The 143,350-nt window shown below is 37.8% G+C and overlaps 13 protein-coding genes and 1 long non-coding RNA gene across 17 annotated transcripts; 6 read left to right on the top strand and 8 right to left on the bottom strand.

Moving 5' to 3' along the window:
• Nucleotides 1-5,266: 5,266 nt before the first annotated feature.
• Nucleotides 5,267-10,170, bottom strand: LOC149407021 (transcription factor MYB64-like). The gene is made up of 3 exons (XM_089618279.1): nt 10,066-10,170; nt 8,791-9,454; nt 5,267-5,304 (listed from the first exon to the last, which is right to left on the bottom strand). Exons 1-3 carry the CDS (start codon nt 10,168-10,170, stop codon nt 5,267-5,269), a joined length of 807 nt encoding a protein of 268 aa, XP_089474405.1.
• Nucleotides 10,171-18,114: 7,944 nt separating this feature from the next.
• On the bottom strand, nt 18,115-22,876 carry LOC149407020 (Protein kinase superfamily protein). 4 transcript variants are annotated; one of them, XM_089610479.1, is made up of 6 exons: nt 22,542-22,876; nt 20,977-21,224; nt 20,737-20,872; nt 19,620-19,878; nt 19,380-19,512; nt 18,115-18,647 (listed from the first exon to the last, which is right to left on the bottom strand). In XM_089610479.1, the coding sequence occupies exons 1-6, from the start codon at nt 22,753-22,755 to the stop codon at nt 18,381-18,383; spliced, it is 1,257 nt and encodes a 418-aa protein (XP_089466605.1). In that variant the 5' UTR covers nt 22,756-22,876; the 3' UTR covers nt 18,115-18,380. The 4 variants fall into 4 exon arrangements, with proteins under 4 accessions (XP_089466605.1, XP_089466608.1, XP_089466613.1 ...); XM_089610482.1 differs by having other exon boundaries at nt 20,977-21,221; XM_089610487.1 differs by having other exon boundaries at nt 22,602-22,876.
• Nucleotides 22,877-23,746: 870 nt separating this feature from the next.
• Nucleotides 23,747-26,739, bottom strand: LOC149407019 (Ribosomal protein L1p/L10e family). The gene is made up of 10 exons (XM_089610475.1): nt 26,193-26,739; nt 26,021-26,092; nt 25,818-25,865; nt 25,629-25,731; nt 25,467-25,531; nt 25,354-25,398; nt 25,178-25,285; nt 25,013-25,100; nt 24,329-24,375; nt 23,747-24,238 (listed from the first exon to the last, which is right to left on the bottom strand). Exons 1-10 carry the CDS (start codon nt 26,652-26,654, stop codon nt 24,167-24,169), a joined length of 1,110 nt encoding a protein of 369 aa, XP_089466601.1. The 5' UTR covers nt 26,655-26,739; the 3' UTR covers nt 23,747-24,166.
• A 3,003-nt stretch (nt 26,740-29,742) lies between these two features.
• LOC149407018 (UPF0481 protein At3g47200-like) lies at nt 29,743-31,035 on the bottom strand. The gene has a single exon (XM_089626978.1). It carries the CDS (start codon nt 30,983-30,985, stop codon nt 29,753-29,755), a length of 1,233 nt encoding a protein of 410 aa, XP_089483104.1. The 5' UTR covers nt 30,986-31,035; the 3' UTR covers nt 29,743-29,752.
• A 13,274-nt stretch (nt 31,036-44,309) lies between these two features.
• On the bottom strand, nt 44,310-49,069 carry LOC149407017 (vesicle docking protein). Its single transcript, XM_089610472.1, has 7 exons — nt 48,562-49,069; nt 47,788-47,931; nt 47,433-47,582; nt 46,830-47,339; nt 44,790-46,340; nt 44,639-44,707; nt 44,310-44,547 (listed from the first exon to the last, which is right to left on the bottom strand). Exons 1-7 carry the CDS (start codon nt 48,607-48,609, stop codon nt 44,419-44,421), a joined length of 2,601 nt encoding a protein of 866 aa, XP_089466598.1. The 5' UTR covers nt 48,610-49,069; the 3' UTR covers nt 44,310-44,418.
• Nucleotides 49,070-49,518: 449 nt separating this feature from the next.
• On the top strand, nt 49,519-53,481 carry LOC149407016 (uncharacterized). Its single transcript, XM_089618272.1, has one exon. It carries the CDS (start codon nt 49,519-49,521, stop codon nt 53,479-53,481), a length of 3,963 nt encoding a protein of 1,320 aa, XP_089474398.1.
• Nucleotides 53,482-64,382: 10,901 nt separating this feature from the next.
• Nucleotides 64,383-66,845, bottom strand: LOC149407015 (uncharacterized). Its single transcript, XM_089618268.1, has 9 exons — nt 66,822-66,845; nt 66,649-66,703; nt 66,441-66,490; nt 66,218-66,283; nt 65,758-65,874; nt 65,043-65,189; nt 64,858-64,960; nt 64,663-64,755; nt 64,383-64,565 (listed from the first exon to the last, which is right to left on the bottom strand). Exons 1-9 carry the CDS (start codon nt 66,843-66,845, stop codon nt 64,543-64,545), a joined length of 678 nt encoding a protein of 225 aa, XP_089474394.1. The 3' UTR covers nt 64,383-64,542.
• Nucleotides 66,846-75,405: 8,560 nt separating this feature from the next.
• On the top strand, nt 75,406-77,618 carry LOC149407014 (uncharacterized). Its single transcript, XM_089618264.1, has 8 exons — nt 75,406-75,442; nt 75,781-75,836; nt 76,024-76,129; nt 76,277-76,447; nt 76,556-76,636; nt 76,718-77,058; nt 77,205-77,289; nt 77,380-77,618. Exons 1-8 carry the CDS (start codon nt 75,406-75,408, stop codon nt 77,616-77,618), a joined length of 1,116 nt encoding a protein of 371 aa, XP_089474390.1.
• Nucleotides 77,619-85,402: 7,784 nt separating this feature from the next.
• LOC149407013 (phospholipase A1-IIdelta-like) lies at nt 85,403-88,843 on the top strand. The gene is made up of 2 exons (XM_089610463.1): nt 85,403-86,400; nt 88,290-88,843. The coding sequence occupies exons 1-2, from the start codon at nt 85,519-85,521 to the stop codon at nt 88,740-88,742; spliced, it is 1,335 nt and encodes a 444-aa protein (XP_089466589.1). The 5' UTR covers nt 85,403-85,518; the 3' UTR covers nt 88,743-88,843.
• A 2,040-nt stretch (nt 88,844-90,883) lies between these two features.
• Nucleotides 90,884-93,324, top strand: LOC149407012 (phospholipase A1-IIdelta-like). The gene is made up of 2 exons (XM_089628163.1): nt 90,884-91,650; nt 92,701-93,324. The coding sequence occupies exons 1-2, from the start codon at nt 90,886-90,888 to the stop codon at nt 93,151-93,153; spliced, it is 1,218 nt and encodes a 405-aa protein (XP_089484289.1). The 5' UTR covers nt 90,884-90,885; the 3' UTR covers nt 93,154-93,324.
• Nucleotides 93,325-109,943: 16,619 nt separating this feature from the next.
• Nucleotides 109,944-110,637, bottom strand: LOC149407011 (heavy metal-associated isoprenylated plant protein 28-like). Its single transcript, XM_089622223.1, has 3 exons — nt 110,627-110,637; nt 110,480-110,555; nt 109,944-110,375 (listed from the first exon to the last, which is right to left on the bottom strand). Exons 2-3 carry the CDS (start codon nt 110,544-110,546, stop codon nt 109,999-110,001), a joined length of 444 nt encoding a protein of 147 aa, XP_089478349.1. The 5' UTR covers nt 110,547-110,555; nt 110,627-110,637; the 3' UTR covers nt 109,944-109,998.
• Nucleotides 110,638-111,867: 1,230 nt separating this feature from the next.
• On the top strand, nt 111,868-113,408 carry LOC149407010 (uncharacterized). Its single transcript, XR_016301347.1, has 2 exons — nt 111,868-112,182; nt 113,177-113,408. It is a non-coding gene; the product is annotated as an uncharacterized LOC149407010 (long non-coding RNA).
• Nucleotides 113,409-116,744: 3,336 nt separating this feature from the next.
• On the bottom strand, nt 116,745-117,647 carry LOC149407009 (heavy metal-associated isoprenylated plant protein 28-like). Its single transcript, XM_089629218.1, has 3 exons — nt 117,576-117,647; nt 117,385-117,460; nt 116,745-117,280 (listed from the first exon to the last, which is right to left on the bottom strand). Exons 1-3 carry the CDS (start codon nt 117,579-117,581, stop codon nt 116,916-116,918), a joined length of 447 nt encoding a protein of 148 aa, XP_089485344.1. The 5' UTR covers nt 117,582-117,647; the 3' UTR covers nt 116,745-116,915.
• A 14,239-nt stretch (nt 117,648-131,886) lies between these two features.
• Nucleotides 131,887-135,802, top strand: LOC149407008 (uncharacterized). Its single transcript, XM_089618251.1, has 8 exons — nt 131,887-132,713; nt 133,153-133,662; nt 133,766-133,915; nt 134,013-134,154; nt 134,205-134,226; nt 134,372-134,420; nt 134,511-134,941; nt 135,122-135,802. Exons 1-8 carry the CDS (start codon nt 132,275-132,277, stop codon nt 135,755-135,757), a joined length of 2,379 nt encoding a protein of 792 aa, XP_089474377.1. The 5' UTR covers nt 131,887-132,274; the 3' UTR covers nt 135,758-135,802.
• The last annotated feature ends 7,548 nt before the right edge of the window (nt 135,803-143,350 follow it).

Below are 143,350 nucleotides of genomic sequence, written 5' to 3'. Positions count from 1 at the left end.
AATCTCCAATTCAGTTGCTATATATCTAAACCATATGGTGATAATAATTACATGTTAGAAGGAATTATCTCTCAACCAACTTCTAACTCACCTATAGTGACACTCACACCTTGGATGCCACTCAAGATTTTTGAACCACCGTAAGGTTCAATTAAGAAAAGCTTCAAGCTTATAATAATCCAGTGGTTACTTAAAATAATTAACCTTTAATTAAATATTTGTCAAAATAATTTTAGAACCGAAACGTATTATAGTAGTGAGTCTACAGTGTAAGTGCATAACTAATATTAATTATTAAGTAAATTGAATAAAAATTAATTATTAAGTAACTCAATTTACTTAACAAAGTAGATCTATGAACCTATTAACTCTAACTTCAGTTATAAATATAAAACTTAATTATTAAATAACTCAATTTATTACTTAACAAAGTAGATCTATAAATCAATTGTAAATATAAAAAATATCAAAAGTTCTTTCATCATTTTATTCGTATTATAAATTCCGGAATTGGGTAGCATTTTTTAGTTTTCAGAAGGGAAAATTGTTAAAATTGTCATAAAAATGTCGTAAATACAAATTTTGAAGGATCACTGGCTCAAACAAAAATTCAAAGTGACTCGGCTCCATTATTAGGAGGTTTTAAAGTTATCATTGGATATTCTGTAGGTTGAGGTTGTGTAGCATAGGTATAGGTTAAAGTATCAATTTGGTCGAGCTAGTCCAGCCCAGCCTTTGTTTTCAAGCCCAAGAGATATTCGGGCTCAACCCAAACCCTTTTAGCGGAGGGCTGGGCCGGACGGGGCCTAAGAAATTGTTGGGATTTCGTCGAAATAACAGAAAACGAAATTAAACAATAGCAAATAAAGGACACAAGAATTTATAGTGGTTCACTTTCAATGCGAAAGCTACATCCACTTTGCCACTGCAATTAAAATAACTATTAACCCAAATTGGGAGGTGTTTACAATTACACTTAGCTTAAAGTGTTTCTTGCTGGGATGAATAGAATACACCATATGGACCCCTATTTATACACTCTTGGAGTTCACAAAGTTGCTCTCCCTTTCTCACGTGAGACTTTTTTTCATTCCTATTATATTAAGGCTCCACACCTTCTAACAATCTCTCTTTCCCATACTAATCTCATCACGTGTCTCCATTTAGCAGCGGCGACTAAACTCATCGGCGATGAGTCCAATTGAAGTCGAGCACAACTTCAGTTTGTCATATGGCACTGACTTCGTCAACATGTCAGCTGGATTCTGACTGCCTGCGATCTTCTCGAGTACTAGCACCCCATCTTTCAATGCCGATCTGATGAAGTAGTATTGCAGCTGTATATGCTTCGGCCGAGCATGATACACCGGGTTCTTTGCCAACTGAATGGCACTCTAGCTATCACTGTATAAAACACTCCCGTCTTGGTCTTGATCCAGCTCGAGCATAAACGTCTACAACCATATTATCTCTTTCGTGGCCTCGGTGATGGCCACGTACCCAGCCTCGCAACTCGACAAGGCAATAATCTTCTGCAACCTCGACACCCAACAGATTGTCGTCCCTCCAAACGTATAGACGTATCCGGACGTGCTCTTCCTGCTGTCGACATCGCCTCCATTGTCAACATCGACGTAACCTTGAAGTCCCAGCTCAAACTTCCTGAATATCAACGCCGAGCTCGAGCTGTCTCTTAGTTATCGGAGGATCCACTTCACAACCTCTAAGTGTTCTCTCCCCGGGTTACTCATAAACATGCTCATAACTCCCACTGCATGAGCAATGTCTGGCCTTGTACACACCATTGCGTATATCAAGCTTCCGATGTTGAAGCATACGCCAGCTCGTCCTCCATCACCGACGATTGCTCCTTGGACAGTTTGAAGTGGCTAGCCAGCGGCGTGCTGACTGACCTCGCATCCTCCATGTTGAAGCGTTGGAGAACCTTATTCACGTACTCCTCTTGTGAGAGCTTGATGCTCTGGTCCTCTTGATCTTCATCCCGAGAATTTGCTTCGCGGCTCATAGATCTTTCATCGCGAACTCTTTGGACAGTTTCTTCTTCAGCTCGTCGATCTCGTGTAGGTCGACACCTACGATCAGTACGTACAACAAAAGAATCACGTAGGAGTCTTTAAGTATCTTGAAGTAGCAGCAGTGGTCGGCCTCACACCTGTCGAACTCAGCTCGCTTCATGAAGTTGTCAAACTTCTTATACCACTAACGCGGGGCTTGCTTCAGCCCGTAGAGACTCTCACAAGCTCTCATGTAGATCTCATGTACCACTGGCTAAACTCTCACAAGAGGACACTGCTGCCTCATGTAGATCTCTTCGGCTGCCTCATGTAGAACTCTTCATCGAGATCACCGTGAAGAAATGCCGTCTTCACATCCATCTGCTGAAGATGCAGATTCTCCTTGGTAACCAACCCTAGCACGGTTCTGATCATCATGAGCTTGACGACCGGAGATAAGATTTCCGTAAAGTCGATTCCCTCCTTCTGCTGGAAACCTTTCACTACCAGCCTCATCTTGAACCGTTAGCTTCCATTGCTATCGTATTTTATGCGGTACACACCCACTTGCTGTGCAGTGCTTTATTCTCAGCTGATAACTCCGCCAGCTCCCAAGTGTGATTCGTGATCAGTGAATCCATCTTGTCTTTCATGGCGAGCTCCCACTTGGTCGAGACATCGACCTCCATAGCCTCTTCATAGCATTCTGACTCTCCTCTGTCGGTCAGGAGGATGTAGTTGAGAGACGGAGAAAATTTGTGGACCGGTTTCCTGACTCTAGACGATCTCCGCAGTTCGGTGATCGGAGTCTGCTGATTCACCTCGAGCTCTGTGTCTTCATAAGCTCGTTCTTCTTCGATCTCGCGACCGCCATCAGCTCGTGCTAATCTCACCTCGGTCATTGAATTGTCTTCTTCTTCCATCTCGATCGTCGAGAAGTCTTTTAGGTCGATCATTGACTTCTCGCCCTCATGAGCATTCCTCGCCGAGTTCCCCTTCAGCTCGTCGTTGTACATCGTCTGCTCGTTGAAGATAACATTCCTGCTCCAAACTATATTTCTCGCGTTGGCATCCCAAAAGCGATAGCCGAGCTTAGTGTCACCATAGCCAATGAAATAACACTTCTTAGATTTCGGATCAAGTTTATTTCTAGCAGAATCATCAATATGAACATAGGACAAGCAACCAAACACTTTCAAATAAGAAACGTTTACCTTCTTCTCATTCCACGCCTCTTCTGGAATTCTGAAACCCAAAGGAACGCTCGGTCCTCGGTTGATCATAAAGACTGTCGTGTTGATTGCATCGGCCCAAAACATCTTGGGCAACCCAGAGTGAATCTGTATACTCCGAGCTCACTAATTTAGTGTTCGGTTCATCCTCTCTGCTACGCCGTTCTGTTGGAGAGTTCCTGAGATCGTTCTCATCATCTTGATCCCATTCTCAGCACAATACCGCTTGAAGTTGGAGTCGACGTACTCTCCGCCGTTGTTGGACCTCAAACACTTCACCTTCGAGCTCGTCTCCAGGTCGACCATCGCCTTCCATGTCTTGAAGGTAGCAAACATATCAGATTTATTCTTCAAGAAATAAACCCATACATTCCTTGTGGAGTCGTCGATGAACGTCACGTAGTAGCGAGATCCCCCTAGTGAAGGGGCAGGAGTAGGTCTCCATACGTCAGTATGTACTAGCTCGAGCTTCACCGCCTTCAGTTCTCTGCTCGCATTCGTGAAGCTGACTCGCTTCTGCTTCCCAAGAATGTAGCTCTTGCACGTGTGATGTTCAACCGTCTTCAGCTTCAGGATTATGCCGTCTTTCACCAGCATCTTCATCCCTTTCTCGCTCATGTGCCCGAGCCTGTTGTGCCACAGCTCGGTCTTCTCGGTGTTGTCGATCACGACCACCATGTCTCGGCAGCTCGACGTCATGTAGAGTGTGCCCGTCTTCTGTCCACGAACCGTCATAGCTCCCTTTGACACCTTCCACGAGTTGTTCCCGAACGTTGTGGTATAGCCTTCATCATCAAGCTGACCCATCGAGATTAGGTTCCTCATTAGTTTCGGCACGTGTTTGACTTTGTTGATCTTCCGGACTTTCCTGTTTCCCATCTTCAACCTGACGTCGCCGACACCAGCAATGTCTAGAGGCTCGCCATTAGCCACGTAGACCTTCCCGTGGTTTCCTGCGACGTAGTTCTCTAGGTTGTCGCTATTGGGAGTGGTGTGGAAAGATGCTCCTGAGTCGAGCACCCAAGAGTCGATCGAGCTGTTCACCGTTAGTAGTAACGCATTTGCTAAATCTTCAGTGACGGCGTGGACATCGCATTTCTCCTCTTTAACCGACGCCTTGTAGTACTTCTTGATGTGGCCTGTCTTGCCACATTTCCAGCATTTGAAGTTTGTCTGGACTTGGATTGGCCACGCCCATTTCGTGACTTTGACCTGTCCTTCCCTCAGTTCTGATTCCGATTATGGTTTCTCCCCTTGTTCTCCACGTTCACGGCCGAACTCATCGAGGCCTCGCCAGAATCAATCCTCCGTACCTCTTCGGCGATGATGCGATCTCGCACGTCGTTGAACTTCAACTTCGCACTTCCTATTGAGTTGCTAACAGCGGCCCTCATCGGCTCCCAGCTGTTTAGTAAGGACGCGAGTAGGATCAGAGCTCGCACTTCATCGTCGAACTCGATTTTAACCGATGTCAGCTGATTGAAAATCGTATTGAATTCGTTCACATGCGCCGCCACTCCAGTGCCTTCATCCATCTGCAGATGGAATAATTTCTTCATCTGAAACACCTTGTTGTTCGCCGAGGGTTTCTCGTACAGTCTGACAAGACCTTCATCATCCCCGCCGTGGTCTTCTACTTTGCCACGTTGTGAGCTACGTTCTTCGACAACGTCAGTCGAACAACTCACAAAACCTATCTGTCGAGAAGATTCCATTCTGCTTCGTCCATCTTCTCTGGTATTTCGCTCAGCGGTAGATGAAGCTTTCTGCCATACAGATAATTCTTGATGTGCATCCTCCAGAATACGTAGTCCGACCCGTCGAACTTCTCGATCCCGTGCACTGTGCCTTCTTCGCCTCCCATCGTCTTCTCAGTCGCTTCTTATGCGCAACTAATGACCAAGTCTCACTCTCCACAAGCCGCACTCCGTTTCAATAATTCTTTTCTGATGTGGAAGTTCGGACTCAGTCGCAACCACAGAGCATACTAAGAAATTAAAGAAACTGCAAACCTAGAATCTATGATAACAGTTGTTGGGATTTCTTCTTCGAAACCCCTAATACAACACATAAATTAAACAATAGCAAATAAAGGACACAAGAATTTATAGTGGTTCACTTTCAATGCGAAAGCTACATCCAGTTTGTCACTGCAAAATAACTATAAACCCAAATCGAGAGGTGTTTACAATTACACTTAGCTAAAAGTGTTTCTTGCTGGGATGAATAGAATACACCCTATAGACCCTTATTTATACACTCTTGGAGTTCACAAAGTTGCTCTCCCTTTCCCCTGTTAGATTTTTTTCACTCCTATTATATTAGACTCCATACTTTCTAACAGAAATAAGACCTTATGCCCAACACATGACCAAACCCTCAACCCTCAAGACCGAGGGCCATGCTTGTAAATGGCTTCAATTGGATATCAAAATGCCCAAATTAGAACCACTTAAAAAACAAACAAATAAATAATTTTTAATTCAAAAATACAATTTTAATACAAATAAGATAACGTTTAGTAAAAAAAAATTATATTATGAATAATAAAATTTAATTTTAGGGCCCGGGCTGGGTTGGGCTACAATGGGCCTGACCCCTTTTTAAAAGGGGAGGGCGTTATCCCACTAGCAGCTCGGGCCGATTGACAACAACAGACGGACATGGGCGCATATAATTTTGATGAAGGGCAGCGATTCCTCAAGGAATGCACAAAACTAGAAGGTCCTGAATATCATAACTAGAAGGTCTGATTTTACATTTCCACCCAATCCCGCTAACTTGCTCGTTAGAGTTTCGTGCGGAGAAATTCTTCTCATAAGTCGCAGCGACACGGAAGATTTTTTAATTTGCAATTGTTTCGAGAAGGGAGAGACATATGGTTGCTCTCCCGGCCATTGATCCATGGGATTTGAAGTTTGCTCGACAATTTCGTACTGATTTTGGCTTCACGCTAGTCCACAATCCCGTTGACCAACATGTTAAGTGATATACATTACAAGTTTTTTTTTTTGGGAGCTAAAACACTTAACTTATAGTGGATGATGTGAATATAAACTATGAACTCTTTTTATACCCTTTGAAACTCACAAATTTGCCATTCCTTTTCAATGTGAGATTTTTTTTTCTACTTCTAGTATTTTGCAAAAAACTCAATAGAAAATTGATCGTTATTTATAATATTTTTAGAGATAACTAAAATTATAGTTAGAGAAGGAAGAAAAAAAAAAGTTATGTGAAGCTAAAACAAAGTACAATCGAAATCGGGTAGATCAGCCTCCATTGTGATCATATTATAAGCCATAACTCTAGTTGAAAAACATACCATAGATATCAGGTATTGGTACAGCTCTCATTTACTCACTTGTATTACACAATGTTGTTGTTGTTGTTGTTTTTTTTTTTTTTTTTTTTTTTTTTTTCACGTGCAAGTTGTTGTAATTTTATTTACCCAATTTAACTTTTATCCACTACTAATATCTTAAAACATCGAACTGAAAAAATAACTTTTTTTTTTGCTCAAGAGTAACCTTTAGTTTCAAAATAGAATAAAATGTCTTTATTATCTATTACAGTATTACTTCCGTTAAAAAGAGTGGTGAGGCAAGGGATTTTTCGTCACTTCTATTAACGTGCTGTTTTTAAAGCTTTTCTTATTTTTATTTGTTTTTTTTTTTTCAATGTATTGAATCATAATATAATGTTCTTTTACCACTTGATTGATCCAGATGTATATGTCAATATTCTAATGCCCATGACATTCTCTCTCTCAATTATATATCATCATCATTATCATTTAAAAAAAAACTCTGTTTTTTCATACTTCGTTAAATATTATACTGTGTATACCCATTTACAATGAAGGTAATGTATTATGCTATGTAACTACTACTCACAAATTATATGGCATTGTACTTGGATGTATATTGTTGATCACAATCACAGTGCATTTGAATATTATTCCATAAAATGTTAATTAATCTTTGGAATTATAATTTAATATATACAGTTAATAATTAAATATTGGGACAATTAGACCAACAACTCATTAACTTACACTCTTTTTTAAAATATATATAGTTAAAATTTTATTTTATTAAAAAATAGCATATCAAGTCAAAGTAAATTAATTAACTAGTTAGTTTAATTTAATTTACTTTGAAAAATAGCTCATCAGACCGAAGTAAATTAATTAACCTAATTAAGTTAATTAATTTACTTCGGTCTGACGAACTATTTTCCTAATAAAATGAAACTTTGGCTAGATCTTAAAAAAAGGGTAAAAAATTGGCTACTTGAACAAATACTTGTTAAATATTTCTATTATTTTTTTCATAATTCAGTTTTTTCTTTGATCTTTTTATCATATATAAATCGTGTATTAATCATGTGACATTTTGGAAAATATATTAAGTCAATAAAGTTTTTATTTATTTATTTTTTTTATTGTTTTCATGTTTTAAATACATCATACAATAATTATGTTTTAACAAATATTATCGAATTTTATTACTAATTACTATAAGCTTCTTTGAACACCATTATTTTTTTATAATTTGCTTCCGTATATTCATTAACAAATTCTCTAAAACTTTATAGAATATGTATTATCCTGTTTTTTATTTAAATTTATAATTTATGTTTTTTTTTAAGTATTAATTTTAATTATAGCATTGCAAACAATAACAATAAATATGGATCCAAGCTATATCTTTTTTTTTTTTTTTTGGTGGTAGAGAAAGAAAAAAGCCCTAGATGTAAAAACACTACACAACACAGTTTTAGAGAGAGCTCACTCTAATTTCAATTTAGTGCACCTCTAACAAAACTGTAAAAACAGTGACGCTATATTATGCCAAAATAATATATTGAACTTACGTGGCATTATATATGCGTAACTAATCAATCTAAATACCAAAAAAAAAAAAAAAATTGTAAATTAAGTCATTTAATGTAAAAAAAAAAAAAAAAAATTCTACAATATCAAAGGTCATTTGTGGATGAAGTTATTCTATTAAATTGCTAGTTACAAAAAGACCTCATCGCTTATGGAAACTTCTTTCACCCTAGAAGACTCGTCAACACAATTTGCAATGAAAGGAATCAAAGCCGTTTTGGACGGTAAGAAAAAGGCAGTACAATAAAACCGATAAGAAACTTGGCAAGAAAATCATTGCAGATCCCAAACCTTCAACAATAAGCGAATATACATATATACATATATATATATATATATAAAATAATAATATAAAAATAAATATAATAGAATAAGCCAAAATAATGGAGAGCATTTCTAAATGCAAGAGCTCAAAAAACTTACTACAAAAAAAAAGTTCCAAAGTTAATCCAGAAATGAACACAATAATAATGGACCAAGTTATTCAAATTCGAAGCTTAAAACTGTAAATATAGTTATTTCCCCCTCTGTTTGTCATATTTTGAACTAAATCAACAAATGAGCTATTTATTATTTACTGAATTTTTCGATAAACAAGAATGAATCATCTCAACCAAGTCCATGTCTGCAGAGAAACAATACTGACCGTCGGATCCACCGTGATCAGCCATGTTGCTCATCACGATCTCCTGTGTAGTCGAACCGGTGGGTCCCCCATTAAGAAGGTAAGACATGTAGAGATCGGAATAGAGATGTGTTCTTGGATCAGCAACAACGTCACTCGTTGAAGACGCCTCCTTTGTGATCATCATCATCTGATCATCGTCATGTTCGTGAGCAAGCGAAGAAATAACGTCGTCCATGATAATATCACCATTGTTGGACATGAATAGCTTCTGCATGAAAATGACTTCCTCGAGCTCGTCGTAGGTCTGAGGGACAACCAGAGAAGACTCGGTGCTGGAATACACGTCACTTGATAGGGTTTTGTCTTCGATCACAGTTGAGCTAGTGTTGGAGGCTGTGAGAACGACATTGCTGTTATTGGTGTTCGTGTTGATGTCGGTGTTAGTGGAGAGAGTCTTGCTTTTGATGTGGTTTTGGAGAATAGAGGATTGAGGCTTGGAGGTTAACTTGTGTTTGGTCTTTGACCTCCTCGCGTTTTTCCTCCTTTTGGTGGCGTTCCAGTGGTTCTTGATCGAGTTTTCAGTTCGGCCCGAGATTCGCTTCGCGATCTCGGCCCACCGGTTTCCGAATTCCGCGTGGGCTTCCACTAAAATCCTCTCCTCCTCCTCGCTCCAGCTGTCTTTCTGATAAGAAAAAAAGTCCTAATAATCAGAAGAAAACTTACAAAATTGAATGGGTTTATTTTTTTATTTATTTTTTTATTTTGTATTTTTTTTTTTTTTGTGTGTGTGCATTAGTTGGGGTTATTGTTCATTCTTCATAGAGACTGAGAATGTTAAGGATATAATAGTAAAAATATAGTAATAAAGATGTGGTTTCTACAAAAGCTTTGAAAACCCTAGTTTTGGATGTATATATATATATTAGCAATTTTTTTTAAGAATTAATGACATTTTTGGTCCCTCAACTATGTCGCCTTTAACAGTTTGCTCCCTGAAAAAAAAAACTGTTTTTTCACTCCTTTGTGATAGTATCAAATTCATCTTTAGTCATTCTGTTACTTTTTTCGTTAAAATAGATGGAATTTGACCACGTGCCCAGCACGTGTTGACTGAAATAAAGGTATCAGTCGAAATTATAAAATAATAAATTAATAAAGTGACTGAAATAATAAAATAGATCGGAGCAGAAGAAAACGAAACATAAACAAAAAGGAACAATCAACAGAGACTCAAAAGCAAGTGTGTGATGTTATAAATATATTAATATATCTGAGTATCGAAATTCCTTTTACGAGCTCAACCAAATCACAACTATTCTCTGAACAAATCCAAACAAACAGCCTGAAACAGTTGTTCCCTCGAATACGTCTAATAGAAACCCCGCGAAAATACTCCATTAAAATACATTCGAAAAATGCCTTCGCAGCTAATCCTGCCCATAACCCGAAGCCAAACCGAGAAATCGTGTCTCAGAGCGATTCCACCACCACCGAGCGACGATCTCGTCTCTGTCAAGATCGACGACGACGATCCGGCCTTGACGCTTCTGATGATCTCCGGCGGCGAAGAAGGAGACGGTGATATGAAGGCCGTCGCTCTAAAGCCGGTCCTGGTTAGGGCTTTGAGCTATACGAATGGGAATGGGATTCACCAGCAGAGGCGACGACGAATTGCGAGCGAGGACTCGCTGTCTTTGATGGGCTCGTCAGAGGAGGAGGATGGGTCCGGACCTTCTGTGCTTTATTTGGCGGCTGAGGGAAGGAAGAGGACGATGAAGAAGCTTTAATACTCGAAGTCGTGATGGGCACGTGGTCAAATTCCGTCTATTTTAACGAAAAAAGTAACAGAAGGACTAAAGATGAATTTGATACTATCACGAAGGAATGAAAAAACAGTTTTTTTGTTCAGGGAGCAACCTGTTAAAGGTGACATAGTTGTATACCTTTTATATTTTTTTTTCCTTTCTTTTTGTTGTTGTAAATTTTTGGTAAAAATCAAGTTTTTTGCTCTCATTATTGTCAATTTGGCGTAAAGCTCTCCATTAATGGACTATTTTTCTCATCTGACCGTTTTAATTTTACAATAGGTATTAATGTAATTACAATAGAGAGAGAGAGAGAGAGAGAGAGAGAGAGAGAGAGAGAGAGAGAGAGAGAGAGAGAGAGAGAAGCGACCGTAAAAACTTTTATGGGTATACCAGATCATTCCGGTTTGTATACCTTATATTTATACACATATATATACACATATATATACATATATATATATATATATATGTTGACAGAGAAAATTAGTACAACAATTGGCTAACGAAAAATACTTAATTCCGAGAACGCAATCCCGAGAAGTCTGAATGACTAGGCAAGATTATCCTTAAATATAGACGAATCTATTAAAAGAGAGCAACTAAATGAGAGTGCTGAATGATAGATGAAGTTTGGACTTGTGTTTTGCGTGTGAAAATACGAATGAATCTCATTCATCGTACTTCTTCTCTATTTATAGGTAATTTTGGGTTGAGGACGTGGGGTGATCAGCCTCACGTTCTTGAGAGTTATTAAGTAACCGTTCCCATTTCCTATGTAGTGGGTGGTTATTCCTAGTATGATCGGTATAACCGTCGATGTGAGCGTTTTTTATTTTTTATTTTACACGTGTTTGTTTTGTTTTGACTAGTCTTCGACCTACCTCTTCTTTTCTTTGAAGTCCTGCTCGGTAGGGATCGTTCTTGTCTTATGAACGAGTCGTTCTTTATCCTTCATGAGCTCTCGGGTGTATTTGACTCGAGTCGGTGTTGGATTCCTTCTGTTCTCGATGCCTCCGAGTAGGGATTCAAGAAATTTATATGATAACAATATATATATATATATAATTCTCTGTCTTTTATGTTACCCTTATTATTACAATTCGGATACTTAATTAATTAGAATAAAAAACTGTTTATTTTGTTTGGTTATGTTAGCTTTATTTCGTGTTAACTAACCTTCTAGAAAGTGTGTAACACTATTATACACATGACCGCTGCATTGGTACGTTGTGTATTTTACTTTTCCACTTTATATTATACACTCACTTTTCATAATAAAAAATAGTCTAATATTTTCTCATCTCGCTCTCTTTTTCTCTCTCCTAAAACTTTATTTTTCTTCTTCTTCATTTATAATATGGTATCATAGCAGTAAAGCTCCTTACCTAAGTTTTAAATGGCTCGAGTTGGAGGAAATTTGAACAACCAAACCGGCTATCGTTTTGGTTTGCTGAACTAACCGGGACCTGTGAATATGATGGGGGAACAGTCATCTCTCTCCTATTTTGGCAGCCCCTTTCTCCTTCCTACTTTATGTCTTGTTAGTCATCCGTTCACCAGTTCGAACTACAACACTTGGAGCAGATCTGTACTCATGACCTTAAATGTGAAGTACAAGCTTGGATTTGTAGATGGGGCCATTCATGTACCTCCGTTATCCGACCCAAACTATGGAGCTTAGTCTCGATGCAACATTATGGTCACTTCGTGGCTACTCAATGCTGTATTGAAGGAGATTGTTGAGAACATCTTTTACCTCAACTCAACTCAGGCAATTTGGGATGATTTGGCAGCTCGCTTTCAGCAACGGAACACCCTTCGTATTTTTCAGCTCAAACAAAAACTCCAAAACCTTTTGCAAGGTACCTTGGATGTTAATGGGTATTAAACCCCAGCTAAAAATCATATATGGGATGAGTTGAAGAACTATCAACCAATCCCAACTTGCAGTTGTGGAAGAATGATGACCTGGATGCAGTACCTAGAACATGAGTACCGGATGCTCACCAAATTCAATTCTTCCCGCCCATAAGAAATAGGTCATCACCCAAATAACATTTTTTTTCCGCCTAGCCCCATTTTTGCTTGCACAAGAGAACCAACACACCAAAATCTCGGTTGGGCTCCACCAAACACCTCAAAAACTCTCAACACAACTTTAAAACATTATAAATACCCCCTTTCACTCCACCATTTTCTCTCGAAGAAATAAAAAAAGGCAAAATCATGCCAAATTTCTGTCTCACTTTTCTCTCTTGATTTTTTCTCACATACACATTTGAGATAAAAAAAAAAAGAGAAAAACCAGTCCACTCATACAATAAAAACACAAAAAAGAAAAATAATCTACTTCTATTCTCTTTAGAATGAGAGAATATGTAATTACCCTCTCAAAAACATTTTCTCTAAAAAAACCTACGGCTAACCAATGCAAATTATATTCCCTCCCTAAAAATGTCCGAGAACTTGAGAAACCAATTATCATGTTCTTCACTTAATAAGAGGAATATCCCACCGCACGCTTCACTTTTTCTCTTTTCTTAGAAAACCACCGCAAAGTCGAGTAAGGAACCCACTACACGATTCAAGGATTCCTAGAAGCTCTTGGATGCATTAGGCCTAATCCTAACCTTCATCGAGCCCTTTGAAATCTTGAAGAATGATTTTGGGCCCATCAGAGACTAGGCATGAGACCATCCAAGCACACCACAAGTGTTAATCCAAAAAAACGATTTAACATTTTGGTGCTAGAAGGAGGGGATCTCAAGAACAATCACAAGCTCTCCACCGGCAAACTCACTTCCTCCGTTGAACACCACAAGATTCACCAACAACAAATGACTAGCCACCTAGCCATCTCCAAGGACGGCGTCCATCTAGAGAGAAGTGTAGCATTCAACACTCGGACCCGAGCCTGCCAAGCCCAAGAGAACGAAGCCCCTCGGAAAGAGGATCTCCCCCACCAGCTTGAGACGATCGAGACGCGCGAATGAAACGGATCGAGACAAGTCTTTTCCGCCTCCCCGGCATCGTCGAGATGATCGAAGGTCGAGACACCGCCATCGAAGACATCTTTGATGCCGGAGTACACCACGTTGGGACTTGAGATTGAAGGCTCGGAGCAAGACACTGATGATGACTCTAAAGGAGAAGAACCAGAGCCTCTTCAAGAGGAAAAAGACGATGCCATGATTCGAGCATTCGAGATATCGGCCACAACCACCTCGAATGGACGCGAGGAGTTCGTAAACTTCACTGACAATGTGAGGCTCACCGAACGATGGTCGAGCCAAGGCCACGAAACCACCCGGCCACCTCACAGAGCTCTCGCTCATTCTCCGAGACTAGAACAGATTGGTCGCGTACGTCTGCCTTCGATCGTCGAGGCCATGGAAAGGACATGGCAGATAACAGTGACACTAGAACGTGCGCGCCACCACGACGCGTCCATGATCCGAGATCCGTGCTCTTCTATGACGAGGATCAAAGGCAACGATTGAATGTCCGATGAGAGATTCCACGAAATTCACCTCATTTCGAACCAACGAACCCCCGAGCGAGAACAAGGCCAATCTTGGCTTGCCTGACTCCACCACAAACGTGCCTCTCGACCAAGCGTCTAGTGAGAGAGGATGCACGACAAAACTTGCCCTGGCGAAAACCTCCATTGACAACACATATGTGATGACCCTATTTCAAGAGTTAAGTGATGAAGTGCGATGCATCAAAGCAGCCAAAACCTTGGTGCCCGATGCTATAAAAGTTAGGCCAGACTATAAATACGCGACTTCGCCTTCTTCGCCGAGCAAAACCCATTTTCGCCCCAAATTTCAAAATTTCTCTATCTCCGACCGTTTTTGCTCCTCTTCCGATGAACTGCTGGATACGAGAAATCTCAACACACTTTCGCAAGTGTACGAGTTGACAAGTAATATACGTGCAAAAGATGATTCGATCCCTCGTGGACTAGAAGTTCGATAATGTGAATTAATGCGTTCCTTTTCTTTTTAAAGTCTTAAAATAAAGCAAGTAAAGAATGGGGATTTTTAAAATGTTTAGTGGTGATTTTTATCAAGAAGCTTACTAAAAACGATTTTAAAACCATTATAAAAATAATGATCATTGGATTCTAGGTATGGTCGGTTATTGCCACCATCGTACAACCCTTATATGACATGAGTTTTATTTTGATTTACTTAATAATTAATTTTTAATAATCACAATAATGATCAATGCTATGAAAAACAATGAGCATTGGGAGTTCATGGTATCTGAAGGTCGGTCCGATATTTAGGAGGCGTATAGGAAAGAATTCAATGTCTGGTTTTCGAAAAAGGGTATATACACATGACAAATTTGATCATCATAATGGTCAACAGATCATCATGATAATATTCATTATTCTAAATTCTTCTTAATTGTAGATATACAATCTTAAAGCTGGGGGATCTGACGTCTCTAAAGAGCTATATGCTTTGTCGGACCATTTCAGAACGTTCACATGTATCCGAGATGTGTGGTCAACAGTGTCAAGTTTATCACTTCTCATCGTGATGATATGCGTACCATTCAAAACAGCGGCTTGTGCATACATGTAGATTACTACACTTTCTACAAAAGGATGGATGATGTCGTCGTGCTGAATTATCGTAATGATTGTTGAGTCATATTATTCCGATGTCGTTGGTATGGTAACAAGCACGGGGCACAGAGACGAGTATGCAAGGATATCATATGTGGAACGCTAAATGCTTATGTGGTGAAAGAATCGTTCGCGGACGAGCCATTTATACTCGTGCCTCAAGAGAAGCAAGTCTTCTACGTGAACGACCCTCGAAATGATGGGGATTGGAATGTCGTCAAAGATTCTAATCATCGATTTGTGTGGGATGCCTGACATCGACGTCTCATCTTTGGCTGTAGTTCCATTGTTAGTACAACAACATTGACTTCGATCTTTTGTCTCATCGTCACGAAAACTGTGAAGCAACTTTTGTGAGTGACGATAGTGATGACGAACCAGCTGATTTTATAGACGACGAAGAAGACTGAAGTTGTATCTCATTTTGTTAGAGATAATGTTGATGATGATATTGAGATAGAAGAGGCTGACTTTATATGTGATTTTTAATTATTTATTTATGGGAAAATAACACATTTATACCCTGTGTTTTAGTGAAATGTCGAGTTTAACCCTCAGTTTTCAAAAATGTCGAGTTCATACCCTCTGTTTAACTAAAATGACAAAATTATACCCTGAAATGAATAACAGCGTCACAAATCTCCCTTTCATTGATATTAACTCTTATATAAGAAAAATCGAATCAAATCTAAATCAGTACCCTAATTTCCAAATTCTCTATTTTGAAATAAAAATAGCCTTAAATTGAAATTAAATAATAAAACTCATACCGCCTAAGAAATGACTTCATTCCGTGTTCGAATTGTAACTCTAAATCTTGGATTCTCTGTTCGAATATGCGATTTTGATGACTATCAACTATCGATGTTTACCCCTTTGCCTCTTTCTGTGTTCTTCACGATTAAGAAACTGTTGTTTATTTTTTAGTTTTTAAATAAATTACATATATGACGCGAATGAATAAAGATAATTGGTGTTTATATTATAAATATTATAGTCAACGTCAATGAAAAGTCAATAAAACAAATATTTGTGACACTGTTGTCTATTTCAGGGTATAATTTCGTTATTTTAGTTAAACAGATGATATAATTTCGTCATTTTAGTTAAACAGAGGGTATGAACTCGACATTTTTGAAAACCGAGGGTTAAACTCGACATTTCACTAAAACACAGGGTATAAATGTGTTATTTTCCCTTTATTTATTTATTCTTAACTAAGTTATTAATAGTGACGAGGAACACTTTTTACTTTTTTTTAAATGTAGTATGTCAACAAGCTTAGGGGGTGGAGACAGTAATCCTCCGGAGACACCTCCATCTGCAGTACAGGGTGTTACGACCGGTGCCGGTTCTCAAAGGGCAAGAATGAGAAAGAAGGTGGTTATGGTCTTTGATCCGGTTCTACTGTAGTTATATCCGTCCAAGAAGAGGGCGAAGGGTGAGAAGGTCAAGAAGGCCGAGAGGTGCCAACAACTTGAGGGGCCTAGTACGAACGCACATTCCTCTTCACATTCTATCGTGGAATGAAGTTACGCCACAACAACAAGCGGTGATTCTGTCTGAATTCACATAGAGCGATTTTGTGTAAATAGACATAGAGATTGAGGAGTTTCGACCGGCTAATTGCCATCGCACTATCATCAATAAGGCTATTATTTGTGACTCGAAGAAGTGTTTCCGTAACGGAGAGGCAAAATACAGCATGCGATTGGCGGCATTAGAAAATACAGAAGCGTTTCAAAAAATAATAATATAAAAAAAAAATAAAAACAACAGCATTAGAAGCGACGATCCGCTTATAATGTCACTTTTAAAGATTGCCTGACGGGAACACTTTAGAAGCAACTCGCTTCTAAACCGTTTTCGCCATTTCGCGGGAACCATTTAGCGCCCCAAATCCTTAGACCTAAAAGCGACACTGGAGGCAACAAGTCGCTTCTAGTTTTGTCGCTTCTAATATTAGAAGCGAGTCTTTAGAAGCAACATATGTCGCTTTTAAAGGCCAAATAGAAGCAACATTTGTTGCTTCTAATTTTTTGTAGTAGTGATAAGATTAACAGGGTACTGAATGATTTTATCATTTGGGCAGGCGTGATTATGGACATGATATGGAAAAGAAGGAATGCCCTGTTTTTTGCGACTACACAAGATTGCAAGGTGATTTGGATGAAGAATATCTGAGTTGCAATCGCGGAGTTCCGAGGGATTCGAAGGGCAGAGTGGAGTGATCTGGCGGGCGTTACAAGAGTACCGAGGCTCAGATGGTTCAAACCAAATCCGGATAATACTAAATTCAATGTCGACACGGCCTTTGCTCCGACGAAAGGGGCGGCTGTAGGGGTCATTGCACGGACTGGCAGAGGCGAGGTTAAATGGATTTGGAGATGCCAGATTAGAGCTTCATCGGAGCTAGAGGCTGAGATGCAAGCCATTTTGTTTGCCGTGATACTTGCTGAGTTCTTACATGTGAGAAGAGGTTTTTGGAGAAGGATAACATGGACTGCCCGGCTTGGCCTCTTGTCCCTCTCTTTGATCAGATTGTTGAGCTTTCGACGAAGTTTGAGCATATGGATTTTGGTTGGCTGAGTAGGGAAGTTAGCATTGTGGTACAAGGGATCTGTCAATGGGCTTTACAATCTAGTGATTATGGATTTTGTAATATCTGAGGTTCCACTCCCTGTGCGGGACAAAATTTTGGCAGAAGCCGCCTGTGAATGAAGTTTGAGGGTGCTCTCGCTTCTCCACCGCTTTCCCTTACGGGACGGGGTGGTTTTAGGGAGACCCTCTTGCTCAAAAAAAAAAAAAAAAAAAAAAACCTTTGTATACAATACAACTATATAAAGTTCACATAATCATTTGATTATCAATGCGCCAAAAAGTCAAAGAAAATCAGCGAATAGATCTCAGCGAATCTTGACATTAAACTTCAACGACGTTCTGGATTCAATCATTTGGGCTCGCAGATGAACATCTCTGTCTCAATAATTCAGGTCAATTAATAGAGTTTAATTTTTGTTTTTGTTTTTTTATTTTACTTTCCAGGCCAAGCCTACATGATCCAGTTACAGAAGTCCAGATGTCCAAGAGTCTAATCTAGAAGGTTTAAAAAAAACTGCACAAAGTAAAAGTCAATTAAGTTAAGGGGGGTTTCTCTTTCACTTCCCCGCAGTCGCTTTACCGTGATCCTGTGCAGCGTTGAAACTTGAGCAATTTCCGACCCTTGAATTGGACTTGTGAATCTTAACCAATGGGACGAGAGACTGGACAACATCGGCCATCAACGGCCTGTAATCAGCCTCGGGCTGAACGCACATGACTGCGATGGCCGCCACCTGGATGACCTCCTTCATCGAGTACTGCTCGTCCAGCGCCGGGTCCATTATCTGCACCACCTGGTCCTTATCCATCAGCCGCGGCAAAGCCTACACAAACAAACACGTCGTTCGAAATGACACTTCATCCCCTGAAAAATACACTGGAAAAAGAATGAAACTTCCATATAAAGGTGGGCATAATAACGGTAACCGATTTGATCTTTTCACCGTTTCGAATGGTTAACAGATAACCGTTCATGTTTTTTTAACTGGTTACACATTGGATATTTATTTTCTTTATTTTTATTCGGTTAACCGAGATGAAAATGGTGATTTTAACCAAAAACACCGATTAAATGAACCAGTTGGTTAAATTTAACCGGACAAAATGCGCCTTTACTTCCATAGCATTTTTTTGTCTTGTTTGGATTGGCGATTCCGGGAAGAAAAAATTGAGTAAAACACATGGAAAATCCGAAAATGCGTAATCCAAAGGAATTCACATGTAGAAGATCCCTATCTCGCATATAGTGTACTTTATTTATTTATTTTTTGCTCAAATTTTCGCACAAACTATTTTGTTAGGATATTAGATACAAGGGAACTAAGATATTAATATAAAGTTTAGGGGTTATTATCGAATCATTTTTGTATTGAATTCTCACAAAAGAAGGGTGGACAGCCCCGAGTCTCTAGAATTGCATATTATCCAAAGTTCATATCAAGTGGTATTATCGATACTTTTAAGTTTCATTTTCGCAAGTGAATCTCGGGTTCCAAATCAAATTTCGCGGGGAAGAGTAGCGCATAGAGAACATATAAGAAGTTTGAAAAATGTACCCAAGAAACAAGAACGCCTTCTCCGGGAGGTCGCTTCATGTCTACCGGAACTCTTCCCGTCAGCAACTCTAGAAGGACGACTCCGTAGCTGTACACATCGGACTTGGTCGTAAGATGTCCCGTCAGCGCATATCTGAACAGCAATGAGAGAGAGAGAAGAAGAAGAAGAAGAAATGAAAAATAAGCTCATTGAATGAATATCCTATGACTTAGTCAAAGGTGAGGTCTAGAGGGGCTTACTCGGGAGCAACATAGCCCTGTGTGCCCAATACTCGAGTGGAGACGTGACCTCCCACTTTATCGGAGCCGAGCTTGGCGAGCCCGAAATCAGAGACTTTGGCATGGAAATTCCTGTCCAGAAGAATATTGCTGCTCTTGAAGTCTCTGTGGATCACTGGAGGGTTGACGTGTTCGTGGAGATATTCCAGCCCTTTCGCGGCTTCGAGGGCTATTCTCAGCCGCGTTGACCAGTCCAGCTTTCTGGAGAGAGCGTTACAGCCTGTATATCAAACTTGGTGACTGACTGAAGATCGACATAAAGTTTTTTTTTTTCCAACAAAGCTCACCCACCCGTGAACGGTAATTGAAAGGTAGTGACAAATTGTGGCCAATATTACGGAAAATAGATCTCTTGTAACGAACTATAAAAGCCTACGTGACATGATCTACAGATGGACTTTACTCTAGGAATCATTATTTTCATGTAATAGAATTCTGCACTAAATAAATAAATAACTTAATTTAAAGAGGTTTCTTCCGGTATGACCACGGACTTCGTTGCATTTGCATTTGCATTGCTTGTCTACGCCTGAGGATTCTAAACTAGTTGGGATTTCATCAGGAAGTAAGATAGAATTGGTAATGCATTTCACTATATTAGTTATAATGCTTTTGGGCAGAAAATAGTAGATGGACTATTATACGTGTGGCATTTTCGTCTTTAAACATTTTAAGAGCAGAATGGTCATCAAGCTATTGATTTGTGTAGCATTTTAGTCTTTTTCATAAAATAATTTTAACTTTCAGAAATGAAAACCAACATAAAAAACACTTAAAATGAGTTTCCGAGATAATATATTTCAAAAAGGACTAAAATGCTACAAAATGAATAGCTCAGAGACTACTTTGCTTAAAATAAACTTAGTTTATGAACCAAAACCACACATACAATAGTTCATAGAATATTCGCGCTAAAAAACCTAAATCAAATTACAAAACCAGTAGACAGTTAAAAGGCCTATTAAATCAAGTTCAAAGCTGGAGAACAAACCGAAACTCAATTCCTCTTTTTTCCTTCTCCGAGTATCAGCATAACTAAAAGGAAACCAGCATTAAAAAAAAAAAGAACAATGCTTACCAGTGAGAGGGTACAGATGTTCCTGTAGACCACCATTTGGCATGAACTCATACACCAAAACCTTGTGGTTACTATCGGAACAATACCCGAGCAAAGCCAGCAAATACGGAGACTGCAACCTACTTAGCAATTCCACCTACAAAAAAAAAAAAAAAAAAAAAAAAATCACACCTTTTTTTTTCGTTCCCAGCACTATAAACAAGAGGCTAAAAAAAATAATAATAAAAAAACGGGTCGAACCTCCATTTGGAATTCTTCCTCTCCTTGCTTCCCGGCTTGGTCCATCAACTTGATCGCAACTTTGCGTCCGTCGCTCAGAACTCCTCTGTAGACCGACCCAAAGCCACCGTGGCCGATCACGTTCGATTTGCTGAATCCGCCGGTCGCAGAGTGTAGCTGCTTGAACGCGAATATCTGCAGGCCTTTCTCCGACCCCACAGTGGCTTTATCATCGCCCACTTCAGATTTGCTTTCGATATCGCCTCCTTCTAAGTATGAACAAATGAATCCACCATTACTACGATGCACGTTGTTCATATCGGTGCAAGACAAAAATGAGATGATTTTAGAGCATCTCCAATGCAATGTAGTGTTGTCGCGGAAAAAGTGAGTAATTTGGCAATTATATTATATTATAGGGTCAAGCGGCTAAATGGCCAAATAGAACTTAAGGATTTGCAAAATAGCCAAAGTTTATCAAGTATAAGCAAAATAGCCAAGCTGCGATTATTAATCCAGACATGATTAAATTTAATCCAGACAAGATATCGGGATTAAATTTAATCCAGGCAGGATTAATTTAGTCCAAGGATTTTATTCAGCCTTAAAATTTAATCATCGACCTTCTCCGATCTTCTTCTTCTCAGACCTCCTTCCAATCACCGCAATCGCAGAGATCTTACCTCCCGTCGGACTCTCCGTCATGGCGGCGAAGGCGAGGAGATCGACGGAGATTCGCGACTCTCCGTCACGCTACGGCGACGAGACGGGCTTCCTCGCCGGCGAGATAGTCGCCGCCGCCCGCCACATGGCCGACCACCGCCCGCGACCGGGCCCCGCGGTGCTGCGCATGGAAGTCGAGATGGTCCTCCCGGTCGACAGAATCCCCGGCGGCGAGGCGATCGAGGGTCTGCAGAGAGTGGTGGCTATTTTGGCTAACTTAATGAAACTATGGCTATTTTGCAAAAGCCATAGTTTGAATTGGCTAGTTCATGCCATTTTTCCTTATATTATATTACATGGTGGATGGAGAATTTTTTTTTTTTTTAATCTGTGCAGAACATAACATTATTAAGTTTTTGGAGTTAATTATATCATGTGCATTGAAGATGGATTTTGAAGGTTAAAAAATAAAAATAAACAGCCTCCTTTGATTTCTCGCTGAGCTAGTCTTTCAACTAAAAGAAAACTCCAATAGCATATATAACTTTTGCAAAATAGTACAAAAGGAATGAGAGGAAAAAAAAAAAAGGTAACAGTTCCTTTGATATAAATATGGATATGCTCGACTATAAAAGGTACACAAATTAAGGTGGGTCTAGCTACGCAAAGCAAACACTGATTGAAAAGAAAAAATAAAAAGAAAAAGAGGAATGATATTAGGCTGACAAAAAGAAACGAAAGTAATTAGCTCTACCCATGTTCCTTCGGCATTACCCCAAAACTTGCTCAAAATAAGAAAATGGGAATCTTTTTAGGGTAAATTTCAGAAACACAGAACACGGAGTAAAAATGAAATTCATTCACATTTAAGCTATAAATTGAAAAGAGAAAATATCAAAAAAAGAAGGCGAAACAGTTCATACTTTGAGCGAAAGTAGCTTTGGAAGAAGCAAAGAGAGGGTTAAGGATAAAGCGAGGCTCACTTGCTCGGTTCTTGGCGAGCTTTGAGACCTTGTTGCGAATATAGCAATAATAACTGAACGCCACGAGCAGCGAAGCCATGGCCACCGAAGCCACCACAACTATCGTCACCAAACCCACTCTCTCTTTCCTTCTGTACTCTTCCTCTGACTCCATTCTTTTGTTCTTTTCTACTAACCCAAACCCAAACCCTAACCCTAGAAACAATCTCAGTGTTCTGTGGGAGTTGAGAGACTCGAGAGCGAGAGCGAGAGAGAGAGAGAGAATTGAATGTCGAAGCTTTGAAATCTGTGGACTTGCATTGTCTTGTTTTGTTTGTGGCGCGTAGAACAGTCTTTTTGGACTAGCGTTTTCCATTTTGGGCTCCAACTTTTAACAAACTTCGTTTTTGCCTCTCTTTTAGGATTAAACTTTACATGCAAACATTACTTACTAATCCGGTTCCGGTAGTGGTAAATTCATATCGTAATTGTGATTTTTCGGAAGAAAAAAAAAATTGTTAAAATTGACTACGGAAAATATATTAATCGTGTTTAAAAACCAAAATTCATACAAGAAAATCTCTTTGAATTGTACTGCCTTTAGAAGAAAAAACTATAATGTAAGAAACTAAGAATCATATAATTTATGAGCATAATAAACATTGAACTTGCTTTAATTGCACTGTGTAGAGCTAGGTAAATAGCAGTACGGTTATTCTTCTGTCATTTGATTGAATGATTAAGGAAGAAAATAAAACAAGGATTAGAGAGCTGATAGATCGATAAGCCAATCAAATCAAGTTTGTCCGTGATCGACTCACTAATAAAGAAAGAGGGATGCAAGTGAAACGAATCAAAACTATGGGATCCACATGAAATAGTTTAAACGTGCGTGGACAAAAAACAAGGCAAAGGAAATGTAGGGTTTTGAAATGCAAATAATAGCCAATAAGTGGCACACATGAGTCATGACAGTGTTGATTGGACTCAACCAGAGCAGAAGATACAAGCTTTTTATTATTTATTTTTACCTGTATGTATTAATTCTAAAAAAAAATCTGAAACTCACCTGCTACGTACGTACTATTGAAAGGAACAGTAGTTTATTACTTTATTTAGTATATTTTATTAGATTTGTTACAAACAACACCCATTGATGATAAGTCAAGCTATTCCTGTATGTCTCTAATAATAAGGGATGGGTCCTCCAATAATACCAAATAAGCGTTAGATGTCAAATACAAAATTTAATTTAATAAATGTATTAAAAAAAAAAAACCAGAACCGTACAAATTACATTTCCTGAATATTTCGGCCTTCTTATTCTTCTTGAATAGTTCCACTAAGCAGTTGCCAAGAAATGTTTGATGAAATAATTGAACACAAACTTGTAATAATTGAACAAAAGCACAAGCAAAACTCAACAATCTCAAACTGTAATCCTAGGCCTATCTAAACTAACAATCGTCCAACTGTTATTGCTTTGGAAGTAAAGAGCTCCAAAAGTTCACCGGCATGTAGAGATACAAAGAAAACACCCTTTGCAGGTTCTGTAATTCTTAGAGCCTCGGCAAAAAAAGTGGTCATTATTTTAGTTTGTTGTAAGTCTCTGCGGCTTTGGTAACTGATTGTATTGAAACGGGGAAACCGGGACCCATCTGCATTCCACCGCCGCAAAACGAGCATTGGTTATTAATATGGTAGCCAAAAGAATGTCTTTGTAAAAGAATTAGAGTTACGAGCTTTACCGTGCTACATATGTGGAAAGTGTGGATATACCCTGCGTATTTCGATGCTGCAAAAGAAAACCCGGCTTGGTCATTTTTCGTATGGAAAAGTAAAAAACCCAACGGCAATAAATCAATGCAATGAAGAGAATTTGTGAGTCTGACTGAGACAGACGTCACATGTTCGAACCATTAGAGCTGAAGAAAAAGAAAAGAGAAAAACCATGTTCATGTAAATATCAAACAAAGAAAGGCTATACCTTGGGATGCTAATTTGCGACTACGCAAATCTTTGAAGTGATATCTAAGCCAGGTTAATAAATTAGATATGAAAAGTTTGTTTGCTTTTAAAAACTGCTGAGCAGATTTAAGACGGTCATTATCGCACCAAGAAAGCTCTGCTGTTTTGATTTTGCTAAACAAATTTCCAATTGCTATCCAACAATTCCGTGTTGAACATTGTCGTCCTTTTTTTCTGGATTAATTATGATAATCTATTTAGTAAAACTTCAATCCATTGCATAAAAATCACAAACTGTTGCTTAGAGAGAGAGTCTAGACTGAGACAATCTAGCAGGCAAAATAAATGGAACTTCAAGAATAGGTCTCACTCAAACTTCAATTGGATCCAAATTATATACGACTAAGTTGATACATAAATTACAAAAATTAAGTGAGAAACATACAGCAATAGGAATTACTTACTCTTTTTAAGTCCTGCCGGTTTTGCTTGCAAAAGAGCGGTCATAAATGCACCAATATTCTCACGAATGCTTTCCTCTGAATGGCTCACCTACACTCCAACAATGCTTAATATAAATTAAAAATTAAAAAAAAAAATGCAAACAAAGATGTAAGTCTTTTCAGTACCTTTCCAACGCCGACATGGACAATTGCGGTTTTGTCCATTTTAAATTCAGTGTGACCTTGTCTTACTTTGGCCACTGCCTCGGAGACATCGTTTGTCACAGTGCCTAGCTATACAATGCGTTAGTCCAACAAACAAATATGAATCAAAAGAGATCTGCGAAAGAGCGAAGAATCACCTTCCGGTCGGGCCAAAGACCGCGCTCCCTAAGAATCCTCGATATCTGCAACCACAAAACTCTTTAGCTAATCTAATAAATTGAATTGACGAAAACCAACGAAGCCCACGAACCTTTCCCATCCGGAGAACCATTTCACTCGTCGCAAAACACTTGTCGACATTGAGCTTTTTACTGGCTGCGGCGAGTAAGAACAAACAGGACTTGTCATACGAAATAAATTTTTTAAAAATCAAAATCCCCAAGAAAAAAAAAAGATGGGCTGAGTTGTTTACTGGCGATTTCTTCGATGAGCTCAGCTCCACCGACAAGGTCCGCCCCCGCGGCCCTGGCTTCCTCTGCGTGCTTGCCTTCAGCGAAAAAAGCAACCTTCACAACCTGCAATTAATAATAATAAACATATATTAAAAAAAAAAAAGAATCAATCTTGTCAACTATCACGAACAATCATCGATTAGAAATACCTTTCCACTGCCATGAGGAAGAGTCATTCCTCCGCGAACCCCTTTTCCCTGCGCACAAAACCCAACATCGAAAAAGAGAACGATGACTAACAGGGTTTATAACGCCACAAGTTACTCTTCTCATTACTTAACAAAACACTAGAGCCCAATATAGTTCAAACGGGTTACCGAAAAAGAGAAACACAGCAGAAATGAAATCTCACCGCTCGCTTGGCGTCAATGCCGAGCCGGACGTGGGCCTCCACAGTCTCGTCGAACTTGCTCTTCGCCTTAGCCTGCAGAGCTAGAAAGAGAATCGGAAAAAAAAAACGAGATCAGAAAATACAAAGAACTGATTTTCAGAGAGAGAGAGAGAGAGAGGAGGTCAGTGAAGACCTTGACTTGTTTAATGGCTTCGGCGAGGTCAAGCAGAGGCTTAGTGTCCTTCTTCTTGGGCCTGAGGAGGAGCGGGAACGGCGACGCGGCGGCGAGGTTGTCCTCCTCCTCTTGCTCCGGGCTCTTCCACGAGATCCTCCTCATCCGCCGCATCACCTCAGCCCGCCGAGGAATCGCCGGAGCCTCGCCGGCGGTGAAGTCGGGGAGAGGAGCGACGCGGGAGGCGCCGGCGCCGGAGGAGGAGGCGGCGTCCTTGACGAAACGGGCTTCCTGGCGGGTGAGCGGAGCTTCTTCGGGTTCGGGTTCGGGTTTGGCGGCGTAGGAAACGGGTTTGATTGGGAGAGGCTCTGGGATTGGGACTCGTTGTGGCGGTTCGGATTCCGACGAGAATAGGCGGATGAGAGGCGGCGGGGGTTTGGAGGTCGGGAAGTGGCGGCGAATCGCGACCCTCAGGGCTGCCATTTTCGGACGACGAAGTGGGAATGGGAGCTTGGTTGGGGTTTTTGGGGCTTTTTTTTCTGTGGTTTTAAGGGGCCAATATTACCGTGGTCAAAAATAAAATGAATGTACTTGTAACTTGTAAGTTGTAATCCAGGAGGAGAGGAGTAAATACCATAGGGAAATCTGCACATATTTAACTTTTAAAAGGAATTTATGATAATGGTTTTTTTTTTTTTTTTTGTCAAAATGCATATATATATATATATATATATATATATATATATATATATATATATTTTCGCGCTTATTAAAAAAAAAATGCATTTAGACAAAAAATAAAATAAAATAAAATCATTACCTCGAATTGATCACATCGTTGTTGACCGTAGTTAATTACGACCAACAACATTGCGGTTCATTGTGGTCAACTACGGTTAATTAAAAATTTCTAACTTTTTGAAATTGAATTATACTCACTAGTACTACTACACATAAATTAATGGGTTTATTGTGTCTATGAAAAAAAGCAAAATTTATCTATTCGAGTGTCAACCTAATTCATAACTCATGGTGAGGTTAAAAAATATAGATACATAAACTAAAATAAACTCAATCTTATTCATAAAAGAAAGAAGAGTGCCCTTGAGCAAAAAAGAAAAAAATGAAAAAAATAAGAGTGCCCAGAAGGTTGGAAATACCTTAGTATACAAAGTGGATATATATAGTGTCGCTTCATAGTAAGTCGAGATGTAGAGCAATAATATATGCTCTTTGAGTGAGAATCTGCATGGTAGCTTTTTATGCAAAAATCGTCACAAAACTTGTCAAATCTCGGAAGTTAGCCTCAGTGTTGATGCAATTCAAATCGCATAGGAGCGAAACAGTACCCTTAAGCTTGTCAAAGTTTATTTGTGGTAGTTCTCAATCGTATATTAGAGAGTAATTGTCTGAGTTTTTCTTTAATTTTTAATATAATAAAGTTGTATATTATGTTTTTAATTCGGTTTTGTTGTTACGTTATAAGTTAGCTTTATTTTTTAGGGCAAATTGTGAGGAAAGATGTCGGTCTTCATGTTTTTGCTTCTGTCTAAACATTTTTTCTCTTGTGCGCAAACTGTTATTTTGGCAAGTTTCCGGTTTTACCAGATTGCCTCGTTGGTGACTTTATTGAGCGATATTCTTGCGAGTATGTGTAAGGAAACCCTAGTTACACTTCCAAATTTGTATGACTGCTATAAAAGCCGAGTGCTCAACCCTTAGCAGCCTTGACGCTTTATCAAAATACTTTGGGTTCCTAGACGTGCACGATTGGCGGACTGGGAGACTTTGTGTATTGATAAGAGCGGTGTCATTCATCAAATACTATTCGAGAAGATTGAGTGTTTGAGTGATTTGGGTTATGTGTTTACGTGATTGAAGACTCACGTGCGATTGAAAACTGAAGTCGACCGAGCATAGGGGTGTGCTCGAAGAGTGGAATTGAGAGAGATCTCAAATTCAGGGGAGGCCTTGGTCTAGGTATTCACTCGTGGTAATAGTTTCTAGGCTTTTGATTTGGTGTTGTAACCATATAAGACATTGCTTGTACTATTGACTACTATATAGTGAAATTCTTTCCACTGGCAGAATGTCCCCAGACGTAGGTGATATTGTACCGAACTAGGTAACCATATTGTTTGTCTTTTCTTTATCGCACTATTTATTTATTATTCATTATCTGTGTTCAAGCAAATTGTCAGACACATTGTCAATACATTGTGTGTGACATCTTGTCTTTGTGACTAATCAGAATTTCGGGTTTATTGAAAGAAAGAAAAGATTCTCATATGTTTTTTTATAATAAAAAAACAAAAATGTAGCGATATAAGCCACATAAACATAAGCGTTTGCGTTTTAGCCAACGTTTTGTAAATTTTTCGTAAATAGCCAAAAACTTTTGTAAATGTTTCATGAATAGCCATATTTACTAGAAATTTACTTTGTATTTTTGGTTATTTTGATAGCGTAAATAGATTTACGCGGCTATTTACAAAAATTAACGAAACGTTGGTTATTTCAAAATTTCTAACGTTTCATATGGCTAGATAGTCACTGGACCCTAAAAAAAATATTTTTTAATCATGAAATATAAATAAAATTATTAAGAAAAAATGATGATTCTTCTGTTCAAATCCTCGAGCGTCTCCACGAGAGAAGATCGTACTCTTGCTTCACTTATTTGACCCCTCCACGAAACATGGAAAAGGTCAACCCTTCGGAGCTAGCTCTTCGGGTCAATTTATTCATTAGGCGGGAGTACCGAGTACCGACCACTTGAGGGCCAAATGCTCTCTAAATCTTTCAAAGTGGTGTCGGCATGATGCTTGTTATTCAGATTTGAGCGTCAAATTCAATGTAAAACCAAAAACTAATTGATCAGTATACGAAGAACAGATACGCACATATTTAATTATAGTGGTTCACTCTCGATCGATTTGAGAGCTACGTCCACTTGTCGCTGCAAATTTCACCAATATCCAAATTCAAGAGATGTGTTTACAATACCCAAAATGCAAGGCGATCTTTGCATTATTGTGTAAAGTCTTTATAGTAATTGCCAATCAATACCTCAACATTTCTTATTTCACGCAATCAGAGTAAGGTTATAAACCACTCTATATTTAATATGTGATTTACACGATTCTATAAGAGATATCATTTACATTCTCTTGATCAATACATTTTCTCTCGTTTATATCTTTCACAAGGCCATGTCAATTCATGCTTTGAAAAATTCCAAATTTCTTTAAAAAAAAAATTAGGTCTTAATTGTCTGTCAGTGTCTGGTCTATCTTAAGCTGTGAGGCTTTGTTTGGTTTTGTGGTCCATATTATAACACTCTATGTAAGCATTTGTAAAGAAAATGCTAAAAACAATTATTTATCTGTCAACAATATGTGATCTATATAGCACATTTGAATTCTTATTTACCATATAATGTGATCTATTTTGTTCCATGCATGGCACTGCAATGTGAAATTTATATTTGAATAATATCAAGTTACATAATTGAGCGGTGTACAAAAGCAACGGTTTAAGCAATAGTTTTTCCTTTTCTTTTTTTTTTTTTTTTTTTTTTTTTACTTTCCCTTCTTAAACTGCCATCCGCAAGAACACACAGTCTGAATGAGAGTGAGAAGAAAGAGAGACGTAGCGACTCCGACGGCGAAAATTAACAGCGGAGAGCTGAAATAATCGCGTTTCAGAGTCGCCATCCACGTGTTCCACGGGTTTCTGTGGTGACCGTTCAATCCGTCGCAGAGGTCCTTGAAGTTGAATTCCTTGCGCCGCAAGATAGTCGCTCGGACTAGTTTGTTCATCGAGGTCACAATCTCTTGGTTGTCGGAAAGTCTGCTCTCTATAACTCCGCTCTGGACGAGCGACTCTACGTCTCGTGTGCTGACAATGAGCCGCGCGATAACGAACACGTAATCATTGACGTAATAATCGCTCAAATGGCATTGCTCGAAGGCGAGCAAGTTGAGAAGAAAACTCTCCGTCGATTTCCATATCCTAAGACGAGGAATCTCGAGAGTCCCTTGGCTAAATTTCATGTTGAGCAATTCTCTGTCCGACCCCTTAAACTGGACACCCGACTGAAGCAGCTTTGTCACGCTCGGTAGAGTTAGCGCCTGAATCTCGCGCCGGTGTGGTTGGACCACCGGGGCATGGCATCGCCGGAAGAAATCGACGAAATGGTCAATCTCGACGTCGCGTGTCTTTTCCAAGACTTTCCATTCTTGTCCCAAGTAGGCCTTGGCGCGAAAAAACTTGTAGAGAATCTTGACGAGGGCGATTCTGTCGTTACACAAAGGGATCACTATTTTCGCCATCGGAAAGATCTCCTCGAGCAAGAAGAATGGAATCTGATTCTCGAGCAACATCATGTCGTGCTTTATGCCCTCGAGCTTCAATGGCTTGTGGAATATCCTGTCGTTTTTGTCTACTTCGCTTCGTTGGAAGTTCCTCCACAAGAGCTCGACGACAAAGGCTGCATCAACGACAAAGATTCCCACAAACGCGTCGCTCTTGAGATGTGGAAACGTCTCCGAATAGTATCCACGAACCTTCTCTTCGTTTGTTCTTACAATATCAACGAGTCTCTTGACGTTTATTTCTGCTCTGTCAAGAAAGCTCTTCAGGTATAGCATCTTATCTTCTTCCATCACACAAAGACCTTCCTCGCCGTGGTGGAATGGTCCAATGGAGATGAATCGAGGATTATAGGCCTTATCGTTCACGTGTTGTAGCCTCTCTGGAACCCGGTAAATGCTATACTTAACGGGCCATGGAGACAGGTTTTGTAGCTTCATACTCAAAGTTGTCTCCAAATCGCTTGGCCCACAACTTGAATTTTGAATGCTGTCCATTTTGATGGATCTGCCAACAATTTTCAAGCGCAAACAGATTCTTTTAAAGAGTTTAAAGACCTCGAATTTAGGGAATAGTTAACTAGAGTATATAAACCTGAGTGACAAAGCTTTTTCCAATACTAGATGAAGAATAAAACTAAACAGCTCATGCAGGGCGGCTTAACATATGTTGAGGCCTAAAGTAAAATTTTAAAAATAGCCTTTGTTCAATATTTTTTAAGAGGAAATGGCGGCAAAAAAGCCCAATGTTTTCGGGTTGTTACACTTAAATACTCAATCTTTAAAATTGGTGGGCAAAGTACCCAAACTCACCACGTTATTACACCGTTGGTACATCACAGTAATACACTGCAACATAGTTTTTCACGGAGTTAAGAAGATATTAAGTCACTGCATATTCGTATTCAGAACAAAGAAAGCCCCAAATTTGAAGAGAAACCAAAATCCAAGGCATGCTCGGTCGAAATCTCATCCGTGACCTCCAACAATTCCAGACGTACATATCGAGAAAGACCAGTCTATGACTATTGTAAAAAAGTGGGACACCTCAAGGTAATAACGATAGTTCTACGGATAATGGTTTACGAGAGCAATACAGAAACAGTAAAAAAATCGCAGACGGTGCTTACTGTGATGTACCAACGGTGTAACAACATGGTGAGTTTGGGTACTTTGCCCACCAATTTTAAAGATTGAGTATTTAAGTGTAACAACCCGAAAACATTGGGCATTTTTGCTGCCATTTCCTCTTTTTTTAACAAATAAGCAAAAAAAAAAAAAATCAGTAATCATACGTATTAATAATTTGCCAAACAATAATAACTTTGCAGATTACTTTTTTTTTTGGGTAATTAAGCTAAATAGCCTCCTGAAAATGGCCAATTTATTTTTAGCCAACGTTATGTAAATAAGTGGTAAATAGCCAGGATGATTTATTTACAACAAATATTGGCCGAGTATACCCTCACACTTTCCCGCCTATTTTTACTACAGATATTAAAAAATTAAAAACCAAATATTCGGTCAATAACTACTCCCGCTATTCAGGGAACGTCATTAACGTCATTAATTAATAGTATCTCTGAGATTAATAACTACTCCCGCTATCCCATCGCAAACTTTCTCTCCTCTCTCGCGTTTCATTCGTTGACTTCCATTGAGAGCTCTCGAGGTTTCTCTCTCTCTCTCTCTAGGCGGCTCTCGCTCGCCGCCATATCTGTCTGCATCGCCGGCAAGCCGATTCCGTCTATGCGTCTCCAAGTCCTAGCTTATCGGGATAGGTCAAATGTTCGAAGTTCTTTCTCTGAGATTTCTAGGGTTTGTTATAGTTCTCGGCTTCCCAGAATATTCTAGGTTTTCGTTCCCAAACTGCGGAAATCAAGTATGCGGTCGGCTAGCAATTGAAGATCATAAACACTCGAACCCGACAACAAAGAAAATGTAATATCCCGAGTTTTTTTTTTCAAAAATGGCTGTTCTAAATTTTTTTTTTACGGCTGCTCTATTTTTTTTTTTTTCAAACAAGGCTGTTTGTTTGAATCTGCATCGGGATCGAGTCTGAGAAGGACGCTGTGGAAGAGGTGACGCGGGGATCGCGGTGGATGGCGACGAAGGCGGTGGGCGGCGTGGGGCTGCTGCTGGTGGCGACGAATGTGGTGGCGACGATCCCGTGTCTCAAAGCAACGATCTATGATTTTGTTGTCTCAAAGCAACGATCTATGATTTTGTTATTCTCAAATAATTTTGGTTCTCAAGAATTTTGTTTTCCTTTATAACCTGGGAATCAAGTTCATTCTTGTTCCTGGAACGCATGTGCAAATCGACAAATTCTTGCTGAGAGAAGTTTATGGTTTTTTTTTTAAATACAGTATGTTCGTGTAAATAGATAGCCTATTTACAGTATGTTCGTGTAAATAGAAATCATATTTACAATATATTCGTGTAAAAACGAAGCTTATTTACAGTATAATCACTGTAAATACAATGCCTATTTACAGTTAATCGTGTAAATAAACTGAAAAATTCTGGAAATATTTTGAGCACGAAAATTCTGGAAATTATGAATATATGGAAGACAAAATAATATCAATGAATGAAGAATTAATTCGAAATTAATTACCTAATGACTTGCAACGTAAATAGAAACTAATTAACTAAAGTCAATGTTGAAAATTTCCAAATACATAAAAATTAATGGCTGATATCTTTCAAAATCTGTTCAAAATTCAAATTTCAAATTTGAAACTTCCATTTTCGGTTTCAATATTTATTTCGAATTTTTTTAAAAAAATTGCCTAATTAAAATAGTTTAAGGACAAAAAGGTAAAACTAATTCAATTAATAAGCTGCCACGTAAGCAAGATGGCTATTTACGAGAAATTAACGAAAGGTTGGCTAAAACCAAATTGCTAGTGTTTTAGATGGCTAAACAGCTAATTATTTGTTTTTTTTTTTTAACAAACCAAGAGAAAAAAAAACACGGAACATAAAACTAGTTTAGTTATAAAGACAAACACAATGAATGGAGGGGGAAAAAAAAGAAAAAAGATTTGTACTCTAAAATCTAGCACTATATACGTGAAGAAGGTATATATGGTTAACTTTTATTTACAAGTATTCGTCGCAAGTAATCAATCTTCTATTTTTTTTTAAAAGATATAGTCAAAGTTTTATTTTATTAGGGAAATAGCGCATCAGACCAAAGTTAATTAAATTAATTGAACAGTTAATTTAATTAACTTCAGCTTGATGGGCTATTTTATTAATAAAATGAAATTTTGGCTATTTTTTTAAAAAGAGAATGGACTATTGGATTACTGGTTTAATTGCTCATTTTATTAATATTAGTTTTTAGGCTTCTGATTAGACCTAAGACCAGAGATAATTTTAAAAAATATGGGTTTTCTTTAACTGTGGGCCTAAAGCCATTACTTTAGGTGTTATGTCGGGCTTGAGCTCTTGCAAGCAATTTGAAATTAATTGGCCTATTAATTTCTTTGGAGTATATTATTAGATTTGAAATCTGGATTGAAATGAAAATTTAGTGAAAATAGGCAAACCACAAAAATTTTGTAGGTGATTTTGGCAAGATTCACATTTTCATTGTACACAGAAGTTAATGTAAAAAAAAATGTAAGTTTAATCTCACAAAGACGTGGCATTAGTTGAAACTAATTAGGGCGTCTTAGTGCCAACCTGTTGACTTGGCATACTATTTATTATCCGAGGAGACAAGTTTGTGATATAAAAATAAATTACAACCAGTAAAATACGGATAAGCTGTGTTTGATTTAATGTTCAGAAACACATTGAGATGACATATTGCATATGAATAAGAAGAGAATAAATTATTGATGAAATAGTACCGGTAACAAGCTGTGGTGCAGCGACGAGCTCTAAAAGAAGTTTTCTAACGCATAAGATTAGACTGACGGCACCGGGAAGATGGCTGAGAGGACTATGTTTCTCAATAATTTCTTTTACTTTATAAATTGATACAGAGAACAGAATAATTATGCTGCGCTCTACACGCCAATGAAACTTTGACTTGGCTTATACCTTACAAATTAACAATACAGAGTCAAAAAGTGTTGGAATAAAGCGGAGAATATTGATAATAATAAGTATTTATTATCATGTGAACCGGTGATTTTAGATAAAGATTTGATTGGGGTCCACTAAACGGAATTGGGTAATTCCAACGTATTAACATTCCTTGCGGAAGGAAAATGGGTATAATATCGATTATAAGTTTGTCAAAATCAGAGTTATAATGAATGAAAAGTTGATGCTCAAAATATTTATAAAGAAACACATTAATTGTGTAAATACATTAGTTGTGTGTAGGAAGTGAAATGCAAGAGTCTCACATGGAGTGAGAATGGACAAATGAGTAAAGCTTATATATGCAATTTGTGCCAAATGGTTTGGGTTCACAAAGGTGACCCAGTTTGTAGAGGGGCAAGGACAGAGAAGCCCAAGTCCACCATGCGCGCCGCCGTCCGGTCGGTCGTGTCAAGCCGGGTTTGGGCTTGGGGTAATCCTTATCTTTTTATTGCAAAATTCACTTCCTAAAGTTTTAATTCCGCAAATAACATTTTTGTATATAAATACCAATCCATTTCGAACTATCTAAATCGGATATGATCGAACCAAATAAAATAAAATAAAAACACATAAAACTGCAACAATGAATAACAGCAATAACATCCAGGACTTTGAGCTCTATGACTACATCGCTGATGCAAACTTCGATCACTTCATCGACCTAGTCCACAGATCGGAGACCGAAGAAGACCAGCTCATCCTGAGCATCGCCGCGCCGGCCGCCGACGATCTTATCGCCGGATCCTTCGCCGGAAACCTAAACCCTTGCTATTTACGACACCGAGATCTCCTGTTCGATTTCATTAGAAACTCGCAACAACTTGTGTGACTTTTACGGAGTCGTCTCTCGAGTCGCTTCCGGCGTCGGAGTACGACCCTTCGCGTCGCCGCCGGGACGCCGGAACGGAGTGCCGGTTTCTCCCGGAGGAGTTTGTCTTCCCCGCCGCCTCCAACAACAAGTTTTCCAGCTCCGCCATTATAGGCAGCGCTTCTTTCCACTATCTTTTTTTCTATCTACCCAACCAGCTCTAAATCTGAAAAAAAATCAATAATAATTAATAAAGTTTTTTTACCGAAAAAACATCAAAGGAATTTTTTAACTCCGAATAGTTATCAATCGCAAATCAAAGGCCAAAATTACGCAAGGTTTCAAACTGAATTTCTACAGAGACGCCTATAATCACAATTTTCGAACATCGTGCAGGAATAAAACAACGATATGAACTCGAGGATCGCAGCGAAGATTCGCGAAATTCGAAAAACCCTAGGCGATTCAGAGATGAAAGGGCCTTGGGAAGTTTACCTTATCGGTCGTTGAATAGATGAGTAAACTCGAAGAGCAGATCAAAGCCAGAGGTTCTTCTCAAAAGGATAAATTATTGGATTCGTACTTGCCTTCCATAAAAAGATCGAAGAAGAAAAAGAGGAGAAAAATGGTGGAGAGAGAGAGGAAGTGAGATAATCAGAGTAAAAAGAAAAAAATATTAAATGAAATATAAGAAACTGTAATTATAAGGTAAAAGTAAGGGTAAAATTGTAATTACATAATTCATTAGTCCTATTTGTGACCTTTTGAAAAAAAAAGTTCAAAAAATCAAAACATTTTTTTTTATAGAGCAATTTCTCATTTTCTCTTGTGTCAAGTGTCTTTTTTTTTCTGAGTGGAATAGAAGCGCTATTTATAGCCTTTCAAATCGTGTGTCACAAGCCAACGACTGATTGAAAATATGGCCCATGACTTGCACAACCCTAGGCATGATCTCTCCCACTTCTGTGACATGTGTCACCGCCACTAAACCACTATTTTGACCAAACGTGGCCGGCCAACTAAACTTTGACACATGGAAATTCATTTTCTTTTTCATCTTAAGAAAAACAACGAAATGACATGTGTTCAACGCCAAGTCATCTTGCTTATACATGGGGTCACGACCAAGAGACTAGTCCTTGTCATCAATTCAACAACCAATGACAATTTTTCAAGTCATTAATTTCCTTAAATTAGTCTAACACTAATAGGAAAATGAGATGTGAAAAATCAAAGACTAATTTAGTCTGAACCCACTTATAATGCTATGACCATAAAATAATTTTATACCTATGGTATTATAATTTTTAGCATCATATGATAAACATCAAAATCCAATTTTAACAATTTTGTAAGAATTAAGTGAAAAACTTATGTGCGACCCATGCGTTTGAGGACACCAACTTACGTGCGAATTCAAGGTCCGGCCTAGGGTCGGACCACCGCGTACATCTCTCTAAGTGTTTGTCCGAAATCGAGCACTAATCACAAGGCTTATTAGTCAAAGGTATTTTGAGAATTTAGGCTTGTCTGCTAGCACTATATTTTCCCTATAAATACTATATGCACCAATAGTTGTTGTATAGCACAAGAGATATTGTAAGCACCTTTTCTCCCGGATTTGAGTATTAGTGAGAATCTACAGTGGTATGCGTAGACGTAGCTTTCACATTAAAAGTGAACAACTATAAATATGTATGTCTTTGTTCTTCATATTTGTGTGATTCGTTTTCTGGTTATAGATAGGATTTGTGGCTCTAATACTAACATAGTTATAGCTAGTCAGCTTCATTTGATGAGCCAATAATCAAGGTTATTCATGTTGGGGTTATGAGTTCTTATAGATGTGGAATTCGTGACCAAGATTGGTAAAATGCAATATATATCACCTCGAGATTTGTTATTTGATAGTGTTAGGCCTAGTATTGTGACATGTTAGCTACATCTCACTGAAAGTGCTTGTATTTATTTACAAATAATAAATTAGTTAAAGGAAATAATAATTACAGGGTAAATGTTAATCGACCCATGTATTAAAATAGTAGGGCATAAAATAGAAAATTAGAATATATGAACTGAGAGATTTGTCAATATTCCAAGTTGATGATGTGATGTTGTTGGCTAAAATAAATACAACACTCAAGTTGTAGTGTTCAAACTCAAGCAAAAAAGAATAAAAATAACAATTTGAATCCTCCAAAGTCACATGGAAGATGAAATGAATTGGAATAAGCCAAAATTAACAAGGAAAATACATTATAGAGTTTTTAAAGCCAAATTACAAACAACGACATTAAATAAAGCTTTTTTTTTTATAAATCTTTTGACTATATATATATATATATATATATTATATTATTAATATTTATCAAAAGCTGAAAAGTCAAAAGTATAAAAAAAAACTTTTTTTTTAGGATTCATTGGGAAAATAACCAATTTAAATGTTTGATATTGCTAAATAGCAAACGTTTGTTAAATCTTAGGTAAATAGTCACTTTCATATATTTACAAACGTAAATCTTAAGTAAATAGTCACTGTCATATATTAAGTCACGTCATCATTTATGGCTATTTACCTAAGATTTATCAAACGTTGGCTATTTAGCAATATCAAACGTTTAAATTAGCTATTTTTCTAATTTTTTGTTTTTTTAAGTCAGTGTTTTCCAATCCAAATCTTAAAAACGCTACTAAAAATGAAGCTCCGACTGAGTGATTCCGAGGCCAAAACATTGAATTGCAATTCGAACAGTGAGATGTTTAGTAGGAACCTGTAAATCCTCCAAGTCCTCTAATTGACCGCCCAAAGAATTGAGAATGAAGCCGAAGCTAAAATGGAGAAGACTGTCCCCGAAATCATGCACGCCAAAACAACTTTGTGTTCATTGCCTTCCATGTCTCGCCTCTGCAACCACATGCATCTACAAAACGCCCTAAATTGAGCTAAACAAACCCCGATTCCTCACCTGCTAAACATCTTTGTTTTGGATAAAAATTAGATATTGAATTCGAAAATAAATGGAGGTAATAAGTCATTTTACTCTAATTGAAATCAAATAATATTGAATATGATACGTTATTATGAGACTATTGTTATTGTGATTGTAAATTGTGAATTGTAATTGTTCGATATGAATTAAAGTGACTTGAAATCAAATAAAATTGAATACTACGTTATTATTGTGATTGTAAATTGGGAATTGTCATTGTTCGATATGAATCGAAATCAAATAAAATTGAATACGATACGTTATTATGAGACTATTACTATTGTAATTATAAACTGTGAATTGTGATTGCTCGATATGAATTGAATTAAATAAAATTGAATACGATATGCTATTATAAGACTATTGTTATTGTGATTATTCGATATAAATTGAATTGAAATCAAATAAGTCATTTATCGTAAATTGTGATTGTTCGATATGATCCAATGACATTCTTAGTATGAGAACACCACTAGACATACTAGTTAAATTAGTTATTGAAACAACTAATTCGATAGATTATTATTGCTCTCATGAAGTCAATTGGTATACTATTGACTATACATACATGAATTGATATTGATACGAATATACCTTATTTTCAACCTCAATCATTGTTGGTGATTATAGCACCTTAATAACCATATTAGTTGCGAAATTAATTAATTACACTAATAAGAGCTAATTAATATTATGGTTATCTAATAAGATCTAGATTTAGTTATTAATTATTCATGAAAGCAATATCAAGCAACCAACAAGCATAGTTTAAAGATCATAGAGACTCACATAATTTGGCTAAGCTACAGAATCTTCAAGCTTTCACTGCTCCGTCTTCAGTCTTACATAGACTATCTTCTAGCTTTAGCTCTTCAACGATCTGAACTCGACAATGATGACACCGTAGTCTTCCGAGACGTAATCTCCGAGGCGAACAAGAAAGATATGAGTGGACACAATCTTTATCGCACTATGATCTAGAACGAGGTGTTTAGATCTCACCGTGTTTATGGGATTCGAATCACGGAGTTCCAAAAAGGGAGAGAAGAGAGAATTTCCGTCCAACACCAAGTGTGATGGGCGAAATTTTGCTCATGCAATTCTCTATTTTTGCTTTCTCTTAGACCCCTATTTATAGTGGTTAAATGAGATATTCTAAGAAGATCCTAGAGATATTTAATTCTCCTTTATTCTTTCATATTTTGTAGTTAAACATGAACCATTGGATCTTGACTACAAATCGTACCTTTTTCCAATCCATCAGATCATAATCTAGGATATTTATTTCCCAAAGTAGGCGCCCATTATTGCTGGTACTGGGCCTAGGAATTTTGAATTTTACATTGTCCATAAGGCCCAACTTAATATTCAATTAATTATTTACTTGATCCAACAATAAATAATTAATTCCACAATAAATATTTAATTCGGCAAATAGATAAATTTATGAAGGAATGCTGCTAAACAATTTACAGCTGTGAGATTGTAATAATAATATTCATTATTACCAGAGAGTTCTTATCCGTCTTTATCAGAGCCGAATCGGGGACTATGGACCTAGTATAAGAAGCTTAGCAAATCCGATGAAAAGACAAAAAAAGTCATTTCTCTTTTTCACATCGATTTGTCTAGAATTATATTTACTCATCGTGACGAGTGTCCACTGATATAGTCAGTTCATGATCAAGATCCTCCAGGTTCAACCCGTGTCGAGAAAAGTCAATTATTCCGTTATACTTTTCTTGACACTTATAAGCCCTGAGCATTGTTGCTTCACCAGAGAAAGATTCTTCCAAACGTTCATACTTCGGAAGTGTGCGCAATCTATCGGTTCTGGAATCAACCCTTAGGTGAGAGAACATTTACCTTCTTTCAGGAAGGCTGGATTCCATAGCTGTAAATCACTTCCCACTCGAACCATGTTCCGAAACTCCAAAGACATAAGCTGTGATTAGCATGATAATGGCCTTTTAGCGAATGAGTCAACGAGCGCGGTAACATCATCTAGTGTACATGATCACTTCAGGATTTAGACCAAGTCTCACTCTAACAATTATTAGCGACCTCGGTTAGTGTGTGGTAATGGTCCTTAAACGACACATCTAAAACCAAGACCTGCCTGTCCGGGTCGTACGCTTACCACAACTATAGAATGCTCCCACTAAGTGATCAACATTCACTTGTGTTCTACATATATGATTTCAAATTCAGCTACCCAAGCATGTATCAATCATCGACCAGTTTTAGTTCACCGCCCAAGCTCAGATGCCGAACACGTGACTCAGTTTGATATGGAGACTATGGGTTGATGAATGTTTGATAACTCTTAATGTATAAGAAATAACGCTTTCGATTCGAATAAATAAATGACAAAACTTTATTTTATTAATAATTTCAACGAGAATTTACATAAGCATCTTCTCGTGGGCAAGAATTCCTAATAATCATATCGAAATTGATTGAAATTATAAATTGTTCTACGACAATATAAATATCAATATATGACATAACAATTCGATTTATTCCATCATATTTTCTTATATCAGTTTTATGTTTATAGTTATAAATTTATAATTTATGTTTCGTTTATGTTTGGCTTATAGTTATAATTTTTTTTTAATCCTTTTCCTTTATACTTATAAATTTAGATCACTTTTATGTATATTAATAATTGGGTCCATTATTTATAGCCATATTTACACTTTGAGATTATTATTTAGTCAACTTATAGCAAATATTTATTAAATAACCACGTTCACTTATTTACATATGTAAATTGACTAAAATATCTCATTCTATTTCCTGCCCATTGTCATTATACATGGGGTATTTTAATCATATTTACAGGTGTAAATACGTGGGCATGACTATTTACTAAAGATTGGCTAAATAGCAATCTAAAAGTGTAAATATGGTTAATTTGCTAATTATTTGTTAATAATTTTACATATATAATATTAATTGTGTTTAACTGGGTTGTAATCGTGCTATTACTCGTAATCGTATTAATTGAGTCATATTCGTGCGGGTCGTAATCGTGTTTCGTGTCGATCATTTAATAATCGTGTTACCGTAATCCAGTCGTTTTGACCCATTATTTAATTATATTAGCGTGTTCGACCCAATTAAGAACCGACTCGTTTATTGAGATATAAATCCATTTTAAATCGTGTCGTAACCGTTTCATGTCCGGATCAAATTGCCATTCCTAGATAACATGGTGTCCGCATAGGTATTCCATTTTCAGATCATTCGATCTATACCCATGGGTTTAATAACAATTAGAGATATCCTCTCTTCTCTGCGCTAGCAATATTCCTAATCCAAGTTGAACTTAAAAATTCCTTTAGATGAAAAAAATTATCATATTAAAATTATTTCTTTTTCGTCTTATAAAGTTAAAAATGTCAAAGACTTCACATGCAATTGCAGAGCCCAAGTATTCTACACTCAACTCCATAAGAAGAACTACATGGAGATGATAGCTGTCCCAAAGATTCTCAGTGGCCGAATTCCTTCATTAATTTATTAACAAATAAAAGCACCAATGATTGAAAAATAGGAAGGACTATGCACCAATCATTGATAAATTATAAGAATTATGAGCACCAATGATTCAAGGGATTATTCATATTCTATGACTTGTACCAAGATTTTAGATCAAAATCTACTAAACCCAAATAAATCCTAAACTATGACTACCTATTTTCACTAAATACAAAAATACCCTTACTTTTAATAACATTTGATTTTCTTTCTTATTTTATTTGACTTTCTTTTCGTTTTGGGTTCAGCTCTCTTCCACTCTCTCTTTTCGTTTTTCAGTTCGTCATCTTTGTTTGGGTTCATCTTTGTTTTTTCAATTTTTCTTTTTAGTTTAGGGTTAGAGATTTCATGAAAAAAATTTGATCCTATTCAAAGTGTTTAAGTCGTTGAATTTCTGTGGTTTTTGAAGTTAAAAAATAAAGAAAAAACGATTCTCGGGATTTTGGAAAATTTTGAAAAGTTTCTGAAAATTTCTGGGTTTTCGTTGAAGATTTATTGACATTGATATCAATAAATATGCATTTTTATTGACATTAATGTAAATACATCTTCAACGTTTCTGGGTTTTCGTTGAAGATTTATTGATATTGATGTAAATAAATATGCATTTTTATTGGCATTAATGTCAATAAATCTTCAACGATTCTGGAAAATTCATTTGAAGATTTATTGACATTGATGTCAATAAATATGCATTAAGAAGAACATGTATGCTCAGAATCAAACCTATATTAAGAAGAATCAAACATTTATTGACATGTATGCTCATAATCAAATCTTCAACGAAAACCCAGAAACGTTGAAGATTTATTGACATTAATGTCAATAAAAATGCATATTTATTGACATCAATGTAAATAAATCTTCAACGATTCTGGAAAATTCCTTTGAAGATTAATCTTCAATGATTCTGGAAAATTCATTTGAAGATTTATTAACGTTGATGTCAATAAAAATGTTCATTGACATCAACGTCAATAAATCTTCAACGAAAACTCAGAAATTTTCAGAAACTTTTCAAAACGATCAAGAATCCCGAGAATCGTTTTTCTTTGTTTTTTAACTTTAAAAACCACAAAAATTCTACGCGGAATCCATGGCGGGCTGTTCCGGCGGACACTTCGAGGTCGCCGTCGCCGGGATGGCCATGGGTTGCTCTCCGGCGGCCATGACCATCGTTCCCAGGAGCTTCAGCGTCGGAGATTCCCAGGGCTGCTCTCCGGGTTTTTGTAATGATGTTTGTTTTCATAATATAAACTAAATAATTGTTTTTGTTTTATTAATTAACTAATAAAAATAAACTAAATATGAAGGATAAATATGTAATTACTCATTTCATTAAGTCATAGTTTAGGATTTATTTGGGTTTAGTAGATTTTGGTCCAAAATCATAGTACAAGTCATAGAATAGGAATAATCCCATGATTCAAACATGTAGGTGACTCATAATCAGGGTCTGTCCCTTAACTTTTCATGGTGTCAAATAAAAAAAAAGGTGGATTTTGAAGAGAAAATTACAGGAAAAGACGAACCAACTAATCTACTGCTAGTGTAAATGGGCATTTATCCGGGGAGACCATGAACTTTCTTCTTAAGGAATTCCTTAAACATCTTTGTCCTTCCGGCCTTTAACATCGCCTTAGCCACAGAGATTAACTACTTCGAAAAAGGTTGCCTCACATGATTTACTTACAACATTGTAAGTATTCAAAAGGGAAAATATTCATCTGAATTTATTCTATAAATAATCACCTCAATGATTAAGACCAGGGCCGTTTCTCGGTTTATATACCCGTCTTAGAATTCTTAGAGCTATCACCTACTGTGAATTCTTACAAATGGCACATAAAGTTTTAGACAACTCTTTACTCCGAACTATAAAAGCGGCTCAAAACCAACAGGCCAACCATCCGTGAAATCAAGGGTCGAGGGAATTTCTAAAGGACGAAGCCTCGATCCTCATTAAGGATAGCAAAGGGTATCTTATCTGATGCCAGGCCTTGAGAGCTCAAATCCGACTTCAGCAAGAATTGACCACAAAGCAGACCATGAGACTTGCGACTATCAGACGCTATAATTTGGTGTGGTATCATATTAAAATATCCACGGTCTTAAGATCAACGTAAAATTAAAAAATTAGCCAAACCCTAATCTTTGAGGATTATTAATTCCATACTTCACCTAGCCTCGGAGTAACTACCTCGTTACTCAAATTTCAATTCCTCTGACAAATGTAGGTTCCTTGATTATTTTTAAAAACTGGAATTCGGAGGCTAGAATATGATCATGGGTTTGCAAATATGAGGGGATATGATTGGAAAAGAGAAAAAGGCTGCAATAGGTATATTAAAAAAATAAAATTAAATGGGTGAAAAAAAGGTGTATTACCTACAAAACCCCTATATCTCCTATAATTTTTCAAGTTATATGTAACTAGAACTCCCTAACAATTGATCGAGCATGTCATCGGGAGTCAGGAGCGTTGTTCCACCAAGGATCAATTCTACATCAGGCCTTCCATTTTCGGATAATGCTTCCTGAGCTTCACACACCTAATTACGCATGATGAAGAATTTAAAGTCAGATTTAGCTTCATGTTCAGTACAAAACAAGAAAAACAAAAACAATTCAAGAAATTCAAACCTCAAGACCATTGATGCCTCCAACTACAAAAACCAGGATGACATTTTGGTCTCCTAGATTGGGTTTTGCCTGCAATTTGAAAAATACTAACATAAGCTTTCTCAAACACAAAGTTACCTGAAAAATAGGATATAAATAAAACTTTTATTACTTGTCCAAGGCCGAATCTTCCGAACCCGCTTTTGAAAAGTCTCCCCACTGTGGAGGAGTGGTATTCCAAACCCGGAACATCGTTCTTGCTCAAAATTTTAGTCAGAAGTTTGTATAGTAGTCCTTTGTTAGAGTAGGGATCTCCGCCGAAATTACTTTCGGAAGCAAATGTTCCATCTCGTAAAGGCTTGTTCTTCCTCTTTAAGCTGGATATTTTGTGGAGGAATTTGAAAAGGCTATCTACCCTGTCACGCAACTCCAACTTCAGCTGGATGTTACTGTACGAGCCCTTAGCACTATTATCTTCGCCGCTATCGGCATCTTCATCGCCCCACTTGCCCCACTGATCATCGTCAAAATCATCGATGTCTAACTTATCGGACGGCTCTTCTTTGCTTTCATCTGATTTGATTCTGTTTAGGTTGGTTTCGAGCTCGTTCATTAAACCATCAAGAAACTTGAATTTCGCTGCTTCTGGGTTTTCGAGTATCGCGTCGATGACTGAATCTTTCAAGAATTGCTCTTCTTGCCATGAAAAGGGGCCATCGGATCCAGATGTTGGGAAATTCTCACCTGCCAATAAGTACCCAGTGATCAAGAGGAGAAAGACGTCTTCGAAAGAAAGTACTACTTCCGATGCCTCGGCTTTTCTGTTCTTCTTTCCATGTGATCCAGTCAAAGCGGTTTTATTGATGAGATCAACGATCTGAGCAGCGAGACTCTGGCTCGTGTCTCCAGCGCTTACATTCAGCATTTTCTCGGCACTCATAAACGCATCCCATTTCGCGGACTTTGATTCGTCAAGAGCAGCCAGCGAAGCAACTGCTAATTGAATTATACCTTTGTTTCTCATCAAGGAGGATTGACTCTTAGCCAGTGCTCTGACCAACGATTGCAACTCTGATTTTGTAGCAAAACCGGGGCGGCTTTTCACGTTCACGTTTATACTTTCTCGGCGAATAGCTTCTTGAAGCCATTTTTTTACTAGTATGGATCCATCCTTTGTTTTTCTGTATAGTATGGCTTCCAAATATGGAGTCCCACGGAAGTTATCTGTGCAAACAAAAGACCCTTGAAGAAGATTCATTTCAGAGTGTCCTTCAAGGAGTTTGTTTCTATCATCAACCAAATCGGCACTTTGAGAAGAAGACTCGCTAGAGTCCCACCCACGCAGGAAAGCCTCGGCACTTTCCAAGAGCCTTGAGCTATTAGTTTTGCAGTCTTCTTCGACTAGAATACTGGAAAGTGGTATATGGACATTGATTGGTAAGCGTTGCACACTGAAAGGGGCATTCTTTCGTTTACTCTCTGAGCTCCTTATTTGAGCGTAGGATTTCGTTCGCTCTCTTCGGGGCAAAGAAGAAAACATGCGATCAACAAGAGAATCCCCATGAGAGCACGGAGTAAGAAGGTCAAGAGTACGGTCAACGAGTAAGAGCCCTGCCGATCTTCTGCGTCGTCCAACATCATAAAGGCTTGACATGTCTGTCAAAATCTTACCCACACTTTTTGATAGATCACCAAGAGAAAAGATTTCCATCTTTAGATCCATCTGCGCAGAAAGCAATGAGACCTTAAATCAGGAAAAAGACAGCATAAAGAAATTCAGAATTCGACACATATTGTGAACCATTCATAAGCTGGATGGAATCTGTAACCGAGTTGCATTTAACAATAATTGATTTTCAGAAGGATTCCTCTTTATTTTTATTTTTATTTTTAGTTTGTTTTGGATGCACTTTATAAGAGTTTTTCTTTCAAGTAGAAGTAATTCTGGTGATGCCACAATAAGATTTGATCTGAAAGGATTCTGTCAAGGAAACCAAGCCACAAATATCTAATACACGTGAGACAAATGATTAATTCAGCTTTTACCTGGACATTAACAATGTAAATAAAGCTTAGAAAGGGTACAGCAAAAGAAACCTAGAACTAATTTCAATTAGTAAGGAAACAGCAGTAACATTTCCGCACCTAAAGGAGAGGGAAACAAGGAAACATGTATGTATGTTCACACTTTACACAGCATAGAAGGTATTACCTTAGCAGCAAAATGGTACAAAAAATTAGCAGTGAGCGTTGCACCAGGAAGAGTATCATCAGCATCAAACAATGATCCAGAACTTAAGGGAGGTAATCCTGGACTAAAAGAATCCCCATGCTCAACTGATAAATAAGCTTCTGCAAGCAATCCCTCTGATGGAAACACAAAGACTCTTGGAGAGAGAGGAGACAAAATCATTGGAAAGTGATGAACAGAGACATTTAGAATTTTCCCTGCATCTTCGGTGCTTTCTACCATGTTATTCGTGTCAAAGAGTTTTCCACTGGGACTTGCTACTTCAAGGTGAGGAATTAAGTCTTCACTGGAAGTGAGTTGTGACCATCCTTCTTCAGAGTTCAAACTCTCCTTCATGTTCCCACCTTCGGGCTTGTTAGACTTAGTACCATATTTCTTAACGAGCTCATCAAAATCTTGGACGAGCAAAGACTCATACTCACGATACGCGTCTGGTCCCAGAGGTGATTCAGGGAATGCCGAATGAGCTATCTATGATTACCAAATCGCAAACTAAAATTAAAACCAAACGCACAAAAACAAAAATGTCGGATAAGGAAAAATACTAAAATTTTCACAAAGCACCTCTGAAATAGATGTTAGTACTGTACACCGATGAACACCCCGATGTGTGCTTAGGCAGCGCAAAATGTATCGATGGGCGTCACTTAGCAGACGAGACGTGACAAACACAACTTTCCTGGCCGGATCAGAACTGGAGTTAAAATCACCCACCTACAGACAAAGTTGCACAGGAAATAAAAACATTGTTTCAAGATGCCAGGCCCAAAAGAAAACTTGACTGTTATTTTACAATGATAGTAAGGGCTTCAAAACCTAACTATCCTGCTCAAGATTCGGTTTGTTTAGCAGTATAAAACTCCATTATGCATTGTAATTCAAACTATAATATGATCCCCAATGTTACTGCAAAACTTACCAGATCAAGAGGAGACATGTTTTCCAGACTGCAAACTGTGCGCACTCCAAGTTCCAGCAAAACAGGAAATGCCCCCATAAATTGGAAACTCTCTGTAGTGCCAGCATCAATGTAAAGAACAGAATCTTCAATGTGCTCTGATATCTATATGACAGAAATTGCCCCAAAATAAAAATAAAACATATTAAAATTATAGGCTCATTGCACCTTATACAAAATGAAGCAAGAAATTTTTTGTAAGTTTAGAGTAGAAAGGCCTACAAAAAAAAAAAAGGGAAAAACCCCAACCCAGTTGCAATAAGAGGTAGCCACTACACAGGACCAGTATATCAACACATAAGAGAATATAACATACTCAAAGTCTTCTAAATTAGACCAATAAGTTAAAGATACAATAATTTTCTCAGCCCTGGGAACTAACTCCTCAGATATTCTCTAGTGTATGTTCCGTTTGCACCATAGAAGACACGTGAATGGCTGCTCTGGCCACTAATTTCCTATTTCCTACTGTGCTCCAAAGCTTTATTCATATCTTAAGTTATCTTCAAGAAAAGAAAGGCCTTTCCATTTGGTTTAACACCATCTACAGTGACAAAACAAAGTGTAAATGCAAAACAAAACAAAAATTCTGAAATAAGTTGTCTATTCAATTTTCAATAATTCACATTGCAAATATTCTAGACCTGAGCTGAGTAATCACAAACCCCCGTGCATATACTTATTAATAGAAAATTTGCGCAGAAACAATATACCAGGCAAATAAATTGCACTCACCTGTCGAATAGAGTCGAGGCACGTTTTTGAAACATCGATTAAAGCCATCTTTCGGTGATCACAATCCTTCAGTTATTGGATTTCAGCTTATCGAATATGCAGACGAACTAGAAGTCCCCGAAAATGAGGTTTTGAATAGATTACGAGTTCAATTCAGTGCTTGCCACTACAATTCAATAGAAAACTGGGATTATAACAACTAAACGACTTCAGATTGAGACGTTAAAAGCGCCGCGACGATCAGACGAGCGTCTTTTTCTCTAGAACCGAACGGCCAAAACCGCAGCGAGATTTCCACGATCGGTTTGAGGGATCCAATTCCAACATGAAAAACTGGCGGTGGTCCGTCGCCGAATTTTTTGTCCGAGTATCCGCCAAGAAATCGGAGTCGAACAGCAATGGAGATCTCCGGTCAGATCTTCGGATCTGATGAAGCTCGACTGGGAATGTCAGAGCAATTTCCAGACAGCCTCGAAGTCCGACAGACAATCATATCTCGGGCGTTTGTATAATTCTCTCTTTCTGTTCAATTGAGATGGAATTGGTACGGCAAGCGATGGCGGGTCATCACAGAAAGCCGGCCCAAATAACTAATGACGAAGACCGGATCGCTATTGGGGAAATTCCACAGGCGCCTTGTTTTTCGAAGTTGATTCTTTAAATACCTCGAATTTACAAACATTCTATAAATACCTCGTTTCATTCTATTTTCAAAAACATTTACCAACATATAAAATGAAACCTTAAACTACTAATAAAAATTGAAATGAAACTGAGTATGATAAAACTTTAACAAACAAGAAAATTTTATAAAAATAAGATATTTTAATAATAAAATGAGGCATTAAAAATGAAAAGCGATTTGTTCCTGGATACTTCTAATATCGAGCGGCTCAGGTAATTTGGCGATCCGTATTTAGTTCAAAGACATGAATCTTGTTGTGGTAAAATAAGAAGATGGACCTTGGTATGTCTGGAGTTTTTGTTGTTGATAGCCGGGGAAGAAGTGGTGGACTGATGCTTTTATGGGCGGAGGGGGTCTCTGTTACGATCCATTCTTCGTTCATAGGTCACATCGACACAACCGTGAGGAGACATGAGAAAGAATGGAGATTTACGGGGTTCTACGGGAACCCAAAATCTGACGAGCGAAGGTTTTCGTGGGAGCTGTTGAAAAGATTGGCAGGGGCCCATGGAAACAGGAAAGTACCGTGGCTCGTAGGAGGTGATTGGAACGAAATTCTGTATGACGGAGAGAAGGAGGGAGGAGCGCGGAGGAGTTGGAGTCTTATGAGTGAGTTCCATGAGGCGCTTAACGAGGCGGGCCTGGAGGACTTGGGATATAGAGGAGAGAAATTCACGTGGGCCAACGGGTGGGCCCCCCCGAGATTTATCCAAGAACGCCTCGACCGCTTTTGCGCCAACGATGAATGGCTACAGACTTTCCCAGACTTCGAAGCCTTCAATCTGGACTTCAACGGATCGGACCACCGCCCGATACGTCTCCGGCTTGGAAGGGGAGAGGAGGGAGTCATGAGACGACCCAAGCGCCGGTTTCACTTCGAGGAAAAATGGAGGTTCGAGGACGACTTCAAAGACAAGATTAGAGAATCGCGGGTCACAGAAGGAGGTGGATCGCTAAGAGAGGTGTCAGCCGATCTTCTCCGCACGAGCCACACCCTGACCGAGTGGGACCGAGAAAGGTTCAAGAAATTACCTCACAGAATTGCAGCGCTGCGGAGGAGGATTGTGAGGCTGAAGACGGACCGGGAGCACGCAGCGAATATTCCTCTCATTGCCTCTCTCAACGCGAAGCTTGAAAAGCTCCTCTCGGCGGAGGAGATCCATTGGAAACAACGGGCCCGGGTCAATTGGCTTGCTCATGGGGATCGTAACACTAAGCTCTTCCACGCACAAGCCAATAAAAGACGGAGAACGAATGCTATTACAATGATATTGGATTCGGAGGAAGCTAGCCATTCGAGAAACTCCGATATTTTACGAGTATTTTCGAGCCACTATAATGGGCTTTTTGCGTCGACCAATCCGGGGGAGGAAGATATTGATGGGGGGATACCAGACACAGTTCCGAGGCTGCCCGACGAGACAAGGGAAAAGCTGGAGAGTTCCTTTACTCCGGAGGAGGTGGAGAAGGCCTTATTTGACATGCACCCAACGAAAGCACCAGGACCAGACGGTTGGACTGCGGGGTTTTTTCAAACGTGCTGGGACCTGGTTGGGAAAAGAGTCATCCACAGCTGCCTCCGGATTCTTTATGACGGGGTGAGTGTCGCTGCGTGGAACGATACGTACATATCGCTCATCCCAAAGAAAGAGAAGGCCAAGTATGTCAAAGATTTCCGCCCTATCTCTCTGTGTAATATTCTTTACAAAATAGTGGCAAAGGCTCTAGCCAATCGTCTTCGGGAGGCTGTCGGACTCGTCATCGACGACAATCATAGTGCATTCATAGCAGGGCGGAACATTGGCGATAATATAATGGTGGGTTTCGAGTGTAACCACTGGCTCCGGGCTCGTAAGCGAGGTCGTGTCGGATATGCTGCCCTTAAACTGGATATGAGCAAGGCTTACGACAGGATCGAGTGGGCCTACGTCAAAAGGATGATGGAAGCCATGGGGTTCGGGCCGAGATATGTTGACCGGATTATGGACTGTGTTTCCACGACCAAATTCTCTGTTCTCGTTAATGGACAGCCCTCCGACACATTCACAGCCTCCCGTGGCCTTCGCCAAGGTGATCCCTTGTCTCCATATCTCTTTCTTCTATGTGCCCAAGGTTTCTCCTCCTTGATCCACCAACAGGTCCAAAGCGAGAATATACATGGCATTCGCATATCGAGAAGAAGCCCGGTGGTGTCGCACTTGTTCTTCGCCGATGACAGCCTAGTCTTTTTTCGTGCGGAGGCAAACGAGTGCCGAGCTCTTCGCCAGTGTATCTCCACGTATAAAAAGGCATCGGGGCAGGTGGTTAACTTCGACAAATCGACGATTTCATTCTCGCCTAACACGTCTCCGAACCACGTCAAACAGATTAAAGAGCTGCTAGGGGTGCGTGTCGCCGAGGGGCTCGATCTATACCCGGGACTCCCCACTTTCACACTCCGGTCTAAGAATCTCCAGTTTGGCTACCTTAGGTCAAGAGCTCTCCGAAGGATTGGGGGGTGGAGTCAGAAGTTGATTTCGATGGGGGGGCGTGAGACGCTAATCAAGTCTGTCATCCAATCCATCCCGACGTATGCCATGAGCTCGTTCAAAATCCCAGTGGGAGTCTGTGAGGAGATTGAGAAGGAATGCGCCAACTACTGGTGGGGTTCGGAGGGCACGAAGAACAAACTTCACTGGCAGTGTTGGGATCAGTTGTGTCGGCCAAAGAGTCAAGGAGGGATGGGATTTCGAAAGCTTACCGACTTCAACCGAGCGCTCCTCGCCAAACAAGTGTGGAGACTCGCTTGTGAGCCGCAGACTCTGGCAGCGAAAGTCATGGCAGGCAAATACTTCTTCAATTCCTCAATCTTAGACGCAAAAATAAAGCCGGGATGCTCCTATGTGTGGAGAAGTCTCGTGGGGGGAGCGGAGCTGCTCAAGGCGGGTTGCAGATGGCGAGTCGGAGATGGTAGATCTTTGAGGATTTACGGGGACAAATGGTTACCCACGCCGTCTTCTTTAACCGTTCAGTCCCCGAGGAGATTCAGCCCGGATGCCAAGGTTAGAGAGCTACTCCTCGACTCAGGAGAGTGGAATACACAGTTGATTAGAGAAGCTTTCTTACCATTTGAAGCAGAGGCTATTCTAGCTATGGCCCGACCGAACTTCCAGCAGGGGGACAGTTTAGTTTGGCACCCCGGGCCTCGTGGGGTATATACCGTTCGCAACGGCTACTACTTCGCGAGAACGATTGGAGAAGACAAGAATGAGGCTGGCCCATCTAATACCTCACCCGACGAGCTGTGGGGCAAAATGTGGAGATTAAAGCTACCCCCTAAAGTCAAGGTGTTTATGTGGCGAGCCTGTAAGGATATTATTCCGACCAGAGCGAACCTCGAGCGACGACACATTCCGGTCAGCCCGGATTGTCCCCTCTGTGGCTGTAAAAGCGAGTCCTCCAGCCACGCCCTCCTCTTCTGCCCCTCGGTCGAGGAGGCGTGGTCCAACTCACCGTTCAACCATCTTCGGGACAGAAACCCACACCAAGGACTGAGAGACATCATAATGGAGGTCATAGGGAATCCGTTCTTCTCTCTCCTCGGGCTTTTTCTTTGGGAGGTATGGAATCAGCACAACCGCCTTCTTCATGAGCGTCGTGGTGAGTTCATTTCGGCGTTTTCTCGGGCGGTGAACCTCCTGGAGGACTTCCGGCACTACAGTACTATGGCGAAAGGGAGGGGGAAGCCGGAGGTCTGTGATGTCTGGTCTCCGCCTCGGCAGCTCCGATGGAAGATGAATGTAGACGCTGCTTTTCCTAACTCTGGGTCTGTCATGGGGCTGGGTGGCTGTGGTCGCGACACTACGGGCAAGTTTGTTGCTGGATTCTCAAGAGTCAAGCCTAAGGCGAGGACGGTTCTTCAGGCGGAGCTGGAGGCAATTAGGGCCGGGCTGGTCTTCGCGTCGAAGTGGGGGATGTGGCCGTGTGAGGTAGAAACCGATGCTAAAGCTGCGGCCTCGTTGGTTCTCTACAGATCCGAGATCCAGGATGAGTGTGGCTTCCTCGTAGGTGACATTTCCAGGTTGCTTCTAGAATCCGGCTCGGCGTTGAGGTTCGTCAAGCGGGATGGCAACAAAGCAGCACATACACTGGCGCAAGCTTCTTTTAATTTCAGTTTTCCTGCAACTTGGACTCAGGTCCCCCCGAATTGTATCTCGGATATTATTTTGGCTGAATCAGCCGCGATCTCTCAGTAGTTAATAAAGCTGGGTTTTATTAAAAAAAAAAAAATAACTCTAGCATTATAGCCACTATGAAACATACATTTTGCTATATATCCACGTTTGATACATTTTAGTTAATTAGTCATTCAAACACTAAACATAAATAAAATAGACGTTTTTGCCCTTAAGTCAGATTCTAACCTAATTTTTCAATTTTATCTTCCAATTTTAAATTACGTAATGAAACCAGTTAATGTCATTCGCTATAATCCAGGAAATAAATTAAATATTTATTATTAATTGTATCAATTTAGCATTTAATTAAAAATACAAATAATAAAGTTAATTTTAGGGTAATATAGCATCGTAACCAATTTCATACATGGTTTTAAAGATGTAGTCAACGTTTGATAAATTTTGTAATCTAGCCATTTCGAGAAATAAACGACTAGAAAATATGGGAAATACCCTTATGTAACATAAATTATAGAAACCAAATAAACGGAAATTAACTCAAAAAAACTTGATATCGCAACTAATTGGACTACAAAAAATGAAAGAAAATATTATGAAATAAATCAAGTTAACGTGTATTAAAGTTGCATTATTTGGTTTCGATCAAAACGTTGGCTACATTTTTATATTCAGCCGATTTTAATAAAGTTAATGTAGTAATTTGTTAAAGGACTAATAAAATTACGTCATCATTTGTGGTTACATTTGAAACTTAAAAGAAACATTGACTAGATTGCAATACCAACGTTTCAAGTGGCTTATTTCGTGTAATTTTTCTTAATTTTATATATTAAAAACGTTGAATAAGGATTTTGGTTACATGACAAGGCTGTGGATTACAATATTCTTAACTTCGTAAATTAAATAAGGGAGAGTGAGTATACTAGTCCAATCAATCCACCAATATTAGAATAATAGCCAAAGTTTGAATAAATTAAGTGAATAGCCCAATTAATATTTCACTACCTAAATTACCCTCATATATAAGAGCAAAACTCAATTTTCTCAAAACCTAAACCTAAACTCGTTCTCATCTTCGTCCATTTCACGCCACCGATCTACTTCACGCTGCCGATCGCCGCCGATCCATTTCACGCCGCCGCGTCGTCGCCAATCGTCGTCCATCCTCGTTGTTGATCCCTAACATCGCCGGCGAGATCCGCCATAGACGCCGTCAAGATCCGTCATAGACGGCGTTGATTCCGTCGAGCTCCGGCAACGGCGATGCTCGGAGAATCGACGGCTCAGATTGACTCGAAAATCGGTGGGGGGAGAGGAATTGGCGGCGGAGAGGAAATCGACGGCGATTGAGGGGATTGAGTAGATGTACTTTGTAAATTCGCGAATCGGTTAATTTAATTAACCTACTGGAGTGAGTTAGGTTAATTAATTAACTGATTCGTGAAAGATTTGAAATTCACAAAAAATTTACAAAAATCATAACTTAAGTCAATTGATATTCAAAACATTCAATTATTTACCCTAATTCCGAATTCAATTATTTAGTAAATTAACTTTACTCACAAAAAAAAATCAGAACCTAAACCAATATTCAACCAATAAGTTAATTAATTAACATAACTCACTCCAGTAGGTTAATTAAATTAACCTATTAGCGAATTTACCAAGGGCGTTATGGTCTGAGCCTAAAATATGGACTATTTGCTTAATAAAATGAAATTTGGGCTATTCCCCCAATAAAAATGATAAATTTCACATTAAATAACCTTATTAACCTATCAATTATCGTTAATAAATATATGTGGTGATATAAGAAGAAATCGTACAAAGAAGATGGTATTCCAGTAAACAAAACTCATCATATTCATAAAATTTACTTACAAAATTTACGTTAATAGTTGTAAATTATAGTTAATAATCGTAAATAGTAGTTAATATGCACAAAATGTTAATCTTCAAATCGTCCATAATGTTTAAAAATCGCTCAAAAGATTATTTGAGAATTTAAATAACTCCATGAATGTAATAATTGAAGTAAATACTAACTGCTTTAATCATGGGAAAAAAAAGTCAGCACCAATTTAAATGCAGAGAAGAAAAATACTATAATTTGTTTTTGTTTTTTCTTTAAACTGTGCCACGTGACAAGTTACAAAATGGAAAAGAAAATAAATTAGATCGAGAAAAATAAAAGCAGAAAGAGAAATAACAGAAAGCGGGTGAGGTGAGACTAAAGAGATGAGAAAACAAGAGGAATATAGTCCTGACACCTCATCTCCTAAAGAAAAATGTCACATATATATCTTACATATAAATGAAATATCGAATTTAATTTTTAATTTTAAGAAATGTCGAATTTATACATTCTTTTTAATTAAAATGACGAAATTATACTTTAAAATAAATAATTATATCATAAATATTTCTTTTATTGACTTTTCATTAAAGTTGTTGAAGTTCAGCTCGGCGACTTCGACTCACCATCATCAGCATCAGCATCGGAAACATAATTTCGAAAGTTGTGCATCTTAATTACTTCCTCATTTACTATGCAATTAGTTGAGAATGTTCCTCATTAATCATCTATTTTCTGTATTCCTATAAATACTCGTACATTCATTAACCAAATAAGAAGTAGAAAATTATTCTCAAATTTTGGAACTCTATCTTTTTCCTTCCGACTATCTCTCTCAATTTTTATATGGTATCAGAGCCCAGAAACACAACCACCATGAACACCTTGAAAAACTCATTTGCCCTCAACACCACTTCGTTCTCAAGATTTTATATCCTCAAGACCAATCCATCCAATGTGACCCACCTATGTTAAATGGCCTAATCTCCATCTCCACGCAAAGAATTATGCTCAACCATCTTAGATTTATGACATCCAAGTTTGATGTATCTCAAAAGAATGTTTCCTTCTCTATTTCTCAATAAAGATGTCAGTTATATTCAGTATGATATGTGTGAGTTTGCTAAACATACGTGTAGCTCGTATTATCCTAATCCATACAAATCATCTTATCATTTTGCAAAAATACACAGTGATATATGGGGACCCTAAAAAATTCCAAACATTATTGGAGCTCGGTGATTTATGCTCTTTGTAGATGACCACATGAGACTAAGTTGGATTTACATGATGAAACACAAGTCAGAAACAACCGAGCTATTCACAAAATCATCCAAACTCAGTTCGACAACTCTATTCAGATCATTCATACTGATAATGTCCGAGATTATTTCAACTCAGAGCTCGGTTCTTTCTTCAAAGCCCAAGGTATATTTCATTCCAGCTCGTGTGTTCATACCCCTCAACAAAAACCGACATCTCCTCGAGGTTACTCGAGCTATCATGTTCTCCTCAAGTGTCCCATCTCATTTATGGGGAGAAGCAGTTCTCACAGCCACCTACCTCATAAATCGAATGGCATCTCGAGTTCTCAACTTCAGAATTCCAGCTCGTGTTCTCCTCGACTCATACCTCCAAACACGACTTATATCTGCAGTCCCTCCCAAAGTGTTTTATCGTTCCATATTTACCCACACATATCATCAAGGTAAATTTGAGCCCAAATCAATGGAGTGTATGTTCCTCAGCTACTTAGCAACTCAAAAGGGATATAAGTCACCTTCCACGAGCTAAGTTCTTACTTTTGCAATTCTAGTCGTCAGTTGGAAAGAAATAATGACTGACCAAATTGGCTAATTATTAATATGAACTTCAGCTCGATCTCGGCTCCGAGCTACGACCCAGTAATCCCAAACACTGCTCCCGTGTCCAGCCTTCCAAACTCATTCGAAGCTTACTTAAAACAAATCCGAGCTCGGAACACTCATAATCCAGCTTGGATGTCATTTGTAGTCCAAACCTCACCCATAGTTGGGCATAAGCTCGCATCCATGAAGGCTCTCCCGTCCTGGAGACCAAAACTAGTGAACGAGGTAATAATGCTTTTCTCTTAAACTTACCTATTGGCTTGAGGAAACCTTCTCGATCATGTGGCCTATACGTGATTGAAGATTATGTGTACTACAGAAATCTCTAGCGAGCTATCAAGCCTATGTGACGAGAATAGGGTAGGAAGACGTGCCCATCAAAGAAGCTCTCCAAATTCCAGCTTGGCGAGCTGCAACTCATGCAGAAATCCAAGCTCTCGAATAGAATGAAGCGAATTTTCGGATACAGATGGCTGTTTACCATCAAACATAATTTGGATGGCACGATGGAGAGGTTCAAAGATGTTTTGTAAGAGACACCTCGGATAGAATCTCCCCCTAACTCATGCCAAACCCTTATTAACGCGATTCCGCGGATTCTATCTCTCGGTGTTTCTTTTCATCGCCATACTAGCTAGGAATCGCTTCCTTCGTCGATCTCGTTGATAAAGAGTACACTCAGACTTATGACATTGATTATCAAGAAACATTCACACTGGTAGCAAAATTCAGCACCATCAGAGTTCTTCTCTCTCTAGTTGCCAACTTAGATTGGCCTCTACTCCAGCTTGATGTGAAGAATGCTTTCTTGAATGGAGAACTGGAAGAAGAAGTGTACATGCAAATTCCACGGGGCTTCGAAAGCGATCAGAACACTACAGGGTTAGTTTCATATCAGAAATCTACATCTGGTATGTATACCTATGTTTGGGTTAATCTCGTCACTGGTTGCTCGAAGCAGTGTAGACGCCGAGCTCAGATCATTGGCAAATGAAGTGTGCGACGGTTAGAGATTAAAGAGGCTTATGGACGACCTCAAGATCAAGCTCAAAGGTCCACTCAAGCTCTTGTGTGACAATCAAGCTGCCCTAAGCATAGCAAAGAAAGCAGTCCATCATGAACGAACTAAACACATCGAGATCGATCGTCACTTCATCAGTGAGAAGATAGAGTAAAATATTATATCAACAGAGTCATTTCTGTTGGAATCAATCTAGGGTTTAAGAAAATAATTAACGCTTCGGGAAGCGGCGGAATTTTAAAAATTTTCTTTTACAAGTAAAAACGGTTTTTACTAACCTAGACAAGTGCAAGTACATGTAATTAAAAACTAATATGAGCTAAGAAGTTTACTAACCTTTCTTGAAGCTTGATTTTTGAGAAGCTCTTAGAAAGTTGCAACGCTCGTCTCCCCTCGCAGCACGTCTCTCTTTCTTTCCTCGGCACCTCGAGCAACCACGAAAGTTTCTATCACTAAATCACTCGAAATAAAGGAATTAGTGAGTGGGCACTTTTAAACACTACGACTTAAGAACGAGTCTTGAAGTCGCAGAGCTAAACACTAGGTCGAGTGAGGACCTAGGTGCCAAAACAAGAAAAAAATCGAAAATAAACTAGAGAGAGAGAGAGAGAGGAGTTTCGGCCACCACAAGGTCTAGAGAGAGAAGCTCTCAATCTCTAACTTATGTGGAATGAATAGAATGAGAGGAATGAGGGTCCTATTTATAGGAGAAGGGTTGGCCTTGGAAAGAAGTAGTTTCCTCTTATTTTCCAAGCCTTAATGAGCAATCTTTTATTGCCCATTCCTATCCAAGATAGGCGCCCACCTCAAGTAAATCCCCAAGGGATTAGTTTCCTCTTTTGTTCTCTCTTGGTTGCCTTGGCCGAAATTCCTTATGGCAAGCATAGGAAATTTGTTTCCTCGTTTTCTTTTGGCAAGTATCTTGATACATTTATGCACAAAATATTTTCTCTTTCTCTTAGGTATTTGGGCGCCCAACATCATTCTAGAAGGAGCTTCTAGAAGCTTCTTCATTTGTTCATAACAACATGAGAGAGGCCCATTAAGAATTTTCAATAAAACTCTTATGAAATGAAATTAATCCACAAGGCCCAATTAATCATATTATGGCCGAGTGACATTAAGTCATCAAATGAACTTGTCAAAAAATTTATTGACATTCATTTCATCCTTTGTCTCAAAAGACAAAAATACCCTTTTAACTATTTTCGTTCTTGTTTTGACTTAGCTTCCAGTTTAACTATTCCTATCGATGTGATTCGTGACAGTGACCTCATGGACCCAAATGAACAAAGCTTGAGCTAAACACTTGGACTCAAAAGTTCACAAACCTTTTCCAAGTTTAGCTTAATGCCAACTGACTCCACTAAAGAGTTGACACTGAAAATCTCTCGGTTCAAATGAATTTATTTTCTACTCAAGAATTCACCTAATTATAATGAGCGGATCCACTGAATATTATCTATGCTACCCTTCATGAATGTCATCAGCTAGTCGGGATTTACTAAATTACCATTTTACCCTTCTAGCTGTTATTTCCTCAACTCCTTTGTCGCTTGTGAATAAGTTAGAAACAATGTATATGACGAGGAGCTAACAAGTCACATTGTTTCATCCAAAAGAGTCAGGACTCAATTTGGACACTGGCCAGTTCATTTATTCACACTCCAATGAACAAAGCATGAGGTGACATACATTGCATTTCAGCAATCTTGTACATGAATTCCATATCTATGAGAACTTCACAAAGTTACTCGTGACATTCTCAGAACTTAGTACTTCACCAATAGGCCCTGTTCGGAATCACATAGTGAGTCCGAACTCTGACTTTCTCAAATGAGAATACGTAAGCTGTGAAATGGCATGTCTCATTTCAGGATTAAGGTAAGCATGATGCAATTCATACATAGTGACTTCGAGACATAAGAGGTTAAATGGTTTGTTCTTATCTTGTCTCTAGAAGTGCACTGGTCAATTCAGTACCTTCGGAAGATACCTAGAAGAACTATAGAGTCTCCAACTCTCAATGCCTCATAACCAGACATCATAGATTCTTCTAACAATCGTACTGAGGTCAATAGTCCTTTGACCCTAAGATTGCGAATATATCGTTTTAAGCAAACTACGAAGAGTTTGTTCATGCAAATCTACATTTGTCTCTTCGTAAGTTGTTTAGTTTGTTTATGGACTAAAGACTATTGTTTTATCATAAAGCTTCAGACAAGGAAGATTGAATGAACGTTTCAACTTTATATTAATGAATAAGCAATTACAAGCAAGAGTCTTCGTAAGACTATATGACATCAAATGTACATAAATAGACACTACTACTCTTCTTGTGGGCACCATTGACAACAATTTCATCCCAACATCAAGTAGCAGACATTCTTACCAAGTCTCTCCATCGAGTTGGTTTCTCCGAGCTGTGTAGCAAGCTTGATCTTATCAATATTTGCAATCAAGCTTGAAGGGGATGTTGAAGTTCCGCTTATCTTCCCAGTTAGTCCAGGCTGGTGCGACTTCGGAATCACCACCAGCATCGGAAACATAATTTCAGAAGTTGTGCATCTTAATTACTTTTTCATTTTCTATGTAATTAGTTGGGAATGTTCCTCATTAATTATCTCTTTTCTGTATTCCTATAAATACTTATATACATTCATTAATCAAATAATAAGTAGAAAATTATTCTCAGATTTCGGAACTCTCTATTTTTCCTTCCGACTATCTCCCTCAATTTCTACAGTTCTCTCTCTCTCTCTCTCTCTCTCTCTATATATATATATATATATACCCTTATTTATTTGCATCTTATAGCTACATATGTAATTTATTTTTAATTAAAAAAACATTGATCTTAGAAATCTGAAACGTCATGGAGAACACAGACAAATGAAAGAATAAAAATCGACATTCAAAAGTCATCAAAATTAATGATTCGGGCCTGAAATCCGAGAATCAAAGTCACAATTTAAGAGGTATGAATTTTGTTAGTCTATTTTAAATTAGTTAGACTTTCACATGAGGTATTATGGGTTTTTTTTTTAATTATTTTTTAATAAATTACATATGAGACTATATGGTGCGAATGAATAGGGGTAAAATGAGGTTTGCATAGAGTCAACATTAATGAAAGTCAATAAAAGGAAAATTTGTGGCACATTTATTTATGGAAATATATTTGCCCCTTGAATTATGGCAACGAGAGTACACCCCTCGTACCTTAGAAACTTGAAGTTTTCCCCTTAATCTTCATTTTAATTTCAACGTTGTCCTTCTGTCTATTTTATTAAAAAAAAACGTTAGTTAAATAAACACATGGGTCTCATGTGAGAGACAAAATAAGGGTATTTCTGGGAAAATACAATAGGACTAGTCCGATAAGAAAGATAATGTTTTAAAAAGAAAATTAAATTAGAATAAGAAAATTAAATTAGACATCTCTTTTTTTTAACCTTATCGTCTTCTTTTGTTCTTTTATTGATTATACACCATTTCGTCTAAGTCGTCGTTTTCATCAGAATCGTCCTCGCAATTGAAATCCTCATCGCCGGAATTGTCCTCGCTCTCAACGATTTTCCTGTTTCAACGTGCTTGGATTTCGAAGGATTCAAATTTCAATTCCGGATCCTTCAATCGTCGATAGTAATCATGTTTTCGCATAAAAAAAGGCTTAGCCGTTGAGCCTCGACTCCGGGAGAGGTTTCGAGATCGCGGCGATCCATATGGCCGATAGGGCTACGCTTCGAAGGAAGTAGCCATCATGGAAGCCACCATGGCCTCGCATTAAAGCTACAGGGAGCCCTCGCACGACCTAAGTTCCCTCACCTCGGAATCACCTCACCGGCGACTCGATTCCCCGATCCTTTGTTGACACCAAAATTTGCTCTCGTTATTTATCCCAGCGGCAGCGTTGGGTTAGGGTGCCGCAGCGAGGTCGACCACTCTCGAGGTAAAATGACTTTGAGCAGAGGGGTTGACAATGGATCTTGCAAGAGCAATTGGCTAAACTGTAGTCTCTGAGCATATAGGCCTTCAATCTTCATCATTTTACCAATTTATTCTTTTCATTAGGGATTCGGCAGAGTTTCGGTCTCGTGGAGAAGGAGGACGAAGATGACTATTTTCTATTTTTTTTTAATTTTATTTATGAAAGCTTAGCAACAAATAAAAAATGGTGTATAATGAAAGACAATGATATTTTTGATAAATTCATGTGTTTAAGTTATCACGTGACAAAAAATTGCTAAGATAACTGATGTTCGGGGCTCAAAATACACGGAAGACCCGAAATCATTACAAAAGCTAATATTGAGGGGTAAATTGATCGATTTTGAAGTACGAGGGGCGTACTCTCGTAAACGCCATACGTAAGAGGCAAATATGTCTTTTTTTCTTTATTTATTTTAAATTATAATTTTGTCATTTTAATATAACAGAAAATACAAACTCGATATTTTAAAAAATCACAGGTTAAATTCGATATTTTACTTAAACACATGATATATATGTGTCATTTTTCCTTTCCTAAAATGTAAAAATGTAAGAGGTGGTAAAATTTGATAAAGCAATTGGACAAATAGTCCTCGAACTCTTGAATTTAACTTTTATTCCTTAGAGAAAGTGTAAAAGTTTGTAAGGTCTATATCGTTACAACTTAAAACTTATTTTGCCTACTGCTAACGATAAGGAGATGTAGTTAGCTTTCCTATCATGTAATAATGAAGAATAATATCACTGGCCTGTGAATCAAAATGATGCATGTGGTATGCACTAATTGACAGATATGACATGAAATACAGCTGGCACGTATTTATCAACGTGCTGTATACTTTAATTTTGATAAATTGACATCACTATAGGGTTCGTAATAAATGCATCCATCCAACCACAACCTAGCTCGTCTAGCAATTCTCAGTAGCAGAAAAAAAAACAAAAATATATTGATTTTGTTAGTACGAGTTAGGAAATGTATTTTCGAAACGTTTTTAGAAGAAGAAAAGAAATGTAGCAAGTATAGTCTTTAAAGACATTAATGAAAACTGTATATGAACTTATATATAGTAACTAACTATAAATTAAGATCGTATACCTTCTGTTTTGTTTCCTTATAAGCACTTAATTAGGCATCATTTATAAATGTAGGTTCATAAGTAGAAAGTTCCAAATTTGTCATCAGTCAATTTCAACATTATTTTAGACAAATTTGTCATCAGTCAATTTTATAATGAGTTAGTTAAATAAAATGTGAAGTATTTCATATTTTATAATATGTGTTTTAGTTAAATAGCCAATGAAAATTAATAAATTTATAAAATAATTAAGATTTGTTTCAAATTAGTGAAATAGCTAAAATACACTAGTACCAAGTTCCAACAAATATTTTGACCTTACGATTAAATATTTTAAAAGCGATAAAATTGTTTATATAAACCAATTAAAGTTTTAATCACAATGTCAAAAAAATATGACAACATATTTTAACTATGCTAAATACTTGAAACTTTGATTATTTTACTAATTAATTAGTTTTAAATAGTTATTTTATATAATTTTCTTTTAATTATCAGGGTTTTTGAAGTAGTCTCTCCATCAATAACTTTGATTTTCGTAAAGTTAAATCCTGGCATCATAACCACTACTACAAATATGGGCATCAGGTGCGACAAAAGTCGCACCTGATGCCCACAAAGTCGCACGCGATAGTACTATCGGGTGCGACTTTAGGTGCGACTAGGTCGCACCTAAAAGTCCGCAGCTAATACTATTGTCGCACCTAATAGTATATACTATTAGGTGCGACACTATTGGGTGCGACTTATCGCACCTGAAGTCGGACCTATTTTTCCGTGGGAACTCAAGAATAAGGCGGGAATTTGACTTTTGGGTGTGACATGTCGCACCCAATAGTCTTCCCGCCAATGTATTGAGTTCGACATGTCGCACCCAATAGTCTTCCCACCAAAACACCAAACAGTGGTTTAGACGTCGCTTTTTAAAAAAGCGACGTCAAATCTTTTAAAAGAGCAGTTTTTTGGATGTCAGTTTATTTAAAAGTGACTTCATTTCTTATTTCGTTTTTGGAAAGAAAAAAAAAATCAGCCAAGATTTAATCAAAACTTTTCCTTATAAATCTAGATTTCAGAAATTGATTTCACAAAAGAAGATAGAGTACATGCAACTTATGATAAATTAAAAAAATCAAACGGGTCTATTTAAATCATGGATGAAATATTTTTCAAGTATTTTTGCCCAGATTGAATTATATTTCACAGCTCAACAAGTAAAATAGCGTTTTATGAGGATATCCCGTCAAGTCTTCCAGGGCTTGTGTTGTTTTCACAGTGACTTCGATCAAAGAAATTTTTCTTTCGTTATCGATGTACTCCTGCTGGGTCTGTAGAAAGTGCAAGATGATTCAATCATCTTTAGTTCCTTTTAAGCTCATAACACAATTTTAAACCTTCAATAAAGTATTAAGCTAATTTTTTTACCTGCTTTTGGAAACTGCAAGTAGTTGTCTCTTGGCATATATTTAGAAACTTCTGATGGCAAAAAAGAATTGAATTTGTTTCGCAACGTTGTAGCTTCAGAAAAACAGAACGTCGAAAACATTACTACCCTAACGGTATTAACAAAGTCGGAGTGTAAAAAGACCAAGTATGAACAATAAAAAAATTAGGAAATACCAGCACACGGATTGTTGAGGTCGACATCATCCACGGAGAGTTGGTCAGAAAAAAACGACAACCTCCTACTTTTTCTGTGCTTAGGCTTACGACGTTCAATCTCCTGGAATTGAAATTAGACACATTTTAAAAATTATAAATTAAAGATAATTTGAACAAATTTATGTTCGAAAACATAAACAAACCTCGTATTGTAATTTCTTTCTTGAATAACTCAAGAAGTCAACTAACAAAGTTTCAGAAGGGATTGAATCGGTGCCTTGATCAGAGGAAGAGGACGCCATAGTATTAGCTGACAAGGATTCTTGACGAGTCATTTTCCGTTTCTTGAGCTGCTTCATTTGTACCAATTAATATAGAGACATGAAAGAAGCACAATTGGATAAAACTTGACAACTGTCTTGTGAGCTTAAATAAAATCAAGATCAATTGGATTTGATCTCAAAATTTCATGGCATAGATAAAGCATAGGTTTAATTCAAACTTACAATAGGTGACGAACACTATATCCAGTGTAGATTTCTTTACATTAGGTAACGAAAAATCTTGCATAAATAAAACGAACTTTGCTTCCGGAAAAACGAAAAAAAAAACAACTGAAACCATAAAATTCCAACATAAAAACACCATGACTTTGATAAACTCTTTTCTAATTCAAGAATGGTATAAATTATTGGAATTGGTTGTTTAAAAATAAACTACACAATTCATGGCCTTGGACATAAAATCCTAATAAAATCGATTTGAATTAAGATCAGCATTCCATGAAATAAATAAAGCACAATCAAAATGGGAAGAAGATCTCAGAAGGCTCCTAGGTCTAATATATCCGCTATTCAATATCCAAGAATTTTATTCCACAAATTTCTAGCAGAAGAAGACAACGAGTCTGTTACTTACCTTAACTGAGACAAACACGACAATTACTCCTCGTTTATTTCCCGCAGACGTCTCACTTTTAGCCTCGTTCGAAAGGACACTGTGTCGGATCTTCTCCAAGGTATTTAGACAAGGATTCTGCACTTCTTCCTTGCAAGAAATTGTAAAAGTACCTTAGTTCCAAACTCAATATAAAGTTTGTTTATAAAAAAATATTAGCACCAAACTTGAATCGAAAATCACAGCTCCAAACCTGAATCAAACAAATCACAGCCCAACTGTATTTAGAGAAACCCATTTAAAGGGCCAAGTGCCAATGGCATTCGTATTTAAAACATAATATATTCACAAAAGAAGCCCAAAATAATCAATGCCAAGTGGACCCAAGTTTGGGATTAGTTTTTTATTATAGGCCATTAATGATATTTATTCAGAATTTAGTTTTTTATTTTTTTAGAACTAAGAGACATCCTTAATGTACCTTTCTTCCGGGAACAAATTCAACTGTTGGGCCTCCAGTGACTTCAACTGCAACAACTCCTGCTAGCTAAACCATACAAAATTGAGCTACAGGCTCTTAGTAAACTACACAGAACTGTTAAATTACACTTGTACTTATAAATTAACCGAATAGTCCTTCATGTACTGCATAACTTTCTTTGCCACAAAGACCAGAAGCAACAAAAAGATAAGGAAAAAATCACCTGGTAAAGATCAACATATGTAATTTTTGGATGTTTGGCATTCACCTCTTCTGAAAGAACAAAGTAAAATCACAATGAGAAGAGAAGCCGACGATTTTGGTTTCAACAAAGTAGAACTGACACGATGGAAAACTTTGATTCCCAAAAACTCGTCATGTCCTTGGAATTCCAGCTAATATGAACTCTATACATATCAGTACTTGACAACCAGAAAATTTTGAACTCTCAGACAATGATCTCATTCTCCAGTCATATTCATTACTCTGCAACCCCAACAATCTAATATAGAGACATAATCACCATAAATTAAACGAACTAAAAATCCGAATTGGAACCCTAATTTTCGGAATAGAAATTGGGGAAAACATCTCAGATCCTTACCTGACCACGCAAATCAGCAAACATGGACCCTCACTCCTTCTTCCTCCTCGGATTTTGCGGCGTCGGTCTCACAAGATCTCCGGCCGAATCCTCTCTCTTCTCGGGTTCCTGGTTCGTGAGGCTTCTCAGTCGTTCGTGTGTTGTTCGCTTGGTTTGGGTTCCTGGCGGCGGAGGAGAACAGTGGACCACGGCGACGACGAATATGAGAGGGAGAGACAAATTTGAGAGAAAAAAGAGAGAAAGAGTGAGACGGTGGAGTTTAGTTTTTTTTTTTTTTCAGAAAGAGTTGTTTTTGTTTTGTTTATTAATGATAAGATTCGCACAAATGAAAAAATGAGGGGGAGAAGCTGAGCGCCTAATTTTTTTTTTTAGACTATCAAGTGCGACTAGTCGCACCTGAAAGTTTTCAAAATTATTGGGTGCGACTAGTCGCACCCAATACCACTTAAAACACTAGTACAAAATATAGCATCAGGTGCGACTTTTTTCGCACCTGAAAGTGCAAAAGTCGCACCTGATTTCAGGTGCGACTTTAGATGCGACAAAGTCGCACCCGAAAGTCCGCACCTGATAATCCTCTTGATTATCAGGTGCGACAAGTCGCACCTGAAAGTCTTATACTATCAGGTGCGACTAGTCGCACCTGAAAGTCTTGACTATCAGGTGCGACTAGTCGCACCTGATACTCTTTATCTTTAAAAAAAAAATTAATATGCTGATTATATATTACAATATATAATCAGCATATTAAAACTAAAATTTGAAGAACCATATCGGGTTCCATATAGGGAGTTATTCTATGATTTAAAAACTAAAATTTAAAAGTTATATCCAAGTCTATTAACATAAATATGAATAATACAAATGTTCATATTTATTAGATTTAAAGATTTTAACTATTAAATTATCCAATAAATTACTTACAAAAAAAAAGGAAAAAAAAATATTCATTCATTTTTCAGGGAAATTTAAACTTAAACTAATCATACAAATAACCTAAACTTAATTTTAACCTAAACTAATCACATTATTATAACCTAAACTTAATTTTAACCTAAACTAATTTTAACCTAAACTAATTTTAACCTAAACTTAATTTTAACCTAAACTAATAATTATATAAATAATTTAATAGAAACACTAACCTAAACATATTACAAAACATTAACATGTTATCAAATTAATTACAATTACAATTACAATTACAATTAACATAAACTAATCAAAATTAAATTAAAAAAACTAATCAAAATTAAATTACTAACTATCTAATTAACATTTACAATTATTAACATATATTAACTTACATATTTCACATTAATACACTAATATATATTTATCAACCTAACTAACCTAACTAACTAACTAATATATGATTATATAAAAAAAACTAATATATACACTAACCTAAGACGGCCGGCCGGGGACTCGGGGACAGCGGCTCGGTGGCTGGGACTCGGAGGCAGCGGTGCCGGGGCTGAGCGCACGGCGAGGTCCGAATCGAGGCCAAAACCTTCTCATATTCACGTCCCAAAACCGATTCAAATCGAACAAGGCCACTCCTATAATTTCAACATAACAAACAGTCAAAATGAATCACACAGCCAAAACAAGTGTCACGGCCAATGAATCACAGCAAAATCACAAACTCATTTCAGCCAAGTCAAAAGAATTCCCGACAGCCTGACCTACTAGCGCTTAAGCCATCATAACTCGAGCTACAAAACTTGAAATCGATTGATTCTAGCGGAAAATGAAAGTAGACTCATGTAGCTTTCTAACGAGATATTACAAGCATATATACGACAAGAATAGCTATCTCAAAAACAGCCCGTAATTCGCTGTTACAATTCTGGAAATCCCGTTTTACTCCTGCGAAACACAAACTTTGGAAATTCATAACTCATTCAATACTCAATGGATTTACATGTTCTTGGTCATTTTAGAAAGCTCATACAGTCTACTATCCATGAAAAAATCCAAAAATAAGAACTCAGGTCATACAGGTCTGTCCACGTCGATTTACAAAGGCTGTTCAAATAGTTTTTCTTTTTCAAAAATTCGGCCAAATTCAAACCAGTTTTACTGATCGGACACAGTAAGAACTTTATTTGCTGATAAAATATTATGTGCACAGATAGAGCTAATAAATAGTGTTAGTCAAGAACAAACCATGAACTAACTCTCTCATGATCAGGCATTTATGTGTTGAGACGATTTTCTTTCCAACAAACGATGAGCCAAATGACTTTTTTCAACATCACACACTGAAACTACTATGAACTACAGCTTATTTATCGTATTGTGATATAAGAGAGCTTGAGAAAAAGAAGAAAACAGATTAAAAAAAGTAAAAGAATATATAACCTCTCATATTAAAAAAAAAACGTCAATTTCCTAACTCATCACATGACTTCTCAGATTCTAGGTTTCAATTCACGGCCAAAACAATAAACTCATATCATTTCAGCCCAAAACACACAACAAAATGCTTAATCATTTTCAGCCAAAATACACAACCCGCACTCTCGGCCAAAACCAAACCAACAGAGACCAAAAACACAAAACCAGCAACGTGACCCAACACCATCAACATAGACTCAGCAAGCTCAACATTTACAACAATTCAGATTCCATATCCAACTTTTTGCCAAACAAGCTCAACCAAGTCACCTAATCGGTAACACAGAGGCAATGAGAGAAAATTCCAACAACCAATTTAATCCATAACTAAGAATCATCATCAAATCCAAAACTCAAACAACCCAACGAGCATAATTCAGACATAAACGAGAGATTTAAACGAGAGATTCGTGGTTGTACCTTTGTTCATTTTGAGTCTCGGTCGGAGATACTTGTCGCCCTCTTCTTCCCCACGGTTGCCTTGCGCCTCCGCGAGATCTCAACTCCGCCGCCGCCAAAATTCCTCGCCGCCACTCCTTCCTCTTCTTCTTCTCTCGGCCGCGCGTCACTCCCGTCCTCACGCGATCTTCGTCTCTCACTCTTTCGCTCTCTCTCACTCTCTCGCTCTCTCTCTCTCTCTCCCCCGAGTTCTCTCTCTCTCTCTCTCTCCCCTTCCCAGTCTCGCTCTCTCGCTCTCTTATCATCTCTCTCTCGCTCGATCTCTCTTTCCCTCCCTCTCGGTTCTCTCGTTGTTGTTTTTAAAACTGAATGAAAAAACGAGGGGGAGAATTGGCCCGGTTAAAAAGTCGCACCTGATAGTAATTTTAAACTATCAGGTGCGACTAGTCGCACCTGATACTCAAAAGCAAAAAAAAAATTAGCGAAATTTTTTATACTTCGGGTTGACAATCTGGTGCGACTAGTCGCACCCGAAAGTCATTTAGATGCGACTTTTAGGTGCGACTAGTCGCACCTGATAGTCATGCGCATCAGAAAATCAAATTTGTAGTAGTGAAATCAGCGAAATTTTTTTCTTTTCTGGAGCCCTTTGGGTGCGACAAGTCGACTTGATGCCCAATTATGTGCGACTTTTAGGTGCGACAAGTCGCACCTAATACCCTTCCGCATCAGAAAACCTTATTTGTAGTAGTGAACTATCAAAACAACATCTATTGACGACTAGAGGTATTATTCAATGACAAAATTCTGCACTGTGATCTGTGATTAAAAACATTACATATGCATTATCGTACAAACATTATAGTCTTATGTATGACTAGATTCCACATATGGAAGACTAAAGGTTTTATTTCCTGCTAAAAATAATGCATTCGTCTGATTTTGGGGCGGATGTACTTACAGCTCAATTGGCGCCAAAGTCCCCCTAATTTCCAAAAAAAAAAAATACATGATATATATATATATATATATAATAAACACCACCTCTTCCTCAACTTTCATCCTTGACCTTAAATTTTTTTTTTCTTCGTCCTTTATTTTTTTTTTACCTTTAATTTTTTTTGCTTTTAATTTTTTTTTTCATCAATATATGTTGTAAAACTTTTTTTTTTATGTATATTGTGTTTTTTTCCCCCTCTCTCATTAATATATTTTGTATTTTATAATCATAATTACTAAATACTATATCAATAACATACATTATTTTGAGTGTATGTTAATGAGCATTGCTATTTGGCACGGGTCACGACCACCTCACGATCCACTCACATTTTGACACGTGGCAGCACAGTGCCACGTGTCAAAATGTGAGTGGATCGTGAGTGATCGTGACCCGTGCCAAAGAGGATTTCCGGTAGGTTAATATATATATATATATATATATATATATATATATATATATATCTTTAAATTGGTTTTTATTTTCTTTATTAAATTTTCTTTATTTATCTCTTTAATATTGATTTCCCTTTACCTTATATGTGTCTCCGTATTTCATTGAAAACGAACACAAGTTTTATTCACCCATGAAAATCTAACCAATGTACAAAGTAAATTTTTACATTTTATTATTTATTCATGATTTTTAAGTGTTTTTTCTTAATCGGTGGTTTCTTTAGTGCCAATTGTTTAAGAAGTTTAATAACACAAGTTAACATCTACAAATTTTACTTGCTATTATCATTTATAATATCCTAAAATCATTCGCGCGTAACGCATTGCTAAAACTAGTATATATGCATATAGCAAAGTAAAATAGCATATATACTTGATAACTGATTGTCAGTCTACAATACTTTACACACCTTCTCAAAAGGGAAAAAATGGTACAACTTATTTAAACTCCCTATCTACAAATAATGCAACACAATTTACAAAAGAAAAAGACTAGTTTTCATATAGTTATTCTCGGTACAATTTAGTTCAACTCTCTATCAATCATCATCATTGCTTTATTTTCTCTTCCAATAACGTACCAATATGGACTTAAGAGATTCTATAATTACCCCACTAATTTTAATTCACAACATAACAAACATAACCACATATTAAAAAAGCTTGGGAATGGCTTCTAGTTCTGACGTACAGTTCCTTTATTAACAAAACAGTTGCCAAAAAATATTCCGAGAAGACAGCATATGGTGTAAGTCTATCTATCAATCTTATATTATTTTTTTTTATGATTTTTACTTTTAATGGTACTAATATTTTGTTTTATTTGGAATCAGTCTTATTTTATTTTTATTTTTTTGTAGTGTATTTGAAGAAAATAAATACTTGGAAGAAAATAAAATTTATGTGGTACCGCCCATGTTTTAAAGAATATTAAGTTTGAAATTTATTGTATTTATATTAATATTTTTATATTTTTAAAATTGGCCCCCTCTTTGATTTCTCGTTCTGCCCCTGGTCCGATTCAAAACACTATATATGCTATGCAGTATCCACAGTGCATGCAACCCCACAATCTTTGACGTATGACGACTACTCGCACATGCATAGAACGATGCATGGTCCATCGGATCCAAAGCGACGTCTATTTTGTGTTGGCTTATATCTCATATGAATAAAATAATGCACGGAACGATGCATGGTCCATCGGATCCAAAGCGACGTCTATTTTGTCTTGGCTTATATCTCATGTGAATAAAATAATTACTCTATGTTTGAACTTTAATATTATTTTATAGTTTTATAACATTATCTTACTATTTGCATGTATGTATCCAGGGATGAAGGTGAATAAAATTTATAGAAGGGGGCTAAATTTAAGTTTATGTTACTTTTAATGTTCATACAAAAAGAGAAAAAAACGACTCAGAAGAAAAAGATGGTACTAGTACTATATTTGACATCGTCAAATTTTCATATTTTAAATCATAATAACCTTATTATCAATCTTATCAGAAACAATTTTCTAAGCACTGACTTAAAGTTCTTAATCCTCCATGACTAGAAAGTTCAAAAATATTGAATTAATTCTATATATAGAATCCTCGTCATTTTGCCTCATAAATGTTGCATATTTCTCTTGTAGTGTTTTTTTTTTTTTTTTTTTTTTTTTTTTTTTTTTTCACAATTCGTCAATCTCATTGAAAATGAGAATATTAGTTAAAATCTTAATATATATATATATATATATATATATATATATATAAATATATATATATATATATATATATATTTAACCGTGGTGTCCGAGTTAGACCTGACTAAAATCTACAAAGTCCTGGTATTATCAATCGGGAAACTACCTCAGTGGTCCAAATTGTTACGTCTATGAGAATCGAACCGGGGACGTACAAAGTCCCAAAAATCGCCTTCACATGTAGATCAAACTCGTGTCTTTATCAAACCTAGAGGGGTTGGTTCTCACCACACGAGGCCCTGCACCCGGATTCCGTTGAACCCACCCGAGCTCTTCTTTGGTTGGTGCCCGTGACATGGGGTCCGAGCTTGCAAGCCCCGGCTCTAGCAAAGGTGAGCCAAATTCCGAAAATTTAGAAGCTATAACAAAGCGGCATAGATCGGGCCAACAAATGCTAAAGTAATTTATACACACTTATCGTGTACCACTAAACTTTAATCAAAGTGAGTCATAAGGCGTTTTGATATCAGTGTAGATTTCTTTATATAGGTTATTAACGAGTTACAAGTGTTTTAAGGATAATTAAGCAATTTTGAGACAATTTGAAGACTTATCGGACAATTAGAGCGAAACAAGAAACATGAAACTTTGTTTATTTGCATTATTTTGAGATCCAGAATTGAAGAATATTTTGGATAAATACTTACTAGTATTATATAGATCTTTCTCTTAACTTTCCGTCGCATATATTTTTATTTATAAGAATTGGACATGGGAACAATAAGCCACGGCCTACTCAAAACGTTGATCGCGCTGTCTAGAAGGAATGTCATGTTTTGGTTAATTACTTGTTTTGAATTTTTTTTTTCACTTTTAGATTCAATCCAAATGTCCATATAGCTCTAAACATCACCATAAGCATATGAGATTAGACCTCGCAAAACACATTTTTCCATTATTTTTATTTGACTTTTAGAAGAGCTTTGGGTATTGAGTTTCAGGTAGAGACGATACATATAGATAAACCAAGCTAGTCAAACCCCATGGATTGCATGACATAAGCAGTATTACAAATTGCATATCATTATATATTGATTCAGCCAATAAAATTATTTGATCTTTATTTCGCGTCCAGAAATGTGACCATCCATTAGTAGGTGCGTTGACTTGGCGGGGGCTGCGGGGAAATATTGTGAATGCAAGTGCAGAGTTGAGACCTACATGGTTGCTGTGTCCACGTCACACTGAAAGCCTATTCATTCGGCGTCCGTCGTACATTGCTTGTAACCAATCTCCCTCGTCCATCCCATATCTACGCCTACAAGGCCAAGAGACTTCCATTACAAAAATAGTACTATATACAACTTTGAGAGAGAGAGAGACTTACTGGCCATAATGGCTAAAAATACAACCAAGGAACTCATGCTGAGACTCTTCATGTTGATGATTTAGTTCTTAATATCACTAATATTTAGGTGGCTCAAGGAATTCAACTTATAGACTCTCGGAGCATAAACTTCTAGTATACTTGACGATAATTTATAGACGAGTAATACATGTATCTTTTGCCTGGAAAAGGAAAAAATCCTACTAATTTAAATAACTTTATTATTAATTTCTTGTTCGCTCTAATCATTATACTCTGTGAATGGTATATTTTTAAAAATAGAACAATAAATATTTGTATTACCAGGAAGATTATAATATTAAGAAAAAATACGATAGTTTCGTCTGATCTACAACCAAATCGAGAAAGAATGACGAGAGAATCGTTCCACATTAATTATTTATGATTCTGATAGATCAGATTTGTTTAACGAAACATATAAATCTTTTTGGGTAACGAATCCGGCTATAATGATTTTTAGTGGCAAAATTAATTTAATTACACACACTTGATTTAATCAGATTATGTCTTGCTTCCTATCTCCCCAAAGTGCATTGTGTTCTTATACTTGATAAGGCTTTTAAAATAGTGGAGATTTACCCAAATATTCTATTTTAAGATGCTAAATGTTGAATATCCTAGATTTCAAAACCTTATAAAAATATTTAATTATTTTTAATTTTTCGATCATTTTTCTTTTGATTTAAATGAAACTGCAAATAAAAAAGAAAAACAAAAACAAAAATTGGCTGCTTAAGCCACAGAATGTGTAGCAATTTAAAATTGGCCAACGTTTTGTTAATAATCCGTAAATAGCCTAGATGATTACGTGGCAGCTCATTTAAGAAGGATTTTTTTTACTTATTTGCCCTTATTTGACCGATTTTGTTACTTCTTTTTTAGGCAATTTTTTTGTTTGAAATTTGAAAAAAATTTCGGCAAGTTTTAATTATTCAATATTCAAATTGGCGAGATTTTAGAAAGTTCTGATTCAAAATTTTAAATTTGAATTCGTGCATGTAGTTATTTATGAACGCATATTCTTAGGAAAGTAGTTTCTAATTTTGTTACAAAATATATTCTGGATATCTGTTAATAATAATTATATTTATTGAAAATATTAACAGTTGTTATTTGTTGAACGCTTATTCAAATACATTTGGCCACCAATAGTTGTTCAACTTTTTATTTTCCAGGTTTCAACGTTTGAAAAAAAATTATCCCCTGAAAATAAATCGTCCCAAAGCATGGATGAATGGTCGTCCTTTTCTCTAATTGATTCAGGTATGTGTTTTTTGATCTTTTTATGCAGTTTTGATAAAAATTTCCTCATGCAATTTTACCCTTTTTCAGTGAATTTATTTGAGCAACAATGCCATGAATCGTCGAAAGCTTTATTGTCTCTTTCTAGTCATGAAGAACCCCTGGCAGAAATTGTTTTGTACGATGAACCGGATTTGAGGAATTTTCCTATGAATTTTGAAATTAATGTTAATAACGTATTTAGACGCAAAGATGTACTTCAAATGGCTATTGGCATGACTGCAGTTCGCAACAATTTTGAATTCAAGGTGTTGAGATCCAGTAAATCACGTTATAGTATTGGTTGTTCGGATATGCAGTGTGCCTGGAAGTTAAATGCGTCGGTTTGCAAGAATTCTGGATTATGGGTCATAAGGTCATATGTTAAAGACCATACTTGTTATGGTAAATCTATTGTGCACAAGAATAAACATGCATCGTCTGTTCTTATTAGCAAATGTGTCAAAGATGATTTTCGCGGGTCATTGGCAAATCAAATTACGCCTTCTGGTGTGACTGAAATTATGAGGACCCGATTTAATGTGGAGGTAACATATTTTCAGGCATGGAAGGGTCGTAAAGAAGCTTTGAGGGATCTTCGTGGTGATTTTGAAGAGTCATATAGTCATTTACCACTAGTTGGTGAAATGATCAAAGAGAAAAATCCAGGTTTTTATTTACAGCTTATTTACTATAATTGTAGTCTGTAAATACTATATACATTTACAATATGGATTCGATTTTTTTTTTGTTATTTACTGAACTTGTTGTAAATCAATGACTTATTTACAGACTGCAAACTGTTATGTATTGTAGGGTCGTATACAGTGACCGAGATTGAACCTTATGGGACATTTAGGTATTTCTTCTTGGCATTTGGTGCTTCTGTACAAGGATTTCAATATTGCCGCCCAGTAATATCTGTTGATGGTACTTTCTTGAAAGGCAAATCTCATGGCACATTACTTTTGGCCACTGCTCAAGATGGTGATAATCATTTGTTTCCATTAGCCTTTAGTATTGTGGATTCTGAAAATGACAAATCTTGGTCTTGGTTTATGAATCATCTTCGAATTGTGTATGGTGTTCGAAAAGACTTGGTTTTTGTTTCGGATAGGCACAAATCAATTAACAAGGCGGTTGGCAATGTTTTCCCGGAGGCAAAATTTGCTATATGTATGCAACATCTTTGAGGTAATGTGAAGGCAAAATTTGGTAAAACATACATTCAACCACTTTTTTATAGATGTGCTAAAGCGTATTCTGTAAGAGAGTTTGAATATTGGCTTAATATACTCTCCAACAACAAAGTAAAAATCAAAAAGTATCTTCTCAAAGCCGATCCAGAGCTGTGGGCTAGGAGCAAGTTTCCGGGGAAGAGGTTCGATGTAATGACCACAAACATCTCTGAGTGTTTGAATGCTGTTTTGCGAGAAGCTAGAGGCTGGCCGGTTGCATGTCTTGTTTTGAGTTATAGATGTCTAATTCAAAATTGGATCAACAAGAAGAGGGAGCTAATTCCAAAGATGCAATCAGGACTTACAAGAACTGGGTTCAAGATACTTTTTGATTCGCAGGAGGCTGCTCGATCTATGAATGTGAGTTATAAACTTTTCCAGTTTCTGTTAATTGTATTATTATTTACAACCTATTAACAGCATATTATTATTTACAAGCTATTAACAGCGTATTATAGTCTTGAATTTACAACCTATTGACAATATTTATTTACACATAATTGCAGGTTAATGCCATTAACGACAATGAATTTGAAGTGGTTGATGGGGCAATTCGTCGAGTTGTTGATGTTTCTCTTAGAACTTGCACATGTTGTTATTGGCAGCTTGAAGACTTTCCATGTTCTCATGCGTGTGCGGCTTTATATAGGAAAAATTTACGTCCTATTGATTTTGTGCCAGCATATTATAGTCAAGAATACTTTGCTGCCACCTACGAGAAAGATGTTTTCCCAATTTCTCATGAAGGCGACTGGGAGCTGCCTATTGATGCTCAAGTTATTAAGTCTCCCATTCATAAACGTCAAGCTGGGCGACCAAAAGAGAAGAGGTATCGGTCGAAGCATGAAAAATTCCACCCGTACACAATCATAGATGTGGCAAATGTGGCCAGATTGGTCATAACAAAAGGGGTTGCCTAAGATAGTTGGTTATTGAGATGTCTTTAATAAATTTTAATTTTTGCTGGTGAAGTTTGTGTTGTTTACATTTTTCGAGATTTTTGAATAATTGCTTGTTTATTTGTTGAACATTTGATGTTTTATGCATATTGTTAATCTTGAGTACATGAGAATTACTTTGTATTCATGTAATAAAGCCTTCACAGATATGTATGTTTTGAATATGTTGTTATGACGTTATTTTATTCATTTAATAACTTTTTTATGAACTACTTTTCAACAAATAGACTTAACTAAACTGTTTTTATAATGTAAATTGATTGTAAATAAGAAGTACATTAACATGGCTTGCCACGATATATTACTGTAAATAACGGGTAAATAAGATTTCAATTAACATATTTGAAAAGCTAAAATATGGCCACATAGTAGCTAATACTCAAAATATTCCAATCTAATTCGTAAAAGAGGATATATCAACGACCTTAACACCCAAAATGAGCGTCATGTGCTAATTAACATTCATGCATTAGCACTCACTCACATAATAGCTATGTTCATCAAAAGATAACTTAGGAGCAATTATACTAGAGTTTAGTAAATAACAAATTTTCAAATTCCTATATCAAAAGATGGTTGACTGCTTTCTTCATCTGCCATGTCATCTGTGTCCTCGCCATCGGGTTCTTTGTTAGGTTCTCCTTCAGTCCTCTTACTTCTAGTTTCGGTGGCGTATGGTGAGATAGTGAACACTGATTTCCTACATGTCCGCTTTGGACGTTGTGTGACAGGCTGTGGATTTGGCAACGTCCTTCCTATCTTTTTTTGCTTTCCAGTATCACCTGTGACCTTGTTAACTACCTGTTCATTTTCAAATAATGACAATATGATAAATTAACAACTATTAATTCACCAATTTTTAACATTATTTTTAGAACATGATAATATTACCTGCGGGTTGTGTACGTCAACATTTTGAGTTTGGATATTTTCGGTCACTATTGGAGGTGGCTGATCCTCGGTTGTCATGGTTCGCTTTGGAATTGGTTGGCCATTCTTTCTCAAGCGTTTATAAACTTGCTTGTCTAGAACTTCTTGCTGGGCCACACTCTCTTCAACAACCTGTGGAAGTTGTTCAAATTCGTACTTGTTAGGAATGCTATTCAACACATCATTTACGGTAAAAACCCAATCATCTTGTAGCTTCTGCAAATCGTCCTGTTATAAGTCATTGTTAGTCTTAATCTAATTGCACCATATTATAAAGTAATATTTATTTGACGTACCGGACTATAACGTACGTGCTACCTTTTCCATTCCAAGTAGTGGTGAAATATCCTACCATAATAAAGCAGTAAACGACGTGTTAATAAATTATATAGGACATTTTTGTAACTTCAATTAAGTTATATTTTGTACCATAGACACAGTATCAGGAATTGTTGGCTCCACTTTTGAAATTCTTTTTCGTAGCATCTGTAAATAAGATGTTAATAAGTATACCATTAACAGAATAGTACAAAAAATCTTATTGTAAATACTATGTAAATAACATGTCTACTAACAAATGCTATAAGTCATGAATATGCTCAACGTAATACCATGTTTGTTAGAGTAACTTGAGTTGGCTTTGGTTTTGCTACATTCCTAACATCTGGGACCTGTAAATTGATAAACACATGACGATATTATACTATATATTAACCAATGTAACTAGTATTGTTTACCTCTTTTGTTGTTGGGATTTGCACAGGTGTAGTTACTGCGGGTTGATTTATAGGTGTTGTATCCTGTTAGACATAAGGGTAAAGACGGTTAAACACATATTTTCAGTGTTATGTTGTAACTTATTTACACGGAATTGTGATACCGTACCTGAACATCAATTGGAGTTTGATTTGGAATTTCAGTTGTCTTAGTATGCATTGTACCACTTGAGACCTGTAATATAATGGTTACATATTGGTTAATTGGAAAAAAACTGCAAAATTACTACCTGTTCTTTTCTTGGTTGTTGTGGTGTTGTTTCATCGTAATCTTTTCGGATGTACACTTGAAATACATCCAATAAGGCGTCGTACTTTTCATGCGCCTCTTCGACACGCTTCTTGAGCATTTCTATTGTTTGGAGAGCGTATTCCAACTTCATATGAACATCATCTGAGGAGTTGATTGTTGTTTCACTTTCCAAACCCTTAGAACTGCTAGCCACTCCTTTTACCTTTTCAACAGATTTTGGGGCAGGCTCCGGACTCACAGCGTCTACTCGTTCTATGTACCCAACTGCTTGTTCTTCTTCAGTATCATTTACTGGATTAATGCGCAGCTACAACATAGACAACGATTATTTACAAGCAACTATTAACATATTTATAGAATAACTTAGAGATTACTAATATGTTTTCAAGTACCGTGTCATTGTCGAAGATATGTTATTGCAGTTCGTCGTACTCCGGGCTGTAATTGAAATTCCACTTGAGGAGTCGAGGTATGGACATTTCTGGTGTACGAGTTGCATATCCTTGGGCTTTAAACTCTGGAATGACTTCATATGCCCAAGCAATTAACGGATGTAGGAACCCTTCTATATTGAATCCTGTTTTCTCAGCGGCATAGTTTTTGGATTTCTTTAGGGAATGGCATAGAGCGTTGAAGCTAACTGTGCCCCATGGATAACTTTTGAATAATTCTGTGTCAATGGCCATTTTTAAGTGGTCATCGGGAATTTAAGCTTGCTGTTCCCTAGTCAGAATCATCGTCTCTAGTATGGCCAGGTTAATAAGTGCCACTCGTTCCTCGTCCGTACCTCCAAATTTGCCGCTAAGAATGCCAAGTAAGAATTGTGCACGTTGAGTTCCGGTCACCTTGAAGTACTCATCATTCAAAGGATTATCGGAGCGTATCTTGTCGTGTATACGTGGCACTCGATCGCAATTCAGCCCTGTAAATAAGATTCCTTAAACTGTAAATAACTCAGCAATTTACAAATAATGTTTGATATTCTCAGCAACTACGTTTGTTAAACATTTACCTGATATTAACTCAAAGTCATACATATTGAAAACCAATATGTTTCCACATACATTGAAATGGAGTTCATCTACGTTCCCGGACTCTACTTGACTGAGCGCTAGTAAATGAGCCAGATTTTGGGATATACATGGCCTTTTAGGTGTTGAAGATGAGCAAATGGCCCACGACTGAACAGCTCCTGTTGGTATTATGTTTCTAGGAGTGACGTGAGGTTTTCAATGACGTTGAATGATGAATGAACAATGATTCGTTGTTTTAAATCCCAGTTCTTCCTTTCTACAATCATGTCCTCTATCTACACACAAACAGAGTAATCAAAACATCAAAAAAATTAAATCTGATCTCATTTCATAAATTAGAGCTAAACATCATTTACACAACACTATTATTTACAACCTTATTTACATCCCCATCATTTACACTTTTTAACACTAATTACATATTGACAGATCATTATATGTATTTCGAACAACCACAAATTCCTAACCATTTTCATTCAGCCCAATACCATTTCGTTGTAATCTCAAATTATAATCAAGCGGTCAGTACCCTAAAATACATTTATTATGATTTAAATCAAATATTTTATATTCCTCAAGTTTATTAACATTATCGACAATGAAAATAAAATATCGGCACAAAAAACATACCTTTGGCGCATTTTTTTTTCCGACTTGATTTATTCCCCTTTTCTTGGCTCTCTTCAGGTTGTTTCTTTTTCTTTGAGGGGGATTTCCTCGCCATTGTTCTTTACCACAGCGATTTCGTGTGTTTAAAAAAAACAGGAAAACAAATATTATCAGTGTTAGCGATTTGTAAATTCTGTCGATTTCATAGACATGCAAAGCCACTTCTAAAAACAAGACCGAAACAAATCGTATTTTTGATTTATTTACTAACCTCTGTTCGTTCTTCTTCGTCGTCTCTGTATTTCTTCTCTGGGTTTCGATTTCGATTTCGATTGTAAATAAAAGTGTTGAATCTTATTTCCGGTTCAAATTTGAGCAGTTTCTTCTTCGCGATTTTTTGGGCTTTTTTTTTAAACTATATTTTTGAGCGGTTGCGTGTTAATGTGAACGCAGCTGACTGTTTTAATTACTCCTCGATTTTCGCGTGCATTAATTTCCAAATATTAGAGTTGATCACGTATTAATGACCCAGATGATAGTGGGCGGGAAACTGTAAGGGTAGTCTCGGCCAATTTTTGTTGTAAATATATCCTCTTGGCTATTTACCACTTATTTACAGAATGGTGGCTAAAAATAAATTGCCTATTTTCAGGAGGCTATTTAGCTTAATTACCCAAAAAAAAATTAAATGAAACTATAACCAGTAAAAAATACAAAAATAGTCAAATAAGACCATAAACAAACAAGAAAAAGAAGCTTAATAAGGGAAGTATTTGAGAGATCAATTTTTAAAAGAAGGTACCAAAATTATTTCCTTGTAAAAGAAAGTAAAACTGTTTCCTTGGGGTAAAGTATATTTAGATCCCATGTATAAATATATTTATTAATTATCATATGAATTATTAATAATAATAATAATAATAAGTAACGTAATTTTTCCGTTATACTATGGAACTTGTAACACTTCACCATTGATTTTGTAAAATCGATATCTTGCCCTTTAGTATTCGATTTTTGGCAAATTTGATCATTCTGTTAGTTTTTTAGCCAAATAGTCAGTCAATTGTGGCGTGTGCTTGCCATGTAATTGTATTTTTTTTTTTTTTTTTTTTTTTTTTTTTTTTTTTTTTATATATATAAGTCACATGACAAGCACGTGTCACACTTAACTAATTTTTTTTTTTTTTTTTTTTTTTTTCACTAAATGTGACATAGTGCTTGTCATGTGACTTTTTTTTATTTTTTATAATTTTTATGTAAGATTATAATAGAATTTAACATGTACACAAAAATAATTGAAAAATGGTATTTAACATGTACATAAAAATAATTGAAAAAATAAAACCTTGCTCTCCCTCTATAACATATTCGGTTTGCTTTTTCTCTAGGAAATCACGGGAACGCCTTTATACATCGCGACATTAGTCTTAAGATTATCTGTTCATGGGCAAGCCACCTTGTTGTGGTCGAAGAGAAGGACTTCCTCTTAAGGCATTGAGAGCCATCGTGAAGTATTTTTTTCTTCTCAAAAGGGTCGCACATGTTGTTCCAATCCAAGTTGGCACAAATAATGGCTGGAGGTTCCCCGCTAGAACATATGTCACACCAAAATCATTCTACATTTGACCCTTATTTCGACACACACACGCGCGAACATGAAAACAACACCCGTTTATCCTCTTGGTGGGTGCTCAAATCACACAACACGTGTTTGTTGAAATGCATTAAGCTAATAAAATCGAGTTTACGTAGAAACTTTAGAAATATAGTTTGTAATTTGTCTTAATTTATTATCGTTGATGAGAATTAGTGTTTTTTGTTATCGGTAATGCATGTTTTCATATCAACACTCAACACCTAAATGGTTCTATACAAAATTGAAGCAACTTACTTCACTATTATTTCACTTTTTGGCTACTTGTTTCATGGATCAAATTATCTCTAATAAAAAAATTAATGAATCAAAAACAATCTCAGGTCCTGCAAAGAACGCTGACATGGCGATTTTTGGATCTTTCTGTGCCTGAGGAGCTGACTGTGGTTGGGCAGTTGTGGGAGGAGTGGCCTGATAAGATTCATCGAGTCTGTACCAGCACGCTGTCGCAATGTGTCCCTGCTTGTTGCAGATCTGGCACGTCGGTCTTGAATTGTTCGAACCTCTAGCACCAGAGAATATTCCTCGTCCACCTCTGCTACGACCACGTCCTCTTCCTCGAGACTCGACATAGTTCACCATTGCAGTGTGGATCTGATTATCAATGCTGCTTGCAAGGTGTTCGATCCTCGACTCCTGAGAAATCGCCATAGCTAAGACCTCCTGTACAGAAATCTCAACACCACTGAGTTCTTGACTCTGCAACTTGTCATTGACCATAGCCATAAGAATATCATATTCACTTGGCAATCCCATCAGGATAGCTAAGACTAGTTCATCCTCAGAGATCTCGTATCCTGCAAGAAAAAGAGAATCTGCAATGCCTTCCATTTTTGAAAAATAGTCTGAGATAGAAAGCGAGCCTTTCTTTGTGGTCTGTAATTGCAGTTTCAGCGGCATCGCTCGAGCTCTCGACTTGACAGCAAACTGCTGCTCCAGTGCGATCCATAGAGCTTGAGCTGTTCTGATTCTTGTGACGGACCGAAGGATTGTTGTTGATAGTGAGGACAACATCCAACTCAGGAGAAGTTGATCTTCACGAGTCCAGATCTTGAACTCAACGTTCGGAACTGAAACTTTCGCTCCTCGCTTGTCGACTGACTCGATGAATTGAGATGTTTGAGCTATGGTTCCATAGATCAGACCTTGAAGGTTGTGATCTAGAATCGCCGGAAGAACTTGAGATCTCCAAACAGAGTAGTTCTCGCGATCGAGCTTCACAGTGACGGCGTTGTTGAGCGTTCCTGTGAAATGCGGATTGATCACAGGTCTCAAATCGCTGTTGATCTGAGATGATGACGGAGAAGAAAGACCTTCATTCGCCATTGAAATGATCTGATACCAAGATAATTTTGAAGAAGATGAAACACAGAGAGATTCGGTGATCGAGAGAGATAAACCTCTCTTCTCGTCAGTTTTCATTAAATCTTCAGTATTACAGAGTTTGGTATATAAATACATTCCAGAATCTTCAACAGATCTCTAGCTACCTAACAGTTCTAACAGAATTCCAGCTCATCAACAGCTCACTAAACCGACTCTCTATTGTGCCAACGTGTCACTGGCTTCTCCTTGCTCATTGGCTGAGAGTCCCCTCAGTGTAACTGATGATGTGGCTGGTGGTGATTGGCTATTAATTTTCAATCAATATATATATATATATATATATATATATATATATATAATTGTCATGTGAGATGAACTCAAGTTAGAATAGAGATTTAGCATTAAAGATGATTGTTGTTTTACTGAGTTGTACTTTGAAAAGTTTATCCGGCAAATAAAACTAATGTATTGACTTATCATTAAAGATGTTCAAAGACTGAAAGAACGTGCTAGTTTTCATTTCAATAGTAATTATGGCAACTTTTTCTTGCGTTATCACCAAAGTAATAATGACAAAGTTTGAATAGAAGCACAGACAAACTTTTACGGTAAACATAAGATATGATGTTTCGCCCTAGGAAAAAAAAATTATTGTATGTTTCGTGGGTAAAAACCGTCGTGTCAATTACACAATAGTTCGATTATTGCATAGCTGCCAATTTTTAATAAACCAATATTAATTGGGGGAATCATTTTGCAGTCTGTGTGTAGAGGATGGACAAACAACTAAAACGTGTGTAAAGAAAAAGGGAAAAAAAAAACAACCACAACCACGTACTAATTATATACTCTTCTCATCACAGGCCTATAGTGATCAGAAGTTTTTCCTGCGTCACCAGAGCGTAAGAAGGACAAACAACTTACAGAAAACATAAGTTATTATGTTTCGTGCTAGGAAAAAAAAAAGACCAAAGAGATATTATGTTTCGTGGGTAAAAAACCATCGTGTCAATCATACACTATTTCGATTATGGCATAGGATCCTCCTCTAGTAATCAATCGCTCAACATTAAATGACTGCAATTATTTTGCAGAGTGTGTAGAAGGATCATACACAAACATCTAAAACGTGCGTAACGAAAAAAAAAAAAAAAACCCACCTAATTATATATTATTCTAATCACAGGCCTATCCTATATAAACCCCTAGTGTTGTAGCCACTCCAAATACACAACTCATTCCATATATACATATAATATTCATCATCATATTGATCAGAATGGCCTCCATTGTCCACACACTCCTCCACCCACCGGCCGAGTCCTCCGCCGTGGCGGTCAAGGTGGCGCCGGCGGCGGCTCCGTCGTGGGACGACATCACCGGCGGGAAGAACTGGGACGGTCTGATCGAGCCGGAGCTGAACCTGGGCCTCCGAGAGTTCATCCTCCGCTGCGGCGACTTCTGTCAGGCCACGTACGACGCCTTCAACTCCACGCCGGAGTCCCCAAACTGCGGGAACTCAAACTACGGGAAGTCCGACTTCCTCCGCCACGTCATGCTCAAGGACGCGTCCCGCTTCCACGTGGCGTCGTTCCTGTACGCCACCGCGGGGATCGGAACCCTCTTCGACGGCAACTTCTTCCTCCACCCGATCGTCCCCGACGCGTGGGACAACGAGTCCAACTGGTTCGGCTACGTGGCGGTCACCACCGACATGGTCAGCCGCGCGATCGGCCGCCGCGAGGTCTACGTGGCGTGGCGCGGGACCATCACGGCCTCCGAGTGGGGGAGCAACATCTTCGGGGCCGCTCCGGTCTCGGCCACGCCGCTGCTCTCAGAGGACTCGCCGGCCCACAAGACCGGGTCGGGGGGTTTCCTGTGGTGGGAGAAGAAGGAGCCGAAGGTTCACGAGGGGTGGCTCAAGATCTACACTTCGCAGAACTCGCTCTCGCCTTACGTCAAGTCCAGCGTCAGGGACCAGCTCCGGTCCGTGATCGGGGAGGTGAAGAAGAAGTACGCCGGAGAGAAGCTTAGCGTGGTGGTGACGGGGCATAGCCTCGGCGGGTCTCTGGCCACGCTTAGCGGGTTCGACCTCGCTGAGAACGAGGTGGCCGGCGGAGAGGACGTTCGTGTTACTGTGGTGGCATTCGGGTGCCCGCAGGTGAAGTGACCCAGCCTGAAATTAAATTTTCCGGGCCAATCACCAATGAATTATATATAGACTTCTAAAGTAGCTCAAATTCGTAGGAATTTATTGCAACTAACCGATACAGGACAGATTTTAGTCTAAATTTTATTTTATTAAAAAAAAGTAGTCTATAACTCTACAGTAAATTAAATTAATTTAAATAATTTAAAAATTAATTTAATTTACGTGGACTGATGGACTAATTTTTTTTTTAATAAAATGAAACTTTAATAATTTTTAAAAAAAGATGATTGACTATTAGACTACTAGTTTAATTGTCCTCACAAATTCCAAATACTTCTACAAAAAAAAGAGTCAATTACTCTAGTCTAAATTACATACCCAGATCGCAAGTGACGTGATCAGCTCACAGGAATTTGTTGCAACTAATCAATACATTACATACTAGTCTAAATTTTATTTTATTAAAAAAAAGTAGCTTATCAACATGCATTGAATTAAATTAATTGAAAAATTAATTTAATTTACTGTGGACTGGTGAATTAATTTTTTTAATAAATTAAAACTTTGAATATTTTTCAAAAAGAGGATTGAATACTGGACTACTAATCTAATTACTCTCCCGGATTCATCTACAATAAAAAAGGCCAATTAAAATAATATTATAAAATATTTTATCATGTAATAAAAGATAATACGTATAAATAAAGTATGAAGAAATTAATTAACTATATTAAATAGCTAATAATTAGTCTAAATTAAATTAAAATGATCATAACTAATCATCATATTGTTCAATTCATGTGTATATTCTCACATGCCTAGTGAATCTTAATTCTGATTATTTTCTTACATGTATTTATTTTGCAGAGTAATAGATCTAACATGGCTAGATATCTAAAATATAAATGGATTATATATGTAGGTAAATATTCTATGGACGCTCTATATAATTTATATATAAATTACAAGTATGTTGTCTATATTTTTAATATTTTAATATACAATAAAAAGCTGACTTCAAAACTTGAAATTTAGGTTATTTGTTTGATGAATTGGTTTTAGAGAATAAGTACTTGGTCCATTTTTAATAATGATAGCGGTTTAGTAGCAATTTTTTTTTAAATGTTTGAAATAATTAATTTATTGTACTTACTAAAATTATAGTCTAATTATTTTAATGGTTCATTAAGAAAATAACAAATTTAAACGTTTGGCATTGTTTAATTGCCAACGCTTGGTAAATCTTAAGTAAATAGTGACTTTCAGAAATAAATCTTAGATAAATAGTTTACTTTAATCTACCAAACGTTGGCTATTCATCTAAGATTGACGTCTGAAAGTGACAATTTACCCAAAATTTATCAAACGTTGTTTATTTTGCAATGTCAAACATTTAAATTGGTTATTTTTTTTAATTTTCTGTTATTTAAATAGAGCTCAACGTTCATTATTTGATTTATGGGAGAGTTAAGTATATACTCCCATTAAATTCGTTACATAAAATTTCAGCTAAATTATTTCATTATTAAAAAAAATAGTTCAAATTAAAACAAGATGCATGCGCAATAATATAGAGAAGTAGACATACGTTGGAATATTTTTTAGGTTCATTAAATAGTCATGATCAAATATTTACACACGTAAATTGATTGAAAAAATCTATCAAAACGTTGACTATTGACCTAAAATATACGTAAAACTTACAAAACGTTGGTTAAATACTTAAAATTTACAAAACGTTGACTAATTAAAAATCGACTAGTTTTCTAATTATTTGTTATTTTTTAATATTTGAAAATTTAGATATTATTTTAATTAAGAGTAGTCATTTTGATCTTAAACTATTTTATTACCCTAATTCGCTACAATATATAAAATGTGGATCCGGCGATGCACAGGCGGGGAACGAGGCGTTCGGGGAGCGGGCTCTGTCGCTTCCGAACCTCAAGATCCTCCACGTCAACAACATCCGGGACGTTGTGCCGAAGTCGCCAGACTCATTTCTATCGATATTCTCCCCGATCGCGACCGCAGAGCTGGAGATCGACACGAAGAAGTCGCCGCACCTGCAGTCGAAGCTGCTCTCGGAGGCGTTCGGGGACTTCCACAACCTTCAGGCGAACCTCCACGTCGTGGCGGGCTGGAACGGGATGGGACGGCCCTTCGAGATGAAAGTCAAGCGGAGCCTCGCGCTGGTCAACAAGTCGTGCCGATACCTCAAGTCCGAACACAAAATCCCGGGGCTGTGGTGGACCGAGCGCAACAAAGGGATGGAGTACGACGAGGCCACCGACGAGTGGGTCTTCGATCCTCCGCCGCCGGCTGACCAGATGGTCAACCTCTCTCTCTAAGAAATAAAATCTTTCTCTTTCTCTCTCTATTTGTATAAAGAAGAGAGAGAAACTTATGATACTCTGCGGTGATTGATCGATGTATGAGTATTTATTTTGCAGATCGGTTTTCATGCTTTGATTATTCCTTATATGGAATAAGACTGTTCTGAATAATGTGGTACTCCATTCCCTGGTCTGAATAATACGTATGGTCAGTTTCATTCACGTCTCTACCCCCAATACAAAAAAAATATATACATATATATATTACATAGCCACTTCATTACATTTTAACCGATTTAAAAAAAATAAGTGATACTGAAAGAAAAATTTCATATTCTACACTTAATAATTTTGTAAATATCATGGTTTGACTCATTACTTGAAACGTATCTGAAATTGAACTTTTGTCTTATTTTCAGACAAAATTACTTCTTTGCTCAAATTAATTTAAAAAATTAATATTTTTTACTCTAAAAAATAGAAGAAAATTTTGAATTTCGTCACAAACTATTGCAAATCATCGTAGGCTGTTGCAAATAATGGCTAAAATTGAAAATCAAGGATTCGAAGGTTTTAAATAATTTTTATTAACAACCACTACAAAAAGAGTCATTGTTGTTATTAGTTTCAATGACTTCCAATTTTTACGACTGTTTGCAATTATTTGCAATAAATATCACTTGTTTAAATGCTTTTAAGGGTATTTTTTTTCAAAAAATTATTAAAAATCTAATTTCAGATAATTAAATATAGAATGTTTGAGTGATACCTAAGATAGTCTAGTAGAGTAGTAGTAATTACACAACATCTCATGTGCAGAGGTCGTGCGTTCAATCCCCACGGCAGCAAAGCTGCCTTAAAAAAAATATATAGAATGTTTGAAAATTTCAGATATATGTGAAATGTATTCTATGATCATTTGTGTGTAGATACGATTGTTTGGCCGAAATTCATTAAAATAACAAAAAAAGCCAGAGAGAATAGGCAAATTTTTTTTTTTTTCCCGCTTTTTTTTGTGTGAAAATTAAATACAAATATATTTGTTATATTTATGTAGGTAAATGATTAAGACACTACTAAGAATACATCAAATTCTTGTAAAGTCGTAGCTGGTATTTTTGGGGTGGTTGGTTTCTCTGTAAAATTGAATCATTTCATCGTGATGGATACCAATCTAAGGATGATCAAGGTGTACCTAGAAATATATATTTATTATTTTATTTTTACAAAAAAATTTAAAAATAGCTAATTTAAATGTTGGACATTGCTAAATATATGGAAGTGACTATTTACCTAAAATTTACGTTTGTAAATATATAAAAGTGATTATTTACCTAAAATTTATCAAACGTTGATTATTTAACAATGTCAAACGTTTAAGTTGATTATTTTCCTAATGAACTCTTATTTTTATTGTAATTGTTTTAACTAATTCAAATCTATAGCTCAAGGGTATTATTTGGTTTGCTATATCCCATATGTGTAATCTATTATATCATCATACCACTTTGACGAGAGCCACATAGTGGTTAGTGCTTCCCAATCTGGTGCACTATTACGTATCCCCATTCTCAAATATTGCAGACTATTATATCCCAACATGCTCCACATGCGTAATATATTTATATCATCTTACCACTTTGACGGGAGCCAATGAAGAATTAGCGCTTTAAAATTTTAGTCTAATTATCTATTAAAAAAAAAAACTGTATACATCTCATTATAAGAAGGATATAAATACGAGTTGAGGTATATGTTTAAAATTTGAATGATTAAACTATAATTTTAATTAATTAGCTGCAACCATCTAACTATGTCATACCTTTTTATCGTTATCTTATCCAGGAATAAAATATAAATGTTTGGCGTGTTTCATCGGATTATTCACTACTTCTTCGCACGTTTCTCAGATTAAGTTCTGTGGGTATACTATATCGTATCAGTTAATATTATTTAAATCTATTGTCGGCCAATAATTGATGTGGGTGCGAATATATATATATATATATATATATATATATATATATTCAGTAGTCAACAATGAATTCCAGTATAACGCGTGTACAAAAATATATAACAAGCCAATAAAACAACGCACTGCAAATGCACATCTCCCGCAATTAATAAATATAATTATAATATTCAAATATCCATCAGAATGGCCACCTGGGACGAGATCACCGGCGGGAAGAACTGGGATGGTCTGATCGAGCCGGAGCTGAACCTGAGTCTCCGAGAGTTCATCCTCCGCTGCGGTGACTTCTGCCAGGCCACGTACGACGCCTTCAACTCCACGTCGGAGTCGCCCAACCGCGGAAACTCCAACCACGGAAAAGCCGACTTCTTCCGCCACGTCATGCTCAAAGACTCGTCCCGCTTCCACGTGGCGTCGTTCCTGTACGCCACCGCGGGGATCGGCACGCTCTTCGACGGCACCTTCTTCCTCCATCCTCTGATCATCCCCGACGCGTGGGACGCCGAGTCCAACTGGTTCGGTTACGTGGCGATCACCACCGACGAGGTCAGCCGAGAAGTCGGGCGGCGCGAGGTCTACGTGGCGTGGCGCGGGACCATCATGGCCTCCGAGTGGGAGAGCAACGTCTTCGGGGCCGCTCCGGTCTCGGCTGCACCGCTGCTCTCGGAGGACTCGCGGGCTCGCGAGGCGGTGCACGAAGGGTGGCTCAGGATCTATACTTCCAAGAACTCTCTCTCGCCGTATGTCAAGTCCAGCGCTAGGGACCAGCTCTGGTCCGTGGTTGAGGCGATCAAGAAGAAGTATGCCGGAGAGAAGCTGAGCGTGGTGGTGACCGGGCACAGCCTCGGTGGGTCCCTAGCCACGCTCAGTGGGTTTGACCTGGCGGAGAACAAGGTGGCCGGCGGCGAGGACGTGCGTATCACGGTGGTGGCGTTCGGATGCCCGCAGGTACATGACAGAGCCAAAAGTTATATTTTGTGGGCGATTGTCAAATAAAGGCTCTTTTTTTACCCTTTTTATTATTATTTTTTTTAATTTTTATACTTATATAGTGAATAATAATCGCTATATAATTATTTAAAAAAATTAGAATTGATTTGGTTTAAAATATTTACCCTTATACATAAAGTTATATGCATGGTATATATTTTATCAATCTTTTTGCATATAATTCATATGTATATATATACATGTGGATAAATATATATCTACTGTTTTAGGGGAGAGTTTACTTATTTGTTTACTTACAAACAGTCATTTTTATTATTTCCAGCTTATTTAAAAAAACAGTGAGTATATATTGAAAAACAATCAAACAATAAACGTAAATATTTATTTCTTGGTTTGTTTTACAAATAGCTAGCCATCTATATAAGCAATAAAAATTTGTTTGTAAACCAAATTATTTTGCATTTTAAAAACGAAATTGGTGTGTAATTACTAGTTTGCTTGTTTACAAACATAACTTTTTGTTTTTAAAACAAATATGATTTGCGTATAGTTGAATATATATTTTCGCCATAAAAAACTCTCAAATAACCTAGATTTATTTAAGAATTATTTTTCGATTTTTTTTAATTTTAAAATCAAAATGGCAGTTTAAATTTACAAAAATGATGAAATTCAAATGAGCTAAATATATAAGATAAATGGAGTTTCAATTTTTTTTTTTATATATATTTTTAATCCAAATAATAACTTTTATTTCTAAATATTTTCATTATTTAAATAAAAGAACTGATTTCGAATTCGAAACTTTTAATTGATTTTTTTTTATCCGAATTAATTTTTACTCGTTAATCATAAGGGCAAGTTAGACAAACTATCTTAAGTTAATAAATGAGCCCATTGACTATTCATTAAAGCTATAGAAAACTATGATTATTTTGTAATAGTTAAAACAGAAACTTCATCGCCGGAATATTAAATGTTAGAAAGAGAAAAATTAGGCGGGCTCAAGAAGCCATAGCTAATCGGCGTGGATCCGCCCTTGTGAAGGTTGGGAACCAGGCATTTGGAAAGCGAGCCTTGTCCCTTCCCAACCTCAAGATCCTCCAAGTCAACAACATCTGGGACGTGGTGCCGAGGTCCCCAGATTCGCTCTTGTTAATCTATGTCGCGATCGCAACCACAGAGCTGGAGATCGACACAAAGAGGTCGCCTCACCTACAGTCGAAGCTTCTCACGGAGGCGTTCGAGGACTTCCACAACCTTCAGGCGAACCTCCACGTGGTTGCGGGCTGGAACGGGATGGGAGGGCCGTTCGAGATGAAAGTCAAACGGAGTCTCGCGCTGGTCAACAAGTCCGGCCGATCCCTCAAGTCCGAACACAACATCCCGGGGAAGTGGTGGACGGAGCGCAACAAGGGCATGGAGTACTACGAGGCCACCGACGAGTGGGTCTTCGATCCTCCGCCGCCGGCTGATCAGATGGTTAACCTCTCTCTCTGACCTCTCTCGAGAAACTCTTATAATGTTTACATTCTTTTGATCTTTGTACGTGTGTTTTCATATTTAAGAAATTCACATTCGAGTTTAATCGCTGTTTAGAATAAGATTGGTTTGAAAATAATGTGTGGGTAAGATCAAGATATTTTATGCGTTTGTTATCAATATTATTGTTACTGGGGCGTTACTATATTTGTGCACTGCATTTGTTTGCAACTAATCACGGGCTACGTTCATTCTACGATTATCATTTGGTTCGATGTTATACTGTTATATAGACGTGGAGAGACATAGAGAGAAAAGGTGTTATAATAGGAAGGGTGTGAATTACTCTTGCCCCTCAACTACGGTTAACAATTTGCTCCCGCCACTACTACAAAAATTGGCTTGGACGACACCAAAAAATTGTTGTCTAAATCTTGAACGACAATTATTTTGTGTTGTCCAAGCTCATGCTGTACGAGTTTGGACGACAGTTATTTTAACAAATTGACTACGTAAGCTACATAACATATAGCAATTTTAATTTAGCCAACGTTTAATAAATAATCTGTAAATAGCCAAGTTGCTTACGTCGTATCATATTAATTATGATTTTTTTTTACAGCTTTGCCCTTATAATATTCGGCTTTGTAACTAAAATTTAGGCATTTTTTTTAATTTGAATCAAATATTTTAAACTGAATAGGTAAGTATTTAACTGAAATTTTCAAATTTTGGACGAGAATCTTTTAATAACTTTTGCACATGTTTTTAGGTGATTAGTTTCTAATTTCGTTACATAACATTAACTTGCAATCTGTTAAAAAAATTTCCATTTATTGATAAACTTTTTATGGCCGATAGTCTCTCATTATATTTTGGCCGCCAATTGTAATTCAAATTTTACAGTTTTCAGCGTGTTGTTCATAATTTCAGACGATTGAACGTTCAAATTTGTTTCTCCCAGAATTCATAACCGTCCAAACACCATGGATGATTATTCGTCATTTTCTCTAATTGATTAAGGTATGCGTTTCTCTCTCAATTATGCAGTATTGTTAATCGTTTTTGTCACTCTAATTTTTTTTTTTTTTTCAGTGAAATTATTTGAGCAACAATGCCATGAATCAACGAAAGCATTATTGCCTTATTGTAGTCAAGAAGATTCTGGGGCAGAAATTGTATTGTATGATGAACCCGATTTGAGGAATTTTCCTATGAATTTTGAAATTAATGTCAATAACTTATTTAGACGCAAAGATGTACTTCGAACGGCTATTGGTATGACTGCTGTTCGCAAAAATTTTGAATTCAAGGTGTTTAGATCAAGTAAAACACGTTATAGCATTATTTGAGCAACAATGCCATGAATCAACGAAAACATTATTGCCTTATTGTAGTCAAGAAGATTCTGGGGCAGAAATTGTATTGTATGATGAACCCGATTTGAGGAATTTTCCTATGAATTTTGAAATTAATGTCAATAACTTATTTAGACGCAAAGATGTACTTCGAACGGCTATTGGTATGACTGATGTTCGCAACAATTTTGAATTCAAGGTGTTTAGATCAAGTAAAACACGTTAGAGCATTGGTTGTTCGAATCTTCAGTGTTCTTGGAAGTTAAATGCGTCGGTTTACAAGAAATCTGGATTGTGGGTCATAAGGTCATATTTAAAGATCATACTTGCTATGGACAATCAATTGTGCAAAAGAATAAACACGCATCTTCTGTTTTTATTAGCAAATGTGTCAAAGATGATTTCAGGGGTTCATTGGAAAATTAAATTACGCCATCCGGTGTTGCTGAAATAATGAGGACACGATTTAATGTGGAGGTTACATATTATAGGGCATGGAAGGGTCGTAAAGAAGCTCTGAGGGATCTTCGTGGTGATTTTGAACAGTCATATAGCCATTTACCAATAGTTGGTGAAATGATCAGAGAGAAAAACTCAGGTTATTATTTTATATTTTTTTAGTTTTCGCCGACTTGTTAATTTATATTTTCAACTTATTTACAATACAATAAATCTGTAAATATTATATACATTTACACTATATTTACAGTTTAATATTTGTTATTTACTACATTCATTGTAAATTAAGGATTTATTTACTAAATACTTACCTTGTCCTTTTGTAGGTTCGTATACTGTGACCGAGACTGAACCCGATGGTACTTTTAGGTATTTCTTCCTTGCATTTGATGCTTCGGTACAAGGATTCCAATTTTGCCGTCCGGTAATATCCGTTGATGGTACTTTCTTGAAAGGAAAATCTCACGGTACCTTACTATTGGCTACTGCTCAAGATGGTGACAATCATTTGTTTCCATTAGCCTTTAGTATTATGGATTCTGAAAATGACAAATCTTGGTATTGGTTTATGATGCATATTCGAGTTGTGTATGGTGTTAGAAAAGAGTTAGTGTCTGTTTCGGATATGCACAAGTCAATTCAGAAGGCGGTCAACACTTTTGTCGCACCCGCTACCTATATTTGTTCTAGTGATGCGCAGTAGTCTCCAACTGGTGGATTGGACCGTAAGGCGCCTGCGCGGGTTCGTGGAAGACCTCCTCGTCAAAGTCGGAAAATTTACTTTTCCAGCCGATTTTTACATCATCGACATGGACAAGGACCGGGAGATCCCCATACTCTTAGGAAGGGCCTTCTTAGCCACATGTGGTGCTCGCATCAACGTGCAAAAAATGCGAGCTGACGACACGCATGAAGAACGAGGAAGAGACGTTCATGATCTACAAAGCTGGAAAGCGCGAAAAAGAAAAGAAGATGTCTAGGTGCGAGCAAGGGTGCAAAGCCGAAGTCTCCATTCAAGCCATGGCGAAGACATTGATTGAGACCGTTCAAATAGGTCTGGAGGAAGAAAAAGTGCCATGAAAAAGAAGATTCACCGCTACCTGAACGCAACGGCGACGAGTAGGGGCGTTCGACTACCCCCGCGAGGTATGTTCTCTCTCCTTAGTGTTTTTATAGCCCTACATTGAGGACAATGTAGATATTAAGTTTGGGGGATGAACTATGTTGTGGGGGAATTCTGTTAGATTAGGATTTTTTATTTAAATTTTTTCTTTTCTTAATTTTATTTGGTGATTGCTTGTTAGTGATAACTATTAAAGTGTTTTCTCTAGTTATTTTCCAATGATACCATGTTTTTCGAAGAAATCCGAGTTTGAGTCAATTTTATTTTTAATTTTTTTGTTTTTTTTTTTTGTGTTTCATTGTGATTGGCTAGAGGTTTGAGTAGCGCAATCTTGGTTGATATTTACCATTTATGCACACACGTCCGCCCCGGATTTTAAGTAGCCTCTTAGGGGTTCGATCACGTTTTTAAATGACTTTTAGCTCACAAACACTAAGAACCATTCTAGCCACCTTCGAGGTGAAATGACCTGACACAAACCTTGGGAAAATGATTTAGGCCTTCATTTGGACCAATCAGAGCCAAAAATCCAACCCGTACTACTATCCTTGAACACCATTTGCAAAAAAAGCCGAACGATTTTTCGTTCTCAATACTTGGTCGGAAAAAGTCGGGCCAATAATGTTTGAAATCCCACAAAGAATTATGTTGACTTAACGACTCTAGAGTGACATTTTGAGTGAATTTTTTCGATTTTGTGACATGTTTTTCGACTAGTCTCTACGTGTTTTATAGTTCATTAGACACCACGTCGGTGATTGTTTGTTTTTATTTTTATTGTTTTGTATCTAAGAAAAATAAAAATAAAAAGAAGAAAAAAATATACAAAAAAGAAAAAAGGAAAAAGAAAAAAAAATAGTACAATAAAATAGTGTTTGATTTCTGCGTTTTATTGTTTATTTGTTTTTAGTTTTTAGCGTGGTATTCTGTGACATTAGTTTTGTAGACTAGATCGTTGCATAGTCGAAGTTTGGGGGGAAACATTGTGAAATAAAGACTTAGGAAAGGAAATGTTTTCGAAAGGCAAAATTTTGTGCCATGAACGTGGGAGAGGGGTGAGTTAAAAAATGGATAAGGATAAATTACACTCATGCCCCCTGAACTCAAGGGTCGGTAACGAACTGCCCCCTGAACTCGAAAAAGTCACAAAAAATCACCTGAACTCTCATTCTGTTAAAGTATTGCCCCTTCTGTCAAAAATATTCCGTTAAAATGAGCACATGACTCTCACGTGATTATTATTTGAAGGGAAAATTAATAATATTGCTTAAATAATTAAATAAACCATCATCCCTCTTTATAACTCTCACTCTTACTCAGCTTCGAGAACATCAGAACATCAGAAAAGATCCCCAACTATCCTCTCTAATCCTCTCTGTTCCATTTGGACAGAGCAAAGTCGGATTCAGAGATTTTCTTCAGAGCAAACCCTAGCCCTCAATGAAACGACCATTGGAAGACCCGTCGAAGCCGACCTCGGCCGGCGGACTCTCGAAGCCAGTGTTCCTTTCGAAGGAACAGCGCGAGCAATTGGCTCTCCAGCGCCGCCAAGATGAGTTCCAGGAACAGAAACGCCATCAACAAGATAGGGATAATAGGTCTGTTCGAGACAGAGACAGAGATAGGGAAAGAGATCGAGACTGGGATTCCGATAGGAAGAATCGCGAGAGAGAGCGCGAAGACGAAGGCAAGGCGAAGCAAATCGGGCGAGAGCAAGAGAAAGAGCTTGCAGCGATAAAGGAGCAGTATCTGGGGTCGAAGAAGCCGAAGAAGCGCGTGATCAAGCCCAGCGAGAAGTTCCGGTTCTCTTTGACTGGGAAAACAGAGAAGACACGTCTCAGGACATGAACGTGCTGTACCAGAACCCCCACGAGGCTCAGCTCTTGTTCGGGCGAGGGTTCCGCGCTGGGATGAGAAAGGCTCGAAGATCCCTCGGTCGATGAGAAAGTGGGAGGAGAACAAGCTGTGGTGGTGATGGCGCCGACCCCCGAGCTCGCACAGCAGATCGAAGACGAGACCATCAAGTTCGCGCACTATCTCGGCATCAGAGTGGTGTCGATCGTGGGCGGTCAGTCGATCGAAGAGCAGGGCTTCAAGATCAGACAAGGGTGCGAAGTCGTGATCGCCACCCATGGTGAGACGTCGGTGAAGAAGTAGAAGAAATAGGAAATCTGGGAATTTTGAGCTTATTCAGATCTACTTTTTTTTTATTTCTTAAATAAAATACAGAGATTTTATTTAGCAGGTCTATATATTTAAAGATTAAATTATTATTTGGATTAATGTTAATAATAATAATAATAATAATAAAATGAAATAATTTGACCTCGTTGATGGGTCATGTGTCGAAAACGTGGGTTTGTCATGGTTGGTAACTGAAAATAATAGACGGAATGGGCGCAATTCAACAAAATTGAAAGATCAGAGTAGTTTTTGTGGAAATTTCGAGTTTAGGGGGTGAGTTGTTACCGAGCTTCGAGTTCAGGGGGTATTCTTGTAATTTATCCTTAAAAAAAATATCATGTGAGAATTGGTAAGTTTTGGTGATATTGAGTCTCTAGGTTAATGTTTAAGCCACATTTTTATCATATCCTACCGTTGACTTTCGTCTAACATTACAAGACGACAAAGCCCTATTGATTTCCTCGATAAGTGTCTTGCATTAGTGGAGAGTGAGCGGAACAAACATTATGGTGTTTGATGCGTGTCGTACCGCGACCAAAAATAACCTTAAATAACACTAACGTATAGCGATAAATAAGGGTGGAACCCACAAGGACCTAGTGTAATAAATTGATTCTAAATTTCAGGAGAAACAAATAAAAGCAAAAAGAATCGGGGGGTTTTTAGATTATTAAAATTTACTTGAGAAAATCAAATGAAAAAAGACACGATTAAGGTTTCATTGGCTCCCACAACAATCCTATCCAACTTTGGTTCGACAATGCTCACACAACTCTATTGAAATCAACGTCCACATAAAATCGACACACGCGGCGTATAATCTTCGCAATCCTTTGATATTAGCTAATCATGACGTTGCGCCGATAAATAGCCCTAATTGTTAAACAACCCAATGAACACGCGCCTAGATTTAATCTAACAACATTAATGAATTCAGAAAGCGAAATGAACGGAACAATATAAATTGAACACGCCTGATTCAATTAATTATGGTTACTCTTTTCACTACGTGCACAAGATCCATACGAAACCGGTACCCGTAGTCGCACCACTAATTACTAGCAATCCTAACAATTACTCATTAAAATTGCAAGTATGGCTTTGAATAATAATATTTCCGATTTCAAAATTGGATGACCAAATTTAAAGATCATACAATTATCCAAATCGGTTATCCGGTTTTTTATCCGGCTAAAATCGGTTATCCGGTTTCAAATCTGGATAAAAAAAAATCGGTTAAATAACCGATAACCGAACCGATTCTTAAATTCAGTTTCGGTTAACCGAACCGAATTTTTGGTTTGATGACGTGGCACCGAATTTCAGTTCCGGATCGGTTCGGTTACCGATTTAACCAATTTTCGGTCAATTTTTGTACACTCCTACCGCTCTGATGGATAATTTATAATGTTGTACAGAAAATAATATAAAATTAGCACTCAATGACCGATTTATTTTGTAGCATAAATTTGAGGGGTCTCGTAAAATAGTTTGGTCTCACAAAAAGGCAAAACGTCTTAGCAGGCCTAGACCTTAAAACCAGGCCCAATGGTTATCTGTGGGCAGATATGATTGTTTGGACCCAAATTCAATTAGAGAGGTAATTTTGGCTTTTTGGTTGTCTTTTTTGTGTGAAAATATAATACAAATTATTTTTATTATATTGCTCTCGGAAATACTATTACACCAGCTCGTAAGAATCTCAAATTTTTTTGCTGGTATTTTAATCCGTAGTCGATTTTTCCATAAAATCGGAGTGTCTATACTTTTATTGGGATGAATACCTTAATCGAAGGTGGATCAAAGTATACCAAAACAACTTTCTATTTTACAATACAAATTATTTTAAACCAAACTTAGAAACCAAGTTAAATGTTTTCATATTTAGGCCGGTCGGTAGTTAAACAATTATGTGTTGTGAACTGTCAATATATATATATATATATATATATATATATATATATATATATATATATATATATATATATATATATATATATAAAACTCGTTAAAAGTGATCTAATTTGATTCACGGATATTGAGCTTTAATGAATCTAACATGTTGTGGGCCTTTAATGTGTAGACCACTATAACTTCTATTTTTGTGATGGGCTGAAATAAGAAGCCCGCTAGGTTAACTTAATGGTTGCCTATAAGTACGGTTGGTCCCTAGGTCACACATACTGACTTATCACTTTCTGATATTCCATCGTCGGAGTGAAACAAGAGAGAAATAGATGGCTCTCTAGGGTATACGTGTTGATCTAGAAAACCAACCGTCATGGATTCATCAAGCACGAAACCAAGAGATTTCTAGCTAAGAATTTTGAGATGAAAGATGTTGGTGACGCCTCTTTTGTATTAGGAATCCAGATACTTTGAGATCGCTCTCAGGGGATTCTTGGATTATCACAAAAAAGAGCTATATCGAAAAAGAAAAGGTTTTAAAGAGATATGGCGTGCAGGAATGTAAAGCAAGTGTTACCCATGTGGCTAAGGGAGACAAGTTTAGTCTCAATCAGTGCCCTATGAATGACTTTGAAGAAAAGGAAATGGAAAAGATTCTCTATGCTTCGGCAGTAGGAAGTCTGATGTATGCTCGGGTTTGTACGCTTCCAGATACTGCGTACATTACAGGAATGTTGAGAAGATATATAAGCAACCCAGGAATGGACCATTGGAAAACAGCTAGACAAGCCTTGCGGTACTTACAAAGAACAAAAGACTACATGCTCACATATCGGAGGTCAGATCAGATCGAGATCGTTAGGTATACTGACTCTGATTTTGCTTGATGCCAAGCCAGTATGAAATCAACATTAGTCTATATATATCCTGGCTGGAGGTGTTATCTCATGGAAGAGTGCTAAACAGTCTCTTATAGCATCTTCCACCATGACAACGGAATTTGTAGCTTGTTATAAGGCATCCAATCAGGGAATATGGTTGCGTAATTTTATCACCGGCTACGCATAGTAGATGGCATTGAAAGATCACTACGGTTATTTTGTGACAATAAATCTTCCGTACTATACTCCAACAACAACAACATGAGCTCTACGAAGTCGAAGCACATCGACATCAAGTTCTTGGTAGTGATAGAAAAAATTAAGAGTAGACAGTTGTCTATCGAGTACATCGGAACAAACTCCATCATTGCGGATCCGCTTACTAAGGGACTACCACCCAAATTGTTTAATAGTCATATTGCTCATATGTGTGTTATTTCAGCTCAGAATATTAAGTTCTAGTGGGAGTTAGTTGTTTGCTATATTTAGTGCTTTTATGTCATAGACATGTTTCATTTTATTTATGATTATCGAAGTTTTCTGCAGAAATAAAGTGTTGGCTTATTCAGACTCTGCTTTCTGGTATATGGTTTGATCTCACTAAGGTTTAAGGATGACCAAATGGAAATAGGCATGTTGAGGTCACATAACATGAAATTTCCATACTGCACATCCATTTCATAATCCATGTCGTTCAGTTATATCGATATACGTGATCATTGATGAGTATATCTACAATAGATTTAGCGAATACCTCTTTGATCCTATGTCGGTATGGTTAATGGATTGGATTGGTTATGAGATGCATTTTGGTAATGACAGTAAAGTTGAGCTCCCACGGTTATATGTTGGGATGCATAATTTTAAGGTTAAACATATAGTTCAAGTGGGAGATTGTTGGATGCTTATCCAACATTGAGATGTCATAGACATGTTTCATTTTATTTATGATTATCGAAGTTTTCTGCAGAAATAAAGTGTTGGCTTATTTAGACTCTGCTTTCTGGTATATGGTTTGATCTCACTAAGGTTTAAGGATGACCAAATGGAAATATGCATGTTGAGGTCACATAACATGAAATTTCCATACTGCACATCCATTTCATAATCCATGTCGTTCAGTTATATGGATATACGTGACCATTGATGAGTATATCTACAATAGATTTAGCGAATACCTCTTTGATCCTATGTCGGTATGGTTAATGGATTGGATTGGTTATGAGATGCGTTTTGGTAATGACAGTAAAGTTGAGCTCCTACGGTTATATGTTGGGATGCATAATTTTAAGGTTAAACATATAGTTCAAGTGGGAGATTGTTGGATGCTTATCCAACATTGAGCTTATATATTAAAAAATTATGTGTTGTAGACTGTCAATAAAGATTACCCGTTGAAAGTGATCTAATTTGGTATGCAGATATTGGGCTTTAATGTATCTAACAAGTTGTGGGCCTTTAATATGTAGACTACTATGACTTCTATTTTTGTGATGAGCTTAAATAAGAAGCCCGCTAGGTTAACCTAATGATTGCCTATAAATACGGCTAGTCGCTAGGTCACATGTACTGACTTATCACTTTATGATATTCCATCGTCAGAATGAAACAAGAGAGAAACAAAGAGCTCTCTAGGATATACGTGTTGATCTAGAAGACCAACTGTCATGAATTCATCAGGTACTGTCTGCTATTGATTTATGCTTTCTTAATTATTCAACATGATTCGATCATTGAATTAGGTGATGGTTATCATCCGGAATATTCGAATCTAACATACAGGTCAAGTAAATATAAAAAAACATAGTTTCTGAATAATGTCAACCCACACCATCCAAATAACGTCCCTGACTATGACTACATATATAATTCATGCATGATAACAGGTGCTAGCGAGTTTATATATATATGCACGATAACAAGTGCAAGTGAGTTTATTATAGACTTAAAAATACATATTCACACTTCTTGGATTCATTGGGGTACTTATTTCTTTTTCATCCCGCGCGAAAAAGAGAAACTAAACACTTTGTTTGGTTCTAATTTTCATGGAATATAAGATCGGATTTGGAGAATCTGACTTATTAGATTTCGCGAGAGATTAGGAAGTCAATTGTATAAATCCACCTAGGGTTTGTTTTGAGCGACTTCACCTTTTCTGCTTGGTAAAATTCACGTAGCCATAACTTTGAGTTCGTCTCTCTATTCTGGAGATTATCATCGACAATGAGCTTAAAGAAACTTGCAAGTTGTGTACTGTCATACTGAGTGGATGAGAACGTGTGTTTTCGCATTGAAGTCCTTGTCAATCTTCAGGAGAAGATTGTGTGAACGTGAGAATGAGTCTCAAATCTGAGGGGAGCTGTGATTGCAGGAATCCAGAGAACGAGTCAAAGACAAAGGTGTTTGCGAATGAGAGTTTTGTCAAACTTAATATTCATGTACCTTTGACTATTCGTATTAGTGGATTGTTTTTCACGCCGGACATATCAGTTTCCCTGAGTAGGTGGTTTGTTACTGAACATGGTTACCAGTCTTGTGTGTCCTTATTGCTTTCAAATTATTGTTGATTGATTTTTTATTTAGATTAATCTAGTTAAAATCAACCAGTTGTTCAACAAGAAGTCACAAAAACTTAGTTGAACAACTATCTATCACAACGTTAAGTAATTCCAAAGCCATGAATGCCATATTCTCTGTCATAGATGAGAATATATTCAAGTTAATCTCAAACTGTGAAATTGCTAAGGAAGCTTGGGATATTCTGCGAGTGGCTCATGAGGGTACAGATAAGCTCAAAGTCCAACGACTTTGAATGCTTATTACCAGGGTTGAGAATATCATGATGAAAGAAGATGAAACAATTTCTGAATGCAGTGCTAGAATCTATGATATCTCTAATGAATCTTTTACATTGGCGAACCTATTGAAAATTCAAAACTAGTGAGCAAAGTCTTGATAACTCTTCTAGAGAGATTCACCATGAATGTGACGACTGTAAAGAAACTCAAGATCTGGATGAGCTTGATGAACTGATGGGATTCAGTGAAAACCTTAGAGATGAACGTCAAAGAGAGGGAGCCAAAAATGAAGAACAAAGGTGTAGCCATGAAAGCAGAAGCTCTCATTGAAGTTGAAGATGATCAAGACTTCTCCGATCAGATAGCTTTACTTGCCAAGAACTTTGGAAAACTCATGAGGAAGGTCAACCGAAGCAGTGGAGATCAAGGGAAAAATTTAACTGCAAACTCACAGAACAGAAGAGGGAACAACTTTCAGAAGAGTAACATATTTGGTGACAAAAATTAGGAGAACCGTGGAGACAAGTCTAAAGGAATCAAATGCAAAGAATGCAAATGATTTTGTCATATCCAGGCTGAACGTGCAAATACTCTGAAGAAGAACACGTCATTAGATTCCAACTAGAGTGATGAAAATTCTGACAGCAGCAAGCAGAATGATGAAACCTTTGACTATCTAGCTTTTAATGTTGTTACAGACACAAAGCAGAAGTTGGTTGAACAACTCCCCGATGAGTCAAGCAGTGATGAAGATGCTGAAGTAACAGCAGATGAAATCATCAAGAAATACTCGCTATTGTATGACAAATGGGTCATAGTCATCGACAACAACAAAAAGCTAAACCAGAATGTTGCTGATCTGAAAATTGAGAAGAATGCCCTTGAGATGAAAGTTGCTGGTCTAATATGTGACAAAACTAAGCTTAATGATTCTGTAAATGTCTTGGAGAAGCAGGTGAAAAGTGTTAAGCAAGCGTACTTGGAGTGACTGAGAGGAAGAACATACTATCCGTGAGATGGTCAGAGTAATGATCATAGCAAAGAAGATGCCACAAAAATTCTAGGCCGAAGTAGTGAATACAACATGCTACATCATCAACAGAGTATCCATTCGATCCGGAACTGAGAAGAGCTGCTATGAATTGTGGAATGGAAAAAAGCCTACTATGAAATACTTTCATGTATTTGGCAGCTCATGTTAATTACATCTTAAATGACATAAACTACAGGCAGAAGTTGGATCCAAAGACTGATGATGGAATATTCCTTGGATACTCCACTACCAGAAGAGCTTATAGAGTATTCAACAAGCGAACCAACACTATCATGGAGTCCATAAATGTCTCATTCATAGATGATGAAGGAAGAAGAAAAGCTGAAGATGAAGAAACTTGTCCTCTCCAGGTTGTTCAAGAAGTTGGTCAACTAGACTCTTAGGAGGATATTCAAGATAAATTTCTTGGCTTATCCGATGATGAACTTGTTCATGACTTGAATGCAGCTGCTCCACATACTCCTCTACTTCAACATTCTTCCAGAATTTAGAAGTATCATTTAATCTCATCAATCATCGACAATCCTTTAGAAGGAAGAAGATTCAGAGATAAGCCTACACTTAACTATCGTGATATGATTAATCATTCATGTTTTATCTCTAGTCTTGAACCCAAAAACATCAAAGAAACTATTATGGACGAATATTGGGTAGTTGCAATGCAGGAGGAATTTGGTGAGTTTGAAAGAAACAATGTATGTGATCTAGTTCCTTGTCCACCTTATGCCAACGTCATCAGTAGAAAATGGATCTTCAAGAATAAATATGACGAGAAAGGGAACATCACTAGAAATAAAGCTCGCTTTTGTGGCCGAAGGATAATCCCAGATTGAAAGCATAGATTTTGAAGAGACGTTTGCCCCAGTTGCTCATCTGGAGACAATACATAATTTACTGCTCGCCCTCGCGTGTCCTCTCAACTTCAAGCTTCATCAAATGGACGTGAAGAATGCGTTTTTGAATGGATTTCTCACGGAAGAAGTCTATGTAGTACAACCTAAAGGTTTTGAAGATCCACATCATCTTGAACACGTCTACAAGTTGAAGAAAGCTCTATATGGGTTGGAGCAGGCGCCTAAGGCCTGGTATGAAAAGTTGATTGTGTTTCTAGTCGATCATGGCTATTCTTGAATAGGAGTATACAAAACACTATTTGTGAAACACACAAGGTCAGACTTCATCATTGCCTAATTTATGTTGTTGACATTGTATTTGGTTCAAGTTCGTAGAAGATGGTTGAACAAATGCAACGAGAGTTCAAAATGAGCATGGTAGGTGAAATTTCTTACTTTCTTGGGCTTCAAGTCAAGCAAAAATCAGAAGACATCTCATCTCCCAGAGAAAATATGCTAGAAACCTGGTGAAGAAGTTTGAATTCGAGAAAGGTGCACACAAGAGAACTTTGGCAGCGACTTAGATCAAGGTCATCAAAGATGAAGATGGTGTTCCAGTTGATCAAACTCTCTACAGAGGCATGATTAATCAGACCGGATATTTCTTATTCAGTTGGAGTGTGTGCAAGATATCAAGCTAATCCGAAAGAAATCCATTTATCAAATGTCAAATGAATAATCAAAGACATTAGTTATTGTCTAGTGGGCTATTGTGATGCAGACTGGGCAGTCAGTGCTGAAGATCGGAAAAGTACATCAGGAGAGTGCTTCTTTTTGGGGAATAACCTTGTGTCATGGTTTAGTAAGAAGCAAAACATCATTTCATTGTCAATAGCTGAAGCATAATACATTTCCATTTGGAGTAGCCGTGCTCTGATGATCTGGATGAAACATATGTTGTGCTAGTATGATGTTCAACAAGATGTTATGCCATTATACTGCGACAACATGAGTGCTATAAGCATTTCAAAAAATCCAGTGCAACATTCCAAAACAAAGCACATTGATATAAGGCACCATTTCATCAAGGAATTAGTAGAGAAAAAAGTGATTGAGCTGAAGCACATATCCACAGAAAAGAAATTTGTCGATATTTTCACAGAACCTCTTGAAAGTGTGCAATTTGAGATACTTAGATCCGCCTTGGGTCTATGTATTATTGAGAATTAATTTTCTCTAATTGTGTCCATCAACCAAGTTTTCATTGACTCCATTCCATAAGGTTGACGTGTAATTCGATGGAGTGACAACTGGAAAAACCATATGTTTATTTTGAAGCTTTTCGGGGTATTTTTTTTAGAAAGTGGGTTTTAATGTGATTTGAAATGGGTCAATAATGCTTTACACGTGGCAGACGTGTGAGAAGTGAATTGCAACCCATCTCGATTCCCAGAGAAAGTCAAGTACTCCTCATACACTCACATTATTTTCTCACATTTGTTCAAGAAAGTTGTTGCGATATTTTCTCACACGCAAGTGCACATGCCAACCAAGTAATATAGAATAGTAAGTACGGATGTCGAACCCACGAGGACTAAGCTTAATTAATAATTAAATCAACTAGACCGAATAGAACTTAAAAGATGGAGGGGAAAAGTTGTCACAAAACATTTTGACAAGAAAATAAACAAGCATGTAAACGATGATTTTACGGTTATGCGAAGGTAATGAGTATGGCTTCACTAGTCTATTCAACGGTTAGGATTCTCGGAATTTACGTACAAATTAAACACTCAAACTTTTCTATTCACGTTCACAATGATATCACTAAACCTCTCTCGAGCATCTAGCAACCTAAACCTATGACGAAATTTTATCTCTCGATCTCAACTCCTAAAAACAAGGTAAGCATTGAACACAAGAATGTATAAACGACTCCATAACAACCTAGCTATCTCTAGCGTATGAATGAATCACAGTAATTCAATTCACGCACTAATCTTTCTCAAGCATCAAGTTGAATTCAAAATCAAGAATGAGGTCATGACTCTCATACAAGCATTAAACATGGAATTGAATTGAGCAAAGAAAGATAGAATTAATAAATATTTCAACTAGTAATCTAATTGAATCCGAAACCATATTGTAGACTAGCTATGCCATAGTCCTTAAGGGGATTAGTTCATGGCGTAGCGAAGAAGAAGAAGAAGAATAAGAAGAACTAGAGTTAAACAAATCCATAATCATGATAAAAAAAAAAACGTCAGTTCAAGAAAATTAAAGAAGAGAAGAAAAAAAAAAAAAAGGAATAGAGATCAAGAGACTCGTCGGGTTGTCAATTCCTGGGAAGAACACTTTTTCTCATCTCCAAAGCCCTAAAAAACTACCGAACTCTATATAGGAAACTAAAGCAAAAGGAAAGATGAATGAATGAATGTTTTGAGCTTACAAGGACCCTTCAAATAGGCTTATGAGTGCTTTTTTCCGGAGCAACATTAGCCTTTGGATGAGATCCAAAGGCTATAAAATGCTTAAAATCGGGTAAATAATGAAAACATCGTGTTTTGGCCGCGGATAGGTTCATTGTTTTATATATTTCTCTACCTGACGACACTTATGGATCTTGATATCCGTCAACGTTAGCCTTTTTAACTTCCTCTTCGTGCTGTTTTTATTTTGCCTCTCTCTCTCTCTCTCTCTTTATATTCTGACGGTTGTGAGATATTTGTGTTTTAGGAGTGGCTAGGGTTCAAGAATCTCGGGGTCCACAAATCAAGGGACGATGGTAGTCCATAGGACATCAAGGGATATAATTGATTTAAGACAAAATACTTGAGAGTGAGATTGTTTCAGAAAAGGAAGAAAATCCATTTCGAATGTTGATGTAAGTTTATTAATCCATGAATTGTTTGTTCAATTATAAATCATCTTTAAAAGAATTTCCTTTGACTTGAATTTGTATTCTTATTTCATCTCACACTCACGATTTTGTTGACTAAATGGGTTTCACATGCTAAAATGTGGGCAAATTTTCGGTCTCTGAGTTTTTTATTAATGGTTTTTTTGAATGAAAGCTTATGTAACGCAAGTTTAGCCTTTGGTTTTTCATCTTTTTCTTCTAGATATGAGCCTTTGTTACTTTTTTGAGCCATGTGTTTATTACTTGACTCATTGTTGAATTGATTATGTGGTCTCTTAAGAGCAGTGTCTTACGCTATAAAGTAAACATGGCTCTTTTTTATTTTTGAAGAACAAAATTAAACATTTTTAGATAGGATAAAAATAGTGGGGTCGACTAATTACCTGTTTTGCAAATATTAAAATGAAGACGAATGCAAGAAGGTTTGAAGAGGTTCGAATGCAAGAAAAACGATGAAATGTAGGGGAAACTTGGTTCTATATATATATATATATATATATATATATATATATATATATATATATATATATCACATTTTAGGGAAGAAAATAATTCCACAAATATCTAGATAAGACTTCGAGAGTGTAGAATGGTCGAAATAACACTCTTGGAAGAATTGAGGGATGACATTTTAAAAAACCTTTCAAAAATATCTGAGAATCGGGGAACGAAAAGTCAGTCTGGAAGTCAGTCGTAATGTTATGTAATACAATTGTTATTTTGTTTACTAGAAGAAATAGTACGTTGAGTCTATATGAACAGTCAAAACGTACTCTTCTTTATATATATAATAATAATATCAAAAAGTTAATCATCCTTAATGAAAAAAAAATATCAAAAAATTAATCAGAATCAAATAACCAACATATAATTCCATACTTAAATCTGCTAAAGACTTTTTTTAAAATCAATATATTTATTAGAATAAAATTCAAATAAATAAGAAAGGATTATAAATTTTTGAAAGTGTGGAAGTGTAGCCATTTGATTAAAACAAGATTCATAGAACTTCAGATATTCTAAGACTTAATGACTTTATTTTAATTATCAAATTAGAGAGGGTCTTTAATTAGAAATCAATGTCTACCATAAATAAATAAATAAATAAAACAATGGTCCAAGTTCTAATTTATTATTATAAATTATTTGACAGTTTACAATGACATTTTGGAAAAAAACAAAGCTGGAGAGGGGATTCGAACCAGGGGGTAACAGGCCCGCTCTGGCTCTGTTGTAAATCCGTGCCTGAATGGTGGGGTATTATTACTAAAAAAAACATGAAAGGTACATAAAAACATATCACTCTACAATAGGATAAATTAATGCCTTGCTATATAATAGATCACCGTTCCAAGCATAAAAATAAGACTACCAGAACACCATTTACAGTATCTTCCGCGCAAATAAAACATAATAGAATATGCCATTTGTTGCATCTCTTGCTGTTACTACTGTTACTGCTGTTGTATTCGAGTTCGCTAATAAGATCTTGGCTGAACTTGTGTTGGAAACGGTAGTTGTACGACGGATAACGTTGTGGGCCAGAGTGGTCGACGAGGACGTTGCGACTGTGTAATTGGCTATAAGGGTTGTACTGTATTTTCCATAGCTCGGATGTCAGACCGATTTTCCTCAGAGCCTCTAAAACCTCCTTTTGGTCTGCGTTCCCGGATAATGTCACCTTTTGCAAAATCAAGTCTATCTCGATTCCATACACGCCTATGTAAAATAAAGGATCAAGTATTGAAACCATTACAAATTGTCACCAATGCATCATAAGATGTAGTATATCTAATATGCAATTCAGGTATGGCATGCATTACCTTCTAGTTTACCAAGAGCTTTTTTTACTTTGCTTGCACATCGAGAGCTGTTCATATGCACTCTCATCTCAGTGACCTGTATGTATAGAACCACAAATTAACTACTCTATATAATGCAAGTAGTACCAAGAAAACTAGTACACACACAGAGTTGAGAGTTGAACAAGAAGATTCCAAGCTCACAATCACAGAACGAGAGAGAGATTGGGGAATCAAGATTTGTTATTGATTCTTGTTAGTTCGTTACATCAGATCTGAATTCATTAAATACTCTGTAATTACAATCTATCTGTCTAACTAACTATGCCTAGTGGTGCGCTGACTCAGCATCATTGACTTGCTGAGTATCCAATGCTGCTGACGTGGTATTCTCCTCAACACAGAGAGAGATAGAGATGAAATATTGCTCACTGTCATTGCTTGTGTGTATGGCCTTGAAACGTACCAACTTTAATGAATCTGAATTGGATTTAGTTTGTGCTTGTAGTGTGATATGGACGAGGGATTACTGAAAAATCAAGGTCTGCGCGTTTCTCCGTATATATAGACATTTTCCTCTAGAATTCATATTAAATATACACCGCCTATTATATATTAAATTAACGACCCATAATTAACGAATGGAAGTTATCCAACGTGAGGGTTGTAGTTTTTGTCCACGCTATCATACGAAAACCCCATATATAATGGCTGGAAGTTTAGTGTTTATAGAGGTATCGTTGACTTTGAACTGATTTGTTAACAAGTCGGTCAATGTAACATGCTAAACATGGACAATTGACTTACAATCCATGATGGCTTTAAAATGTTGGGTATCTTTGGTTTAAAAACTGCATGCTTGGTGGGTATAGTATCTAGAGAAGGGAGTTGAGGAAACGTATTGATCACTTGACATGGACAACCTGCACGTCATTTTCGACGAAAATCGAACGACATAACATGGAAAAACGACTTTCATGAGTTCGTCGGCCGTTTTTCCGGCGATAACGACATCACCGGCGAAAATCGGGAAATTTTGGCAACATTTAAATCCTTGCACTTCGGAGAGAGAGAGAGAGAGAGAGAGAGAGAGAGAGAGAGAGAGAGAGAGGGAGAGAGAGAGATTCCACCAGCATGTGCATGCTTTTGATTACTTAAACCGACTAAAACGTGAAACCTAAATAAATAATAATAGCACCCGTCATATTGCATACGATATGACTACGATGTCACATCGAACTTTTTGACGAATCCAGATCTTTTGTTTTTTTTTTTTGTCTGTCGTTCCTCCAATTAAAATAAGTCACGTCATCATGGCCGAGATGGGTTTACGGGCATGTTTGCTCGTTTTTATTGACATGTTTGAATTTGTGACAAGTTATGTTTAGATTTGAGATTCGTGTTGGGTTGCTTGATTTGTTTGGGTTCGGGTTTTTTTGGGTCGAGATGTCGGGTTTTGATTTCGGAAATTTATGTGAGCTTGGAATCATGAAATTGACTAGTTATCGGATTCCGCGAAAGGGATTACAGAATTAGACGGACGAGCGTGAACCAACAGAGTCAAAGGCAACGAAGCAGGAATTTGAAGTCTTGAGGGAAGTGTTATCGATGTTAAAACTCGATTAACTCTTCCTTTGACGTTTCGACAAGTGTCAAGTATTCCGGAGAACGTGAAAAGCAAGACATCGCTGGAAGTTGTCGAACTTTCTGTCGAGCTGTTCCAGGTAAGCGTGGAGACATAAGTCAACTACTTACCAAGGGAATAATCCTGTTTACGTGCATTTACGTGTTAATAATAATAAAGAGTATGAAAAGCCTTAAAAGACACAAACAATGAAGATTAAGGCTTCGGCCACTCTTTATGGAAAATTTTAGTTGGGTTTTTACCCATAGGTTCAAACGCTAACTTGAACCAGCCATGTTGCTACTTTGTTGTAGTTAGATCCCTCTGCTAACCATAGACTTTGGCTAGATCTGAGATGACAGGAGAGCAGGTTGGACTCTCGGATTCGAGCCGAGGGTAGAAGTACCAGGAGTCACGTCCTGAGTCTTCAATCTAAAACACTTAACGAGCATGAAAGGGAAACAATAATTCTTTCGGGTTTTAACCCGAGACGCTCTCCTGTATATGCTTAGTTGTGTACTCTATACGCTAGAGTACCCAAAGATTAAAAACGTTGTCGGTGGTACCTACAAGTCACTGACTTGTATGAAGCGGATTTAAAAATCCGTGCGCAGAGTACTCTTTACGCAATGGGTGAAGGTCGCGATTCGCGAGCTCATTGCGGGACTGGAGACTCGACGGTAGCTGATGCAGGCACCTTACGGCGGAATGGGTGAAGGTCGCGATTCGCGAGCTCATTGCCGTCAAGAGCCCAGTGCGCTAACGTCATAATGAAAAGGAAATGGTACCACTAGTGGATCCCAGACAAAACGAAAACTCTAGGCCAGCGGAAGGCGGTTGCTCGAAGCCTGAAGTTGGTCTCTTGCCATTCCGGAGGTTAGAACAAAGAAATGTATGACCTTGCGTAGTGACAAGTGTGAGCTAGGATGTGATCACACATTATGCATGCTATAGAATTAGCGGCAATGGCATCCTGCATTCTTATGTGATTATTTGCACGTCACATGGCTCTGCATTAGATGTTTTCTTTCATAGGTTAGACTCCCGCTTACTGAGTCAATCGACTCATAGCTTTATGACCCTTGGTAATGTAGATAAGGGAAAAGCTTGTAAGCGGAAAACGAGATCGAAGACCGAGACCGAGCGCGTATTGCCTTGACCTATGGGCTATGGGGTTTCTTAACCGGGGGTTAGTATCTTTTGTTAAAACATTCCGGAATGTATTTGTATAGGAGTCGCTATAAGACTCTAAGTTATAAAAGCGAAAAATTTCCCCGGATTTTCGCAAACTATTTTAATATATATAAAAGTATTATGATCTATTGTTTAATATGTATGATATTGGAGTTGATCGGTCGCGGCTCGTGGGCGAGCTGAAGCTCGCGGGTTGTGACAATTTCGAACATATGAGCACATAAAAAAATGAACGATTAAAATGTCGTTCATTACAACTTGACTGCAAAAGCTAATAGTAGTAAATATTTGTTAATAGAGTTGTAAATATCCGTTAATAGACATTAATCAGTACTACAAACATATGAACCTAAAAACAATAATGAAAAGTAGATCTACTGTTTAGGTGATGTTTTTGCGGATGTTTTAGCAAATTAACACAAGAAAGTAAACTGGAAGTAAATGAACATAAGAGATGGTAACCCAGTTCGGCCAACTGTGCCTATCTTTGAAGGGATGATACTCCCAATAGAAAGAGAAACTTCACTATACGGTAGACTAAGTACAACATCGAACGGCCATGGATGATCACCTTCCAGGTCTCCTCAACTTCAAACTACCCTAGTAATTTCTAACTCATCAGGCTCCTCCTAAGTTTGAGCTCCCCTCACTTCTCACTCATACTCTCCCAGTGTTTCAACAACGCTTTTAACAATATGAGTTTACAATAACCTGAATCAACAACACAACAAACTTTGTGACCAGCTCTAGTAATGGAAGTCAATCAAACAGAGCCACACACACATCTAGAAAATACAGAGCATCGACAATGACAATTGCAACGAGATACCAAGATGTGTAACACAACCCAAAAGTGAAAGCGAACCTTTTATAAGATACATACATGCATATTGTCCTGGGCTAGGGTTTTCCAATGCAAATGGAGAACGCTCATTAGACGATCGAAAAAACGCGGAAGCAAATCAGACAAAATGACTGTCATAAGATATCCACGTCAGAGCTCTAATGTGTAAAGCAGACACAAAACGTTCTACACAATGTTTCCAACATCAGAGAGAACAACAGTTTTGACACAACAAAAACAGCCAACACTAGAATAACAACAAATAAGAATGTAACAATTTATACGATTTAAAAAACTTTTATCAACGTAATTAAATAAAATAACCAAATCTATGTAATCCACACCACCTCCAAAGTGGAGGCATGGTTTAATTCCCACTGGTAGCAAAGCTGTCATTAAAAAAAACACGTATTTACTGGCTAATAAAAATTCAAAGGCAAAAATTTCCGAAATGACTGCGCCATAATTTCGACAATATAAACGCATAGATAACAGTTATAAATATTTGTTAATAAAATTGTAAATATCTGTGAATGTTTTAATAAGTATTATGAAGATATAATATAAATATAATGAAAAATGAGAATGAAACACAGGATTTTAAAAACTTTTATCCATATAATTTGATCATATAACTAAATCCATGTGTTGTGGAGATTTCTCTCTACACCAGGCCTGGCCCAACCATAAGGGTTGTAAAGCATGCGCTTTAGGCCCACCCACAAAAAAAGGCCCAAAAATTTAAAATAGTAGTATAATTTTATAGAAAAAGAAATAAAATAAGACTTTAATGTGAAGACTCACAATGCCATACCCAAATAAGGCTCTTGTATGAGAGGGAATTAAAAAAAGGCCCGTGTAAAACACTCTGATTAAAGCCCATTTGTTATATAGTTGTGTTTTATATATATATATATATATATATATATATATATATATATATATATATATATATATTGTTGTGTCATTCCATAAACAATGATAAAACATAATTATTATTTCATTTACACTTAATGTAAAATAAAAAGCGCTTACAGCACAAAAAGAATAATTCTCAGGATATATTTTAATTTTTATTCACTTATTTCTGTGGTTTGTTTTTATATTTAAATTAATGTTTTTTCTCTGTTTGTATTTTTTTTAATGCTGACATATTGTCATTTTTTTTATTCAAATATAAATAAAGAATAATTATGTCTAGTAAAAAAATATCAATTAAGATTAAAATGAATTTTTTTATTTAACCTAACAAAATGCTTTTGTATTTTCAATTATTTTTTCATTCATAAATATGTTATTTCAAATTTCGCTTTAAGTCTCAATTTGGGTTAAGCCGGCCGTTCTCTACACACATCACAAGTGCACGAGTGTCGTCAAATAATATATATACGTACATAAAGTACAAATTATCGATCACATGAGAGTACTAGATGCTTCGATGGAATAAACTAATTCACATAGTTTGTTAACAAGTCAATCAATGCAACGAGCTAAACATGAACTTGACTTACAATGCATGATGACTTTAGAAGGTTAAACATGGACTTGACTTACAATGCGTGATGACTTTAAAAGGTTGTGTAGATCTTTGCTTGATTTCAAAAACTGCATGCTTTGAGGAAACTTATTCACATGAGAGAGAGAGAGAGAGAGAGAGAGAGAGAGAGAGAGAGAGTTGACATTACTCCAGCATGTGCTTTTGATTACTTAAACTGACTAAAACGTGAAATCTAAATAAATAATAGAACCCGTCATATTGCATACGATATGACTACGACGTGATCGAACGTTTTGACCCCTTCAAATTTATAAAGTACGTAACTTGGTATTGTCTCACATGGAAACAAATTTAATACAGCGGTCCGGTCCAAAATCGGCCAAAAAAACAGACCGGACCGTTCAAAACGGTTCAAAAAAACCCAAATCGGACCGGACAAAAAAACTGTAAAAATCGGACCGGATCGGACCGTTTTGAATGTTTTAAATCAGACCGGACCGTTTTGAACCATTTTGACCGTTTTGAACCGTTTAGACCGGATCATTCTAGACCGTTTGGACCGTTTTGAACCGTTTTACATAATTAAAAAAAAACTCATTAATTTTCTACCAAAACAAAGACATATAATCATGTATGGGAGGTAAATACATGGATAAATGCCTAATTGGACATTAATTAATTTATTTTTTAATTTTATTTTTATAAATAAACCGGTCCGGTCCGGTTTAACGGTTTTTTTTTATAAAAAAACCGGACCGGACCCTTTGCAATGACTAGACCGGACTGGACTGAAAGCAAAAAAAACTGTTTTAAACCGGACCGGTGATCTAAAAATAACCGGTCCGGTCCGGTTTACGGTTTTTTTTGCGCTGCTCTAATGTATAGCATGATGTATTAGTATGTTAGAAGCTTTATTTATTTTGTAATTATTTTAATAATTGAGCAATTCACGTTATATGCAATTACTTTTCATCATTTTATTGGTATTACTATTATTACTTAAATACGGTCCTTGAAAAGTCTCGTCGAACCATAAAATAAGGCTATTCATGGCGTCAACAAGGAAGTTACCTTTTATTCAAAAGAAAATTTAGCATTTATTTTATTGAATCGATAATTTCTTTATTTCCCACATACAAAAATCTCGTCAAAAGTAAAAATAGAAATTGCACAAACTAATCCACTTACAATGTTTAAATGTTTAAAGATGTTGCCGGCAAAGAAGTTACTTTTATTCATTATTAGCATTCTTTTATTTAACCGATAGGTCACACACGTGGCCTCAATAATTTCCCACTTACAAAAACCTCGTCCAGGCTCTGGGAAGAAGAAAAATGAGACAAGAACAAAAGAAAGACATTCGTGGTGGAGCATCGTATGCAACTTCGCTAACGCGCATCTGGTTGTCCTCATATTCATACTCATAGTAATCGTTGGACGGAGAACGGTTTTGGCCAGAGTGAACGACCAGGTCGTTGCTGATGTGTGATTGGCTGTTAGGGTTTACCGAAGATATTACGCACTCAGTGGGGTCGTATGCTATGCTCCATAGCTCGGCTCTCAGTCCGGTATTCCTCACAGTCTCCAAAGCCTCCTTTTGGTCTACGATCCCAGACAATGTCACCTTTTGCAAGTTCATGTCTATCCGAATTCCATACACGCCTTGATAAAATAAGAAAAATAAAGAATCAAGTAATGAAGAATACCATTACAAACTGTCGTTAATGGATCATACGTACGATGTATATCGTATATGTATGTATTACCTTTTAGTTTACCAAGAGCTTTTCTTACGTTCCATTCACATCGTGAACTGTTCATATGCACTCTTATCTCAGTGATCTGCATATATGGAACCACGAATTAACCACGTTATTTTATCACAGTTAGGCACCAAGAAAACTAGGAGAGAGAGAGAGAGAGAGAGAGAGAGAGAGAGAGATGAAATATTCCTCACCGACATTGATCATGTGAATGGCCTTGAGACGTAACAACTTTGATGAATGTGAACTACATATTTAGTTTGTACTCATTCTGATGTCAATGTGGGATTAATGAAAAAATAGGGTCTACATTTCTTCTTATATATTGACATTTTTCATACAATTTTAATACAATTGTATGAGACTATTAAATGCACCGACTATTAAAATGTTTCTAAGGACAGGAAATGACTCGTGAATAACGATTAATTAAAGACCCCTAAACTAGTAGAAGCTGTCAAACGTGAGCTGCGTAATTTTTTTCCACGCTATATTTTAATGGCAAGATGTTTAGTGCATATCGAGGTCTCATTGACTTTGAATTGGTTTGACAAGTCGAGCAACGCGAGAAGCTAAACATGCATGATAAAATTAAAGGTTCTTGTTGAAATCGAGCTCGTCAGCTCGCCCTTCCGCGTCGAGCTCGTCAGCTCGTCCTTTCGCTGAGAAGCTTGCCTCGGAAGTCCTCTCCTTGGAACTCATTCCACATGAGAAATTGTCGCATTTATTTCTCATGTTATTTCCTATGTCTTGTTCTCTGTGTATATTTATTATTCTCTTTTTCCTAGAAGTAGTTATTACACATGTATTTATTACACTCTCTCTTGTACCCACCATATGTATAAATAGGTGATACAAATTAATATCAAACATAAGAAATATTTAAAGTCTCGGAACACTCTCTCTCTCTTCTCCGATTCTCTCTTTCTTTATCTTCTCTCCAGATTCGACTCTCTCTCTCTCTCTAAACTTCAACATGGTATCAGAGCAGAGAAAATCAACCACCATGAACACCACTCAGACCACGCCCACTCAGTCGCAATCTGAATCCTTCTCCCAACATATCACGAGCCACAAACTCAATGGACACAACTTCCTACAGTGGTCCCAATCTGTGCTCATGTTCATATCGGGACGAGGTAAAGATGACTACCTCACAGGCGTGGCCACATCTCCTGTGATCGAAGATCCGACGTTCAAGAGTTGGAAGGCCGAAAACAGCATGGTGATGTCCTGGCTCATAAACTCTATGCTCCCCGAAATCGGAGAAACCTTCCTCATTTACCGAACGGCAGCAGAAATCTGGCAAGCAGCTAGAGAAATCTTCTCCAACTCAGAAGATATGTCCGAGCTGTTTGAAACTGAGAACACTCTCCACGACCTACGTCAAGGAGAGATGTCTGTTACTCAGTTCTTCAGCTCGCTCACACATCTATGGCAGAAGATCGACCTCTACGAACAGCACCAGTGGACCAGCTCCGAAGACTCAAAAATCTACCGCAGGATAGTGGAGACCAAACGTGTGTTTAAACTACTATCCGGCCTCAACCAAGACCTTGATGAGGTAAGAGGTCGGATACTTAGTACAAAACCACTACCATCTCTCCGTGAAGCCTTCTCCGCGGTCAGACACGAGGAAAGCAGGAGGAAACTCATGCTGGGAGTTATCAAATCGAGCTCACTTCCGGGCTCATCCTCAGACTCATTCGCCCTCACCACACATGGAGACGAAGTTCTTGCAGCCCGCGTCTCAACAGAGAAACCTCGCAAACCTCGCCCATACTGCGATCATTGCAGACGACCTGGACACCTCCGAGAAACCTGCTGGAAGCTGCATGGGAAACCACCGAGCTCGAAGTCAACCCAAAATACTAAGGATCCTAACTCAGTCGGAAACTTAGTATCCACCTCGTCCGCTGCCTCGACCTCAACCTCAGACTCCTCTCCCTTCAGCAACGACCAGCTCGCTATTCTCCAGAAGCTTCTTCAACAAGTCCAACTCAGTGGAGAACACTCGGGCATTGGCCCTCTAGGTAACTCTACTAGAGCCCTCAATGTAAGCTCAAAGAATCCTACAGCATGGATTGTCGACTCCGGTGCCACTGATCACATGACTGGTAATCGAAGTCTATTCACAACTTACTCCGCTTGTAATAAAAGCATATCAGTCACCATCGCCAATGGAGCAAAAACTCAAGTCACTGGTATTGGCACCGTTGTCTTGACGAAGTCCATGAGGCTAGACTCGGTGTTCTTTGTGCCTCAACTATAATGCAATCTCTTAATAGTGCATAAGATCAACCAAGACTCTAAGTGCCGAACTGTTTTTGATGGAAGTTCATGTGTGTTTCGGGAACAGGTCACGGGGAGACAGATTGGTAATGCCGAGCTGAGTACCGGACTCTATGTCATCAAGCCAGATCAGCCCGCCATGTGTCAGCTCGCCCAACATTCGCCCCAGTACAAAGAGATCATGCTCAATCACCTTAGACTAGGGAATCCAAATTTCATGTATCTCAAAAGAATGTTTCCGTCTTTGTTTATCAATAAAAATATCAATTCCATTCAGTGTGACATGTGTGAGTTCGCCAAACATTCTCGAAGCTCGTATCACCCCACATCGTACAAACCATCTCGTCCTTTTGCCACAATTCACAGTGATATATGGGGGCCCTCAAAAGTTCCCAATATCACTGGAGTTCGATGGTTCCTTCTCTTTGTTGACGACCACACTAAACTTAGTTGGATATACATGATGAAACAAAAATCTGAAACATCCAATCTATTCAAAACCTTTCACAAAATGATCCAAACACAGTTCGACACATCCATTCAAATTGTCCACACTGACAACGCTCGAGATTACTTTAATTCTGAGCTCGGCGATTTCTTCAAATCACATGGCATAATTCACTCCAGCTCGTGCGTTCATACCCCGCAACAAAATGGGGTAGCCGAGCGGAAAAATCGACACATTCTCGAGGTCGCCCGAGCCATCATGTTCTCCTCAAACGTCTCATCTCATTTTTGGGGAGAAGCTGTCCTCACAGCCACCTACCTCATAAACAGAATGCCATCTCGTGTCCTTGACTATAAAATCCCATCTCAAGTCCTTCTAGAGACATACCCTCACTACCGACTCATCTCAACCCTACATGCGAAAGTGTTCGGCTGTTCAGTCTTCACCCATTCTTATGGCCAAGGTAAACTTGAACCAAAATCGCTTAAATGCATCTTCCTTGGCTATTCAGCAACCCAGAAAGGCTACAAATGCTATGAACCCCGATCACGAAAATTCATAGTCTCAATGGATGTATCTTTTCATCAGTTTAGTCCTTACTTCGTCAATTCAGCTCGTCAGGGGGAGAATGACGAAAATGACTTCCCAAATTGGCTCATCATAAACCCAGAATTCAGCTCGCCTCAAAATCCGACCTCACATGTTCCAGAAATTCCCAGCTCGCCCAGCTCGCCTCAAAATCCGACTCCACCTGTTCCAGAAATTCCCAGCTCGCCGACCTCACCTGTTCAAGAAATTCCCAGCTCGCAAGCCTCTGAACCCTCTCCATGGGAACTGAATATCACCCAGAGTCCGGTACAAGCTCCCGACCAAGATGTCTCTCCGAACCTGAACCACGACACTATTGAACAAGGTAACATCGAATCTCCAGACTTACCCATTGCAGTAAGAAAACCTGCTCGGTCGTGTGGTCAATACAGGATGGAGGATTACGTGTACTATGAGAACTTATCTACGGGCTACCAAGCCTATGTGACGAAGTTAGATGAAGGAAAAGTGCCGAACTCTATCGAGGAAGCCCTTCAAAGTCCCGAGTGGCGAAACGCAAGTCATGTTGAGATCCAAGCCCTCGAAAAGAATGATACGTGGGATATCGTCGAGCTACCACCAGGCAAGCGAACTGTTGGATGTAGATGGCTCTTCACCATCAAACACAATCCAGATGGGACAATGGAGAGATACAAAGCCCGACTTGTCGCAAAAGGGTACACGCAGGCGTATGGCATTGACTATCAAGAAACATTCGCTCCAGTTGCAAAGTTCAATACCATCAGAATCCTCCTTTCACTAGCAGCCAACTTAGATTGGCCTCTCATCCAGCTCGATGTAAAGAATGCTTTTCTAAACGGCGAACTGGAAGAGGAAGTCTACATGCAACTCCCACCAGGATTTGATAAAGATCAAGGAGCCAACAAAGTCTGCAAACTCAAGAAGTCACTATATGGACTAAAACAGTCCCCTCGAGCATGGTTCGGAAAATTCACCAACGTGCTCAAACGTTGTGACTACGAGCAGAGTCAAGCAGATCCAACACTCTTCTCAAAAATCTCCACACAAGGCAAGCACACCATTCTTAGTGTGTATGTGGACGATATAGTCATCACCGGAGACGACCTGGAAGAGATCAGGAGGCTGAAGCAAACTTTGTCATCTGAGTTCGAAGTCAAGGACCTCGGCAGCCTACGATACTTCCTCGGCATGGAGGTAGCTCGATCAGAAAAGGGCATCTTTGTTTCCCAGCGCAAGTACACGTTGGACCTCCTCAAAGAAACTGGCATGCTTGGCTGCAAACCAGTTGACACTCCGATGGATGCCAATGTGAAACTTCTAGCTCGCACCAACGAGGCCGCCACCGACAAAGAAAGATTTCAGCAGCTCGTAGGAAAACTCATCTACCTAACTCACACGAGACCAGATATTGGATTCGCAGTGAGTATGGTAAGTCGATTCATGAGTAATCCCTCAGAAACTCACATGGACGCAGTCATGAGGATTCTCCAATACCTCAAATCTGCCACAGGGACTGGTCTCTCCTTCAAGAAAAGACGAAGTTGAGGTGTCGAAGTATTCACAGATGCAGACTGGGCCGGATATGTTCCAGACAGACGATCAACATCAGGCATGTGCACATACGTCTGGGGAAATCTTGTTACCTGGAAAAGCAAGAAGCAGTTCGTTGTCTCAAGAAGTAGTGCTGAAGCCGAGCTCAGGTCCTTAGCAAGTGGAGTATGTGAAGGCATCTGGCTGAAGAGAGTTCTCGACGACCTCACGATCATCATCGAAGGTCCAATCAAGCTCTTTTGCGATAATCAAGCTGCTCTCAGCATAGCCAAAAATCCAGTCCATCATGACAGAACAAAACATATCGAGATCAACCGATACTTCATCAGTGAAAAGATTGAAGAAAAAATAATCGATATGGAATACGTTCCGTCAGGTCATCAGCTCGCCGACATTCTCACCAAAGCCCTTCCGCGAGCAACCTTTTCCGAGCTATGTAGCAAGCTTGACCTCCTCAACATATACAGTCAAGCTTGATGGGGAGTGTTGAAATCGAGCTCGTCAGCTCGCCCTTCCGCGTCGAGCTCGTCAGCTCGCCCTTCCGCGCGCCAGCTCGCCCTTCCGCTGACAAGCTTGCCTCGGAAGTCCTCTCCTTGGAACTCATTCCACATGGAAAATTTTCGCATTTATTTCTCATGTTATTTCCTATGTCTTGTTCTCTGTGTATATTTATTATTCTCTTTTTCCTAGAAGTAGTTATTACACATGTATTTATTACACTCTCTCTTGTACCCACCATATGTATAAATAGGTGATACAAATTAATATCAAACATAAGAAATATTCAAAGTCTCGGAACACTCTCTCTCTTCTCCGTTTCTCTCTTTCTTTATCTTCTCTTCAGATTCGACTCTCTCTCTCTCTAAACTTCAACAGTTCTGTAGTAAATTTGCTTAAAAAACTAAATGCTTGATGGGTCCTATAGAGTTTAGTACCGTTGTCTCCGGAGATGGGAGTTGAGGAAAAGCATTCATGTGTTGATCTCCATCAACTTGATGGGGAGAGAGAGGGAGAGAGAGAGAGAGAGAGAGAGAGAGAGAGAGAGAGAGAGAGAGAGAGAGAGATGACCTCCCACAAGCATGTGCCTACATGAGTACTTAATTAAACTGACTAACGGGCGTGAGATCCTTGTGAAGGCGGTCGTCCAAGCCATTCCTACTTACGCTATGAGTCTCTTTAAGCTCCCTACCGGCCTCATTGACAAACTCCATGGCATGATTGCGAGATTTTGGTGGAGAGGTTCGGAAGACAAGTCGAAAATCCATTGGTCCCGGTGGGAGCTGATCACGAAAACAAAAGGCGAGGGAGGGCTGGGCTTTAAAGATCTCGGAGTCTTCAACCGGGCTCTCGTAGGTCGACAAGCATGGCGGATCATTCAATACCCGGACTGCCTCATGGCTCGGGTCCTCAAGGCGAAGTACTTTCCTCATTCCGCGGCCATCGACCTCCAATGCAAAAGCCACTTTTCCTTTTTGGGGAAGAGCCTATGCTGGGCGTTGGACCTTATTCGGGCGGGGGCAAGATGGCAAGTGGGCTCCGGGGATTTGAGAGCCTTTACGGTCCCCTGGGTTCCAAGAGTGGGGGCCTTCAAGCTTACTTCGGAGGAGCCCGACGACGACTACCCGTGGCGAGTTGCTGATTTTATGTCGGAGGGGGGCTGGAACCGCGTGGTGGTGGAAGCGTTCTTGAATCCTTATGATGCCGAGGCCGTTATGAGTCTGCCAGTGGGTGACGAGACAGGTCCGGAACGGCTGGTCTGGCATTATGAGGAGAATGGGGATTATTCGGTTCGATCGGGCTATCGATTGGCTAGATCGAGGGAGGCCTGTGGACCCTCAAGTTCTAGCAGCGGGGATGCCTTTTGGTGGAGGAAAATGTGGGGTTTGGCGATCCCACCCAAGGTGAAACATTTGGTGTGGAGATGTTGGTTGAATGTGCTGCCCACGATGGGAAATCTCAGGCGGAGGGGGATCAAATGCCTTCCTTTTTGCCGGTTTTGTGGCTCCCTACCGGAAGACGCACTGCACGCGGTTTGGGAGTGTGAGCGAGCCAAAGCTATCTGGGATGGATCGGTTCTGGAGAGGTGGGCGGAGAAGACAGGTCCAATGTGTCTCCAAGATATTTGTCTCCGGGCTGCTCGATGCCTCTCGGACCTGGACCTGGAGCTGTTCTGCGGGCTCCTATGGGCAGCGTGGTCGGACCGTAATCTACGTCTCTTTGAGCGCGTAGAAAGGAGTCCGGAGACTTGGGTTTCAGATACGGCTAGCTGGTTGACAAGCTTCAAGCACCATGCGGGCAAGCTCGAGGCGAGCTCGTCATCAGTGTCCTCGGTCGCTCGGCGTTGGGAGAAGCCGAGGGAGGGTCGGCTGAAGATGAATGTCGACGCAGCTTGGGTGGTGGATTCTCGGCAAGCGGCGTTGGGGGCAGTGGTCCGTGATCACCACGGAGAAGTGTTGGGTATCTTGGCCAAGAAGGTGGCCGGGGTGGACTCGGTGCTAACAGCGGAGTGCCACGCGATTCGGGAGGGTCTTCGTTTTGCTCGTCAGTATGGTTGGCAGATCGCGACGGTCGAATCGGACTGTTCTCGGGCGATCCAGTTGATTCATGGGACTCAAACCAGGGGTCTCCAAGGCCCTATAGTGGCGGACATCTGCTCCGAACTTCGGCGAGCGGCGGGCTTCACTCTCTGTTCCTGGACTCCTAGAGACTGCAATACTGTAGCTGATCGGATTGCTAAGCACTGTGTAAACCTTGTAATTCCTGATTGTATTTTTCTTTCTTGCCCTGAATGGCTCAAGAACTGTGTGGATGGGGATGTTAAATCCCCAGGTTGCGTTTAATGAAAGCAGGGTTTCCTCAAAAAAAAAAAAAAAAAAACTGACTAACGAGCAACCTAAATAAATTGCACCGCCTTCACATTGCATAGGATAGACGTTATCAAGAGCTTTGACCCCTTTATTAAGCATGCTATATTAGTATATGTTTCGACGTTTTATTTATTGTTTAATTTTTTATTATATAATTCTGTAATTTGATTCATGCAACTGTAAATGATATTTATTATGATTCCATGAAATATGATGAGAATATATATTGTATATTTGTTTGAATATATTTCGTATAAATAAAAGCGTGAACATTTAAATAATAAAAATATATATATTACGCAAATGCTACAGCGAAAAATAGTCTAATGATAAACTACAAAATATAATTACAGATTAATACAAAATATTTATTATATATTTTTTATAAATACAAAATATTTGAATTATTAATAAATGTAAATTAATACTACAGATTAATACAAATTTGATAAAATTATAATCACAAATTAATTAATTTAGTAGATTTTAACTACAAATTAAATTGTATAATAATTTTAGATGTATTAATATAGTTATTAAAAAAATATAATTGGGCCTTATTTGGGAGAGTTAGATTGAGTAACATTTCTTTTATTGCGGATTTTTGTAAATAATAAACTACAGCTAACAACCATAGTCGCAAAGGAGATAGACTTCGGTCGTCTATATTACAGACAAGTAACCGTGGTCGCAGTTGTCGTATGTGAAAGACTAAGACTCTTAGATGTAGTTGCTTAATTTTTTTAAGTAGTGCGCAGACTATATTGTTGCATTTTTGGGTACCTCGTTGGGTTGCCACCTTTAACTTCACATTAGTACGATATTGTTCACTTTGAGCCCAAATTCGCACGATTTTTTTTGGACACCTTCTCAAATAACTATATATTAATGGAGTTGGTGCAAAACTTATGTCCAAAATAATCTTTGCATATTCTTCCGATGTGAGACTTGGGTTGTTACCCTAACAATCCACCCCTCAAACTAAGGACCACATACACATGGCCTCCCGTCGAGCGAAATTATTTTGTGCCGCTGTCAACCACCAGCGGTACACACGCCACTTGACCGTCAACATTGCCAAGAAGATTTTCGATACAAGGCACTCGCATCATAAGGTCATCATATTGGGGGCTTCTTCCTCCATATTGCAAACACAGCCCAATATTAATATGATATTGTCCACTTTAGGACGAAGCCCACACGTTTTTGTTTTCGGGAAGAGTCTCATACTAATGAAGTTGGATTGAACACTTATATCCAAGGTAATCTTTACCTATTCTTCCAATCTGAGACTTGGGTTGTTACCCAAATTGCAATCGTACTACAATATATAGTATTCATCATCATTATATGGAATAACTACTCCACTCGGTCATACGTCTTTCTCATATCAAGAGTTATATAAAAAAATGGCTTTACTTTCGGTTCATGGAATGCATCTTTCTGAACGTTGTAATCACATTGTCTAATGAGAGTCTTCCCCGAACGAACACACTTTGGCTTTCCGAAATAAGATCCACCAACACCAGTTTGAGGTGGTTCGCGATGGTCTTGGAGATGATGTTGTAGATGGTATAAAGGCTTGTGTGCAAAAATTAGTGACAGACGCTGATTGGCCACCTTTAGAGTACAAGAACGATATGCATCTCATTAAAATCCCAAGCCTACCATCGTTCAAAACTGCCAACATGCCTTTGAGAGGTCTCTCATGATGAATTTCCAATTATGTTGGAAAAATATCAGTTGAAACCCATCCGTCCCTAGAGATTTTCTTCATTTGGAGCAAAGCCCGTATGTTTAACTTCTTCTACTCATAACGGATCCTTGAGGTTGTCTACCTTTTCCACCGCCAATCTCATTGCTACCATCTCTGTCACCCCCGAGATATGAAACTCCCCAAGCTCGTATGACATAAAGAGCTATCCAAAGAAGTCTTATATTGCTTTTGTGATTTATAATCTGAACTAACCCACCTCCCCGACCCCATGAAAAGACCCTTTATCGAGCTTTTCTTGTGCCGAAAGCTTCTCATCACTTAAAATCGGTAGAAATGAACAGACTCCACTCAAGCTCTTGGTGCTATTGCTATCGCCACTTAGTGAGTCATTGTTTATTCTCTCATGACACCCTAATTATTTCCGAGCATATATAACGACGCGCCGATAACTTCCTTGTTCAGCCCGCTTCGTCGTCGCTCGCGCAGCAGCTCCGCCAACCCTCGGACAGCGCCCTCGCCGTCCCGAACTGCTACCCCGAGCTCAGATTTCTGGTTTAATACTCACGGCCAACTCAAACAAAATGAACCACACAAACTTCACCAAAGCCAAACAATTCACACGGCCAACAGTTCACACGGCCAACTCAAACTTACAATAACAACAACAACAGTCGGCAGAGCCAAGCAACAATATCATAGTACCAAAATCATGCACTCGGCCATCACTCGTAGCTAACACAAACAGAGCATCACAAGGTTAACCAACGAAACAGCCAGAACAATACAAGCTTCTCAACCACATATAAATCATCATCGAATCCATATAACAAAACACAGATAGCAAACCCAAGAACTCTCAAATCCGAACAATAATCTCACTCACGGGAAAAACCCCCAAAATCCAAAATTATAAACCCTAACCGTATCATTTCCTCAAATCCAAGCCATAGAAGAAGAAAAATTCCAAAATCGAGCTTACCTTCTCCATCGCCGTCTCTCTCTCTCCTCCTTCTCCGGCGTCCTCGGCGTGCTCGCGGCGGCGCTCGCTCCTTCTCAGTCGCACGCTCGACGTGGTGCTTGGTCTTGGTGGCTGTCGGCCGAGCTTCCTCTCCTTCAGTCGCTCGGTCTCCTTCTCTCTCTCGCTCTCTCGGCTTCTCCCTCTCCCTCGATCTCTCTTTCTCTCTCTTGGCCGCTCTCTCTTCTTCTTCCCTTTTCTTTCTTTCTCTCCTTCGGCCTTCCTTTCTTTTTTTTTTCTTCTTTCTTTTCCTTTCTTTTTCTTTTCTTTTCCTTCTTTCTTTCTTTTTTTTTTCTTTTCTTGGTTGCCGATTCCCTTATTCGGCTAAGTGATAAACATCACTTAAAGAAAACAAAATCCCACTTCTTTGATTGATGACGTGGCAAGGCAATCCTTATCCTATTATTTACAAACCAATCTCTTTTCCTTGTTTTCTTTCAAATGGGTCCCATAAAAATTGTTACAACCACGTCCTTTCATATAATTATTTAATTAAATCCATAACCGAACGGATTATAATTATATGATTAGAACCGAGAATTTTCTTGTTCGTTTTCGATTAATTAAAATATATTTAAGGTTTCTCGGAATTAATTCTCGTTCGTGAGAATTTTTTCTTAAATTAATTTTCGGAATGTTTCCTCGAAATTAATTTATTAATCGAGTTAAACTCGATAATTCCTTTATTCATTCCGAGATTTCTCATAACCTTAACATATTTAAAATTAATTCGATAAATCCTTTGAAATATAATTCACTCGAGAATTTGGTTGCAACAACGGAAACTCGTTTATTATTTCCAAATCTCCAAATACGAGTGACGCAGAAACTTGTCATTACACAAATATTCACACAGTCCAATTATGTGGTGACATGTGGAAGGCCTTGCTTTTTTTTACCTATTGTGTCGCTCAGTAAACGAGTAATGTCCGACCTATTGCGTCGCTTTTTATCTATTGTATAGCTCAATAAATGAGTGACGCCTCCAGCCTATTGTGTTGCTCAATAAACGAGTGATGTCCGACCTATTGCATTGCTTTTTATATATATACTGTGTCACCTTTTTTTATCTATTGCGTCACTTTTTGTCACTTTTATCTATTGCATCTAATATGGGGAGTCGCTTGTAAATTGAGCAATTCCCGACTCCAGATATAAAACTCATAGTTAGCGAATTCAAACACACTTATTCTTCTTCACAGATTTTCCTCACAACAAACCCCGCCAATGATTTTCCTTCTCCCCTTCAAACCCACGATTTTCCATTATTGTTTCCTTCATTCGATCTTGAAAGCTTCCATCAATCCTCGCGATTTTTTTCCACCATTGTTTCAGTCGAGGGTATGTTTGATTTCTAGGGTTTTTTTTTTCGGAAATGAAAGTAAATTTTTAGGGGGTTTTGACCTTATTTTAGGTTCTTCCCCACACACTCACCACGCCTCGCAGTTTTGCGCTCCGCTAGTATATCTGAACTCCTCTCGCTAGTATTCACAACTGTCGCCCAAAAGGTTTATACTAGTGTGTTTTCGATTATAATGCATCTTTTCTTTTGCTTTCAAGATTTTCACTCGGTTTTGACTTCCTCGAGCGCCCTCGGCCACTCCGACCGTGTCTCAGTGCTTACGGTCGAGCCTCTCATCTCGGTAAGTTTTTTTTTTTTTTTATAATTTGAAGTTTCATTTTTTTTTTTGTAGTTTTAGGTGTTCCGACTTCTACTTATTAAGTGGATGGGATTTTAATTTTAAAATTCGAAGACATGTTCATTGTGGGTAGCAATGATCGCATGATCCAATCCATGAAAGATATATTTAACTCTAGGTTCGATATGAAAAAAATCTAGGACTTAATGATGTAATCTTGGGGATCAAGATTACACAAACACCTAATGAGATTGTCATAGATCAATTACACTACGTTGATAAAAATCTAGACAAGTTTGGTAAGGACGAATCTGGACTTTCTAAAACTTCTATTGACATTGGTCAACACTTGTCTAAGAATAAAGGAGAAAGCATCTCTCAAATTAAATATGCAAGAGTGATAGGCAGTCTCATGTACTTAATGAATTATACAAGACCTGACTTAGCCTACACTGTTAGTAGACTGGCTAGATACACGAGTAATCCATATTATGAAAACTGGAAAGGAATCGTTAGAGTACTAAGGTATCTTCGATTTACTCGTGACTACGGTCTACATTATACAAGATATCCTGAAATCATTGAAGATTCACTAATGCGAGTTTGATATCTGATATTCAAGATTTGAAAGCCACTAGTAGATATGTTTTCACTCGGGGAGGTGCGGCTATATCATGAAAATCCTCCAAACAAACTGTGATAACTAGATCCATGTTTGAATTTTAGTTTGGTTCATTGGATACATGTGGCAAATAAGCTAAATGGCTAAGGAACTTCGTGGAGGATATTCCTAGCTGGACAAAACCCGTGCTTGCAATATGATTATATTGTGATAACCAATCTACTATTGGTAGTGCACAAAATGTGATATACAATGGTAAGTCTAGACATATACGTCGACGACATAATACCATTAGACAACTTCTCTCATCTAGAGTCATTAGTATTTACTATGTTAGGTCCAAAGAGAATATTGCAGATCCGTTAACCAAAGGGTTAAATAGGGATCAAGTAGATAAGACATCTAAAGGAATGAGGCTAAAGCCCATGAAAAATAAAGCTAAGGCAAAGAAAACCCAACCATGTTGAGTGGAGATCCCAAGATCTTGGTTCAAAGGGATAACCTAATTGTCGAATGTGAAGTGAGGTCCTCAGTCGTATTCCTATGAAACAACGGTGAAACATGTACGAGCTTAAACTGTGAGCTTTTAATGATTCTGAGAAATCGAAACTTTGAGATTTCGAATGAGTAATTCGGGTTTGCTCGTAGGTAAAAGAATCACCTATGTGAGAGAGAAGTGGTGCCGCTTCGAAAGATAATTAATTGGGCTTACTTCTCTAGAAACTCTTGCGGAACCAAACGTATGTTTCAAGGCTGAAATGAACATAACCATGAGAACTGAACATGTTGCACGAAGATATCAGTGGGGTTATGTTTATAAATTATATAAAAAAAAACTAACAGTTCAAAGTCTCGCATCTACTGAGTAGACAGTAAAGATGACATATCTTTACGAGGGAAGATTCAAAGGCTCTGTCTACCTGTCTTATACGTACTAGTATTGTTGTAAAATCTATCTCAACTTCGAGTCGTGTCATGTCTTTTCATCGTCGTCGCTCAATTTCATTAATGTGAGAGATTCTTGGAATAACATGTATAATTACTTGGTGTTAGGCTGATTTGTAGCAATTATTTGAGTGGGGTCCACTTATCGGAATTGATTAATTCTAATATATCGTAATCCTCGTTGCGACGGGTATAATATCGAATATTTATTTTCCAAAATCACAGATAAGTTGAATGAAAAATTAATGTTCAAGATGGATGGTTGGTTGGTTGGTTCTTTATAGTCCGATGGTAGGTTCTGACATAGAGTTCTGTTCACTAGAATCGTACGGTGTGGTACATCGTCCCTCTCATCATCGTTGTATCATGGGAAGCGCTTGCTCATTATTTTCAACACCTTGTGAGAAAGCATAAATGCTTGAAATGAGATCGTCTAACGAGCCTCGACGATACATTTGTTTTATTTTAAGATTAAGGTTTTCTGTTATTTATTTTTAATTGGTTTTAGTATTCTGTCTACTATTTCATATCTTATTTATTATTTTCGTCGGTATTTATTTTCAAAGTATTTTGCAAATTGTCTGTTATATCGCAATAATTCATCTGTAAACTCTAACATCTAAGATATCACCATTTGTATTAAATTATGTTTGCATCATTAATTAGTCATAATTATAATCACTTATTGATTAAAAAGTATAAACATAATTACTTGGTATTCTCCTCTCTCAATGCATTGCCCTAAGATTCCGGATCTAAACAAGCACTTTTGTTCCCCCTTGAGCCAAAGTATTGTCTCTTCTAACTCCATACGTAAGACTAATAATTATACGCTGACGCTTAAGTCCAATACATTTCACGTGGAAAGATGCCAATTTTCACGCATCCAAGGAATTAACATCGTCATTACAAAATGAAAGCGCGGACGACATATAACCATGGCCTAAGAATACGGGTCAAGTAAATACAATATAATATAGTTTCTAATAACGTCAACCCACACCACCACCGAACATATACATGTGTGTGCACGGTAGCAGGTGCAAGTGTGCTTATTATACAGAATTAAAACACATATTCACACAGGAAAAACCACTCGGTTAAACTTTTGGAAGGGACTATTAGTTACACATATTCACACTATCATTAATTAACTATATATTCTCGTTTTGAACAAGCATAAGCGGTACCAGTATAATTTTTGGCTCTGTGGCCGAGAAATTATAATGGAAACAACTGCGTTGATCGTGAACGAGCTTTTGGACGGAAAAAATAACTATGAGAAGTGGAGTATTCAGGTGAAGGCTTACTTGAGGGGTAGGGATCTTTGGGACACTGTCGACCCTGACTACTTTAACGGCAACGAAGACGAAGATGAAGACGAAGATGAAGACGAAGACAGAAAAACTGAATTGTCGTTTGAACGGAAAAATGCAGCGGCTCTTCACACTATTCTCGTATCTTGCGAGACAGAGGCGTTTATGGCGATAAAGAACAGAAGCTCAGCGAGGAAGGCTTGGGCTGCTCTGAAAGTTGCGTACGGCCAGAAATCCACGGGTGCTGAGCTGAAGCTGCCGGTCCAGAGCCAGCGCGGGAGCAAAAGTAAATTGGAAAGTAGTGAAGACATCCAAACCGAAGCGCAAGAATCCAAAATACCATCACAAGGTAATTTATTGATTAGAAGGAAAATAAAATTGTAATTACCTAATTTCGGTTGTAGTAGCCGCATCTTTTGGTGTAACTAGTTATTCTTTACTGTGGGACCAAATTGGTTATCCGGCTGTAAAAATTGTAACAGGCGAACCATAGCTATTCCTGAAATAGTATCGACCGTGGTACTTTGGTTCGTTTATATATATATATATATAGACACTTTTGTATTACCTCTTTTTTGTATTTATGTTATTGTATTTCCTAATGGTACGGAAGAAAGGTACTTCTAACCCTTAACATATAGTCCCCCATAGGTTTTTGTTATTAACCATTCATTATTTTGGGGAGAACGAAAATATTGTATCGCTACTAATATGGATTATTGACAAGAATAAGACGAGTATGTTTCATTTCAAAATTAATTGGTAATGAAAGCACGATTTTTTTGTAGGAAACGGGGAGAATAAGACAGAATCAAACACCACGGGCATACTTCCGTACCCGATGTTATTCAAGGCTGTGAAACTCGGGGACTGGGACTCGACGCTGGCTATCCTGGACGAGCACGGCCCACAGGCGATCGAGGCCGTGATCCCGTACTCGGGGAAGAACATCCTCCACGTGGCAGTGAGTGAGGGCCACCTCAACATCGTAGAGAAGCTGGTGAATCTGATGACGGACGACGAGATCGAGACGAGGCGCACGGACAAGTTCACGCCTCTAGCGGCCGCCATTGAGATCGGAAACCTCCCCATCGTGAAGTGCCTCGTCAGACGGCACAGGAAGCTCTTGACCTTAACTCACCCGAAGGGCTTACCTGTCCGCTACGCTATTATGAGCTGCCGTAAAAAAATGGTCCCTTATCTCTACTCATTAACGCCCATCAAGGAACTCATGCAAATTGACAACGGCATCCACTGTGCCGCGCTTCTTTCCCAGTGTATCTACGCCGAACATTATGGTAATTGTATCTCACACAACATTTATGGTCTACTTTAAAATATATAGATCATTCTCCTATAATCACATTTATGATATTTTGACTATTTCTATCGATAAACTAGATATCGCGTTGAGTTTGTTATCCCGAGTCCCAGAGTTGGCAATTACTGTGGATTGTCCTGGGAAATCTCCGTTGTGGGCACTCGCCACTTCCGTTTTGTTCAGTGATACTAAATCCACCTTGACATTCTGGCAGAGATGGATATATGAATGTATACATTACTTCTTCTCATCATTAATTGTCGCCGAAAAAATAATAATTTGAATTGTGCAGTCATAAGGATTTATAAGTTTGTTTTCTATACATAGGTATTCACATATCTAGTTTGGCCGCGTATGATCACATTTTGGTGGAAATCGAAAATCTCGAGGACTATCAAAGTGACAAAGAAGATAGCAACCTTGATAGAGCTATTGATCAGTTTTTTTGCATTACTGGGAGAATGGTGAAGTCTCAACACTAATTTATTTGCTTTATTCTTTCCGATTCACCGTTTACAGTTACAAAGTTAGCGATGTAGCGGTAAGGAATCTATCAATCCCAAATTGAAAACGGATTCACACACACACATATATATATATATATATATATATATATATATATAATGTGTATTGATTACTCGAAAAGTATACGAAAAATCTTATGACAAACTATGTATTGACTGCAGTGCTCTGGTATGCTGCGGAAAGTGCTTTCGACTCCTCTCCGGCTTCTAGGTAAGAAAGCAAGACTTTCTTTAAATTTTTGTTTCATTATACTGATTATTTTGAACTAAGCTGTCAGCTAAAAACACATATGCACCACAGGCATAAACAACATATACCGAATGAAGCTGGTGCGCCAACAAACAAAGGAAATCCTAACGACTGTGTGCCAAGTAATCAAAGAAACTTCAGACCGAACAAGATTCCAGAATGCGGGGCTGGGCAACGCCATGGTCCAGGCTGGATACCATGGAAACGTGGACTTCATTACCGGAATCGCGAAGGCAAATCCGGAATTCGTTTGGAGTCCTTATATGTCAAGAAAAGTGATCGAGGCTGCCATCAAACACCGCCAACCCAAGATATTCAGCCTCGTGTACGGCCTCCCCAACAAGTTGGTGTTGGCGAGCCATCGCGACGAGGACGACAGAAGCAACATGTTGCAAAAAGCAGCTATAATTGCTGATAAAACGGTGCTCAATCGCATACCCGGAGCAGCTCTGCAAATGCAGAGAGAACTGCAGTGGTTTAAGGTAATTAAGTTTGTTTGTTTTAAGTATCATGACATTCAATCTCAAAATTAACTGACCTCCAAATTGTCATGGATGATGCTGGATCCTTGAGATTTCGTAATTTATTTAAATATTTTCTAAAAGAAAATTATTAGGTTTGAAGATATAAGATAAATCTGAGTTTGAAAATATATGTTATAGGAAGTCGAGAATATTGTATCCCAATCGTCAACTACTGTGACCACGGCAGACCATCCTGGCTCAACTGCGAAGAAGAAGGAGTACCTAACAGCGCGCCAAATATTCACGGAAAGCCACAAGGATTTGTTGATCGCGGGAGAGCAATGGATGAAGGACACGTCGAGTTCTTGCACTGTTGTCGGTGCTCTCATTATCACAATGACATTTGCTGCGGCGTTCACGTTCCCTGGAGGAAATGAAGGGACTGGCTTTCCGATGTTCAGAGATAAAATGTTGTTTAGAGTCTTCATGATATCAAATGCCGTGGCATTGTCATCGTCGACCACATCGGTGCTCATGTTTTTGGGAATCCTAACATCGCGTTATGCGGAGGAAGATTTCCTCACGTCTTTACCCAAGAAGCTCATAATTGGCCTTTCAACTCTTTTTCTCTCTATAGCCGCCATGTTGACAGCTTTTTGTGTCGGCCTTTCTCTCATGTTTCATCTAGAATTGTGGATTGTCTTGCCATCAGCTTTACTCGCCGGAATTCCGATTGCATTGTTCGCGGCCATTCAGTTCCCTCTTCTAGTCGACATTTCCATGTCTACTTACGGGCCAAGTATCTTTTCTAAGGTAGAAAAACGTTGGATCTAGGGTTTGTTGGGAATATTTTATGATTGAATATTAAATCTTGTATTAAAGTGCTTCCTGTTTCAATCTTGTGTCAATTGTTTTATCATTGTTCAGATTAAGTTCGAATTTAAATTGTGATATTTATGATATGATCAAATAAACTTATTTTGTTTGGTTTTATACTATCATATTTCGTATTTGCGTAACTTATGTTAATCTTAATCTTAATATATATATATATATATATATATATATATATATATATATATTGTTTAGAACTTATAAGAGTTTATCTGATAAATTCGCTAACCAAAAAGACAAAATTATTTATGGTGTTAATGTTCTCGTTGTACTGACACACAAAGGGGTTCCAGCAGCCTGTTCGCATATAGTCAACGCGTTTTTAAACCTTATGCTGGTAAAAAAGAAAGGAAAAAAATTAAATAAATAAAAATATCCTATTTTATTATTTTACTATAGTATTGTTCTCTCTTTAGTTAAATTTGAGGCACTGGGCAAACAGTTGGTCCTAATGACATTTTCTAAATAAAATATACCATGAAAAAATTCTTCATGGAATGGGACAGGAGGGACATCTAGATTAAGCCGTGTATATGCGTCGTTGACTTAGACCAAGAAATTAAATCAAACGTTCTACGTTTTACTATTACTACAGAGCTTATTCTAGACCGTCAGTCTGCACTGCAAGCCCGTTGTTGAACTTCCCTCTGAGCGCGTCCAACGACACAATCAGGCTGTGATTATTAGCCACGTCATACCAGTTCCCGGGATGCTGAATCTCAAGACCCGCGGTGGTTATGAGGACGTAAAAAGGCAGAGCCGAGCCAGGAAGCTGAGGCACCGCGTCACCGGCGTTGCTGACGTGGAGGATGTTGAGGTTGGGGTGGGCCTCCATGCGCCTCTTCTACGCCATATTGCCCAACCGAGCACCACCGCCGCCACGTGGACGCCAGAGCCTAAAATATATATACCAAAAATCAGGAATTTCATTATAAAACATATATACCGGTCAGAACTATCCTATTGAACAATTAAATCCTAAATCGAGCTTCAGTGGCTCGGTTACATCAATATAACAATTCAAGTCAATAAATTTAAATAAGTTAATTTTACAATTATAATTACAATATTAATTTAATTAATTTTAAATTACCTATTTAATTTATAACAATTTCAATATCTCTTTAGGTTATCAAAATTAATTATCTACAAATTAATCAATTTTCTAGTTAATTAATTAAACACATATTTAACCACTTAATTAAACCTAACATATTTAACTACTTAATTAACCAACAATTTAACAATTAAACACAAAATCTAATGAACTAAATTAACTAATTAATTATCATGTCAACCTATCATACTAAAGTAACTAATTACATATTCAACTAATTAAATACGTACAACTAATAAACATATTAATAAATTAATTATTTCATTAACCTAACAATTAACCTAACATATTAAACTAAATAATTGATTACATATTCAATAAATTAATTAATTAGATACATAATACTAATTAACATAATATTAACATTTGAATTAATTACCTATATAACTACCTAACAAATTTATATACTAAACTAACTACTAACCAAACTTAATTACCATAAATAACCACTAATTAATTACATGGCCGAGGCAAAAGGTAGAGCGGGGATTCGATCAACCGGGGCTAAGGCAATGGAAGACTGCACGGGGCTTCGATCGGGGTTGCGACGCGGAGCTCAACCGGGAACCGACCGAGGTTGCGACACGAAGATCGACATGGCTGTGAGCGGAGTGCGAGAAAGAGAGAGACATAGTTAAAGAGAGAGACACATAGAGAGAGAGAGAGAGAGAGAGAGAGAGAGAGAGAGAGAGAGAGAGTTCGACCGAGGCTTGGAACGTACGGCGAACGGAGCTGCGAGGCTGCGGGGCTCAGAGACGCGGTCGGGGAAGCGCTCGGAGACAGTCGGACCTGAGCTGCGGGTTCAGGACTCACTACTACAAAAATAAAAAGCTTTTAAAAGCGACTAAAATGCCAAAAAGTCGCTTCTAAAAGCCCGCTTCTAAAGGTCAATCACTTCTAAAGTCGCTTCTAAAACTTAGAAACGACTTGTCGCCTCTAGTGTTGCTTCTAATCCCAAAAATATGGCGCTAAAAATGGCTCTCGCAAAATGGTAGAAAACGTTTAGAAGCGACATTAGAAGCGGATTGTCGCTTATAAATTATTCCCGTCATTTTGCGGGAAATATTTGGAAGCGACATTAGAAGCGGATTGTCGCTTCTAATGTTGCTGTTTATTTTATTATATTTGAATATATTTTCTGATTATAATTAAATATTTCATTTAATTTAATTTTAAAAAACATGAAATTAAAAGTTGCACTCATAATTTGAAATTAAAAGTTGCATTCATAAAAAAATAAACATAACCTGAATAAATAAAATGTCTAAAAAACATAATAAAACGTCTAAATACAAATAATAATAATAATAATAATAATAATAATAATAATAATAATAATAATAATAATAATAATAATAAAACGTCTAAATACGAATTCCGTTCTTAATGAACTTTAAACAATAATCTTGCTCACGAAGACGAGCAACAGATATTAAGTTCTTCCCAAATGAAGGAACGAAATAAACATTATTCATGTTTAAAGTGTGGTCTTCGAAAGACAGCATCACAGATCCCACAGCCTTCGCAGATACCAAGCTCTCATCACCCCATTTGAAGCAGAAATCGCCTTCCTCCAAACTTTTGGTTTTCTTGAAACCAGTCAAGGAACAACAAATATGGTTAGTAGCAGCGGAGTCAAGAATTCACGTTGATACATTATCAGCTGCTAAGCATGCTTCGGTAATTAGTACAATATTATGTTCCTTTACTTTGAGGTAGGCAGGACAGTTCTTCTTCTTGTCCTTGTGAGGTCTCTTCTTAGATCCAGAGGTGGAGGCTTTGTGCTCAGTAGCATGTGCCTCTTCATGATTCCTCTTTCTCTTAGTGAGACCTTCAGTAGTGTGAAGCTCTTTCATAAGCTAGGTAATAGTGTACTCTACCTCGTTCATGGAGTAGTTCAGCTTGAAGGTATCAAGAGACTCGCGGAAAGTTTCTAAGATCATATCTATGATATTCTTCCCATCAATCTCAAATCCTAGGATTTCCATTTTATTAAGATAACTAATTATCAGTATCATAAGGTCTCTGACACGAGTCCCAGCCTTCATGCGACAGTTCATAAATCGTCGGATTGCTTGTTGCCTTGCTTGACGCCATTGCCCTCCAAAATTCTCATGGAGATTGTAGAACATGTCGGCGACAGTCTCGATGTCACGATGTTGTTGTTGCAACACATTGTTCATTGATGCTAAGATATAGCATCTCGCAATCTCATCGGATCGAAGCCAGGCCGCTAAGGCGTCTTTGTCCTCTTGAGTCGAATCACCATTCGTCAGAGGAGGACACGGGGTGGTGAGTACTCATTTGTGCTTGTTAACGGTAAGAATTATGTCGAGGTTACGTTTCCAATTAACGTAGTTTTTTGTTTTGTTTGAGGAGATGATGATTGAGAGAGAGTTGAGATTCATCAATGTTCATTCTCTTTAGTGTGTTTCTGAAGATTGCATCCACCGAACTTCCTCCATTTACTAAGATTCGTGCCACAACACAGTTTGATACTTCTAACTCTATTATCAGAGCGTCATCGTGTGGTGTGGCTAGTCCCCTTGCCTCGGTCTTGCTGAAGGCGATTAAGATTTCCTCTTGATCAACTGCCTTTTGATGGGGTGTTTTTCAGTTTGCGCTGATGCGTTTTTATGGAGTTGATCGATTCCCTACAAAACGTAGAACCGCTTATTATACAGTCGATTCTTTGCTTTGTTTGAGAGTCGGGTTGCGTACCTCTTTTTCTAGGGGAAGGATTTCCTCTATGTTGTGAGTTAAAAGTTTTCTTCTTGGGGGGTGGTCCCAAGTCGACTCATTTCAATTTTCCCTTGGTGAATTTTTCGGCTAAGACCTTCCTCATTGTTTGGCAATTAAGGGTGGCATGTCTGTTGCTTTTATGAAATTCACAGTAAGCCTCGGGATCCCGAGTCTACTTCTTATTAGTGTTTCCAGTGCGATCCCCAAGAAGAAAACCTGGTGGGGCATCCACTTTCTTGGGAATTTCGTTATTCTTTCCTTTTTCCGGCGTTCCCCATTCTGGAATTGTGACCCTCCAAAGTTAGAGTCTCGTGGTGGGGTTTTCTCGTCCTTATGCTTTTTTGCTAAAAGGTTTCTCTCTTCCTCAGTTCTAGCAAACTTTGATGTGCGATGGATCGCGTCTTCGATGGTTGATGGTCTATTGACTGTCATTTCTTCAGGAAATGAGAATCATGCCATAATCTATTTTTCAGTGCGATCAGTGCCGAATCGTTGTCGAGATTCAGAATCTTCGCCATAATGTTCTTAAAACGAGTCATATAGCTTTTTAGGGACTCCGAAAAAGTGTGCTGAGTGTTCCATAGATCGGCCATGGTGGCTTCATCCTCCACCAACATTGAGTAGTGCTTGAGGATTTCGATGGATAATTTTTGGAAATTTCCAATCAAACCTTCCTCAAGTCTTGAGAACCACTCCAATGTGGCACCACCCAAATTTGCAGCAAACAATTGACAATAACCTGCCTCCAATTCGTGTTCAAGGAGGTGGGCTCGACCCATCGTGATGCGGAAGGCAGTCATATGGGATTTTCGGTTAGTTGTCTCGAAATACTTCGGGAGTCTAACTTTTCCAGCGTCTCCATTCTTGACTCGGCTTATGCATGGAGCAAAAGGAGTTCGACTGGTTTCTGCAACCAAACGATCAATTTCAGGAGCCGAGCTAATGGCCGAATGCATCCTGGAATGGACAGCTCGAAATCTGTCGTCAACCATTTTGCGGAAGATTTCCATTTCGGTCAGCTCGGGAGTATTGACCAGAGGTTCAGTTCGATCCGCTGTATGGTTATCCGAAATCATCCTTCCAATCGGAGCAGGCTGAATCCTATTAAACAGCTCGGCTGGACCGGTTTGCGGGCCAGAAGGTGCAACATGTTCTTCGAGGTGAGCTGGAATCTCATCTGTATTTAGAGAACTGGGTCACTGGGGTTAGCGATTCTTGAGGGAATTGATCTCTGTTAGGTTTGGGCTGTCGGTCCTCCAGGGGGATGAAGAGGAAGTCCACTCGAACTCGGCATAGAGGTAGGGATAAACAGTCCGGGTTGAGAATACATTCTAGGCTGAAATACCGGGTAGGAAGATCTTGCTTCTAACGGGTAACTGGGATTTTTGAAAAATCCAGGCTTGTTACCGTCGGCATAGAGTGACCTTCTCCGGGCACGAAGCGAGGGCGAGTTGATGATCCCGCAGCTAGGGTTGCTGCCTTGTCAGCCTCGTAAGCGACTTTGAAGGCGGCTTGATCAGCGGTGAGAGAATTTAGCGCAGCCTGGGTGGATCGCTGAAATTCTCGATTATGTGTCGTTTCAACGACCATAGTTTCCAGGAGAGCCTTGATTTCGGAGGTGACCCCCGAATCGGACTCAATGGTTTGGTTTTCGTCATCCATACTTTTTCAGGGATTGAGCTTAACTCAATTCTTCGAAGTTAGAATTCTTGTTCGTAACCTTCCCACATACGGTACCAAATTGTTGATGTCGGATTCGAACCCTCAACAATCAGAGAACTAGATAATATATTTAGAGTATAGTATCGTATTTATAATAAGTGGATCACAAGAATTTGTCATAAACGAATTGAAACTAAGCTGAAGTACTGAAGTAAACGAATACAATGATGATCTTTTATCGATGGTCGAAAGGAATACAAAAGGATCGAACTCGGATAGTGAAGTAAGAGCTCGATCAAGAAGATGCGGAGTAAAAATATAGGTTACAAATGCCAAAAATAAAGGAACTGCCGAGAATCATCTGAATCCTCCTATTTATAATTGAGCTCGCCTCTTCTCCGTCGTTGATTTGGGAGACACGTGGTCGAACAGGAAATCTTCTTGCGATGTCATCTGGGGTGGATATGGCTCATCGGGGAGAGAAAATCGGAGTCAACCTATTCTTCCGGGCTGGATGAAGTCGAAATAGCTGGATCAATTCTTCCGGGCTGGTTGAAGACGAAGTCAAAGGCTCGAAGAAGTACTCGTCTAAAGACTGAGCTTCGGTCATACGGGTTGGGCTTGTCAGCGAGCTGAGCCCAATCCTCTGTTTAAAGAGTTTTCAGCATGACAAATAATGAAGATAATGGGCTTAAAACCCAATTAAATTTTAAGAAGTGGGTTATCACTTATAACCCCTTATCAGTAATCAAAGACAGAAAGAACGTACTAGTTTTCATTCCAATACACAGTACGAAACGTAAATCCATTGAAAACCCAATCATTAAAACTGGTCGTAAGTTTTTCTTCTGTTACCAGATATAAGATCAGAATGACGAGCAGTAAGAAGGAACAGACAAGTTATAGCAAACATAAGATATAAGTAGATATTATGTTTCGCGTGGGTAAGAACCATCGTATCAAATATCAATTTCGAATATCGCATAGTCTTCACTGCCTTCTCTCTCTCTCTGTGCTGCGTTTCTTGTTTCTTTTTTTTTTTTTTTTTTTTTTTTTTTTTTTTTTTGCTTTCCTAATGGGTTTCCCCCGTGTAAATGAAGAAACAGCAAGTCCTTTTGTCCACCTTCTCAAACTAACCCCAAATCTTTTTATTTTGTTGCAAAATGATCCTTAAACTGTTGATCTAATTTATTTTCCAAGTTAAATTTACTTTTTTTTTTGCAAATGAGTCCTTTTTATTTAATAATTTTATATTCTATCCATGATTAATTAATGGATAAGAAATTCTAGAATTAAAATCGAGTATTTTCTCCTTTGGTTTAATTACTTTAGATGAGGGGTGTAATCGGGTTGGGTTAGTCGGTTTTTTCATGTCCTATCAACCCGAATCGCTACAAATATTTTTTAATTTTAAAACCCAAACTAACCCGATTGAAAGATAAAGTCAAACCAAACCAACCCGAAAATAAAGATCGGGTTGATTGTGGTTGGTTTTTTCGGATTATAATCTTCGACAAATGACTTTATAAGTTGAATGAAAATCATATACGTCTATTATATCTAGAACGATTTGTCAAATAAAATCAAAATTTTACTTATCTTTAAAAAATTACGTATTAAAATAAAAATTACGCATATATTCAATTACCAAATTTTTATGTAGTCGCAAATAATAAAGTATAACACTGAGTATTTTTTTTATTTAATTATAATATTATTAAAAAAATAATATTTTTTAACAATAGTAAAAAAAAAAATATTCGCAATCTTACAAAAATCAAAGAATTAACACTATCGAGTTGGTTTGGTTTAACCCAATCTCACGACTATAAAACCGAACAACACGATCATCCAAACGAAACTGCACTCTTGTTTAAACCGCCCCATTAAAACCAGATAAAGTTTGAGTTGTAACCAACCCAAACCGCAATTGTTTCGGGTTCTAATGGGGCGGTTTAAAATTAGGAAAATAGCCAACGTTTGACAAAAGAGCCAACGTTTAATAAATCTTA

This window comes from Urtica dioica, chromosome 1 (genome assembly GCF_054948205.1).
Source record: "Urtica dioica subsp. dioica isolate 48M chromosome 1, U.dioica_male_clone48M_v1_H2, whole genome shotgun sequence".
Lineage (NCBI taxonomy): Eukaryota > Viridiplantae > Streptophyta > Magnoliopsida > Rosales > Urticaceae > Urtica > Urtica dioica.
Note: the sequence above shows the minus strand (reverse complement) of the source record. Positions and strands in the feature narration are given on the sequence as shown.

Bases quoted from the DNA above. Each gene is read 5' to 3' on its own strand.
- LOC149407021 (XM_089618279.1), bottom strand. From the start codon at position 10,170: ATGGAGTATTTTCGCGGGGTTTCTATTAGACGTATTCGAGGGAACAAC. The intron at 9,455-10,065 runs GTAAAAGGAATT...TTTTCTTATCAG, and splicing joins GTTGTGATTTGGTTGAGCTC to AAAGACAGCTGGAGCGAGGA. The intron at 5,305-8,790 runs GTCAGTATTGTT...GTGTTGTATTAG, and splicing joins TGATCACGGTGGATCCGACG to GGGTTTCGAAGAAGAAATCC.
- LOC149407020 (XM_089610479.1), bottom strand. From the start codon at position 22,755: ATGGAGTCAGAGGAAGAGTACAGAAGGAAAGAGAGAGTGGGTTTGGTG. The intron at 19,879-20,736 runs GTAAGCATTGTT...TTTGATATACAG, and splicing joins ACATCTGTACCCTCTCACTG to GCTGTAACGCTCTCTCCAGA. The intron at 18,648-19,379 runs GTACATTTTTCA...TTGTTTGTGTAG, and splicing joins AAGGCGTTCTTGTTTCTTGG to GCTTTGCCGCGGCTGATGGA.
- LOC149407019 (XM_089610475.1), bottom strand. From the start codon at position 26,654: ATGGCAGCCCTGAGGGTCGCGATTCGCCGCCACTTCCCGACCTCCAAA. The intron at 26,093-26,192 runs GTCTTCACTGAC...CTAGCTCTGCAG, and splicing joins AAGCCATTAAACAAGTCAAG to GCTAAGGCGAAGAGCAAGTT. The intron at 24,239-24,328 runs GTAAAGCTCGTA...GGTGGAATGCAG, and splicing joins CTTTCCACATATGTAGCACG to ATGGGTCCCGGTTTCCCCGT.
- LOC149407018 (XM_089626978.1), bottom strand. From the start codon at position 30,985: ATGAAGCTACAAAACCTGTCTCCATGGCCCGTTAAGTATAGCATTTAC.
- LOC149407017 (XM_089610472.1), bottom strand. From the start codon at position 48,609: ATGGCTTTAATCGATGTTTCAAAAACGTGCCTCGACTCTATTCGACAG. The intron at 47,932-48,561 runs GTGAGTGCAATT...TCTGTCATATAG, and splicing joins GCCTCGACTCTATTCGACAG to ATATCAGAGCACATTGAAGA. The intron at 44,708-44,789 runs GTAATAAAAGTT...TTCAAATTGCAG, and splicing joins GAAGATTCGGCCTTGGACAA to GCAAAACCCAATCTAGGAGA.
- LOC149407016 (XM_089618272.1), top strand. From the start codon at position 49,519: ATGGACCTTGGTATGTCTGGAGTTTTTGTTGTTGATAGCCGGGGAAGA.
- LOC149407015 (XM_089618268.1), bottom strand. From the start codon at position 66,845: ATGTTTGCTGATTTGCGTGGTCAG. The intron at 65,875-66,217 runs GTACATTAAGGA...GAAGAAGTGCAG, and splicing joins AATTTGTTCCCGGAAGAAAG to AATCCTTGTCTAAATACCTT. The intron at 64,566-64,662 runs GTAAAAAAATTA...CACTTTCTACAG, and splicing joins CTTGCAGTTTCCAAAAGCAG to ACCCAGCAGGAGTACATCGA.
- LOC149407014 (XM_089618264.1), top strand. From the start codon at position 75,406: ATGGATGAATGGTCGTCCTTTTCTCTAATTGATTCAG. The intron at 76,637-76,717 runs GTATGCAACATC...GATGTGCTAAAG, and splicing joins GGAGGCAAAATTTGCTATAT to CGTATTCTGTAAGAGAGTTT. The intron at 77,290-77,379 runs GTTGTTATTGGC...ATTTTGTGCCAG, and splicing joins TTCTCTTAGAACTTGCACAT to CATATTATAGTCAAGAATAC.
- LOC149407013 (XM_089610463.1), top strand. From the start codon at position 85,519: ATGGCCTCCATTGTCCACACACTCCTCCACCCACCGGCCGAGTCCTCC. The intron at 86,401-88,289 runs GTGAAGTGACCC...GGCGATGCACAG, and splicing joins TGGCATTCGGGTGCCCGCAG to GCGGGGAACGAGGCGTTCGG.
- LOC149407012 (XM_089628163.1), top strand. From the start codon at position 90,886: ATGGCCACCTGGGACGAGATCACCGGCGGGAAGAACTGGGATGGTCTG. The intron at 91,651-92,700 runs GTACATGACAGA...GCCCTTGTGAAG, and splicing joins TGGCGTTCGGATGCCCGCAG to GTTGGGAACCAGGCATTTGG.
- LOC149407011 (XM_089622223.1), bottom strand. From the start codon at position 110,546: ATGAGAGTGCATATGAACAGCTCTCGATGTGCAAGCAAAGTAAAAAAA. The intron at 110,376-110,479 runs GTAATGCATGCC...TATTTTACATAG, and splicing joins AGCTCTTGGTAAACTAGAAG to GCGTGTATGGAATCGAGATA.
- LOC149407009 (XM_089629218.1), bottom strand. The intron at 117,281-117,384 runs GTAATACATACA...TATTTTATCAAG, and splicing joins AGCTCTTGGTAAACTAAAAG to GCGTGTATGGAATTCGGATA.
- LOC149407008 (XM_089618251.1), top strand. From the start codon at position 132,275: ATGGAAACAACTGCGTTGATCGTGAACGAGCTTTTGGACGGAAAAAAT. The intron at 133,663-133,765 runs GTAATTGTATCT...TCGATAAACTAG, and splicing joins TATCTACGCCGAACATTATG to ATATCGCGTTGAGTTTGTTA. The intron at 134,421-134,510 runs GTAAGAAAGCAA...TATGCACCACAG, and splicing joins GACTCCTCTCCGGCTTCTAG to GCATAAACAACATATACCGA.